This window comes from Spea bombifrons, chromosome 4 (genome assembly GCF_027358695.1).
Source record: "Spea bombifrons isolate aSpeBom1 chromosome 4, aSpeBom1.2.pri, whole genome shotgun sequence".
NCBI classification, from domain to species: Eukaryota; Metazoa; Chordata; class Amphibia; order Anura; family Pelobatidae; genus Spea; species Spea bombifrons.
The window spans coordinates 47,917,466-48,047,509 of NC_071090.1; the positions used below are offsets into that span (position 1 = coordinate 47,917,466).

General features: G+C 37.9%; 1 protein-coding gene across 6 annotated transcripts; it reads right to left on the reverse strand.

Moving 5' to 3' along the window:
* Positions 1-51,568: 51,568 nt before the first annotated feature.
* Positions 51,569-118,977, reverse strand: KCNC2 (potassium voltage-gated channel subfamily C member 2). Of its 6 annotated transcripts, XM_053461975.1 has the most exons (5): positions 118,402-118,977; positions 60,488-61,415; positions 58,964-59,119; positions 52,853-52,943; positions 51,865-51,951 (listed from the first exon to the last, which is right to left on the reverse strand). In XM_053461975.1, the coding sequence occupies exons 1-4, from the start codon at positions 118,975-118,977 to the stop codon at positions 52,885-52,887; spliced, it is 1,719 nt and encodes a 572-aa protein (XP_053317950.1). In that variant the 3' UTR covers positions 51,865-51,951; positions 52,853-52,884. The 6 variants fall into 6 exon arrangements, with proteins under 6 accessions (XP_053317947.1, XP_053317950.1, XP_053317949.1 ...); XM_053461972.1 differs by lacking the exon at positions 52,853-52,943 and having other exon boundaries at positions 51,569-51,951; XM_053461974.1 differs by lacking the exon at positions 51,865-51,951 and having other exon boundaries at positions 52,276-52,943.
* Between the last annotated feature and the right edge of the window lie 11,067 nt (positions 118,978-130,044).

Genomic DNA, 130,044 nt, shown 5'->3' on the forward strand with positions numbered 1-130,044 from the left:
AAGTAAGGGCAATATGACGGTCCTTTTAGTGATGTCCTCTTCCTCAATTGGAGGATCAGGGAGAGGACGTCACCGCAAGTGTCGCCATTTTAATGGAAGTTTCCGCCGGGTTATGTCTGCGGACATGGGATTGAAGATAGCAGATTGAATCGAAGGGTCTTACCGAAAGGAATCCGAACTGCAACAATTGAACATGCTTGCTCAACACGGAACACGCACTGGGAGGCCTGGAGTTGGTAACAGGGGCTCTAGCGGTGTAACCGTAAGCACGGGTGGTCGAGAACAAGCTGTGGTCAGGATACCAGAAGTCACGATAGCCGTTAAGCAAGCCGGGGTCAGGATACCAGAAGTCACAATAGCCGTTTAGCAAGCCGGGGTCAGGATACCAGAAGTCACGACAGCCGTTTAGCAAACCGGGATCAGGATACCAGAAGTTACAATAGCCATTTAGTAAGCCGGGGTCAGGATACCAGAAGTCACAGAGAAAATCAGGAACACGGATAGACTCAGAGGTAGCAAGAAGCAGGAACATCCACATAGGGAGCCACAGTACAACTGAGCACCAGCATAGCTGTAAGGGAGCTTTAAATAGCCCGGGCGTTCCTAGACATCTGGAGCTTAACCGCGTCTTCTGACACCATAGCGACGCAGCGGAATCCAAGAGGCGGTCTGCCTCATAAATATTCATGTAGTAGTCGTGTAGCGGTGTGCGGCGGCGGTGTCCCTGCAGGGGAGAAGAGGAGGATGTCTGCTGTGTCCCCGAGATAAGTGCCTTACACAGTAAGCAGAAAAGGTAGGGAAGCATTTGGAGAGTGTGAGTGAATGTAGACCTATGAATTTTGGACAAAAATTCAAGGTTTTTTTTGCTTCTTTCCATTCGGTTCATGGGGGGGTCTGGCCCCATTTTTGCTGATTTTTTTTTTTTTTTACCACACTTCGGTTTGTATGAATCCCAATGCACATCTAGTTAATATGCCTTAAAAGTCTGTTTATTCCAAGTTATTTGAATACCAACCATACCCTGCCCATACAAAATAATACATGTGAACAATTTTTTTTTATAAAATTATTAAAACCTATTTGATGCTTTTGTCAATTCCATGTATTACTTTTTCCAATGTAACATTACAATTTGTAGATATATTAAAAGATCAATGTGAGGGTGATCGTATGCCACCTGACACTACTTTTGGAGATAGAGGGAACTCATATATATATTGTTAGTTCATATTTTATTTCCTTAAAATATAAACTAAAGAATAAAATCACAATTGAATGGGCAAAATTTATAATCTTATACCAGGAATTCTAAACCAGATAATAAATCAACTTATAGTCAGCATTCCACAGAAAAGCACTAGCTGCACTTTCAGAATCGAAGTGCACATTTTGAATTTTAATAGCCAAATACTCAAGGGCACAATCAACAACACAATACAGAATCTGGTAATCAGGAAGTTTTTCTTGATAATATACTATAAGACATTAAAATGAAAATCAAAAGATTAGTATCTATTTATTTTACTTAATTTCTTATTTTATCCAATTCTAAAACATACAATATCTACATATTATATTAAAATTCTAAATAATTATCCCACAAACCAAACCCATTTAAGAAGCCATAAAACTATATTTGCATATTTTTGTATTTTGAAATGCCGCCTCGAGGGTCTTCTTTTCTAAAATCTTGTTTTTGCAAACCCTTAAAAAGTAAAACAATAACAAGGAAGGTGAGAATGCGAAAATAAGTGGAGGATATAACTTCAAAGGCACAATTTTCATTAGCTTTTATAAGATATGTTTTCTAACCACATCTGCTCCACACGTTGATAACCCTAAGGGCATAATACAAGATCTTCCTTTGGATTGTGCAGTTGGGAAAAAACATACAGAACAAAATAAAAAGAATTAGCAACAAACTCATCAAAAGGTAAAATCAATCATGTCGAATAAACAAAAGACAAATGCATTACCCAAGCAGTTTGCAGACTGTATTGATGCGACAGTCATCTGTAATCATATAAATAAATAAAACTGTTATTTCAAATACAAACAATCAGAAATCTCTTCAGTTTTAATCAAAAAAGTTATGGATGATATTTTAACAAGTCGTTGTGCTGTAACGCAAGTAAGTAGAGTTTATTCATTGAGCTAAGATTGTTTTATGATTTTAATGTAAACGTAACTTGCTTTCTTTTGTTTGACCATGTAGTATGGCACATGGTATATCTTGTGTATGGTATAGCAACCAATTCCTGATACAGACCCACAACATTTCAAACCAAGACCAAGACCAAAAACTGTAGGCAAGGTAGTTGAAAGGTTGGAGGTGGGTTGGGTGGGGCTTTTGGGGGAAGGGCAGAGAGTGAGTATTTATGTATTTATGTATGAATGTATGTATGTGTGTTAGAGTGAAAGTGTATGTGTAAGTGTGTGTTGGCATGAATGTGTAAGTGTGTATGAGAGAGAGCGTGTTATAAACATGAATGTGTATGTGTAGTAGACATGTGCAAATGCAACAAATATGATTCAGACACATTTTTGGTTCGTTTTTGACCCATTTAAAACTCGTTGCCCGATGCCCACATTCCCTCTCACTTATTCTTGCACACTCTCTCACTTTCATTCTCGTTCACTCTCATTCTCGTTCACACTCTCTAAATGTTTCTCTACCTCCTTTGCTGAACACTTACACTTCTGCATCTCCTTTTTCAGCATCTTCTATCTTTTATATTCTCCCTTCTCTTCTCTTTTATCTTCAATCTGCTATCTTTAACCCCTTCGTGACAAAGGCTGATTTTACTGTTTGTTCCCCTGGTGACAATGGCCTTTTTAACATTTCTGCGCTGCTCGCGTTTAGCTGTAATTTTCTTCTTTCCCGTTTACTGAACCCACACACATTAGATATTGTTTTTTTCAGGACAAGAAGGGCTTTCTTTAGATGACATTGTTTTGATTGTATCATATTATTTACTATTAAAAAAATTATAAAATATGGTGAAAAATTTAGAAAAAAATGACTGTTTCTAACTTTTAGTTGAAAAATCTTTTACTCATCTATAAAAGGTAATGAAAAAACCTGCTAAATAGATTCTACTATTTGTCCTGAGTTTAGAAATACCCAATGTTTTTATGTTTTTTTGCTTTTTTCTACCCATTATGGGGCAATAAGTACAGGTAGCGTTTTGCTATTTCAAAGCCATTTTTTCCAAATCTGGTAATTCTTCCCCCCCTGTGCCATTTCGGGTATCTTTGAACCCGGCCAATGCAATTTACCCCATCAAGTCATATATTTTTGAAAACTAGACAGCCCAGGGTATTCCAAATGCTAGTATTTTAACTCTTTCCATGCACCATATCTACCACCAGTCTTTGTCAAACTTTGTGGTAGTCATTTTTTTGCATTTGGTTTTCCACACACATTTTACTTCAGGTATGAATTAAAAAGTTCTCGAATATGTCACTATCATAAAACACCCCAATATGTGTTCAGCAACATCTCCTGAGTACAGCGATACCTCACATGAATGATTTTGCCTGGCTGTTTGGGGGCAAAAGGGCCACATTTGGGGCATGCGCATTTTTCAATGTTGAACTTTGGCATTTGGGGATCCACTGCCCATGCCCTATTTGGTACATCTTTGAGCTGGGCCATTTCAGTGTGCCCAATAAACCCATATATTTTTGAAAACTAGACACCACAGGGTATTTTAAATGCTGGTATTTTAACTCTTTGCATGCACACATTTTACCACCAGCATTTTTTCAAATTTTGCAGTAGTATTTTTGTGTGTGTATTTTTCCCACACACACCTACTTTATGTATGAATTTACAGCTCCTGGTATATGCCGCTGTCACACGACACCCCATAATGTGTTCAGCAACATCTCCTGAGTGCAGTGATACCCCACATGCATGGGTGTGTCATTTTTTGGGGGAACTAAAAGGCCACATTTGGTACGTGTGCATTTTTCTAATTTGAAATTAGATGTGTGGCCATCCTTACCCCTGTGTTAATTGGGACGTTGTTGAACCTGGCCCATTCAATTTACCCCATCAAATCATACCTTTTTTAAAAGTAGACACCCCACGGGCATTTAATATGCCAGTATTTTAACTCTTTCCATGCGAGAATTGTTTTAAGCTAATATGCAAATTTTAGGACCTGCTCACAAAAATATATTTTATATATATATATATATATATATATATATATATTATTTTTTTGTCTTTTTTTACATTTTTTTAACATTTTTTTCAACTTGGAGGTTCCCCTGATAGTGACATCAGTGGGAAATGATTTTTACATTTTACTAGTTTTTTACTATTTTTTTTCTAATTATTATCAATTTTATTTTATTTTTTAATTTATTTTTACTAATCACACTGTGATTAGAAAGCTGGGCTCCATTGACTTGCATGGTGAATGCAGTACCTGTATTCAACCTGCAAGTGGAGCCAAAGTTCACTAGATGGTCTGGACCATCTAGCGAACTTTGAAAATTTGTTTGTTCCTGTTAAAGGACGGCGGCCATCTTACTTGATGGCGAAGATCACCGGCAGCTGCGGCTGTGACCGCTCTCCGGAGCGGTCACAGCCCATCAAAAGGTAAGTGTTTGGTGTCGCTGGATGCCTCCTGATCGAGGCATTCCAGCGACACCATCTAAGTTTAGGAGGCGATCGTCGATCGCCTCCTAAACGCTTTTAAAACGGGCATCCGCCGCCATACAAAGTATGGCGGTTGTTGACGCCACGTGGAGGGGCCAGAAATGGCCCCTTCGTGCCGATCGCGGCGTTGCTGAATGCCTCGAGGTCGAGGCATTCAGCAACGTTTTTTGGGTGCAGAAAGCGAAAGTAGATCGCTTTCTGCACCCGTTTAAAGACGTGCCGGTCCTGGCACGTCAATTGTCGTAAAGCACATGCTTTTACGTGCCGTGCCAGGACCGGCAATTGTCATCAAGGGGTTAATCTATCTTCGTTCGCATCTCCCCAGACATAACCAGCGGAACTTCTGCCAAAAGGGCAGCTGTTCTAGTTATGTACCCTACGCCAAATGGGTTTGAGTTGGTTTGCAAGTGTTAGGATAGAAGGTCATGTGACCTGATAAGTCACTGAAAGTTAACCCTAAGCTTTATTGACCACTTCACATCTTTTTGAATAGATTCATTTTTGCTTCCATATGTACTAGCAAGTATTGTCCAGAATACATATAGATACCATATAGCACATTAAGGATCCAGTTTGGACATGAATAATGCCTGAAGCATTTTTTAATCATTTTTTGGAAATACAAGAAAAGCACATCAAAAGGCTTTACGTACTGGCAGAAAATGTTTAGGTGCACAAGGTGATATCCTAGGGCTCTAGACATGGATGACTCTGGTCCAGTTATGGGTCAAGTGGAAAGATTAGAGAATCTTCTCCAACCCAAACCTCGATATTTCTGTACACTTTCATGCGGTAGGAAGTCAAATTTTACATTCAGCATCATGTTTTGGCACAAAGAGGAGTAGGTTAGTGGTGGGATGTTTGCATGTTGCATACTGCCTGGTGTTAAAGGTCTGAAAAGGTGAATTTCCAACCACTTTTGTACTTACCAGAGTTGCCATGGAGGAAAAAGCTTTCCAAAAAATAGCAATTTTGAATAACTAATGCAAACACATTTTTCATATTTTGCCTAGGGATCTGTGGCAAAGTATTCTTACTTTTACTAACTGATAATGTAGGATTAAACTGGTCACATGTTTTAAATGCTGCTCAAAATCACTGAAAATTGTAGAAACCACTTTCATCTCGAAGAGGAAAAGTTAAGTTCCTAAACATAGCCAGTATTACTGTAGAATGCGAGGTAGGCTTTTACTTAAGTAACACAAATAGTATGAAATCCACTGGATGATTTGAGCTATTTTAAATCGACATTCCTTAACAAAACATCGTTTCTAAGTGGATGCCATCAGCATAAATATAAATTATATATTAGAAAGATTAGCTTATGCATGATGCATGGTACTGATGCATGGTACTTAAAAACCCATATTCCTTCTGAAGCATATGATAGTAGATATATATATATTTTATTAAGTATGCCTGTTTCCTCACACTACATCCTGCTTCATCATGCACAGTAGCATTTGTAGTTTGGTGCACATATATCATTGAATGTGAATTATTATCACTTTTTATTACAATAGTGCATGCAACAAAGTAAGAAAAGACATCTTGAACTGTCCATTATACATATCTCAATTTATTAAAAGTTCATAAATATTTTGGATCTATATGCCATGAGATTTACAGTGTATAATAAAAGGCAATGTGATACATGAACTTTCTACGCCCTAAAACACATTCTTGATTGCCATGAATGAGCATTAATGTTCATTAAATAAAAATAGCAAAGTGGCACATTATAGAACAAGACCTTTCAAATAAATATTGTACTCGCCAGTTTGCTAGCACATGTATAGATAAAGCTGTTCTTGGAAGATTTTAGCAAACATGTCATAAAACAATTAACCTATAAAGGACTAAAGCCATTTTAGAGATATAACACGTATGCACTGGAGTGTTTTTAGCATTTTTGTTATGTTTGTTTCAACCTTCATTTCCCTCTGTCGGAAATGAGATATATTTTGGGAAAAAGGGGATTCCAGGTGCCGACACACCTTCGTCTAGGGGTTAATAACTTAAATTCAGGTAGCTCGAAAGAAAATACTTCTTTGATAGGAAAATGGAGGGTTTAATGCTGTAATGAAGCCTATGAAGGCTAACACACACAGGGTTACATTGGGAATGAAGTTGTGACTGCAACAATGACGGAAAGATTGTAACAAACTGCAGCAAGGATGGGAAGATTGTGTTAAGACTAAGGACATACAAGGAGTTCTTATAGGGTGGGATCAAAGGTACATTCCATTAACCTTCCTATTAGTTAACTAATTACAATATCAAAAGACAATACTATCACACAACATACAACTTACAATAGACAATCCATACAATTTACAAACCTAAGGATTAACTAATCAAAAAGACAATACTAATACTATCACACACTATTTACAAACAGACTATACCTACAATGTACAAAGTTTACAAAGTTGCCCTTTGATGTGGGCTTCGGGGGCTACATTTGCACTTGAATAAGTCTCCGTCTGTCCTTCCTGTGAGCATGTGAATTCAAGTCCTTTTACACCTATAATGACTGTAATTGATATTTTTCATATAATTATGTTATAATGCTCCTAAGGTGTCTGGCATGGTCTGCATGCTACCTCCACACCCTCTTCGTTACCAACCCAAATTATATGTTTTGTTTTTTTGCAAACTCTTTTGAAAGATGCACGGCACGAAAAATAAAGACTAGATTGCCATAGAACACTCAAAAACTTAAAACCACAGTAAAAAGCACACCTTATTAACCCAGTTACGTGAGAAGACAGATAGTTAAGTTGATATCAAGTGTTGGCGTCTATAAAAGTATATGTAGCAGAGCAAGGGTCTGGTGGGTAATGCCCAAGTCGCATTTCACCCATAAAGCTTAGTCAGGGCCCAACAAACACCGAATACAACTGAGTATATAAGTCGTCAAATGATGTGGGAGGGGATAAGGTTTAGCCAATCAAAATGGCAGGCCTCATATACATCACCAACAAGGAAGATTATGCCTATTGACCACAAAAGGCTTATCGGTCTTCACAATTAATACATGACACCAAGTGAAAATAAATCTAAAATAAATACAAAATACATAACTGTGTAACTAATGTAACAAATATATATTATGGATCTATAAGGTACATGTTTTGAACATTATTAAAACAAATATTATTATTTGAAAAATTATCAATATAAATAAAAAGGAAAATTAAATGAAAAGAGAATAAATAAAACTTTCATTTAAGACCATCTGGAGATTTTCATATAGTAAATTCATCTAGGCTCCAGCTGAAGTAAGAAACTTTTAAATATCCAAAATTACTTTTTCCCATTGTGATGTGTCATAATGTGTATGGAAATTTGGGATTCAATCATATTTTTGACACAATTAATGTGTTCTCAAATGCATCATCTAAATTCACGAATAGTTTAACCAATATATTGAGGAGTGCATTGACAATTGATTAAATATACAGTGGTGCTTTTACAGTTCAAAATATTTTTGATGGTGCATGTGTTGCCATTCGCATAACTCCAAAAGGATTTTGAAGGTATAATGTACTTGCATGCTTTACCGCGGCCACATTTATAACACTTATTCACTAGCTTTAACCAAGAGGGTAATGGTGCACAACAAAACAGACTATGGACCAGCAAGTCCTAAAGGTTACCTGACCTACCCACAATGATAGAAGCATTGTCACTTATAGTTCCCTCCAGCAGTGATTCCAAATGATAGGCCAATTTCTTTGCAAGATAGTTTTGTTCATCAGTTAAAATGATCTTGGGGTTGATGTATTCATCTCTTCATTATATAATCATTTTACATAGCAAAAAAATGCCAACATACATTGAAGAATTTGTGCTGATTTTGAGAAGACCTAATTTTGCTTGTATGAGGTGTCCTTTTATTGTAGCAATGAGTAATTTTTGTGCTGTCTTTTTCATTTAGAATATTTGAATCATTTTGCTAGTTTTGTAACCTATTTTGGTACTTACAACGTGTTTATATGCATCACTATTTTCAAGCTCAATGTTTTCCTATTTTTTATGTTGATAACAGTGTTCTATAAAGTGCCCCCGTGTAAGGCACCTTAAACGAGTCCCGCACGTCCTCTTCTTCCTCCCGGCAGAAATGCCGGCACCGCTCACTGGCACATGAAGCAGCCGCTCACGCGCGCGTCCGCTTCATGAATATTTATGAGGCTGACCGCCGACTGGATTTCGCTGCATCGCTATGGCGACGCAGGACGCGATCACGTCCGGGATGTCCCCGGGCTATTTAAACCTCGTTCTCCTTTCCTTCAGTGCTCAGTTATACTGGTGCTTCCTGTATCTCGTGAGCCCCTCCGTGTTTCAAGTTCTGTATCCTGTTTATCCAGTATCCGACCCTGGTCTGCTTAACGGTTCTCGTGTACTTCTGGCATCCTGACTGTGGCTATCCTAACGACCCTGTGTATCTCTGGCATTCTGACCCTGGCTATCCCAACGACTCCGTGTACCTCTGGCTTCCTGACCCCGGCTATCTCAACGGCTCCTGTGTATCTCCAGCATCTCGACCCTGGTCTGCTAAACGGCTACGTCCTGACCACCCGTACTTACAGCTACACTGCCAAGTGCCCTGTTACCCTCACCAGGCCCCTTGTGCGTGTTCTGTACTGAGCAAGTGTGTTCCATTCCTGCATTCCGGATTCCTCCTGGTAAGATGAACCTCACACCCCAAGTGCAAAACCAAACCACAAAGGTATCTCCTTTTAATTATCATGTAATGAAAGCAACTTAACAAGGGTAATCATTAGACTTGGGCGCAAGAAGACCAACTCTTCATGTTCTTCTTCTTGTTCGTCTTCGTGGGGGGGAAAATCGCTGTATTCTGTAAATATTCGGCGAATATTCGGCCATTCCTGCGTTCGGTTCGGGTGAATATTAGTGTACATTCTCCGTGTTCGTTTTTTTCTTAGTTTTTTGCCGGTTTGGAGAAGGGGTTAATACGGGGTTAACGTGGTACGGACTACGCAGCAGCTTTGGAGCCAGGATTTTAAATGTCTGTACGAACAACTCTATCGGCCGCCTGCAGGGGCCTCCTCTGCCATAAACCAATGAAGTAAACCACTTGTACGTGAGTCGCTCATACAGACTTTTAAAATCCTGGTGCAGCAACTTGGCCGGCAGAGACCACTGATCTCACTGCTCAAACAGCTAAAGGTCTGTACAAGCGACTTTATTGGTCGATACCAGAGGAGGACCCTGCAGGCAACCAATAGAGTAGTTTGCGCAGCCCTTTAACCTCTGACAGCGAACCTACGGATTTCTGCTTCCGTCAACCCCTGCGATCCTACGTAGATAAGGTAGGCTAGATGGGCAAGGGACCAGGGAGATTAGTAGATGAAGACGAACGTGAAGATTCTTCGTGTTCGTTTTCATGTTTGCCCGAATATGAGTGCACAAGTCTAGTAATCATACCGCTTTTCATGTAATTTCCCCACCAACCTCTTTTAAAGTATGTAGGGAAAATTTAGTACTGACATGGTAAGAAATGAATATGAAGAATGCCTAAACTGCCCTCAGATATTCAGTGGCTTACAGTATAACTAGTGCTTGCTTGTTACATTGTTTTAACTAGTCAACAGACAGCAAAGCAAAAAGTTACTATTGATGGGCCTCACTGTACATGTCCACAAAGGTCTATGGGTACAGCCTTTCCCCATGTTCTGCCAATTGGAGGAAAGGGTGTAAGTTCACCGGGGGAGGCAAGTCCACTGAACAGTGTATGAAGAATGAAGACAGATGTCAGAATAACAAGAAGATGCATGGGAAGAGGAGGAGCTGTGGGGTAAGGAGACATGGAAGTGGTTGGCAGACAAACAAGGGTGACATTCCGAGAGAGCATGAGAGAGTGTGAATGAGAATTTGAATGAGAGGAGTGTAAGAGAAAGTGTGAGTGGGAGTACGAGAGAGTGGGAAAGAGCATGAAAGGGTGAATGAGGGTGAGTGACAATTAATTTCTGAATATAAATCCCTCCAATTTCCATCTGAACCTAAAGGGCAAGAAATGAAATTTCAAAACTAAATGGACCAAACCAAACAAGAAATTTGTCTAAATGTGTTCATTTGCATAAGTCTGGTGATAAATAACTGCTGGTTTTGTGTGGACATAATATTATATTCTCCCTCCCTAAGTTTTCAATGTCATTGAGATAAAAACAACTATTATGTCAGCCCATCTGGCAACAAGGAAGACAATTTAAGGAAAGCATAAACTTCTGTGTAAGATAGTTCTAGTATAACCACTAGGAAATGTTTTATATTTAATTTCTTGTAAAAAGCATCTTTAAAATGTTACCATTGATGGGCCTCCGTCATATCTAAGCATTTTAGTGGATCAATAGTAAAGTAATTTATATAGCGTCAAATGATGTTTAAATGCAATTGGTTCACCACCTAAAAGTAATAACAAGCCATGGTTTTAGACCACAAAATTGTAAGAAAGCTTAAAGATTAAGTTAATGGAGTGTTTCTTTCTCAAAACTAGTATTATTTTAATGTTTGTTCCACCTGTTAGGTGAAAAAAAAAGAATCTGAAGCATAAACAATTTACAGGCTTTTAAAGCAATATAATAGCTTTCTGCAATTTCATTCTTCGCAACTATTTAGCATTATCAAATTAGCTCTACTTAATTGCAGTGAAATTGTTACTGCATTCAGTTTACACAGCAAAATACAATGTGCAAGCATATTATATTTCTAGGACAAACCTAAAATTTATGAGATGTTTATAATTAAATTGGGCATTTGACAGAAATGCAAGTGCTCTTTTGTAATTTAAAGGTGGCAACCATCATACACTCTTTAAAACTACTCTATTTAATCAATTTATAATGTTTGGGTACAACACATTCTCCACATTTAAGCATCTTAAATGAAAGATTACTTGTAATTTAAATATGTAATTTATGACAATTCTATTTACAACATTTTGAAATGTTATGGCCCTCACCGCTAATTTATTCTATTTACAAACATTGTGTTCCTTAAATGCCTTAGTGCAAGAAAAAATAATAATAAATAGTTACATCCTTAAAACCGCATTTTAAATTATTATTATATATATATATATATATATTGGAACCTGGAAATCATATCACCTGATCAGCTGCACCTGCTTACCTGGGTATTACCCTATCTCCATGAATACCTGCTAAGCACCTCAGTTAATGCCTTTGCGTTGCAGTGTAGCAGCCTACTGCTATTGCTCTGTATCCTGGTCCTATACTTCTCCTAGTGATGTCCTACGTGATCTATTGGTTTTGATCTGGCTTGCTTTTGACCATTCTCCTTGAATTCTGATTTGGCTTTACGGTTATGTCCTTCTGTAACCAACCCAGCTTCTTTTTGACCTTGTACCTTGATACCTGATTTGATATGACTGTGTACTACTGTTACTGTCCCGACTTGCTTTACCACATCTTGTTGCCTGAGGGTTTCCTGCTGCGTTCTCAGCCTCAGCACCCCATCAAGAGACTTAACCCATGTGTTACAGCCTTTATCCCATTCAGCCTTGTGTGTGTTTTCTCTGCCGGTCTGTGCCTTCCCATCCAGTATCATGCATCGTGGGGTACAGAAAGTTATCCCATGCAACTGGGCTCCTACTCGACCTGCTTACCTGAGACTTGACAATAGATAACCTATTCCAGTGTAAGGATATAAACTAGATGGAGAGGAGACAGGTTTGGAAAATAGGAAGGGAATTATTTGTACCAACAGGGGAATTAGGCAGACCTTGATACCTTTGTCACTAACTTGTTTTAGTTGGCTTTAATTGTCTATGGACAGATAGAGGTCTACATGGATGACAATAAATAAATAGTTCCGTATACAATATAGATGCCGATGTTGTCTGTGTAATCCCTTGCCATAATGTTATGTGTTAGACTTGTGCAAAGAAACCAAAATATATACTGACACATTTTTTTGTTTCATTTTTAGTCCATTCAAATTTTGTGTCCTACCCTTTTTGATTACATTTGGAGGGCTTTTTACATTCAGAACTGAAATTCATTGTCACCAACCCTCCTTCACTTTATCATGCTCTCTCACACTCTCTGAGGGCCAGACTGAGAATTAAAACCATCACTGGAAATAATTGAATCTCAGCCCCACATTTCATGGTCATTTTTGGTCACACTGCACAGGTCCAGGTCCCAATATTTTTTGTTTAGAATAGGGACAACCCCTGCATTTGAAAGTATATTTGAAAAACACATCAGTTTCTTAAGATATGTATTAAAACGCATAGTTCCTAATACAATTGTAAATCACTGAAAACAAAGTTATTTGAAACAGATAAATTACTTTCACAGTAGGTAATAAAAATTACAAATAAACTTGTAGCTCTCCTTTAAAACTTAGAGTTAAAAATCTAATAGGGAGGCTGAGGGAGGAGGACATGTGTGAGCTGCATAAATTATCAGAGATATCGGCTGTCTGAATATGTAAGTATATGGGTTTGTAGTGTGTGTGCAAGTACATTTAAAAGTATGGTATTAGAGTGTGCATGCATGCTCTCATGCTCCCTGAATGTCTCCCACCTTCTCTGCTGACCACCTCCACTTCTGTTTCTCACTTGTACTTGTTCTGCATCTTCTTGTTCGTCTTTCTCCTCTCTTCTCTTTTCTCTCATCTGCATCTCCATAGCCATAGCATCCCAGCAAATTGGTGAAGCTTCAGGTGATGTTCACTCCTTCGATCCTCCAATTGGGGGAGAGGAAGTCACCAGATGACCTATCATTTTGGTAAAAGTTCACACCAGGTTATCGTATGGCAAAATGGTGGAGCGCCTGAAGCTAGGAGAACAAGAAGAGGCAATAAAAGAAGTGGAGCTACTTTCTCATAGAGACTGTGAGAAAGTACTAATAAGAGTCTGAGAGGGCATGAGTGTGAGTGAGCTTTCTCCTTCATTTTTGTTTGTTTCGTTGGGGCCATTCCTCTTTTTTGGACATTCATGGTAATTGACGTAATTGGCAATTTCATTATAATCCTTACAAACACGAATGCACAAGTCTATTATGTGTAAATTATGTTAATCCTTTCCTGTTTATATCAATCTCCCCTACCCTGGTGGCCATATAACCATGTCCAGTCCCAATGAAATGTGCATCCTGACTGGTGTGTTGTGCCATGACAAGAGGTAGGTTTCTCAGATTTTTTTTTCCTTGGAGGAGCATATTTATTCAGAGCCGTATTGGCTCTTAAAAACACTTACAATGCAAAAATATAAGTGATATAAATATATATTGTTTTTGCATGTATATTAATTATACATGTTTACAAATTGAAATAGACAAATCTTTTCCCAAAATGTTTATTTTTAAATCATGCTATAAACCAACAGTCAATATGTTTGGATAAACCTACAATGAAGGAATATTTGTTATTTTTTTCTCTTTCACAATAAATTAACAAGGAAATTACAGTTACCCATTTTTTTGTCAAATCTCTGATATTTAATTTCCTTCTTAGCTAAGTACTTGAAATCCTTCATGTCATTTGAGACATTTTCTCTCATAGCTATAGGCAGTTTAACATCATCTGCTGATTTATTATAATAGTTATTCAGCTGGTGAAAGTCAGATATGAAATATTTAAACCTACAGGGGATGGTTGTGAGATTACCAATGCTATACATATTTTGAAATCAGATTATGAAATACATATGAGACTGTGGAGTGGCATATTTGTTGGCTTCTATAAAATAGAAACTCTGAATACGATCCCAATAGGACATGTTTAACAGGTCACAAACTATTAAGTAATATACAAGAATTATATTTCAACATGTTGTTAAGAAGCTTTTAGGTTATGTGGACAATGAAATCCCCGTGTGTGATGATAAACCGTTGATAGTAGGTCAGTTTATGATAAACACTTATGTACCCATTCCTAGTGATGAAGACTTTTTGTCGTAATGCAGCATCTTGGGAAGAATATTAAGTTGGAAATGTGACATGTCAGTTTTTGTCATAACTTAATCCATTTATTATTATTGTAAATGCTTCAGACATATAGGTTTAAAAAGGGGCTAATTTATGTATGCATGGGGCATGGAAAAATATGGCAGACCTTCTATACTAAGTAATTTAATACCTCCCTCCTTTCTCACGTTTAGAAAAAACTGCCAGAAGAAATCAGCTGCCACCAAAGAGAAAAAATTAATTGTATATATATATATATATATATATATATGTGACACCGATCTACTTTATTAGTTGCATACATAAATACACAGGTAAAACATAGAAGTGTGTAATTTTGATTTGCTTTATAAGCTTACCTGTTCATAATTTGATATTCTGTTTGCCTTTCTTGTCCGTCACCTTCCCATCAAATATACTAGAATTATAGGTAATACAATAAAAACTTCTCTAAGATTTGCTTTGAAAATCATGAGGCAATTATATCTAAAATTCACTTTCACTCTTTTCATTACGTCTTTCTAAAATTTTTCATTATATGATTTCAGTTATAGAGAGTGAAACGGAGGTGATTTCAAATACAAAAAGACCTTTTAGAAAAATATATATTTCCGAACAGATGGTCCAGCGTTATTATTTTTAACAATTTTCTTTTTCAGGAAGCCTGTTGCCAAATTAACAGAAGAACTTGAGACAGCGATAAAGTGAGGCTATAAGAAAGAGAGAATCAGAGAAAGATGAAAATCTAAAGATGTTGAAATAATAAAAGAAGTGGAAAGAACAAAATAAGTTCACAAACAGTCTTGAATTTCTGCGAAACTGTCTGTCAAACTAACAGGCTCACATACAGAATGTCCTTTGTGCTTTATTCACAAGCTTGCAGTAAATTCAGAGTTAATGTTCCAGTTGACATTAAAAATATAGTGTTGAGAAACAGGCACTTAAAGATTTTAGGGCAGCAATCCAACACACAGTTACTCCCAGGAATCTCATATCTCAGCAAGCGTCTACTAATTAGCTTCTAATTTGTTCCTGCACTGTAAAGACATCTTACTGGCATGCCAGAAAGGCCTGCCAAGGCCATGTCTGCACTGGACAGATTTCAAGTGTAAACCTTCTAAAATTTGGTATGAGTTATATAACTTTGCTGCCACAAAATATCCTAAGGAGCTTGCAAACTGTGAAATGATTTTAATCATAGGCGAAATTAGTGCAAACTGACTGGGTTAGTATCTAAGGCATGGGGTACATTCAGTTTAGCATGACGTATACTTATACCTGGAAACTTCGGAGCTCCAGCTACCCGGAGCCTTCCCTTGTGGGACACAGCCAGGACTTCCCTTGTGGGAAATTCCCCCCATTTAAAGGGGAAATGTGCGGGGAGCAGGGTGTGTCAAGGCAGCGTATTGGGGGTGGAGGACCTCACTGAAAGCACCATGATTTTGACCTAAACTGAACCGCAAAAAAGTAACAGATTGGTGCTTGTGCCACTAACTTGCTTATTCTGCTGGATTTTAGAGTTTGAAATCTTAAAGTATATGCATACCTGAGAACAGAGGCATGTAGCAAATAGGTACACAACCCAACCCTAAATCCCTTTAAATCCCTGGGAGTACACAGACAATAGTCCAGGAAAGGGGATTATCTTGTACAGTAAAGTTCTCCGCCTGTGTTATCTCCCTTTAGCTGCCAGGCTGGTGCCTTCCTTTGATGCCCTGTGGAGAGGGGTCTGTTTTAGCTAATAGGTGGCACAATGGATCAGGGAAGGCTGTGCTGGCTGTCTCAGAGTTCCAGACTTTACCAGGAATGTCACGTTGAGGGGCTGAAAGTGTAGGCGGCTGATATTAGTCCAAGGGGTTGATAAAAACTTGTGCATGGAGCCAGTCAATGGACACAAAAGTGTTCCATGACTTAGATGAACTGCACCAGATGGTGCCAACAAGTTTATATACCGGTAAAAGTCACCAGGCTGCCCAGGTTGGAGTTCCATGTGAGGGATAGCTCTTGGCAGTAGCTAGGGCCGGATAGTATTCCCGGCACCCTGGCCCTGTGACAACCCACATAATGCAGGGTTTTTGACCCATGCGATAATTTGCCAGAATGAATCCAAAGGATTGTAGAATTCCCAAATTCCTGGTCCATGAGCCCCTCTGCAACCCACTCGTAGGGAAACATTTAGAGAGCGTGAGTGAAAGTGAATGAGAGTGTGAGAGAGTTAGTGAATGTGGGCACCAGGTAGCAAATTTCATAAAAAATGCCCCCGAAATTTCATCGGAAACAAATGGGCCAATATATATATATATATATATATATATATATATATATGCATGTTTTATCATAAATACATTTCTAATTCTCAGTTTTCAAGCATGTTACGTGTTATTACTAGCATTTTTCATTTCATGATTTATTATTATTTTTTATTACATGACTTCAGGATTTTAAAAGATTTATTTTTCTTCATCGAGGTCTTATACATTTCTATGCAAACACAGTAGATTAATCCAGAAACCATTTGCTTTAATTATGTCTGACAATAATTTTCTTTAGTCATGAAACAAAAAATTTGTTGACATACTTTTTCAGTCTAGTTTGTTTAGTAATCAATCACACAATGAAAAGACTGCCAAAAGTGATGGAGAGCAGACATTGCCACTGAACTGTCTGAAACACCATCTGGTGGAAAACACAGTTGATGTAGCAGTGTTTGTTGGCATCTTTTCTTCTCCCATGCTTACAGAAATATTAACTTGCATACCCCTGTGCTGTTGGACATTTTCTTTCTCTATATAGCACATATGCTCGTATATAAGACAAGGTTTTTTTTAGAGCAAATGTTCTGAAAAATACCCCTCGTCTTATATTCGAGGTTGTCTTATAATCCAAGCTAAAATAGAGGTCTGACTATAAGACTAAGATCCAGATCTCCCGCAGTGCTGCAGGGGACCTGACACAGAACAAGTCTGGGGGGCAGAGTGGCATACATGGGGAAATAAGTCATATCAGGGAGGCAGAGTGGCAAATAGGGGGTATAAGGCATATCTGGAGGGGCAGAGTACCATTAAGAGGGGTATAAGGCATATCTGGGACAGACTGGCATATAGGGGGGCAGATGTGCATAACTGGGGGCAGGCTGGCAAATAAAAGGAAATAGAAACAAGAAATGTATTTTTATCAATCATGGTTTTTATTAAATATGAAAAAAAATTTACATGTGAATTCATATAGGGTGCTCTTATATTCAGAGTTTTTTCTTTTTTCTTTTTTCCCTAAATTATTTTTACTAATTTTGGGGAAGTTGTCTTATAATCAAGCAAATACTGTAGTTGCACTCTGTATTTTGTAGGATGGTTGTTGCATCCTTTAGACCACCACTTGTGCTGCCTCTAGCGTGAATGCTTATGTACAAAAGTGATTTTGGTAAACCGTTTGAAAAGTGGTCACCATTTTAGACAAATATACAGTGTGAACTAAATGTTTTTAGTTACAAGAGTGCATAACTTGTATAGTTCACTATATACTGCAAATAGTTGAAATAAAAAATGTGTAGAATGACTGAATGACAGTAAGAAAAAACCCATATGTATCCCTTTGGGGCTATGCTATATTGATAACTTTTTTCTTGTGTAATGGCTTCCTCTAATTCATGTAAAAATCAATGTAAAACATATTAAGCACATTTAATTCATAATTGTTAAAAGGTCAAAACTACACTTTTTTAATTAACAGTGTATTTTGAGTGAATATACTTGTACGTCCATCTGCTTTCTTACTGAATTGCATTACCACGGAAATAGGTTATATTTTAGAGCTTAGTTAATAAGGAAGTCCTTGCTATTCATTACAGAAAAAAATAATCTTTGAGTTCAGTATCTCATGGAAAAAAAATACTTTTCTTACAAAGAACCTTGACCTTTTTAAAAGAGTTATGAGTTTAAATAACAAATTAAAAATTACATTGCCACACAAGCCTGCAACCCTGCACCTAGCTTTGTGAGAACCTGCTTCCTTTGTTAAATGCGAGATTATAATAATGCAAAGGACAAAGCATAACATTTTCAAATTTAATTTTATTAGCTATGAATGGTTCCAGACTATTGTTGAGTTCTTTCAGTAATCCATTTTCTTCCCTTTAGAACCAAGTAAATAAATATGGTAATATAACCCACATTTTCTGTAACCACTTGTCTTGAATAATATGTTCCCAGTACTTATTTCTGCTTAGACTTCTTCTATTCCCCTGCATGTGGTACATTGTCTTACTGAGATTACATTTTGGCCTTTTCAGTTTAAAGAACTGTTAATTAATTCATACATTTGGAAAAATTTGAGCACAAATAATGCGTCGTTAAAGTACTCAGCATTAAAACTTTTGGCACAATATTTAAAAAACCAATACATTTCTCAATATTTTGGCTTTTAATTGGTTAAAAAATAAACATCACTTTTTTGCTGAATATTATTGTGGATCTGAAAAACTATCAAAAGAAAACTGTATTCAATTGAGAGTGATGGGTAAATCAAACAGACTACACAAAATTAATTAAAAATATAACATAAAATTAGGTTGATATGACTGGATAATGTGTGGTGCACTATATATTATAAATAATTGAAACTAAAAATACATAAATAGACACATTTGAACATGAACTCGTGTGAACCAACTTCACATAAAAGTATGTTATAACCTTGTGAGTGGCTGAATAAATTGTAGCATAAGTGCATCAAACGCTCTAAATTATCATCTTTGTCAGGATATAAAATGGACTTTATTAGAGGTCATACTGTTTCTTCAAAGATAAATTTGTTTTCTGGGGAGAAATCTTCGTATATTTTAAGTTATTCTATTATTAGGTTTTCTTCTGATTATATATTAAGGCTTGGATACAGCTTAAATTATTACTCATATAATCATATAATGGTTTATGTAACTTTTAAAAGTTGGTATTTAAAATATCTAGCTTAAGGAGGACAAGGAAAGAAATGTAAAAGTATTTAAAGGAACTTTCCAAACCAAGTGTAGTATAGTAGTATAGTATAATACGTTGAAAAAAGACTTCAGTCCAATAAGTTCAACCTTTCACACATACCTCCTTCTAAAGTTCTAGTTTAATATATGTTTTTGAATAAGTTTCTTTATGTATGTCTTGCACTTATAAAGAGACCTTGTTGTATTTATGAGCATTACCATGACAGATATACAAGAAAAAGTTATGGAACACAGCTAGCCAGAATACAAAGCAAAACTCTGATCAAGTGGGTTTCTTTGTTTCACTTTCTATCTACAATTTCTTGATCCAGCTATTAATGACCATGCTATAAATTCTCTTAAGGTGTTTCTTACTTAGTAAATCAAAAGCTGATTGAACAAGACTAGTCCTATGCGACAACTTTTGTATTTTAGATTGTAGAGAAGTGATCGGGGAAGACAAAATAGTAACGAATCAACATCCTAAGTATTTAACAATACGTCTTGCAGAAAAGAGGATGTTGAGACTAGCAGTATGTTTTTTTTTCAACAGAAAGAATTGTAAAATATATAAATACATATTTTGGTAGAGGTTATGGGGGCTAAAAGATGGCTGTACTGAGCAGAAAATAAACTCAACAGTGAAAGCTAATCTTTTATGAAGGAAACTGGGCTATAGGCTTTTATCTTCATTCTAAATCTATAGTTCTATGAAAAATGCTAGAATTAGTAATAGGAGACAGGTTAGATTAGTGAAATGTATTTTAAGAACAAGACTGTTATGGTGAACACACTGGCTCTCTTAGTAAGCAACAATAACAGTTCGGAAACATGCTGCACAGTTGAAATATAAGATTACCTGCAGATAAAATCTTTGAAAGGCTATATCCTATAACAAAAAGTCTATTTGGTGAATTTGTTTCCTTGATACACATTGAAAATGGATTAAATCATTTAATGTGAAAGAACATTTTATTATAAAACTAGGCTACATAGTTTCCTTTTAATTATTTGTAACATGTTATCATGTTTGAATCTTTTGCTCCATGGGGGAATATCCTTATCTATATTTGTAAAATCATTTGCATTACTTAAAATGTAATAATCGTCCTTTCTTTCTGTGCAATGCATTTACTATGTAGGATTATTAGACATAACTAATATTCAATGGAAAGTTTAGTGGAAAAAATCAGGATTAAATACAATGCTGTAATTACTGTTAGCGAAGTAATGTAGTTTGGCACTGCAGAAAAGTAGGTTTTCTCTCCAAATACTCCAATAAATTTCCAATATCTGCAGATCTGTAGGTTGTCATTTCCCTGCTCAAACCACACTGTGTGATTGTATATCTGGGCCTACATTACCTAGATATGCAGCTGCCTAAAACATTATATTATGTGAAAAGTAGAATTATTGTAAAACAGAAAATTTGACAATATTTTTTACAATTGTTTATTTTTTCAATTAATGATGCATTTGACAGCCAGTCCTTAGACCCATTTTATGTGATTCTAGCTGAATGGGGGTTTTATTCAATAAAAGCTGCTACATTTCATGCAATAGAATACAATTTCTATTAAGCAATTCATTGGGATACACAAACTACTAGTGCGAAATGAACATACATTTCAGACCCTAAAAAAAATAATCTAGATAATCTCAATAATTTTACTGCACAGTAGAAAGCTGAAATAATTGCCCTGCAAAACTGCAGAGAGAACAAAATTGTATACCAGTGTTCAATACTGTGATGTAGGAGCACAGGAGGAAAAATTTCCCCTGCATTTGGTGGGAGGAGTTGGAGGACTATGATACAGTGCTTCTTACAATACATACTGCATATTCAAGAAGCATAACAAAACTAGAATTGGCAGACTAAGACAAACCAATACATTAGGCAGTGAGGGCCCTGCTCATTACAACCTAGAGAGATACATATTAGTAATATGTAGGTTCAAATCATTTATAGTAAACGTAGATTTTTACTAATTGCAGCTGATTCTAAAGGTGTATCGATCTGTATATATTGTGTGATTCTGTGCAATTGTTAGACTTGCCTGCTTTTGTGCCAGTTTCCCTTTAGATGCTTGCATCTGGAATACACTCTCATACATTCATAGAAGCCTGGTGTTCATCACATCGTTCAAGTGCCACAACACCAATCACAATTTAACTTTTTCAATCCCAACACATATTGGCCTTGATTCAGTGCTACTGAATAAACTTAGTAGTACTTGGGAAATACGGAACATTCATTCCGTATTTGAATGCTCTGAGAATGTTAAAACTACTTAACCACGAGATTGCAAAGAAAAAGCAGGTTATCATTGGAAAGCACCTTTGCCACAGGAACTGCTTCAGTCAACGCTGCGTCATAACAGGAAGCAACCTGCTTACTACCATCTCAAGCCAAGCTCCTGCACCATAGAAAACCTTTGCTGCATCATAGCAAACAGCCTGCTTACTGCCATCTCAAGCCAAGTTCCTGCACCATAGAAAACCTTTCCTGCATCATAACAAACAGCCTACTTATGACCATATCAGGCTCTTGCAAAATAAAAAGCTTTTCTTCCCCTTTTCTTGCTGCTAGGCAACAAATTAATGCTCATCTCTCTTTCCCTTACACTCACATCATGGCAGGAGCTGCTGCATGCCAGCTGGATGGCACTACCATCTATCACCAAACAGTGGGCATCTTCACCACCCCCATTATGAGCAGAAGCAGCAATGGGAGAGTGGGCACCTCCACCACCAGCATCTATGAGAGAGTGGGCACCTCCAAAACTAGCATCAGCTACAAGAGACTGAGCACCTCCTGCCCCATCAGGTACCACCCAGTCGACAAGGGCTGTACTACCTCCTGCCGCACAATGGGCACCCCTGCCTTTTATTCGCAGGCCTTGAAACAGGGTGTGAGCATTTAGAGGGTTAAGCGTTCTTGCTGAGGTTAATTTTTGCTTGTCTGTGCACGTGGATTGTGTTTTATAATTTCTTTTTCGATGTCTAAGTTTACTTTAGTGAGGTCCATTGATGGTAAGGTGGAAAATTTGATGGTCTGTAATGTATATGCAAAAAAATTCCCATTGTAGTCATTGTGCAAACTTCGCACCTCATTGAATAGCTTTCAGAGCAGAATTTTCAATTATTTTAATTGGGCATTTTCTGTGGATTCATACTGTTACTTGTGCGGTCATTTTGTTTTAGTGTGGTAATTAAATATCTTACTATGTTGTTTTATGTCAGTTGTTGCAAATTTCACTCTAGTCAGGTCACTGAATAAAGAAGCCTCAACACTACCAATACACTGAAATATGTGTTACTGAACTTGGAGTTACATAGGCTTATTTATTACTGCAAATGGGTCAAAAAAAATTCGGACCAATTTTTCAGTTTTTCACTTTTTTGGCCCTTTCCTTTTCAGGCAACCAATTTTGTTCCCTGCCCTTTCAGTTTGGCCATAAATATCTGGGACATTTTTAATTCAGGGACAAAGTTTGTTGCCCAGTGCCCATATTCACTTTCACGCATTCACACTCTCCCTACCCTCTCTGCTGACCATTCTGCCAACCACTTCCCAAGGCACCGTCATTTAGCCCTAACTTGAACTCAGGATAATTTTGCCCTGATTTCAAGTTATGGCTAAATGATAGCACTGTCCAGGTTGGAGGATCAGGGAGAGGACATTGCTGCAAGCGCCGATATTTTAGAGGAAGTTCCTCAAAGGGTTATGTCCGGGGAGATGCAGACAAAGATAGAAGATAGCAGATTGAAGATAAAAAAAGAAAAGGGAGGACATAATAGAAGTGGTCGGCAGAAGCAAAAGTGGTTGGCAGTAAAGGTAGGGAAATAGTTTGTAGTTCATATGTGTAATTTGCTTACTAGGTTTTGTCACTTTCGCTAATCCTGCATTTTAAAATTTGCTTTACTTAATCAACCAGGTAATCTGGAGGCCCTGTATCTCCTGCCTTGGCACCATAAGCTAGGTTAGTGAGGCATACCTCCCAACATTTCAAAATATGAAAGAGGGGCACTTTTTAAACAAGAATTAGAGTGTGCGAGAATGAGTAAGAGTGTGAGAAAGTGAATGAGAGTGAATGTGTGAATTTGTGCCTAAATTAAAAATGCCCCCAATTTTCATCCAAACCGACTGGGCAGGGAACAAAATTTGCATATATTTGCGCATATCTAATTAATTGTATCAATATAATGATTTTTCCTATGTGAACCAACCTTAGCTCAAGCCAGGTTCAAAGCAATTGCTTTGTTCGACCCCGGGTCATGACGGGAGCATTAATATAAGCCATGAGTTATGCAGTCTCATGTCATGTTTTTGGTGCTTGTGAGGACCTCGCTTCGGCAGCTCACTGACATCTAAACCCGATTAAGATTTTGCTCATCTCATTTAAAAAGCGGTGTTTACTCTAATTTTAGCTTGAACAATATGCATGTTATTGTTAAATACTTTTTCCATCCAGCCTTACACAAAAAAGATTTTAAATATAGGTGGCATTAAAGTGCTTAAGAATAAATTTGGCTCCTTAAAAAGAAGCCAATAATTTTTGCAGTGCCCCCAAAAGTTTGAGAAGGCAGTTCGGGATTCTCAGGGCTACTAATTCTGCTTGCTTGCAGACAGTAATCCAGGAACTGTCAGTCATTGCTGCTCTTGCAATGAAAAAAAAAATCATACTCTATCAACCCCAAGTCCCTAGTGATTGGCTGAAGATGTCAGCCAAGAGGGGGCTGGCATCAGAGCACAGAGGGGCCATGTAACAAAATGGTACCCTGGCTTTCTCTGTGTTTATTAGAGTATGTGAGTACTTGTCCCCATGGCTTGAAGATGTCCGCTCTCCACTGATTTCAGGTCAGCTATTTGTACAGCTATAGAAAATCAAGTGCATTTTAGCACTAAAAAATCCGCTGTGAGGTTGAAAGTAACTTTGGCTTCTACTAGAAAAGTCAAAATGATTTGGAAGTTTTACTGGCTCTTAGCTTAATGTTTTCAAAAACATCCATTGTGAGATTAAACATAGCTTTGGCTTCAACTACTGGCTCTTAGATTAATGTAGCGCCAATAGACAACCATTTCTGAAACGTAACTTTACTTCCATTTCTTGCACTGCTATCCTTGTGTTATTTAAATAAAGCTAAATGGAACATCATATTAGACGGACCAAATCTCATATGGCATATGTAGCTAAGAAATATATCGTGTAATTACAAGTGTATGCATTGAAGTGTGACTGTCACAATCAATAATGCCGTTTCAAGTCAACAATTGTAAGATTAAACAGCTTCCTCTTTGCTAAAATACTAGGAAAAAAAAGTCTGGAAGAATGGTTAGCATGCATTGAATTTTAACATATCATGTCACGAAAGCAGAATTATCATTATAGCCATATCAATGATTTCAAAAACAGCAGATTACGCATTTAAAGTATTAATATGCATATAAATAAAGAATAATTTTTAAGCACGTAAACAAAAAAATAAGGAGATGTATTAAAAAATATTACTATACGTAAATAGTTATGAGTGATAATTATTTTATGTTAAGTAAAGTCCTACAGTAGAGTCATTTAATATGTTTTTATACATATGTTCCCCAAATAAAAATCCATAATTAGTTTTAGTATTATTTTGATGTCAATGTCATTTTACATTACAGTCTTTATTTTTATAAATGAAGTAAATAATGATAATAATTCTTGAGTTGGCTATTAAACCTTTTTTTTAACTAAGATTGCATGTTAAAATGAAATGTAGAAATAAAATAAATTTACCTTAATATGGATCACCTCCACAAAATATTTCAAGCTCAATTAATATTATGTGATGTTTTTGAACACTTTTGAAAAGATTTGTACTCTCAATGGTTCTATAGAAAAATGTATAACCAAAAAAAACACCAGACTTTTTGGTCAAAGCCAAGTAAATTCATGTTAAGATTTGATGAGTTTTTTTATATAGTTTATATAGTTACTACTACCAATTCACATTTACACTTGACTAAAATTATATTCAATTTCTATCAATTTAACTGTGGAACATCAAAAGTAGCGGAAGTGAAATGCAAGTTTAAATCCCCCCTTTCTCTTTTAAACAGTTAAACATACAAGGGAAAAAAATGCAGAATTTCATACCGATAAAAACCATTTGACCTTCCTGAAATGCCCATTTTTCCTGGAACTCAACCCCCTATCAGTCCTCGATCTGGTCTCATAGTCAGGATAGCTTTTTGTCTATCTCAAGCATGTTTAAATTCCCTCACTCTATAATCCTCCATAAGATACCACAGTCAAAACTGAGGGACACTACTAATTCCCACCACTAAATCATGCCACTAAACAAAAACTAAATATATATATATATATATATATATATATATATATATATATATATATATATATATATATATATATATATATATATAAAAATAAGATGGCAAAATACCGGTGTATTTTTTATTGGACTAACATGATACTTAAAAGACAAGCTTTCAAGAGTTTTCCCTCTCCCTCAGGTCTGAAGCAAAACCTTTGCTTCTTTATGTGGCTGTATGCAGTAATAATGTAGACTGGATTAGCCGTATTAGTCCAGTAGACAAGATGTCAAACTACCAGAGTATCGCAGTATGCAATGATATATATATATATATATATATTTTACAAATCAGGGGGAAAAGTACTATGGGGTTAATGTTGGCGTTTCAGAAAGATACATTCAAATGATGACATGAGATGATTCATCACTGAAGCTCCCCCCTCCTCTGATATGTCTTTTGTGAACAATGGCAATTTTCACCATTGTTTGCAACTTCGGCAAATATCAGGGCTCTGTTAATAATCATCTACATTAATGCGTGCCATGGAATCAATTTAGGGTATAAGGCTCCCTGTGTGGCATGGAGTCTGTCATGGTATAAGACCCCCTAGGTCTCGTGGACATTCTGACAATGTTTTCTCACTTTTGCTTTGTCTCTGCCTCCTCTCCTCCAGATCCTCTTTCTCCACCTTTTCATCCTCTGCCTTAGTCTGTTTTGCCTGCCCCCTCTTCTTTTTCTATCTTTTCTATCTTCTTTAAAAAAAAACAGCCTGCTGGTCCAGCAGTGCTTGCATGCAAACACTTACACATCCATGCTCACACGCAAATACTTACACATCCATGCTCGCACACCTTATTAAATCATTTTAAGTATTAAATGTTTCTAATACATTTCCCATTTCTCTCCTTTCCTCCAAGCTACACATATTACAATCCGTTAGTCTTTCGTGATAATTTTTATGCTGCAAACCACTTAACATTTTTGGAGCCCTCATCTGAACTCTCACCAATGTATCAATGTATCAATATCCTTCTGTAGATGGGGTCTATATACAATATTCTAGGTGAGGCCAGAGATCTATAAAGTGACATAACCACCTCCCTCAATCTCCTACTAATCTCTTGCTATACAACCCAGCACCCTGCTTGCTTTTGTGGATGTTTTATTGCATTGCTTGCTTACCTTTAATTCATCATTAATAATTACTCCTTAATCACTTTCTTCTGTTGTTACTGACAGAACAGTGTCCCCAGTGCTATATTCTGCCTTGGGAAAAGACACCTTGCTATTGCGACCTTCTGTAATATCATTTTAAAAATATTAAACATTATGGGTCCCTATACTGATCCCTGAGGTACCCCATTAGTAACAAGTCCATCCTCTGCATAAACACCCTTAAGTATAACCTTCTGCCACTCAACTATTATGTTATCCATTCAACTATTTTGACATTCAAACTCAATTTAAAATCCAGTCCAAAGTCTGCAATTTATTTATTTAGTTTTCGGGGGGGGAGGGGGCAGTGCAGAATACCTTACTGAAATCTAGATAGGCTATGGCAACAACTCATTCCAGGTTTTTATTTTAGTTACCCAGCCAAAACAGTTAAGTTAATTTGACAATATATCCCCCTCTCCATGCTGTTTCTGATCATGTAAACAATTTAGCCAGCAAGTGAGGAAATGGAGAAATTTACTCAAATATTTAGAGTGTGGAAGTGTTTACTGTTGGATAAACAATGTCTTGTAAATGCTGCAAACTTTTATACTTAGGTAACACTGGCTACCTCTGATATTATTGGATGTTGTGGCAATTCATGTTCTTGGGATGACATCTAGAGGAACTTATTTCATAACACTGGATAATGTACACTATATGGACAAAAGTATTGGGACACACTTATTGATTATTAAATTCAGGTATTTCAGACCCATTGCCACAGGTGTATAAAATCAAGCACCTATCCATGCAGTCTGCATTTACAAATGCTTGTGATAAAAATGGGCCACGTTTGTGAAGTTTCATAACCTCAACCCCATTGAACACCTTTGGGAGGAACTGGAACTGAGATTGTGAGCCAGACCTTCTTGTCCAACAACAGTGTCTAATCTCACAAATGCTCTACTGGAAGAATGAGCACAGAAACACTCCAAAATCATGTGGAATACCTTCCCAGAAGAGTGGAAGCTGTTATTGCTGCAAAGGGGGGGACCAAGTAATTATTAATGTCTAAGTATTTCATATATGATGTCATAGTTTTGTGTAATTTTAGTGTAATCGACAGGTATCCCAATACTTTTGTACATATAGTGTATATATATTTGAGTGGGGTTTGGTTAGATACAAAAGCTAGATCCTAGCAGCATGCAATACATTCATCATTCTCTTATCACCAACTAATAAGATTATATTTGTAACATTCAAAGAAAACCGCCTTCAAAGACTGCCAAAAACTGAAATGGCAAGTATTGTATTAGCTTGCATTCAATGTTGTTATAATCTCGCCCATTATATTTTAATAATTCGCTTTTGGTTCCTTTAGGACAGGCTCTGCCACACCGACACCCAAACATACACATCAGGACAGGCTCTGCCACACTGACACCCAAAAACACACACACACACATCAGGACAGGTTCTGCCACACTGACACCCAAACACACACACCAGAAAAGGCTCTGCCACACCGACACCCACACACACACATCAGGACAGGCTCTGCCACACCGACACTCAAACACACACACCAAGACAGGCTCTGCCACAATGACACCCAAACACACACACACATCAGGACAGGCTCTGCCAAACTGATACCCAAACACACACACCAGGACAGGCTCTGCCACACTGACACCCAAACACACACACCAGGGCAGGCTCTCCCACACTGACACCCAAAGACACACACACCAGGACAGGCTCTGTCACACTGACACCCAAACACACACACACCAGGACAGGCTCTACCACAACGACACACCAGGACAGGCTCAGCCACACCGACACCCAAACACACACACACCTAGACAGGCTCTGCCACACCGACACCCAAACACACATGCACATCAGGACAGGCTCTGCCACACTGATGCCCAAACACACACACCAGGACAGGCTCTGTCACACCGACACCCAAACACACCAGGACACCGCTTTATTATCAACTGCCCCAGTCCGGCCCAATTTAATATTGATTAATTTGTCCCCCCACAACCTTGTGTATTGCCCCCCTTTGTGCATTTATGCCCCCACATGCCCCCCTTGTATATTGATTTATGTGATGGCCCAGCCAATCCCCTCCCTTGTGTATTGATGCCTCCTACCCTTTTTGTATTGGCTAATGTGATGCCCAACCAACCTCTTTTCTATTGATGCCCCTACTGCCATGTGTATTACCCCCAGCCACCCCCTATTGATTTTTTAATGCCACAACCCAGCCACCCCCCTTTTGTATTGTTTAATTTTTGTCCCAAGGCAACCCCCCCCTTGAATATGGGTCCACTTTCCCATATTCAAACCCCTAACAATTTTTTTGGTAATACTTACATTTTTGTGTTTTTTTTTTTTCCCCTGCTGTCCTCCGACATGACGATCCTCTCCCTGTCAGGAGGAACTCTTCTGTGAGCCCGCCCCATTGCATGTCACGTGACGAAGAACTGAGGCACTGCTGCCACTGGGCACCACAATGTGTGCAGGCCATCCGCTTTAACTTTGTTAGGTGGCCGGCAGTCTTACAGAAGTTACAGCCGCACGACGGCTGCTTTGAAGCGGCTGCCCGGACGCTATGTCAAAGCAGCCGTCGTGCGGCCTCTTTGAATGATGATCTGTCGGCCGCACCTCGAAGTCCGGCGGGCCGTATTTGGCCCACGGGCCGCACTTTGGACGCCCCTGCTCTAGAACATCCATGTGACGCTTCCAGATTATTAGAATATTGTTTATTTACACATATTTACATATTGGCAGAGCCTTTTTTGTTGTTGCAAAGTCAGCCATAGAATGGTTGCATAGCTAGGGGCAAATTTAAACATTTTTTTAACCTGTACATAAAAATATTTTTTAACTAAAAGTAGTGATTGGTCAGAATAACAATAATACGGTCTACAATGATTGTGACTTGTTCAGGGTGATTGTTCAGGGTGATTGCTATTGTAGGCCAAAGGACCATGTACATAGTTTTGGGTCATTTTTTTTACTTTTTAAGACACTTCACTCACATGTGTTACTTATCCTTCTTCTTTCTTTGTTTTTTCCTATCTTCTCTTCCAGGGTCATTATCTATGTATAACTCAATTACCTACCGGTGATTTATAGCAACCTCTGAAGAAGTCCTTGGGTGAAGCAGGTCAGGTTATCTGTTATTTGGTCCCAATACTGAACTTTGGATTCAGGCATATGATTTATTTGTATATTTTGATACTTATGTATTTTATGACAAGTATTTCTATGTAATACTGTTCTTTTAACCATGTCTTTCATAAATTTAAAACCAGCACACACACTAGATATATTTATTGTACTGTTCCAATAATAATCAACTAGCAATTTTGATTGCTCAACATCATGGGAGTTGCAGTCAAGAAAAATCAATGTTGTGTAGAGCAGTGTAGCTTTTAGATGCACAGCACTTTGAAGTTATAAAAATTGAGGGTAGTTAGAGGGTAGTAAAAAGGTACATAAAGGCTTGGAACCAAAATAGGACACTTGTTTTCACTGCAATTGTAGCTAACATTTTATATTTCTCCTACTTGTAACACTGCTCATCAGAAAACAATTATAATATAGCAAAAACTAAATTGAAAGAAGTCATTGTTAGCCCTTATGAGTTTATGTTTCTGTGTATATATGATTATTAACATGGATTATGGAAAGACAGATCCATGGAGAACAGCAAATAAAACTTATAATTGTGTATGGTAAACTTGTCCATTTTCTCCTCCTACATTGTATTTTCTCCTTCCAGTGAAAACTTTTTTCTAGGATAGAAAGCAAGCTGAGCACTGCCTTTATACTTTTATTTCATAATCTGTAGATGTCCTAAAACATTTTCATCAATCTATACAGCAGAGCTTTATGGTCTGTTTACAGAATTACAAAATAGTTTATTAAGACATAGACAAGATGGTGTACTGAATGAACTATTTAAATAGGATATAGAAGTTTGCTGCCATCTTGTGGAATAGATTTATAGTATATGACTATGTGGCTTTATTAATTTTATAAATTGGCATTATGAATGCAAACTAAGCTAATGCCAACAAATATATTTAAGATAAAACAAAAATGTGTCTTCATTCACTAACACACATACTCACTCTAACTGAAGGATTGAACTTGATGCATTTAGATCAACAAGCCATCATGGGCACTCCAGAGTACATGCTGGTCATCTTCTGTGACTGAAGGACAAAGGGCAAGTCAGAATATGAGTCTCACGGCTCTAATCCATTAGACAGGTCTTCTACTCCATGCTGATTATCCCCCCATGTTTGTCTCTACCCTATAAAGTCCTTTTTGATTTTGGATTCTGGTGGTGTTATATAGACTGTGTTTAGTTTGGTGGACTTCCTGCAGTGTTGGATTGTTTTCTCTGCATCTTTGATTTGTATGGTGTGAGCATCCAGCACAAAAGGAGCATGTGCAATTCTCAATCCCTTAAACCCATGCAAAGCATGGCAGCCATTTGGGCTTCTTTGGTGGGTAGCACCCAAGCTGCCCAAAGTCAGACTAGCACCACTGAAATGGTCAAAGATGTCCTTCAGGAATTGCCACTGATTTCTGCTGCTGGCCCTGTAAGCTATTATCTAGACAGGCCTGTCCTTAGTGGCTCGGGAGTTGACTTTATCTCTATCACCTACCCTACTCTAAGGAATCAATTCATAAAACTCTCCAATTTTATGGGAAATGCAGTCACATACCATGTGGCTGGATGTGTCTGACTTTCAGGACCTGACCACTAGTCCCACTCTATAATCTGAGTTTCTCTGTGAAATCAGTTCATAAAAATAGTCCAGTTTTTAGGGCAGTCACTCCCATACCATGGCTGTGTCTTTCTGACAATGCCTACACATAGCCTTACTTCTGCTGCTGCCGCTCTATCACTTTCCTTATTCTGAGGGATCAGTTTTAATGACTGATCTCATGTTTGTTGAAATGAAATTCAGTCCCATAGCATGCTGCTGGGTGTGTCTATCCATTGTTGTAGCATGACTGTTGCTGGTTGAAGTGGTTCTGCAATGTAAAATCGAGTCTGGATCTCTTCCAATGCCCCAAGATACTGCTTGAAGTGAGTCCAGAAAGTAGTAGAGACCTCCAGTAAACATTGCATCAAATTTCATTTTAAAACAATCGCGCCAAATCAAAATGAAAAATTAATCCGAATAGATACACATATTCACTCTCTCTCCCTCTTTCCAGCTTTGTCATTTTCCTATCCATCTCTCGCTCTTTCTTACCTCTCCTTATCTTCCCACCCTTACATGGCTCTCCTTCTTACTCACCGTGTGCAAACTTCTGCCACAGGGTTACATAACATGTGTTATGCAATACTCCCATTATGCAGCTCTGTTGCTGTGGTGCCTGGTGCCATGAACCCACCTTAGCATACCCATGACCACTAAAAGCATCAATTAAATATCTTACATGAAACTGTCCTTTAACAACATTTATGTGGATATGTCTTTCAATAACTCAAGACACCCCCTATACATTATATTGGTTCACTTGGATGATAAACACACAGTATAATTGTTAAAGAACACATTTAGATGCTATTTCACATCTAAGAATACAATTAGCTTCTATCACTAGGAGACAAAGCCATGACAAAATGGTAAATCCAATCCCAAGAGAGTCCCTGAAAAATTGGCAACATTATAGTATGATGTGTGATGTCGCCAAATGAAAAAGTAAAAGAATCAAGTACTACAGAATATCTGGGAAAGTCCACAAGGTGTCACCAAAAGCTACAAAAGAAAATATTTGTTTCTACCCTTCTGGTAAACAAAAGCATACTGTTAAGTAGGGTTGCACAGTATCAAAAGTAACTGTCCACATAAAGAACCATTGCCATTTACATTGACTGTAACATATAAGCCATTATAGTACACCTGTACTAATTTATATGCCACTGAATTATGAATTACATTAGTATAATTATTTTTTTATATAGAGCCACCATATTCTGCAGTGATGTACAATGGGTAAACAGTACATAATAAGTAGTAGACTTGTGCATTTGGATTCATATGAATTTTACAATTGCAAATTTGGTCAATTCATACAAATCTCTGAAAGCCCCCCAATTAAATGAACTAAAACTAAAATCTCAGAGTTTTCATTCGAGATTTTGTGGACTCATTTACACACACTCTCTCACACTCTCATTCTCATCCAGTCTCTCTCTCATGCTCTCTCCCAACCTTCTTCACCTACCGATTTCGCTTTCTGTCTCTTCTTCTCTAGCATCTTTTCCATCTTCTTGTTCTCTCTTCTGGCTTCTATATTCGTCTGCAGCTCTGCATGACCCAGAAGAATGGTGGAGTTTCCAATGACATCCTCTTCCCTGATTGGAGGATCTGGGGGAGAGGATGTGCCCAGAAGTTTTGCGATTTTACCTGAAGATAACCTTTCATGAACAGGTTGGAGGACGTCACCGAAAGTGGTGTGATTTTGGAGGAAGTTCCCCTTAAGGCAAAATTGTGTTGTTTTTGGTGACGCTCTCCCACCCAATTGGAGGATCGGGCAAGAGGATGTTGCTAGAAGCACCGCCATTTTGACGGAAGTCTGCAAGCAACTTCCGATGATTTACTGCTCTCCAGTCCTTTGGCGAGCAAGCTGCTTTCTGCGACAGCCAAATATTTCACATTTTTTCTCTTCTTGTGTTTCCTGTGTGAATAGTTAAGTAACGTGGCCTTGTTTCCAGGTCAGAGGTATAGATTTTTCTCCAGAAGTCTTTCATGAAGACCACTGCTGACCAGACTCCTCCGGACAGTAGATGGTAATATCAGGGTCCAGCTTCTCTTGATAATAAACAAATTATAATGGATTTTATGTCTCCCCGTTTACTCAAGTAAACATTTGTCACACCCCTCACATTTTTGTATTTTTTTTATTATCTCTTTTCATGTGACAACACTGAAGAAATGACACTCTGCTACAATGTAAAGTAGTGAGTGTACAGCCTGTATAACAGTTTAAAGTTGCCATTGGAGTGCTCTTCCACTCCTCCATGATGACATCACAGAGCTGGTGGATGTTAGAGACCTTGCGCTCCCCCACCTTTTGTTTGAGGATGCCCCACAGATGCTCAATAGGGTTTAGGTCTGGACACATGCTTGGCCAGTCCATCACCTTTACCTTCACCTTCTTTAGCAAGGCAGTGGTCGTCTTTGAGGTGTGTTTGGGGTCAATATCAGGTTGGAATACTGCCCTGTGGCCCAGTCTCCGAAGGGAGGGGATCATGCTCTGCTTCAGTATATCACAGTACATGTTGGCAATCATGGTTCCCTCAATAAACTGTAGCTGCCCAGTGCCAGCAGACCATGACACTCCCACAACCATGCTTGACTGTAGGCAAGACACACACAATGCTTGACACCATCTGTACCAAATAAGTTTATCTTGGTCTCATCGGACCACAGTTCATGGATCCAGTAATTCATGTCCTTAGTCTTTCTTGTGCATCATGTTTAGAAGAGGCTTTCTTCTGGGATGACAGCCATGCAGACCAATTTGATGCAGTGTGCGGCATATGGTCTGAGCAACGACAGGCTGACCCCCCACCCCTTCAACCTCTGCAGCAAAGCTGGCAGCACTCATACATCTATTTCCCAATCTCTGGATATGATGCTGAGCACGTGCACTCAACTTCTTTGCTCGACCATGTCAAGGCCTGTTCTGAGTGGAGCCTGTCTCGTGAAACCGCTGTATGGTCTTGCCTACCATGCTGCAGCTCAGTTTCAGGGTCTTGGTAATCTTCTCATAGCCTAAGCCATCTTTATGTAGAGCAACAATTCAAATGCCTGCCTGGGTATGCACCTCACTGAGTGCCTTCCTAGGTAGGCATGGGTATGCATGTTTCTGGGTATGTGTGTATGCCTGTGTATATTAGCATGTGTGCTTGTATGTTAGTGTGTGTCTGGGTATGTATGTTAGTGTCTGTTTGGGTATTTTAGTTGGTGTATCTATGTTAGCGTCTGCCTAGGTATATTGGTGTGTCTCTGCCTGGGTATGCATGTTAGTATATGCATGTTAGTATGTCTCTGCCTGGGTATGCATGTTAGTGAGTGTCTGCCTGGGTATGCATGTTAGTATGTGTCTGCCTGAGTATGCATGCTAGTGTGCGTCTGCCTGGGTGTGCAGGTTAGTGTCTGCCTGGGTATGTGTGTCTGGGTATGTGCTTGTCTGCCTGGGTATTTTAGTGTGTGTGTCTTTATGTTAGTATGTGTTTGAGTATATATGTTAGTGTTTGTCTGTTATTGTCTGCCTGGGAATGCATGTTAGTGTGTGTCTGCTTGGGTATGCATGCTAGTGTGTGTCTGCCTGGCTATGTATGTGTGACAGTGTCTGGGTATGTGTGTGTCTGCCTGTGTATTTTAGTGTGTGCTTGTCTGTGTGTTAGTGTGGTCTTGGTATGTATGTTAGTTTGTGTTTAGATATGTATGTTAGTGTATGCATGTGTGTCTGCCCGGGTATGTTTGTGTGTGTTGTGGGATACTCTAGTGTGTGAACATATGTCTTTTGGTGATGTTAGTGCGTGTGTGTATCTGGGTATGTTAGTGTGTGATCATGTGTCTTTGGGTATGTTAGTATTGTGTGACTGGTCATGTTAGTTGGAATATCTGGGCATGCTTGTGTGGGTGTCTGGGTGTGTATGTTAGTGTCAAGTGTCTGTGTGTGTGTGTTAGTGCTGAGTTTCTGAATGTGTGTTAGTTGTACTGGTGTGAGTGACTGGTTGCGTGTGTTAGTGCGAGTGTCTCAGTGTGTTTTAGTACCCTTCCCAAGGTCAGGCTCTGGATCCACCATTGCAAAAGGGCTAAAACAATCAGGACACAACCTTATAAAAAAAGGTTTGGAAAAACATTTAGCTATTTAAAGGTTAAAGAGCACTTTCAATTTATCTGTTGGAACATTATTTGTTTAAAACCAACTTACCTCAGGCAAGGTCTCAGTTTGCATTTGATTACATAATCAACCTTAAGGGGTTAAGCCAAGATGTTACATTTTAAAACATTCTTTTTTTACATCTTGGCTTAACACCATAAGGACTAAGGGCATTTATTTACACTTAATGACTAACAGGGATTTTAGCACTTTTGCTATCTTGTTTTCAAGTGTAATCCCCCCCTCTCTCATTTAGTTTAACCATAAAATATCTATTGTTTTTTTCAGAAACATATATATATAAACCATAATTCAGTATGAAAAAATGGGACACTTTATCTCCCTGGGTAGACATGGAGAGGTGTCAAGGGATGGGTTTTGTGCTTCTCCAAAAGGGGTATTAGATATTTTACCTGCCCCCCTTGTTAGTTTTTCACGTCCTAATCCGACCAGGAATGAGATGGGAGGAGACAAGAGTGCTTGTCTGCCTGAGTATTTTAGTGTGTGTGTCTTTATGTTAGTATGTGTTTGAGCATATATGTTAGTGTTTGCCTGTTATTGTCTGCCTGGGAATGCACTTCTTAGTTGCTGGTTGAGTTGTGAGTTACCTGTTGTTGGTTATTTCAATTTATATACACTTGACTCTCCTGAAAAGAAATGTAAGAAAGTTGTGATTTTTTTGTAAGCTTTCATGCAAGTTAGCATTAGTGAAAATGTATTAATATGGATTTTTGTGAAACTGTGTTTCAAGTACTCGCAGTTCAGTGAATAGAGGAAAATTATGTAACTTACATCTTTGGTAAATATGCCAGACAAGAATATTTAGTGTGGAAATGGAGAAATAAGACCATATATATTACACATTTTTAAACAACATAGAATATGTTCCAGTAATTAGTATAGAAATCTTGGTTTTATCTAGCACACAAATTACTTAATGAACTGGAAAACCAAAACCATGTGACATTGATATTGAAATGTTATCAGTTCTTTGACCCAGACAGAATGAAGGCTACCATTCTCTCATTTTTCTCTAGTCTATTTTTATCATTGGATGACATTGTTATCTCCTCTATAATTTGCTCAGCAGTCACGTCCAGCCCTTGATCATATAACCTTCTACTAGAATAGTTTTAGCATCTAACATATTTCCCATGTGGTAGTTCTCAATTTTAAAAAGATACCAGTTTATTTCATTAAGGTAATACACATGAAAAAGAAGAAAAAAACAAATTTTGGGACAAAATCACAATTTTAATATGGCACTGTAATGATTCAGAAACTATTATTTCTGTGAGTTAAATATTATATTATGCTTGCTATATAAGTGCTATAAAATACCTAAACTATGTATATTTTGTTATAGGTGCCCATTGTTCAGGCATGACATATTTCTTGTACAATAAACTACTCTTGTCTATCAAGTGCAAGGGTATTCCCTACCAGGGCCAGATTAAAGTAGGGGCTGATGAAACTGCAGCTCCAGGCCCCTACCTGAAAATAGGCCCAGTCAGGGCAAGGCTGGCACAATGGGAAACTGGGAGATTTCCCAATGGGCCAGCCGCACACTGAACTGGCCAATACAGTCGCACGACTGCCAGGGCCGACTTTAACTTGGGGCAAAAGCCAGCAGCAATTACTTTCGCAAGGGCCTGCTGCTTACTTGTAACACCCAGAGGAAGCAAGAACCCAACAGAGTCACGTCAATTTACATCACATGACCCTGCTCCGTTCCTGCTTCCCCCTGGGTGTTAAAAGAGAAGTTGCGAGCAACACAGAGGGAAGTAGCAGCTCCTGTGGAAGTCTCTGAGAGGCACCAGGATATCAGCAGCTCAGGGTGGGGGAGGATGTATGAACGAGTATGTGTGACTGAGGGAATGAATGAGTATCTGTGAATGAATGAGTATCTGTAAATGAGTATATGAATGAATGGATGAATGTGTGAATGACTGAATGAATATTTGTGTGATAGCATGGATGTGTAAGTGGGGGGGCATGGCCCAGGGAAGCTGTTTGAGGCTAGGATGTCACAGGGAGGCTGTTTGGGGCTAGGATGTCACAGGGAGGCTGTTTGGGGCCAGGATGCCACAGACAGGCTGATTGGGGGCAAAGGTGGCAAGTCCTATGCTTCCAGTCTAGGTGTTGGGCAGATCCTGTGGATACAATCTGGGTGCCGGGGGGCAATATGCAAGGGTGTGGGGGCATTAATTCACAAGGGGGTGCTGGCTGTGGGGAATCACATAAATCAATACTAAAGGGGGGCTGGGTAATTGGAATAAATATACAATGTGGAGCTGGCTGGGGGCAATACACAAAGGTATGGGGCATTAGGGTGACCACATCAGCCATGTTTTCCAGGACACATATCATTTTTACATATTGCTTACCAACCCTGCAGTATGGGGGGGAAGTATAGATTCATGAAAGGGAATCAATTAGGCAGATATACATCCCCTATACACATAGTGCTGGCTGGTGGCGATGCACAAGGGGGCAAAAATACAAAAGAAGAGTCAACGACAAAGCAGTGTGGAAAAAAAAATATTTATTTTTTTTTGCTTACCCCGTCCGGATGTGGACACTGTGTGTCAGTGTGGCAGAACCTGTCCTGGTGTGTTTTTTTGGGGTTTCAGTGTGGCAGAGCTTGTCCTGGTGTGTGTGTTTGGTCATCTGTTTCCTGGCATTTTACTTACTATAGGAATAAATGTAACTATTTAATTTTTACTTATCCAGAGATAAAACACCCTCCTAAATTTAGAGGACAAAACATTGTCCAGTGAGAGGATTGTAGTCCAGTGTAGTTCAATCTGCATATTTTATTAAAAAGGATTAGTGGCAGTAAATTGTGACTTCAGGCATCTTAAATATGATGACTTTTTTAGTATACTGATGTACTCCCAATCCCATCACATAAGATTCAACCTATATTATTTGCCTCACACTGATATCATCTTTATCCAGTACACATGGGTGCCAAAGAGATTCTGTCTATTCCTTATATTTTATTTATTTCCATAAAAAGGCCCACCAAAATTCTCAGCACCAGGCCCATGATGCTCTTAATCCGGCCCTGTCCTCCAATAGGTTGTATTAACCATATTGTTCATATTGTTCTTAATGTTCATTCACATATTGTATATTGTTGTTTTTTTAAAATGTAGATAGGACCTTTTTCTAATGCCTTTTTATATAATAGGTCATTATTTAGTATGAATATTATTCACAGTTATACCCAACAAATGTTTTTATGTTTTGGAGGGCCAAATGCTCCCTTGCATCCTAAATATATTTTTTTAATTTCACTATTATAATTATTATATTGCTAAAATTTAGATCAGTACCCATGTATGAAGCCCAGCCAAGGAGGTGGGCCCCTTTCATACGTTCCCTCATTGGCTCTCATGTCCCGATATTCGTGACTGGGTTCACCCAGAACCGCTACATGGCACTAGCCCTCACAGCCTGCTAAATGAGACTGGGCTCTAATGGTCTGCTACCAAGGACTGGGGTCACATGCCTCACTACTTCTCACTACAGACCTTGGGGATGGTGGTAGAAAGGGCAGTGGGAGGCATGTGTGGTGAGATTAAGCCGGTTTGTACTGGGTGCCAATATATCTGATGGAGGTTTCAGTGGGTTTTCAGAGGTCTAGAACATGGTGGTTAGGCAAAGATAAAGGGGTGTTGAAGAATTGGGACACATTACAGAAGTAGGAGAAGACTAGAGTCTAACTAGGATTAGAGTAGTTACAATAAATGTGTACAGGATTGATGAGCTGCAAAAAAGTGAATTTTTATTCAATGGATTCTTGTGATGACAGGTATGCATGCAGAGATGGGAGTTGCTCCATTCTTTCCATGCTTTGCTGTTCACTTTTGTCCGTGGCATGCTTTTCAGGAAGCAGAAAATATCACCAAACCCTAGTTGACACCATTTATTGGGATGACAGGACTGTGATAAGAATTAGTACTCCCGGTTATATAAGAGAGAAAGCATGAGTTATTGATTATTTTACCTTCTCCAAATAGGGACACTGTGAAATCATGACCCGGTAAAGCTGAGCAGTACTGATCCAACTTACAGTATTATGTTCCTTTCAACAGCCAAGAGGCTTTTCAAATATAGAACAGGATTACATTATGCATGAGCTGTGTAGTTTTTCAGAGCTTGTCCTTGCCTAAGGAAATACAGTGTTGTATTGACATTATGTAATATATATCTTCATTATTGTTTGCTTTTTACTTGTTCATTACTGTAAAAAAAAAAGACCACTAATATAATATATTAAACAGAACAGATAAATAAAGGGGCTTTAGTCAGAATTCTATGAAAGTATGAAATATGTACTGGTACATTGCAAAATAAAGTGATAATTGTGACGTAAAAAGTTTAATAGCTAGAATGATTAAGGCACTTTATTAGCCTTGTTGTCCTGTAATTGGCGAAACAAAGATTGAAAATTCTTATGCCAAGGTATGTAAGTAGGATTTATCCTTTTTTATCTGGTCAAACAGTATTATTAGTTTAATTGTAGCTCCATGCACCTGGTTATTAGGGTAGTAGATATTGGGCAAATTAAAAACTAACTACAAAATACCTTAGATAAGATATACTAATATTATCATAATCTTAAAGTGATCGGAAGATCTAAAGTAATCATTAAAGAGTCATTAAAGAGTCACACTAGTCATCATATTCATCATATCTGCTCCTTCATTTGAAGAAGATACATTTGACCAAAAATATTTCCTACTTTCTACTGTGCATATGCCTTGTAATTACTGACAGCCAGCTCATATGAGAACTCTTTATATTGAGATTTAGCAGATTATCATAACCTGTCAGGGGCCTCAAAGGAGACAATAGGGACATTGCCAGAATATGCCCCTACTGGACCCCTTGTTGTGTGTGCACACATATAGATGCAATCATACGTTTTATGCAACCTGTTTTATACCTCCCTCCTGGCTAAGTTAGTATCCACAACTAAACTAAAACTAGTATATTACCATCAGTGCACCAGGCCCCCCTCAGTTCTTGGATGCCTTTACTCTAGGCATTTGACTATTGGACCTAATAATTGACAACTGGGTAGAGGCAACCGTATTGCCACCACCAAACTGGAGCATTCCATAGTGTACATATACATTTCAAAATACTAGCGATTTGGATGTTACTCTAAATTTGCATGTTTCTTTTAATGTCAAATGGGATCCTTGAGATGGCACATATGAAGTTCCAGTGCATGAAACAACAGTGCCACCCTCCCTTAAGTCAAATATTTCATAGCAAAGGTATGCAAATAAAGGGTCCACCTTAAGGATACACTTTGTATGACATTGTGTAGTTGCATAATTTGTCTAGTTAAAAAAGGGTGGGGCTTCTGGTGACATCATCTACCCTGACCCTCCAATTGGGGTTGAGAATGTCACCAGAAGGTCTGCCATTTTGTCAGAATCTCCTGGAGGGTTATGGAGATTTGGAAGAAGAATAGAGAAAAGAGAACAACAAGAAGATGAAGAACAAGAAGAAGCAAGACCTAAGCCTATTTCAGTCAATTTGTACACTAACCTTTTGTGTGGAATCGTATTAAATGCCTTAGCAAAGTCTAAGTATATCACATCCACTGCAGCACCCATATCTATATTTCTGCTCACTTCTTAATAGAATGCAATTAAGTTAGTTTGACAAGATCGGACTTTCACAAAGCCATGTTGGCTCCTGCTAATGAAATTCCTGTTCAAGATGAAATTTTGAATATGTTCCTTTAGTAACCCTTCAAACAGTTTCCCCACCACAGATGTCAAACTTACAGGTCTGTAATTGCTTGGCTGCGATTTTGATCCCTTTTTAAATATGGGCACGACATTGGCTTTATGCCAATCTGTGGGCACCATGCCTAAAATAAAAGAATCCCTGAAAATCCAAAACAGTGGCCTGGCCGGGGCCTGGCTTAGTTCTTTAAGTACCATCGGTGTATACCTTCCGGCCCCGGGGCTTTGTCTACCTTAACACCATTTAATTATTTGAACACTTTTTATTGTGTCAGCCAATCACGTTTGCTTGCAGGTTCTTGTCCATCAGCTCTTCCTTGGTAAAAACAGAAGAAAATAAATTATTTCAAATGTCTGCTTTCTCTCTGTCCCCACTGAGCATCTCACCCATTTCGGATAACAAAGACCCAGCATTATCAGCCTTTAACTTTTTGCTATTTATTTATTTAAAGATTTTTGGGGATTGTTCTTGCTCTCCTTAGCTATATTGGAAAATGAAATAATAATTGTTAATTTAATTGCCGTTTTACAGGCTTTGTTGGCCTTTTTTATTTTTTGCAAAAGCTGATCCAGAAGGCAAAAAATAACTGATGTTTTATCCAATATTGTGCCACAGAACCCCCCAAAAATTTGGTAATGACTCCAAAACAATCAAAATCTAGATGATCAAAATGCTAAAGTGAAATTGTTCACTTTAAATGCTTGTGTTAGGCTAGGTTTCCACTTGGTTTTTTTTTTGCTAAAAACGCCCATAAAAACGCCAATTCAGCCACACAGCGTTTTTTCACTAAAAAAACGCTGTGTGGCTGAATTGGCGTTTTTATGTCAGATGTTAGCTGTTCTTCAATAGGAAATCGCACAATGCCATATCCACTTGGCGTTTTTCTGTTTGGCGTTTTTTCAGTCCTCTTTGGCATTTTTCTGACTTTTTGGGCTCTGTGGCAGTTTTTCAAAATCGCAGCATGTTGACACTCTCTCACATGTTTTTTGCAAGGAAATCTTGGTGTTTTTCTCCAATAGAAGTCTATGGGAGAGAAAAAACGCCATGAAAAAGCCATGTGGGTTTTGCCTTGGTGTTTTTTATGACGTTTTTTTTCCACAGTTACAATGCAGAGGATGGACCCAGTATCTGTGTGTCCTACGAGAAGTAGGCTGGAAACAAACAGTTTCACACAAAACAAAGTTCATATTGAATTTTACACCATTTGGAACAAACATGTCATTACAAACAAACCAAGTAGATCCTGCGTGCCAAAAGCAACAGCAAACAATTTGCACCATAATTTGGGGCCAATCTTCCTAGAGGAGCAGACATTCGGAATAAAGCATGCCTTACAAACCACAGAAAAGAGACAAAAGGGTCCGCCGGGGCGTGTTTAAGTAGAACTCTGCCAAGGAAATGACATCAGGAGGGGGCAGATACTTGCCATTTATCCTAATCCCTTTTAGCTGGGTGAAAATTTCAACGTTTAAAGGCTGGAAAAACTGCCTAATTTCCACAGAAAGGCTAAAATGCCAGAAAAAACGCCAGAAAAAACGCCAAAACGCAGGAGAATGCAGTGGCAGTTTTCTTGGCGTTTTTCCTGGCGTTTTTCATCAAGAAAATAACGCAGGACAAAAACCCAAGTGGAAACCTAGCCTTATCCAGAAATAGTATTAACTGAGTTTGCCAAAACCACTTCACTTGGCACTACATTCACATCTTAACTGTCCTGACAGTAATGAAAACAACTTTTCACTTTAACAAAGCAGGGATATCCACTTTCTGTACTTTCTGTACTTTCTGTGTGTCGTCTTCAAAGTTATTTAAACAAAAAGATCCTTAGACAGTTCTTTGAAATTACCTCAAAATAACTTGTATCTGCAAGCCCAATTTGGAAAGTCTGTATTCATAGCTGTGAACTTCTTTTAATTAGTTTTGTTGTCAATTTCTGATTCCCTTTTATCCATGATGTTGTTTTAAAAACTATCATTTTACATCTTCCTCTAACTACAACCAAGATATGCAGAATACCATCTCTGAACGCACGACATTTCAAAACCTTGAAGCAGATAGGTGACAGCAGCACATCGGGTTCCACTAAGAACAGGAAACTGAGGATACAATTTGCACAGGCTCACCAAAATTGTACAATGGAAGACTTACACCTTGCATTAGTGTAAGAGAGAGTGGTTGGACCAATAGGGGAGATGGGAAGGGGGCATCCTCCCCTCTCCCCCACCTCCTCCAACATTTGTCTCTTATTATTATTATTATTTATTGTTTTATATAGTGCCATCAAATTCCGTAGCGCTTTAGAATGGGTAGACAGGACATAACAAGTAGTATGTAACATAACAATTTGACTTCCAGAAACAATAGGTGCGGAGGGCCTTGCTCGAACGTACACTATAGGTCCAATTGTCTACCTTCCCAGCATCTCTTGTTTTAGATTTTTAATTTTTGTAATCTACTGCTGGGGACGTAGTATGCATGGCTGTGTTTTTGGAGGAAGAGAACATAGAAGAATGTCTGCACTGGAGAAGCAAAGCCGTAAAAGAATGTCGTTGTGGGAAGTAGGTGCCAAAGTTGTAGAAGTAGTGTGTGTGTGTCTGGTGCATCAATGGAAGGGGTAGGGAACGCTGAAAAGGGGAGAAGAATGACTGTGGATATGAAAGACTGAAGCGGAGAGAGTGGTTGTCATGGAAGGTAGGAGTGAAATTTACTAATGACGTTTTAATGCCAATGCTTCTGTATCAAGGAACCCTCTGAATTTCGTTAAAGCTGAAGTGCAGGAAACAAAATTTCGAATTTTCAAATAAACCAAAAACTAACTTAAACTTGTGTCTGAATTGTTTTTAGTTTGTGTGCATATCTCTAATAACTACATACACACTCACTTTATTCCTCTTTATTTATGCAACTCAAACAGTTCTTCCACAGTGTTCTTGCGTCCACTTTTCTCGCCCAGAGCCCTGTCTTCACTGCTGCTTACATCTCCATTAAAGCTGCCACCCCACTACCTCAGGGTAACGTAATGCTCTGCACCAACAGCACCCACCTTAGAGTACCACTGCACCAGATCTAATCAGTCTATTTTTTAATTCATTTTTAATGGGTAGTGTAATTAAAATGTAAGTGTCAAGCTCTTTCCTTAAGAATAAACAAAACTATAGATTTGTTTTTTTTCTGTTTTTTCAAGATGTATGCTTTTTTTGTTTGACCTATTGATTTGTTTATTTTTAATTAATTTCCTTTTTGAGCTGAAGCATACTATTGTTTATTATTACATATCATAGCACTCTTATTTCAGTATACCCACGCTAGCCAGTCAACAATATACTGTAATTTTTATTTTTTCTCCCCGCTGTGTATTTTGGTGGGGAGTTTTAGAAATGGTTATGTGAACTGTCTCATTTTATTTCTAAAGGTCATATTGGAAAAGCACTGAAAAGTGAAGAAAAACCTTCAGAAGTGAGAAGTTGTTGTTGAATCTCTTTTATTATCTGTCCAATTTGTTCTGTATATATTGCTTTCAGAAATCAGCTCCTTTTATTTTTTTCTATTTTCTAGATTATTAAGGTTCTTAATGCTAGTTGTTAGCACAAGGGATAGATATGGTACAGAGTTCTGTGTCTTCATAAGATGTTTATGGACTCTTTGAATGTATTTAATATATATATATATATATAGATAGATAGATAGATAGATAGATAGATAGATAGATAGATAGATAGATAGATAGATAGATAGATTTTTGAAATGTAATATTATCATTTATTTTACAATTCAGTTTATCATACCTTAAATTTTGGGAATAAATATTTCAATGTTAATACATTTTTTTTATTACTTAAGATCTTCCTTCTCGCGGGTGATATAAGCTCTTACCAGAACGTAGTACTACATAGAATATAAATGGATGAAACATTTTCTTTTTTTTCTTTGTAACTGCAGCCATAGGTTCCTATAGACTTTATAATGAATTATGACATTTTTTAGCTGCCTGTTTCTGAAGAGAAATGCCTCACAGCAGTATCCAGTTTAGGCATTACAAACACATACTCTCTCATTAAATGTGCTTGTAACAAAAATATTCGGTAACTATTTGGTGTTATATTAAAAGCAGTAAGAAAAAATGATGAATATGCTGAGGTATTCTTCTTTCTATTTACCTGCTTCTGTCTATTTACCTAAACCTACCCAGTTTATCTTTGCAAAACATTACATTCTCTATGTCAATTTAACCGGAACAGATACATTTTCTTGTTCATAAATCATGTAGCACACTGAGCTGAAAGGTGTGTTGATGCTTCAAAATCTGATGGGATATTTGCTAGACCAGTGAAACAGTGAGCCAACAAGTTTCAAAGTACACGTCCACATTTGTTGCACAGAGGTTTTTGATATCCATATATTGCCCAACATATGGCTCCCTATAATCTTGTATTGCCCAAAAGGTAATAAGCATGAAACAGCGTTACAGTTATCCATAGTGGGGTGGCAATTATCCCCTTCTCTTCTCCCACATTTTGCATGGTGAGGGGAGATAGTAGTGCCCATAACAATAGCCCCTCGTTCCCATCTCCAGAACAGGGTTAAAAACTATAACATTAAGCTGTGGGGGCACCCTTCATTCAATTCACATTGGGATGGAGGTTACACTAACTTTAAACCCCTTAGGGGGCATCACTGCCCCTCTGCCTACAGGGGGTGAGGAGGTAAAAAGTGATGTAAAACCCCATCCTCTGCCTCTACTCTCATTTTTGTTGAGCACCAAGGGGGTGCACCCAACCAGTGCCTTCTACTTAGAGGACTTAGAGGTTGAGGAGGTTGGTAGAATTTTTTTTTAATATTTTATAAAAAAAATTTATTGTTTTACCTTTAGTCCCTCCATTCCATGTGGCAGGGATAGGGCCTGTAAGACAGGCATTGATTTATGGATCTACCAATCAACAAGAAGAAAGTGAGAGCACACGGACAGAATAAAATACACTACATGGCTATAAATATGTGAACTCCCTTCATAATTAGTGAATTAATTAATTGCAGTTGCACCCATTGCTGTGTAAAATCAGGCACACATCCATGCAATCTTCATAGACAAACTGCATACAATACCAAATAATGTTAAGTTCAGTGACTTTCCACCTGGTGTCATCATAGGATGCCACCTTTTTTGTCTTTTTTTAAACTGTCCCTCTGAAAGTGCTGTTATGGTAAGTGGTAAGTCACACAAGCTCACAGAATGGGGCCACTAATTGCTAACGCACTTAAATATCCGTGGTTGAAACACTCACTGTTGAGCTTCACAATCTGGAAGGAATGTCAGCAAAACTCCCATGCCCAATGCTAAGAATCAGCTCAAGAGTTGTAACTTTTGGCCTTGGATGTTATAAGAATAAGGCAATTGTTGAGTGAAAGGAGACAGAAGGTTGTTTTTGTTTGGTACAACGATCAGCCATACATTATAACATTATGACCATTGACAGGTGAAGCGAATAACACATAATCTTGTTGTCATGGCACCTGTCAGTGGGTGGGATATATTAGGCAGCAAGAGAGCATTTCCTTCTCAACGTTGATGTGTTGGAAGCAGGACAAACGGGCAAGCGTAAGCATCTGAAAGACTTTGACAACACACAAATTGTGATGGCTAGACGATTGGGACAGAGTATCTTCAAAACTGCAGCTCTTGTGGGGTGTTCTCAGTCTTCAGAGGTCAGTACCTATCAAAAGTGGTCCAAGGAAAGAAAAGCAGTCATGGGCGACCAAGGTTCATTGGTGCACGTGGGGGGGCAAAGGCTGGCTCGTTTGGTCAAATCCAACTGACAAGCTACTGTAGCTCAAATTGCTGAAAAGTTAATGCTGCTTCTTATAGGAAGGTGTTTGTTGCACGTGGGGCTGTGTAATCGCAGACCAGTCAGGGTGCCCATGTTGACCCCTGTCCACTGCCAAAAGCGCCTACAAGGGACATGTGAGAATAAGAACTGGACCACTGAGCAATGGGAGAAGGTGGCCTGGTCACATTTTCTTTTATATTATGTGGACAGCCGGGTATGTGTGCATCGCTTACCTGGAGAACACATGACCTCCGAATGCATCCATGGAGGTGCCCTCCTTGCAACTTACAAGACTTGAAGGGTCTGCCGCTAGTGTTGTGGTGCCAGATACCACAGCACACCTTCGGAGCTCTAGTGGAGACCCTCAAAGGGTGAGGGCTGTTATGGCGGCAAAACACAATATTAGGTGGTCATATTGTAATGGCTGACTGGTGTATATATTTAGAGGAAGGTCTTGTTAGCAATGGGGACATTCAGAGATCACTATTGGGACCAAAGCTTTTTAATATTTCTATTAGTGATATAAAAAGGGGCAATGGTAATAGGTGCCTTTTTGCAGATAAGACAAAGGTCTGCAACATGGTAGACATTCATGGTGGACTGAGCCAAATGGCAAATGATTTAAGTAAATTTATTTTAATTGAATTTGATGCATGATTGTGAGTGTGGCAACCCCGGTTGGAACATTAAAAATCCCAAGGCAGAATATAGCATTGGGAAGGCTGTTCTGTTGGTGACAACAGAAGAGAGGGACTTAGGAGAAATTATTTTTGTAAAGGTAAACAATAAAACTACCTGGTAGTTTCCACAGAAAAGCTGATAATTTATCAGTTTAATTTAATAGTTGATCATAGGGAATGGGGTAATGTTAATGATGACCTAAATTTCTAAATAAGACTTGTGCTCAAATAATAATTTGATAATTTCATCAAGTAGTACTGCTTCAGATGTGTGTTTAAATTGGGTTACAAATTCTTCACAACCAGTGTATTTTTATTCAAAAGTCCACTAACATATAGAATACTTTTGTTCTTTTATTACATTACACTTGTGCTTTATGCACACATTCTTATTATTTAACCCATTAACTTCCTTTCTGCTAAGGCTACAGTTATAGCTCTTTTGATTGCTCTGCCCATGCATTTTTCAGTGTGGTGGTTGGGAGTCTCTTAGACCGCAATGTGGCGTATAGTGCCATTTCAGAAACAGAATCATGAGATGCGATTTGAGGGGATTTTAAAACAAATGATGTGTAGCATTTGAAGATCAGCACTGACGGTTTTAACAAATTCTGAAAACTTATTATAATGAACTTTGACATCATGTGAAATACATACTGAAATGTGTTATCTCAGTAAACTGTGTATGGATGTAGCTTGGTGTACAACCAACCAGCCCGAGCTCGGGTGAGACCTATTTTGGTGGACCTATCAAGAGGTAATTTCACTAGTCAATAATGCATATGCATTATATATTATATTAAATTATCCAAAAGGTAACAGAGAAATTGCTAATTTCTTAGTGGCTTAAAATGTTGGTCAGCTATATGATAATTATAACTTAGTACATTCAATTCAGTACCAGTTATAGATTAATGAATATTATGACATAACATGTAATTATGCAATAAGTTAAGGAATAATTATATTAAGTTTTCTAATCAAACAGTAATAATTGGTAACACATATTTATACAAATGTACACACACATTGATATATATTTTATTGATTGATTCATATTTTTTTGGCACACCGGGCTTGTAGCTGCACATTTTTCATGGCCGAGTCTTGGGAAAAATAGTTCCATCGTTGTCCCAGCAAACTCCAGTCTGGAAGAAGTAACTTACAAACAACAACATTATACAAATAAACAGAATCAACAATTTTAATTTCAGTAAATGTAATGTACAATGCACACTATGTCTAGGAAAACTAGTTGTGTTATCACTGCATGCAGCTAGATTTTCCAAAATGCTGTATGTTATATAGTGAGGAGATGATATAGACAAGTGAAAGAACAGTAGGGCAAGATAATAAAGAAAAGAAGAAAATATATAAAAGGGAAACATTTTGAGAGTGGCAAAAAGAGTAAAGAAGGAGATGACAGCAGGAGAAAGAAAAGAAATGAGGGAGAAGAGAGAACAAAAGGACAAAATATAAGAGCAAAAGGGGAGAAATTATGACTTTTAGACTCCCGAAGCAGTTCTATCCAAAAAAATAGAAAATATACCTAATACACGTTAAAGAAAGCCCTGCTCACAGTTATAGCTCTCTAAGTACATTATAGACCTGGGACTTACCTGGACATTTTTTAAATGAATAGGTAAAACCTAGACAAGTGGTAACCCTAATATATAGTCTAAAGGCAAATTATAATTAAAATATATCATGTACTATATATGATAAAATATATTATGCAAACTACATTATTGACAGTAAAATTATTGGTTTAAAATTCAGCCTGATTTCTTTACCAGTTTATCTAAATCTGATAAGCAGTTGTCATTGATTTTCAAAATGTTCATGTCTAACTGTGCTTTCCCCCTTAGCAAATAATTACTTGTACTCTCAAAAGCTTGCAATTTAATTTAGTTAACCAAGAAGGTATGATATTTAACAAATCTGCCAATTTTCTTTCCATTGCTAACATGATATAATTCTACACCTAAAGTATTTTTTGTAAGAGAATTAAAGGCAACATTGCTTTAATGTGTGATATAGCACTTTATGTAAACCATGTAGAAAATAGCACAATAGATAAATGAAATATGATTCAGTAATTTATTTTCATAATTTTTGAGGATATGATAGAAGGGATGGTTTTTAAGGATGAAGATCCAGTTTCACAAGCGTTAAGTGGTAGATTAAGATTAGATCTGTTAAGGCCATTTGTTTTCCTGCTTGGTTTGACAATATATGCTGTAAAATGACCATAAGAGCATAATTATCAACTTTGTCTTAGTTAGTTCAACATGTTCTTGAAATGTTTTGTGTATAACATATATATTTGCCTTGGGATGTACTATAAAACTTGTGAGTATATGATAAACAGTAGCAGTCACATCCGTAAGGAATTTAAATTTGTCAGAATTCCTTTGGTCACAAAAATGCTTAAACAATAGGAACAAATCCACAATCTGAAGAACAATTTAAGTAGAAGAAAAGCAAATATTTATTGTATAATCTAAATTGTACATTATATAGACAAAGACATGATAATTCACATTTTTATAGCACAATGCAAATAAAAACATGTCTCTCCTTGGCAAAAAGAAACCTTAATCAAATCAATAAAAATATTTTACATGACAATTGTTTATTATGCTGAATTCTGACTCGATGACAAATAAATACCATTAAATACCAACTAACAATAGATCTTGACACCATACTTTTATTTGTCATAATTAGATGTAACCTCAACAGAATATGTAAGAAAAGCGATATTAACAAACATACAATTTGTCATCAGTCACATTTTAACAGTAAATTAAATATGATATTTTTAACAAGATATGCTACATCGCTGATGTTATTGGACACCACTTACAATGTTTGCTTCATATATACTAAGTGGTGCTAACAAAGCCAAACAGGGGATGACTAAGTGGCCCTGGCACTTTAAGGCCTGTGGCTATCAAATGATTACATGTGGCCACAGGCTAGATACACGTGGCTGCATGTTATGTTTTTATACTCATGCAACATGGGGCGCGTGTACTACGCAGAACCCGGTTTGCTACTAGAGGGTGATATCGGAAAAGTATGGGGAGCTTTTTGCCCACTGGGCTTTAGCCTGCTATCAAAGAAGATCCTCTGTAGTGACATAACATAAATAATTCATTGTACTGCTACTCTCCTAATAAAATGTAAGAAATTTAATAGCACCACTTAGTAAATAAGCAGTTGCTAGAAGTTTTTATATAATCTACAGCACATTTCAGAGTACTGGGGGGACAGTGAGGTTGGCCAAAATATATGGGTTTGTCACACACACAGTATTTGATGATAACCGTACAATGAGACATGTCCCCGAAGAGATTACATTTGCTAATACTCCATGCTCATGTTTATTTACAAGTGATTTGCCAGCACATACTTTTTCTTATTTTTCTCTGGCAACTCTGAAACATTTCAGTCTGTGAGTGTTGCGCTGCAGATTATCCTTGACATCGAATCTCATTCACTACCTTGAAGCATGAGAGACTTAATTTTAGGGCCCATTCATCAGCAGTAGTTTCTTTCCAGTATAGTCCTTGTTATGGCTAAATTCCATTGTCCCCTTTTCAGCAGTCACAAATCCATGATAAATTCCGTATAACACTGTAGTCAATAACAGCAGCACCAAATACAATATTAATCCCTTGCTTACAACATGTCCTATTTTTCTTTTTTTTTTACATTGGTAATAAGCCTTATTAATATATATCAGTAACTTCAGTAAGACTTTTTTTATATTAAGTTTGTCATGCAGCTCATTCTTCTAGTTTTAGGATATTCAAATGAAAGGCTGTCTCAATTAACATTTTTCCTAAACTTTTAACACAAATTAAACAGGGATTATTCAACAATCTCAAGGGTCGTTTATAACAATTTTGAGCCTTTTAAATTCATCACCAGCCCAAAACATCATATCTATTATGATCATTTATTTTTTCTCTTATTGTCTCTTAATTATTGTATTAATATGTACAGTACAGATTGTTGGTACTAAAGTAAGGCAATCACTGCTGCTGTTGGCAAACATTAATATTTTACCTGCGGTGACATTATTAAGGCTAATACTGTCTCTAGATTTTACAGTTTGATAGGACATCAACCATACTCAAAGCACATAAAACACAGCAAAACACAAAATAAAAGAGTGAAGCCTTGTATTAAATTTAAAGAAGGGTGGATGGAACATTTTAACAGCTGGTTAGACAAACCAACATGAACATTTATGACATAAAACGTAAAAAGGAATTTTAAAAAGTGAAAAAACAAAATTACTGAATTGGAAATTGTGCAAAATGTTAAAGCCAGATGTTTGAGGCTGGTCAACAAACTTCTATACATGACCCTTTTTATTACATTGAAAGTAATTGGCCATATTTAGTCTAATTTTGTATTGTTTATTTTGTCAAAATCTGTATTTGAAAATGTTGAAGAACCCTGGTGTAAAAAGGATAAATCATAATAATATATCTGCTCGCTTAGAATCATTAGCCTGGATGGCATTTACCTTTTTCACATGTATTGTGCCTCCCCAAGCCATTATGAAAGAGATCTGGCCTCTTGCGTGTAACCAGTAATGACAACATCTTTGCAGTTATCTGTGTGCAAACAACCAGAGACATTCGGAACTCTATTACAAGTTTTTTTTTTTTTTCAGCACAGTATAAACGTAAATCAAACTTTAGCTAAAAATACCAAAAGAAATAAGGAGAAAAAATGTTTACGGCAGAACAACTGTTTAGCAAATGATACGATGCCAAGCGTATATTCAGAGCTATTTCACAGCCCCAGTAATCGGCAACACTGCGTTGAGATGATGTGTAGACGGAATGGCCCAAGCAAATGGTCTGATCTTTTACACTGCGAGCAGGTAAACACAGGATCCCAGACATCTTCAGAATGGATCAGAAACTCACAAGAAATGAACGTTCAATGAAGTGTTGATTATCATTTGGAAGCACATTGGTATAGCTGTATTTCCCTGAAAATATATGTAATTATTAAATATAGTGGCCGATCATTCCACAATCTATTCTTTTTTTATTGCCATGGACAAATGTCATTCAGTAGATATGTAGTAGATTTCAAATACATTTATATGTAAGATAAGAAATCATCTGCTGCCAATGTGGCTATCCGGTTAAGAAAAGATATGCTGTCTGGTTAGTGCCTAAAGTTAATAATATAATTTGATCGTTCCCATTAGAGGTAAATAGTACATGAGAAAATGATATTTCTCCATTTGATGTGTTCTGCTTTAGAAGATAGATGGGATGGGAGGTCGAGAACGTCTTAGAGGACAAGGTGAGCTGTAAGGTGATGTTACTGGAGACAGTCTCAGAGCTTTGCTAGTCAGGCCAGCTATGTTGTTTAAACTTCGAGATTTTTCATATCCTTTTTACGAAACAATGCACAGACATCAGTTGAATTGAGCCAGAAAAAAGACAAAGACAAACAGTAAAATGAAATGCATTCAATTATGATCTCATCAAGGAGCCCTAGAATGAAGAGCTGAGACAATTTATAGCTTGCCAACATATTACCCCACATGTAAATGTTGATGTAGTGCTCCAAATATGCAAAGGTAAAATAGAAAACCAACAATAATCTTTGTGGGGTTTTGATTTTATTAGAATTTATTGTATTTTTTTCATTTTGTAATACGTTTAAAAACATAAAATTGTGTCAGCTGATAAAGGATGCCATGCTAAATTATAGGCAAAGCTAAACGTCACAGAAAAAAATGAAACAGTAATTTGCCATTTAATGATTTTATTCAGGAATTATGAGTATCTAAGAATTTAGACATAAAAAAAGTAATAAACGTATGCATAATATCTTCTAATGGAGCAGCACAGAAGCAATAATTATGTTAAATATTTATGTGACTACTGCTGCCTTTAGTTATGTGTGTTAACAACACAAATAAAATAATAATTCTCAGAGAACTGTAAATTGTCACCATGAACATATCAAGCCTGTGTTTCTGTGTTGTTTGAATGTATTTTTTTTATTATAGTAAAAAAAGCTTAAAAAACTGTCTAACCATCACAGAACTTTAGTATTACAGCAAGGTAAAAGGTTCCATCTGTCTAACAAGAATGTGGACACAACTGCTGCCTTCAGCCAGGGCAATCAAGCAGACTATAGGGCTATCGTTTCTGTGTCAACTTTGATGCATTATTTGTATGTGGGTTTAAATGAGCTGTGGTAGGGGGGCTTACAGCTTTCAATAGATCCTTATGGGCACAACAACTAGTCCTGTCAATCCTCTACTTTTGATAGTTTTGTTTGTGCCTTGCTTTCCTATTTAGTCATAGTGGGATATGTGGCCAGCACTTGGAAGTGGCATTGCGAGGGAGCCAGGCCTTTATAGGAGTTAATGCCACCTTGGCATAGGGAGCTCATTATCATCCTTTGTGAGCATCTGACTGTCATATGTAAGCCCTGCAGCCGGATGATTAACAAGGTTAATTACTGGTTAAAGCTGTGACCAAATTCCCTACCCAAGATCTAAAGTTTCATCCCTTCCATGTTGCTCAGCACGTCGGCGAAACGCGTCAGTGGCTGCTACACTTATATAACAGGAAGTGGAAGAGAGATGGAAACAGCTAAGTCTGCAGGAGCTCTTCACACAACTCCTTCAGGGAGGATACTGCATGGAATGGATGAATTAGACTATTCTGAAGCTGTATGTGTAAGTCTCCACAATCACAGTATTATTTTATTATAAGTGAGATTCCACTCATTTTCTGAATCAATTATTATGTACAATCATTTTGGTGTTGGTGTCACTTTAATTTGTTTTAGCTCACCCTATATTGATTATTTATGTTTAAGATTTCTCTTCAATGGAAAAGAGGGGTAATCTCTGTTTTAAAGTTATTTAGAACATTTTTATTACAACGCTTTTCTTCTTTCTTTTTGGTTTCTTGGATATAACCCTAAGCAGCCATGTTCAGTCCATCCTGTGACCTTGTGGTTGTGTTAGGCCAAGTATACTGTCCCTGGCACTTTGAATATCTATGCCCAAGCACTGAAGTGTTGCAGGTTTTTGGTTTATAAACAGGTACTTTTTTCTTCTCTTTTATACAGTTGTGAGGTCCATTAAAATTAAATTGGTAATAAGCTAATTGATTCACGTTTTATCAACAAGTCGTTATGTGGATTTGCAGTACAAAATAATCTAGTAGAAATTTGGATGGGGCTACCAGAAGAAAGATACAGTATGTTTTTCACAAGGTTCTATACCTGCAGGAGGTTTACTATGTTAAGCCATATCATAAACAAGCACAAGTTGATATAGTAGATCATATTATAGCAGCACACTTTAAAGAAAACAAACGTTGTTGTCTTTAAATTGTCTTTTACATGTGTACATAAAATATTAGTAAAATAAACCAGTTCAACATTGTAAGTATAAGCAATATGGTGTAATACATATATTTTCATTTGCAGAATCATTTTGGACATTAGTACTTGTAATAATATTTTAAGCTTTTTATGTTTCTGTGTTTTGGGAAAGATTGTTAACATAATTTTCTAAATGCAAATACAATTTGTCTGTTTTAATTTTAAACAGGAGAAATGATTTCATAACAAGTAAGATTGAAACACTGAATTTATCATGATGTGGGCGTAATGGTTGGTCTTCCGAGGAATCATTACTGACAAAATATGTAATGCATAGAATATTCTTGCACTGCTATTTTAAGTAAATATTCTGAAAGGTACTCATTTAAACAACATCAGAAACTTCAAGCTAGAATATCGATTCAGTGATTCTTGCAAATAAAACCAAAGAATTAGCTGCTTTTGAAATTTTATGGTTGTTATTTTATGTACTTATTTTCTTTTATATACAAAACGAATGCACTTATGTATTATGTGTAGATTAAATATGATTTAAATGAAACCCACTAAAAGTGTCATGCATTTTTGTCATGATTTTAATGATATTTGTTTCATTTGTGATCTAATAAACAGTAGGTTTTCTTTGGTCTATTGTAATTGTTTTAACCAAAAGTGTGTTCTAAAAACATATTGAAAATGTTAATTGGAAACTTTTTTATTAGAATCATTTAAGCATCCACAGATCCTATACATTAGAGTGCTCCCCCGTCCCAAAGCATGCTTAATACAGGGCATGTTGTAATGTGCACATTCACCGTACGTGTCCTATTTCCATTAGGAAATAGGACACTGGGTTAGTCTTTGGTTCACTTATTTAACGTAAGGAGAAAAAATATGATTGTACCATTGTTTACACTACTATGTATTAAAGTATGCCAACCATTAAAGTACTGCCAACCATTTCTGTTGACACATTTTTTGATTCATTCCTTCATCACAGACTCATTTAGACCACTCGCATAACATGAACACTGGTGGTACTTTTATTAGCACAGTTCCATGTATCAGAATGACTGGATTATTGATTCATATTTTGGTGCAACCTTAAGGAAAGTTTGAGCTGTTGATAAAGCCTGGCTTTGGGATCCCTGTGTTATCTGATCTTATCCCGACATTAACTGTTTTAAGATGATACATATTGTATACTGCTGCACTTACTTACCTAAGGATAATTAGTAACAGACAAAGTTTTGTTCAATAAATGTATACATTTGCAACATTTTATTTTTTATTGGGAAAGGATCATTTTAGTCCTATATAGAAGGTAGAGAAAAATATCTCCTATATGAAATAATGTGATCTTGACAGATAGATAGATAGATAGATAGATAGATAGATAGATAGATAGATAGATAGATAAATATAGAAATTTACATAGCATTACAATTTTTCTTAATCAGAAGGGACTTTTTTCCATGTCAATGCAAAATGAATACATTATATTAATAGTGTATTTCAAAAATATAAAATAAGTTATTTGCATTCTTATGCAATAAAAACTTAATAATGTGAATATCAGTCTTCACACATTTTTTAGAATTATATTTATCCTATGGCCCTGTCCCATCTGGCTCAACTTCATCCTTTTGGTTATTAATTAGGTGCAATGACCTTTACAAAAAAAATCCCTACGTGGTGGTCAAGTCTGGGTTGACTTGCATGCAGATTCAGCAGACCCCAATTTGCGGCTCAGTTTGTGGCGTGCCACCAGAGAAATCAAAAACTTTGGAAAAAGATCTACGCTTTTTCTTCTACAAGTGCTTGTCTTAAAAATTGTATGAAAGGGAAGAAATTGGTTAAATAAAAAAAAAAGAAGAAAAAGAAGTGTAAACACTAGTTAAAAAAAGACTGGAAAAAAACAATAATGGCAATGACATTTTACATGCAGCCAGATATACAATCGCACTACAATTACATTATTTATCATAGTATCTGCTAACGCAGTTATATGTGAAAATGTTCACATTCACCATACATGCCCTATTTCATTAGGAAATAGGACACTGGGGTATTCTTTGGTTCACTTATTTAACATAAGGAGAGAGAAAAAAATATTTACATAAGTATAAACTGTGCAGACTAGATGGGCCATATTTTTGTATCTATCATAATTACTCTGTGTTCTATATGTGAATCATCTAAAATAGTTTCATATGGGGATTTAATGTCATTCATTTTCTGAACTGCAAATTAAACATTTAAAAGACAGATAGACGAAAAAGAAAAAAATGCAGACATGGGACAGAATGGATAGACTGTGCTACAAACATTGCCAAGCAGCTTGTCAGCTAAGTTCTCTAGTTAATAACTTTAAGAAAAGGGGACTGATAAACAACACACTGAAAGGCATATAATAACATTCTTTCGGACATTAATACCTCAAGGAACATTTATCAACCTGTGAGTTTAAAAAGTGGTAATAACAGACTTTTTATGATTCCTTGATAATGCATATATACTGCATTCTTTAACAACAGTGCATGGTATTGATCTTCATAGCTGACCAACAAAACATTGTGTATCCAAGCAAAGTGAAATGTGTCAATTTCTCATACTAATCTTTACTGTTTCTTTTTAAACTTGTTTGCAATAAATTCAGTTGATAAAGAAAGATGAATTATTGCTACAGAAATTATTAAAAAAAAACTAATAGATCAAATTGAATGTAATTAAATAATACTATAATAATGCTTTCCTTATGTTGTATTTAAATTATTTTATTGTGTAATCGCCACATATGAAAGTCCATTAGACATGTCTCTTTTCTAACATAAGTAATTAGTCAGTTCGTCAACATGTATTTTATGATTGAAAAGTATTTTTTCTATAGAAATAACACTGGGTAATAACATACTCTGGACATCACCTTTGAGTTATATAAATATACTTGAAGTGATGCAGGCATGTACCTGCCCAAAGATAAGGAATATTTTATAGTGAAAAGTATTCTTTTATGGGCATTAAAGTATATGCTGCATAAAATATACTTTCCAGTTCTGGTTCTTAGACATTTTCTTGCCTTTACAATGTGGGTTGGAAAACATAGACAATTAATAACCTCCTTGCCGTAAAAGGGAGATAAAAAGCAACTGAACTAATTTATACCACTTCTCACACAGCTTGGTAAATGGAATCCTTGTTTTTTTTTAAATAAAGTAATCTAATTTCTAGTTTATTGAAATTCAAAGAAAAAAAAGGATCGTACCTTTCCGAATCCCTCCATCAGTGCTACATGTGTAATCACCTGTGGTCAGAAGAAAACAAGTTCCCGCTCTTCTGTTTTTATCTCTAGTGCTAGAACGTCTTATTGGATGGCGCTCTCCAGGTGAAAGTGGTTGATCACTTCCTGAACTATCTTCACCTTGAAGGATTAGGGAAAGATCGATGAGAAATTCTCATACAACAATAAATATAGGGGACAGAATAAATATAGAAATGGATATAAAGACCTAGCCAGTACATGAAAAGTATCAAAACTCAGAAACTGTAAATAAAGTGCTGATATATATTTTTTTTAAATCAAAACGTGCCCCATTGCAGATATTTAAAATGTTAGTGAAGTATGCATTCTTGTAAACACGTATATTTGTATATATGCAATAATTAAGTCCTAAATATAATAATATTGAATAAATAAAGACTTGTATTAGATTTTACCAAAATGTTTGTCTTCAGTAAATGTTCCTCATGTGGACATCAATCTCTCCTTAATCATACTTCAATCATAAAAGCTTCAAGACTAAATTGACAAGGGTCAATTTACCTGGCAGTTAATAAAGGGTTCTCAAACATTCTTCTATGATTGTGACTTCTGATCTAGCTTCTGAAGTTTCAGTACATTTACTTTTCAACAGCAAGACAGCTGGCATTGAAGAATATTATGAATACTACACTAGGATTTGCAGGTGCAAAGACTATAGCAGCTTTATTGGATATAGATGCAGTCCAGAACATCAAGGGAAATCTAATAACAAGTCCATCTCTGTCAAGTGCAACAGAATAAAAAGAGTCAATTAACATTACCGCAACCATAGGGACAAAAAACTTGCAAAGTGTCAAAATAATCTTTTAACCGTTGATTTTGATTTAAAACACAAACTATGCAAGTAAACAGTTGAGATAAAAAAAAACAAGTGCAGGCTAATCTATGAAGCCTGGAACTATGTTGTCCTTCAGTGGCTTTCCCGGAAAGGACCGGCAAGGGAAAGCAGTGGGGATTGTCTCCTGGGCTGCTCTGAAAGATTTAAAAACAACTCTATTGCCTGAAGCTTTATTTAATTATTTTTCAGCATACAACCACCAGTGTGTCTAGAGTAACACAGTGTATAAAAATATTTTACACATTTTATGCATTCTTATATACTTTCAGTTAATGTGTTTCAGATTACACAGGGTACTAGGCATCGGGCATGTTTTCCAAATTTGCAGCCTGAACAATGGAGTGGATACAGGTGAGAAGACAAATTTGTTATCCGAAATTATGCCTTATCCAAAATACTTCCGTTATTTGGCGTTTTAGATAAGGGATACTCAACCTGTAGTGATTTTACTAATAGTTCTATGATCATCATAATGTTATTTACAACAAATTGCATTGATATGGTACTCTGTGTACATCATAATATGATATATAAAAATGTAAATTCCAGATTATAATATATGTAGGACCAGCTTTCTGTCATCTAAGAAGATAATAAAATTCCAAATTTCAGATAACATTGCACTGTACCTGACATGCTGTGGTCCATGAGCCTGTTGTCTTTTCCTAGGCATGCATCCACTTGAGTGCTGTTACATCCCATGTTCAAATCCATCTTGCAAAAGGTAGGGGAATCAGCTTGAGCAGCATGCGGAATGTATTTCTTTCTTTTTCTTGGAAGCTTTTGTTTTGCCATTGCAAGTGAGTAGTACATTCCAAAATTGTTAACAATGACTGGCACTGGCATTGCTATTGTAAGAACTCCAGCCAAAGCACATAGTGCTCCTACTAACATCCCTGACCATGTCCGAGGATACATGTCGCCATATCCCAGTGTAGTCATGGTAACTACAGCCCACCAAAATCCAATTGGAATGTTTTTGAACTGTGTATGATTACTAGCTGATGGGTCAGTGGGACTGGCCCCAATTCTCTCTGCATAATAGATCATTGTGGCAAAAATTAAGACTCCTAGAGCCAAAAATATTATGAGAAGCAAAAATTCATTAGTGCTAGCTCGAAGAGTGTGCCCAAGCACTCTTAGTCCTACAAAATGACGAGTCAACTTGAAAATTCGAAGGATACGAACAAACCTCACAACTCTTAGGAACCCTAACACGTCCTTAGCAGCTTTGGATGACAGCCCACTTAGTCCAACCTCTAAATAAAATGGCAAAATAGCCACAAAGTCTATAATATTTAAAAGATTTCTGACAAATTCAAGCTTGTTGGGGCAGAAAGTAATCCGCACAAAAAATTCAAATGTGAACCACACCACACAGACTCCTTCTACATATGTTAAGGCAGGGTCTGTCTCAATTTCAATTAATGACACCATTTCCGTGCCATTATTAGCTGGCTCTGTTCTGTTAATGATCGTATTAAATGCTTCATGGGTTTCCAGGCAAAATGTTGTTATTGATACCAGGATAAAAAACAAGGAAGCAAAAGCGATGAACTGAAAAAAGATAAAAAGAAAAAAAGACATCATCAGTATAACTAATAACATTTCGCTTTTTGTGATGAATACTCCCACCATCTATATTTTGATTACTTCTCTGGGCAGGGTGTCAGTGTTTGCCCTTACCGACTGCCCTCCTATTAGCCATCTATTTTAGGCTCTCTGGAGCTAGCCTTACCCTTATGTATGGCTAGGCCCACCCCATGAAGTGGGTCTCTGCACACAGCTAGGTCAACCTCATCATGATGTGACTGCCCCAGAATAAATAGATGGCTCCCATCTATATGTATTAAAACAATCTTAAATTTAAAGCATGACAATTCTAAATGATTATCACTCAATATGAAAACCAGGGATATGAGTTCTATGTTTTGCTGTCACACTTCTCTTTATATATATATATATGATCTGGTATCGCCAACACTAATTTGCTAAACGTTAGTGAAAAAAATCCACCCTCTTGAGTCTACAAGGTCAGGAAGGACCATTATATAACAGAAGATTTGATTTTTCCAGTACTAATGTGAAAAAAAAGATTTTGAATACATTAAAGTCTAATCAGGTACAGGAATATGCTTTTATTCTGCAGTCCCAATATAACATACAACTTTATAATGTTTTTTGACTAGGTGTGACATTTAAAAATACATTACTAGTACTTGTTTACTTCAAGGGGACCTGTTGCCATTAAACCTACTTGTATAAGTAAATTAATTTAATGAAACTACAAATGGCTTGTGCTTTATGTTAGTCAATCATGGTAATTGCTTTGGAAATAATTAGTTCAAAAGTTCACCGTGTGGCAAAAGAGATCAGCAGCAGCCTGTGACAGAGCTAACATTAACAAACCCCATCTTTACAAACTTGGGAAAGTTACAGATCAGCTTTAAACGTTTATATCCCATTTTATCAGTATTGTAAGAACTGCAACCTAAGTCTTTAAAAATCTACTATTTGTTTTATTTTTTAACATGGTAATTCAATTTTTGGCTAATGTAGATACAGGGCTAGTTTCACTCAAGCTTGAGGTCAGGTAGTCAGAAAGCCATCTACTGTGTGATCCTGAGTGCTATGTGACATCGATTTTAACACATCACAACTCATAAGTGGTTAATAAACGGCTTGCTACAATATACACACACACATCCCCCTCCCTCTTATGCTCACCCATGTGGAGACCTGCCATGCTGTTGCCTGTTTTCGACCTTGGGGTCACGTAATGAATGTTACATGACTCACTGGGCAACTAATTGCACCGACTTCACAGTGCCCCTCCAGCCAAGCAGGGAGACCTGGATTCCCAATGGCAGCCCCGGCAGTCCGCCTGCTTTGTCTTGCAAGAACCTGGTTGCCATGCCAACCTGACACCCAGGGTTTGTCCAGCCACAGAATGTGGATGCATAAGTTAATTTTATATATAATTGTATTAGGCTTTAGAATAAATGATTACTGTTGAATTTTCTTTCCTGAGCAAACAGGTGTCAGATTTGCTGACTGAATAAATGTAATATTAGAGTATTGAAAATAAATGTATTTTGTATAATTTTAAATTATTATGTATACTACCAGTATGTTTATAATTAGGACTTTCTATGCTAGTCCAAGCTATTTTGTTTCCAGATTTTGTATTGTTTGCTATGGACATCATGCACTACAGAATTATACAAAATGGAGTACCATCTTAATAGGTAACATTGTAGTGAATGAAGTAAAATGTACATCCATGTGTAGCACTAAATAAAATTATATTTTTGCTCCCCCCTTTCCATGTTGGTAGCCTGTAAACTGGACATGTCATTACGGATGTGAATTTCATACTTACTGTAAAGTTATGGAACATATTAACTGAAGACTTTCCGGAACAATAAACCACTAATATGATGACAAATGCATTGCTCTGTGTGGTGATACATAATTCTATTAACCATTAGAATCTCATTTGTGTCAGCTTCAAAGAGTTTGCTTTAGCACCAAGAAGTATTGTGGATGGATAAAAATGTGGCAGGGCCTACTTTATACCTGTGGTCTATTTCTTTATAAGATGCCTAAAACCTTGCTGGGCTTTCTAATAAGCAATTATTTGCAAAAAAAAAACAAGACCCTGACACAATTATATGTCTTTCTGTTGAATAACTCAAATACCAATGTTTTATTTTAATAACTCTGGATTGTATTTATGTGACTTTGCTGTGCAGACAGCAGAGTAAATAAAACAGAAAAAAAACAACATTGTAAATTTAGAAAAAAGTAACTGTTAATTTTTTTAAATAAAATAGTACCAGGCAGCTGTTCCCCTGAGTGGTCACTGTGTGCAAGCCGAGACTGGCCATATGGCACACAGGTAATAAAAAAAGTAGCCACATCTAGGTGTTCTATATGTTATCTTAACCCTATCCATTAAACAAACAACGTGGCTCCTTATCGTACTGCCTGTTGTAAGCAGTATAATGGTTCACCATTGGACATTCTGACTAATAAAAGTCTATGGAGGAACATATGTCATTATCATTGCTATAAAGAAGCAGCTCAGTGCCATGTAAAGCCATACAAAATATCACTAGACTGACATCAATGACATTCTCTAGGTCTGAAAATTAAATATTTTTTGTAAACACTAAACTGTATGAGGTATGTAGGCACTGGATTTTATCATGAAGGATGTTTTTTTTTTCTTTTTCAATGACTTCTCCTTGTCTTGCTGGGTATTTCAAAACAAAACAAAACAGGTTAATGACGTGACATGGCTCTGCTAAATAAATAGGCCTGGACTGGCCACCTTGTGCAAATGCCCAGCGAGCCTGTGACTGATAGGACCGAAAACCAGTTTGTTATTGTTTGTGATTTTAAAATATTCTACACACTCTTTTGTAAGAGCGCTACGGAATCTCCTGGTGCTATATAAATAAATGTAATGTAATCAATATCTGTCTCATACTATTCCAGTTATCTTTTTTATTAGAGTAGACATGTACCTTAGTGAAATTACAAACAACCTAGGCCTTTCAATATTTCTGAACATTAACATCTAAGCTATACTAAATATGCAATGCATTACAGTCCCAATGGACTGGCCCCAAAAGAAGTAAAGCAATTTTAGGGTTTTTTTTAATCTTCAGTGATAAAATATTCATAAGTTCAAAATGAACATTAAGTCAAGTTGTTCTGCAGTTTCCATGGAGTCAAGAATGATTCAGAATTGCATCTGCACATTTACTTATGCCTAACATTGCAGAAAATGACTGTAATGTTCTACTGGAGGAGATAATCACATATGTTTACAATCCAGGGTAACTCAAACAAATGATAATGTTTTGTTTATATACTTACTGAAAACCTAACCACAATTGGGGACAAAGGAAATAACTTGCCACTCTAATATAATTTTCTTTAGTTGACAAACATGCAATGTGACCCTTTTAGTTGTGTAGGCCTCCTGGCCATTCTGCATACACACTTTTCAGAACTGGCTTTTCAATTTTAGGTTTCTATAAGTAGGATATATTTTTTTGTATATCATTGTATGTTAAAGTTTACGCAGTATAAATAAAAATCTACTATAAGAAGTAGTAGACTAGAGTCTTTTTAGAACTGACAAATAGAATTGTATTACTATTTTGTTGTTCATTTTTTCTTCTGCAGATTATTAGGGTCCCCAGCACTATTAACAGGAGAGAAAAAAATGACTGTAAATTTAGGAGAGGTGAATGTTACATTTCTAAAATAAAATAGTACACGGTTACTTCATTAACCCCCTAATGACAAAGCCCTACATGTACGTGCTCAAAATGCATTGTTTTCAATGGGTTTGGGGACCGCCCTTTGTCCTTAAGGGGTTAATGGTTGTCAATGTTACACAGGGAGGCTTTCCCTTGTTTGTTCAATGTGAATAAACCCCGACTGGCCATTTGGCACACCAGGTAAAAAAAACATTAAAAACAAATATTATGCTGTTTTTCTTTTTTATAAAAGTTGTGTTGTTTGTATTATATTTACAGGTGGATTAATTTTAGCAATTTCCATGTGTTCCAGATCTGTCATTTTAGCCCAATCTATTAGCTAACCCGGCTCCTTACCATACGGCCTGTTGCAAAAAGAATGGTTCATCAAGCTGAACGCACTGCATAATAAAAGTCTATGAAGGAGAAGACTTCATTATCATTGCCGTGGAAGGAGTCGACTGTCGTGTTTAAACATCTAGTGATGTTATCTATAGACTAACATCAATGGCAGTCTCCAGCTATGCAGATTAAAGAAGTTTATTGGAGCAAAACAAAATAAAATATTTTTTGTTAACACTAACTTTTGTATGCAGCACTGATGTGTGATTGTTTTCCAAATGGAGTAGGGGCTGTGCTTTCTCATAATATGTCTGATGGGTTTGAATGTCCAATTATGATACCATTGGCTGTTTGGAGAAGCTACATCCATGTGACAACGACCCTGTTTTACCACAGGTGTTTGAAGCATGTGCATCTAGAGAGCAGTCTACTGCTCTAGAAAATCTGAGTGAGCACTATATGTTGTTTTTTTTTGCTTTCTATGTTTCTGGATTATATTCTGTATTATTAAGATAAGTGTTTTCCACGCTAAATATGCTGTATGTCGGTATGTATATATTAGCGCACTTTCACCAGATTGTTGCTCTTGTGAATTTCACTTATTTCACTTCCATGAGCATCATCTGTGAAAGAGAATTTAATTCCTTACGTATTCCACAGCAACCAACTAAGCATTACCTGTTACATTATTATATAAAGTTCTAGGGCAACAACATAAGAGTCTGTCAGCATTGTGAACGTGAAAGAACACGCAAGGGTTTACATTTGGTCATCGGATATTGAACAGGGCATTGAGGACTGTGTAAGGAACTGTGAAGAGTGTGCCCAAACTTGTGGTTCTGTATAACCATGAGAACGGACGTATGTTTCTTGGTATGACTTTTATTATAACTTTGCAGATCCTGTTAATAAAATGATTTAAATAATACAGTGCATCTTGTTACCATCCTTTAGCAGGTTGCTAAAGCTCCTGTGGGCCAAGATCATCTACTTCTACTTTTGTGCTCCTCCCTTTCTGATGGATTAATTCAAAAACCTATTCTAAAAAACCTGAAGGTGCAATCAAAGATTTGCTACCCTATATATTATGCAGGACTAAATGATGTAACAAAAAATGATGGAAACTTAGATGGGTGCTTATAGAGTATACCAAAAGCGCCAAAACCTCCAGTTTTATCTACCCAATTTGAAGCATCCCACAAGAAAGGTACCCTTGTATTGAATTGTTAACAAAGCCTTGCATTCTGGTAACTGTTACATCTTCATTTCTTTTAAACCACCCTCCATGTCACCAGAACCGCTGTAACAAGTAAAAAGCCCAAACCATGTTATATGATCTTACGTTGTCTGCAATACTGCAGATATATCTATTTTTCTTCTTTCTCTGTCCCAGTGCTATGTCTGTTAGGATTTGCTTGATCTAGCAGAGTAGTCTGCACAGTTTTTTTTCTACAACCTGTTTCCATGGATACATTTTGTGCTTAGTTATTTCAAAAAACGACTTAACCATTGGGTAGACTGCAGGATATTATAAGACTATATAAAATATGGTCTATGGACGGTTTCTTCGAACAGAGTAATGATTTATAATCTAGAGTTAAATTTAAAACATGGTAGAATAAAATAAAACATATACCGTATACAGGCAATGTCTTTGTGCAGTTCTCGAAACTAGGGTAAAGACACTTGTGTTGAATATTTTCATCCAAATTTTCCCATTGAATAATAGTGTAATGAAAGTATACAATACCCTTTTTCTACACTAATTATGTGTAAAAAATATACAAAAAAATCAATCTAAAAAGTACAAGAGCTCAGACGAAAATAGGAAAAAAATGAAATGTGAAGAGAAAATGGAAAACAAAAAAATGAAAGGAAAACAAGTTAGGGCAAGTTACATTAAATGAGGTCATAAAGGCTGCATGTTTTTCTTGGAATATCTAATTCTAGTACACATCATGCCTTGGCTTTGATTTAACACCATTCAGTTTTTTTTTACATAGAAAACCTAAATATTTTCCCCTTTAAAGTAAAAGTTATGTTATACTCCAAACTATATATATTAAGCCAATAAATACCTGTTTGGTTAAGATGTATCTTTTAGCAAATTGTAATCAGAAAATCATCCTTTCTGAAGACCTCCCATGCACATTTATATGAATTAACCACCACACCTGGGAATTATTCAGGTTTGTCCAAGGTCAGAGATTTTTTGTCTACGGGCAAGGGAGGAGAGTTTGGCCACAAACCCTCCCTGTCCATATTTAACCTACTTCCCCCCCACCAGTTCCCTCACATTAAAAGCTGTTCATGGGTAGCCCCACATATGTACGTGGCTAGCCCCATACCTTCCCAAAGCTACTCCCCAATAGATGGAGAGATCCAGGTAGCTTACCCTGGGAAGTTTCCATGTATGCTTAACACCTAACTTGCTTTTAGGGATGGCCTTACCTCACTGTAAACATATCTATGCTGCTAGAATTTCATTTTGAATATGTGGGAGAAAACTGAAATGCGGCAGCATTATTTACTAAGTCTTAAAGATAAACAGAGAAACATGACCAATGCAGTCATTTTCAATATATCACATTTTCAGCCTTGGCACGCTTGAATAATGCTATCCATGGTTTAAAGCCAGCTGGAAGTTACAGGGCATTTATTACAGGTGGAATACTGACAATGTTTACTGTTTATCATAGAGAAAGTGGAACTCAACTGAAGAGATAAACAGAGCAGGAACTGGCTATGTTATTAGTAAAACATTTATTTACCATAAGAATATTAATGAAAACTAGCCACTGGTGATATTATAAACCGCTACAGTTAAGTTGTGGTAATAACATTTAATCACTCTCATTTAACTATGCATTATACTGGGATAACCACAAGAAGCCTGCACCAATGCATAATTAATTTTGCGAGATGCCATTCAAGTTTCTTAACTGCTTAACTATGAATTATGCTGGAGCATTGTAGACATACAAAGGGATGGATGGCCTTGTGTGTTTAAATGTTAACAGTGCTACAGACGGAATTTATGAATAACCTCCACCTTCTGTATCATCCGCTATATTGACTACATCATTTACCTTTAACAAACGTGCTAATTTAACACACATTATTCCATTCCAAATTCTTTCAGTCTGTTAATATAGAATAATAAATATATTTTTAACAAATTGTTGTTAGTACTAAACTATACAGTTTGTGTACAACATTTTAACATAACCCTCCTTGTTTACTAGAAATAACATGGATTTAAACAACAATATCATAACCAAAGGATGCTAAGTATTTGCATATTATTTTGACAATAATCCATAGCGCCTAAATTGTACATTAACATGTTTTACAAACCATATTGTACAATAACCAGGAAAGATAAGCTAGTATTGTCTTCCTACACTTTACTGTAAGTGTTTCACAATTTATGTCTGTAGTTTACACTTGTAAACTTGGCATATCAATTGTGCCCTATCTTCTTGACAGCAGTTGCTGCATGCAGTATATTACTGTATGCATAACAATAAGAAAGATCTGATGACATGTTATGCATAGATAGTAATTGATCAATCGCAATAAAAAAGAAAATTGGCAAATTAACGGTGTAACACATTCAAGAGATAAAAATCTTTTTGACAGCTTAATGATATTACTCAAAGGCCACGTTATCATGTTACTTAATACAATTAGATTTGTAAGATCTTTTAGGTTAAAAAGCACAATTCTTTTCTTGAACAAATTTAAGTACAAATACCGATTTTCAAATGATCTCTTGAGGCCATATTACATCTCTTGTAATTACCTTACCCATATTTATATTCATTATGAAATATAATGAAGCTAATGCTACAAAGAGAAACATTTTAATATACAGTTTGCAACTGAATAATAATATTTTATCAACTACTTCAATCACCAAACTCTCATTACTATTGTATTGCATGAGATAGACTACCATTTTAATAGAGCTAATCAAGGCAGTCCTAAAAAATGAAAGGGATGCAATAGTACATGTTTGATAATTGTGTGTTTTTCACTACCAGGATACACTGTCTGCAAAGGGGCATGTTTCTGAACAAATGGGGATTTAAGGAACTCAGGCAGTGGTAACAATCATATTATTGTAGCAGCTATGGTAAGAGAATCACTTCAGCAGAAGAAGCCATTGCGTTACAACATCTTTGGAAGTTTTACAGTTAGCTTTGATTATTCATTTTGCCTATTATTCCATTTCAGCTTCAGTATGTCTAGTTTAGCAGAACCAGACTCCAAAAGGTGGTAAATAAGTAGAACAGCCTCCCGGCTTTAAAGGAATGTACGCATGCACGGGATAGGCATATGGCTTTCTTGAATCTAAGGTTAGACCAAGTATGGAATAAGGTTTTTGAAGCAAGAGAAAACAGATATACTTGATGGGACAAATGATTCTTATATGCCATCAAATTCTATGTTTCTATTGTTCTGACAACAAATTAGATATCCTATAACCCCAATTTAAAATGTCTTTCTCCATAACTAATTGAAAAAGTACAAATTGTTGCTAAGCTAAACTTCACTCAGCAAATATCCATATTATCAGATGACTTAAGGTATGATCAGAATATTGATTTAAATAATTTGACCCATTAAAAATGTCATGATGTTCCATGCTGCCATGAAAAAGTGGCAGCATTGGTGTTCACAGAAATCATGTGCAATCACGTGATCGAGCATAGTGTTCTCAATGTATGCAATGCTCCATTCATGTGTAGTGAGTGCTGCTGATTGGTCAGAGCATCATCAGTAAAGTAAATACTTATAAATTAAAAATAAATTATAATAATTAAAGTAAAAAAATTATCCAGCAGCACCATAACGATGGCCCCCTGAGGGAGTCCTCGGGAAACACCATTCATATTACCCCACGTCAAACCATCAAGCAAGACTTCCTTTTTTGAATGGATGCCTGGCGTACATAATGAACATAATGCATGTATAGTGAGTACTGCTCACTATTAAGTCTTATCAAAAACAATGTAGTAATGCTTTAAATAATGTATTATGAAAAAAGCCCTTTCTATGCTTCATATTGAATAACACAATTAAAAAAATATGGATTAATTTAAAACTTATGTGAATTATATTATACATATTGCATAAATAACAGTAGGTTTTCACATATTACTTTTTATTAAAAAAAATACTTACATACCACTTAAGAGCAGCTAAGTGATACTGAAAATAAGCATGTAGTTGCTACATTAAATTTGTGTATTCCTTATTCATAGCAGGTACTATTTTTTACCTTGTGCATAATTATACTTTTAATTCAAAATATTACAAACTCTAGTGACTCGATCAGCCAGATCTCAAGTTTGCAAAGAATTTTCTGTTAAGAGGAATAAAATGTTACATAATATTATAAGTAATTGTTCTGGGTCAAATTGTAGTATAGCTCTGCTTTACACTTTCATGTGTATTTCTTACTATGTATTATTAACTGCATATATTTAGTCAGTCAAAATAAAAACATACCAAATGTTTCATGATTTAGATTAAATTAAACAGACAATAAGAAAGGAATAATGTTGGTGGTTTGATCAGAAAGTAAATGCTATACCATGCAGGTTTATTTGAACTCATGTGGTTAGTCCTATGGACACCTTTTGTAGTGAGTTCAGTAAACCTGTAAGGATGTACCAGATTTTGGTAAATTCAGCGATTCGCACAGAGACACGAAAACGAGGCCAGACCCCCCACAAAGCAGATGAAAATGAAGCAAGAAGCTCTGAATCTGTGTCTGAAATTTACAGGTCCTTTCACTCACACTGTCAGGATTGGGTTTGGAGTGTAAGAGCAGAGGATAATTCAAAAACAATGTCAGGAACAGTCCAATAGGTCTGGGGCTGGCGGCGATCAGAGAAAACGGTAGTCCAAGCTGGGGTCAGAAAAATAGACAAACGGGGTAGTTCAATAGGAGAGCCAAAGGTCAAATACTGGAGAATCCAAAAAAGGTTCTGTAGCAAACCGAGCAGAGAAGAACAGGAATCTGGAGTCCAAGGACATACAGGAACCAAACTTCTGGAACACTGGAGTAAAGTAGTCACAGTCTGAGGGGTTTTTATAGTGCTGCAGGTATCTACTCCTCCCCTGTGTTGGACAAGCTCCTCACTGGATTGGTTATCAGAGGGGAGTGACTCCACAGCACCTAGTTCACTGTTTATGTGTAGGAACACTATTGGTGGAGGCAGGCTTCCCCCCCTCCACAGGTGTGCAACATTATGCTGATGTCTGGGCAACACATTGAAGTCCTCTCTGGGGTTTGCTGGAACTTTAGGCCGCGGTTTTGACCTACCGCGATATGGCCTACCTGCGAGCTTTTGGATGGCCTGCAGTGACGGATGACAGCTGGGAAGAGCACGTAAAGGTGAGAGAGGCATGACACACACTCTCACACTCTTATTCTCTGTCATTTTCTCTTTCACGTTCTCTAAATGTTTCCCTACCTTATCTGCCAACCACTTTCGCCAGGGGTGTAACTAGAAGCCTCAGGGCCCCGGTGTGAGAATCTGTTATGATTTCTTTTCTCACACTATCTACCCCCTCTCCCCCTTCTCATACTATCTACCCCCTCTTCTCACACTATCTACCCCCTCTCCCCCTGTTATCATCACTATCTACCCACTCTCCCTCTTCACACACTATCTTCCCCTCTTCCCCCTTCTCACACCATCTACCCCTTTCCCCCTTCTCACACTATCTATCACCTTTCCCCCCTTCTCACACTATCTACCCCTTCTCAGGCTATATACCCTCTCCCTACCCCCTTCTCACTATCTACCCTCTCCCTCCCTTCTCACTATCTACCGTCTCCCTTCTCGCTATCTACCCTCTCCCTACCAAAAAAATCAATGGTTATGCTATTATGTATATTATAATTTTGTCTTATTCACAAATGCATCATAGTTACTTTGTCACATAATTGTATCAAAATCATTCTGGGCTTAAAACAGATCCCACCACTTCTTAAACTTCTACTCACTAAATAAATGAATGTAATTGTGTTTACTGATTTAAAAAAAAATATATATATATATAAATTTTTGTTGTATGTATATGACATGAGATGCCCTTTTCCCAACACCCCTACTAAATAAGAATGCATGTTAAAATACTCTGTGAGTCATGTAGCACCTATAATTTTGTAAACTAAGTTTTCTTTAAACACTTATACTGTATAGTAGCATACAAGAGGTTTGGTAAATAAATGTTACCATTTTCTGAATGTTTTATGGTTTATTATTATATAGTTGGATGTTACAATGCTTTTTGTGATGCCTTTACCACAGATGTGTTTGCAAATAAGATAAGATTGTCATATTACAGTATTTAACAAAGTTGCTTCAACAACCAAATCCACAAATTCCATTTAGCATTTTCTACAACGTTATGGTGGACAGCAAGCATTTTTTTCTTTGGTTAATAACAAAATATATTAGCTGGCAAGTGCTATGTCTGAATATTCAATCCAAATAGCAGATAAAAGACAAATGGTAGCCAGCTTGCAGTCATCATGTCTAGCAAATATAAGGGCTGTAACCTTCTACACTGTACCACTCTTCTTATATACAATCAATAATTCCCTAATAAGGGTTGGGTAACATCTTCACTGATGAGACAGCCTTGTACATGTATCAGTAACAAAGAACCAAGAAAATCCATTTCTTGTCCTTTCAGTTTAGATGAAATTCAGAGGGCATTTTTTATTTGAAAAACAAAATTAATACTCACTCAGCTTCACTCACACTCATTAACTCCCTCTCATGTTCTTTCACATTCTCCCACACATTCCAAAAGACCTAAACAGAAACACTTCTCTTACTCCGTGGATCCATCTGAATAATTCTGGCCACTCAGAGTACTTAAGCAACAGGGCAGAACCAAAACACGCCCCACGAGTTTAGCCTCTCTCCTCCTCTTTCCTCCAATCCAGGAAGAGGGAGTGCGTGGAGGCTCTGTCCTTTCTACAGAAGCGCTTCAGGAGGCCAGGAAAGTAGGGAGTATCAGACCAAGAATGAAGACAGAAGAAAGAACAAAAAAGAAAAGAAGCAAGACAAGAAGCCAAGCTGCGGAAAAGGAGACAGAGACTCTGAAGCAGCTGGCTGAGAAGGGACACATTGAGAGAGAAAGAGCAGGTAAGAGAAGGTGAGAGCAAGTGAGAGAGAGTGAGAAAGGTTTTAAGAGAGCATGTGAAAGCATGAGTGAGAGCATGTGTGAGTAAAAAAAAACAACAAAATGCAAACAAAAAGTCTGTGATCTCTGTTTAATTTTCGCTTGTTTATTTGAGTCCCTTGAACTTTCTAAATTGGGGAATTTAGTTAACATTAAAATTTGTACGAATCTGAATGCACTTAGTGCTTAATGGTCACGTTTACTTAATGTTGTAACATTTAATAACCTCTTAACTTCAGCAATGTTATAGTGACCCTTCTTCTTTGATTTTTGTGTATATTTGTATAAAAATGTACACTGTATAAAAATAAATGTTTTTGCTCATCAAAGAAAGAAGTTAATTCACACAAAGTACTTATTTAATTATTGTTAAATAAAAGGTTGTATAACTTAATCCATGCTAATGATTATTGTGTCATGTATGTGCCATGTATTTGTAGGTGACAATATTTTGTTTTGTTATTATAACTACCGTATTTCCCCAAGTATAAGATGCTCCCATGTATAAGACGCACAATTTTGGGGCCCTACATTTTTTATGAAATATATTACATAAAGTTATTGTTCCGGCTGCCTGGGCATGATATGAGTGTGACTGATGTTACCTGCTAGCAATTGTTAGCAATCACACTCCTCTCATGCTCAGGAAGCCAGTACATGCACATCACTTTTAGCCTCCCTGTGCCCCCTACACACGGATCCATGCTATCACACACACACACACATATATTCATTCATTTACTCCCCCACCCTTAACTGAAGATCTTCTGGTGCGGCTCGCAGACTTCCGTGGGGGCCGTTGTTTCCCTCTGCAGTGCTCGAACAGGAACAGGAACGGAGCGGAGTCATGTGATGTACATTCACGTGACTCCACTGGGTTCCTGTGTCGCCTCGACGGATCAAGAGATGCTGCTGAGCAAAAAAAATCTACCACCACTGTATAAGACCCACCTAGTTTTTAGACCCCAAATTTTTCTAAAAAAAAGTCTTATACATAGGGAAATACAGTATATGTCTATTCATTAGCATCATTACTAAAATATCCACATTTTATAAGGACTCATAAGTTGGAAGAAAGAAAAAGTAGATTGACCATTCCAAAATGCAGACTAAAATGAAGATTGTTTGTTAACATTATATCCATAAATAGGCCTGGACAGGGGATAACAAGGCGGCACGTGCATTTTAAGAATGGTGGACACCCATAAACTGCTGGATATGACAGGCCACACTTTATATTTTTATACTCACCCCAGATGGCCATTCTGGCCTGATCACAAATCAGCAACTGAGATCTCAGGGACACATTTGGCAAGGGTATCACATAATCATAGTTCATCATGCCTTAATTCCAAATCTAAAACACTGTATGCCAGATAAGATCAAAGAAAAACGTGTAATTGATGTTAGGGCAGGTTGTTGTCAGAGCTGAAACTCATTATAGCCAGTGCTGTAAAGTCAGTACTGTTAGTACTTTTATGTTTGTGATGTTTGATGTCTCTTTATTCCTGTGATAAAATAGGGTATATATGTTTTATTTATTTGCTTTCACAACTAATAATATGTATACATTTGAGTTCTACAAAATAAAAATTACATTTATGTCAAAAATTTAAATAAGAGTAAAAATCTATGATTGGATCATAAGCAATCCATATACAAGTTACTGTGAATGGCGGGATGGTGAAAAATAAGTATTGGCTTGACTATATGTGTGTCAACATCTCTGAACTTAATGATTTTGGAATAATGACTCTTGGCTCATTTTATAGTATATCATCCTGAATGCTGCTTTCATTCCTGAATGTCCAGTATTCTTACAAGTAATGACACCCCTTCCTTTGAATCTGGCAAAACAGCTAGAACAACAGGCTTAAGTGCTTGCAAACCTTCATCAATTTCTGTACTGTCTTTTCTGGAGCAACTTCTGTTCTGTGACATTTAATTATTGTGCATGATTAAACTGCAGTATATCATACAGCTCCTATTAAACGCTACTAACATGTGTGTCACACACTCACCATCAGACGTGCTGCCTGAAATGCTCAAGCACTCTTTTTCAATTTGCCTATAGTTTTGCTTAGTAGGGTTCAGTGTCCTAGATGAGAATTCAACAAGCTGACCTCCTTGCAGTAGGCAACATCCAAGTTCACTTGTGCTTGTGTCACTCTGAATAGTGACAGGTTTTAGATATATATATAAATATATATAATTTTTTTATTTTATTTATTATTATTATTCATGTATTTATTTATTTTTTATTCCCTTCTCATCCTTAAGGGTGGTATGCCTCTTTCTCAAACCCGGGTGTGAGGGTTCTGAACAGAGTGTTCTGATGTTCCAGGAATCTGTTGAAGCCACTCTCCCAGCTAAGGAGTCACAGCTCCGAGTCCTCCTATGACCACTGGGATTGGCCTTCTCTGGTTCTTCTTTCAGGCCCTGGTACTTCTCCAACTTCTCATAGTCTTTCTTTATAATGTTGCTGGCACCGCCACATCTATCACCAACTCTATCTTCTGGTTCTTGTCTACCACCACAATGTCAGATTGATTGGCTAGTACCTGGTTATCCCACTCTCTGGAAGTTCCACGGGATCTTAGTCCTGCTGTTCTCCACAACCTTTTGTGGAATCTCCCATTTGGACTTGGGAGGGTTTAGCCCATACTCTGTGCAGATGTTCCTGTACACAATGCCAGCTACTTGGTTGTGCCGTTTAGTGTATGTTGTTCCTGCAAGCATTTTACACCCTGCCACTGTGTGACAGAAGCCTCTCTACATAGCCTGCACCTTCTTTCCGGCTGGTGTACAGTCTCTGGTGTTAGACTTGGGGTGGAAACCTCTGTATATTGTGATTAGCTTCTGATTCTTCACACCGGCAGCCTCCGTGTCCTCCATTGACCAGCTCACTATGCCGGCAGGGTATTCGATGACTGGCAGGGCTTATATGTTGATGTTGTCCTTCTCATTGATTCCCAGGATCTTTCTTTTGTTGTGGTGGTATTGGAATGTTGCAGCCTTCCATGTCTCCTCATCGTGGTTCCCTGATGGATACCACGGTACTAGTAGGATGAGTGCTCTATGAGCAACTGGTGCTTAGAGCCCTTCTGAGCTGTGCTTGTGTGGTCCTGTAGCTTGGCGGTTATGATGCCTGATAGGACATTCCATGTTGTGGGGTTGCAGGTTATTGGCCGATATTTAGAGAGTGTTGTGCCGTTACCTGGGTCTTTCATGATCAGCACTGTTCTTCCTTATGTTAGCCGGTCTGGGCGGGAGCCTATTGCTATCAGGTAGTTCATTTGTGCTGCCAGGCATTGATGGACCACTGTCAGTTCCTTCAGCCAGTAGGTGTGGACAATGTCAGGGCCAGGTGCTGACCAACTCTTCATGTTATTGACTCGCTGTTGCATGTCTGCTACTGTAATGGTGACTGGTTCCTGTTCTGGGAGATTGATGTGGTCATCTCTCAGGTCCTACAGCCACTTTGTATTGGTGTTATGTGTTTTTTCTTTCTCCCATATATCCTCCCAGTGCCACTTAGTTTCTGCTGCTGGTGGTTTTGCTGTTACTGTGTTGTTGCACTGCAATTGGGAATACACCTTGGATGGATGAGCCTTTGTTTAGCAGTCTCTAGGGCTTCAGATCGAGTTAGGCCCTTGTATTTATCAAGGAAGTGAGTCTTGTTTCTAACATTCACTCCCGTCTGTAGTTCTACCAGCCTCCAATCTCATTTAATGTGGAGGGTATGTTTTCCTGTCCTTTCTGATTGTGTAGCCAAGCATTTCCAGGATTATGGCAGCTGTAGCATATACCAGTTCATTGGTCTGAGTGGGGATGGTTGTGAGGCATCTATTGGCTTCTTCTAGGCGATGGTTCTTCTCCACCAAGCCATTGTAATTGATCTCAAGGGTTGACTGTACCTAGTTTATCCATGATTTGATAGCTCATCACAGCTGCTGCGCTCTGTAATGGGTAGTGAAGTTTTGACTTTGCATGTTAGCCACACGGTTTGTTGTTCTTCTGGGTCTCCTTGCATCTCTGGGACTCCTCGAATCTGGGTTGTACTGTGCAGTTGGTCAATCCCATGTTGTTCCTCTTTACTATGTTGAAGCATTGGGTTACTAGCTGTTTCTGACAGTGTTGATGTAGGTCTTCTATCCATCCACAGTTCTCTCATACGCTTCATATATGCCCTCTCATTTGGTCTGCTGTGGTAGTAGCACTCCATCAGTTCCAGGTTCTCCTGCCCATGTAGGGTTTGTTCCAGTAGCCCATTTTTCGCCAGAATGTCCTGATTCTAACAGAATCTAACACGGGTGACGTCTATACCATGACTATTATGTTGTGCTCTCATATTAATAAGGTAGGGATTCTGCATTAAGGGGTCTTGCCTACATCAGAGATAATGCTTTCAACCACTACACTATACAGTTATACAGTATATAATATACACCTATGTGTGTAATCTGCTCCATACTGTGTCCCTGAGTGGTAGAAATCAAACCCTACACCAGGAGCCCTGGGGCAATTGCCCTATTTCCTCATTTTTAATCTACCCCTGATCAGTGTACTACAGCACAGTTATATCCATATGTTTGAGATCCCGCATTGGACTGTCAACCATAGAAAGCCAATGCTAAACTGCATCCTTGTCCAGAAGCTTTCTGAAGGGCTCACACACTTCTGACAGGTGTGGCATGAATTTTGCGAGTTAAGTGACCAATCCAATTAAGTGATGAACAGATTTTATATTACTTGGCTGTGGCATCTCCAGTATTGCTCTGATCTTCTCCAGGTCAGCCTTAGTACCAGGGAGGTCAAATCCCTATATTTTGCCACAGTCTTTTCTTCATTTTAATTAAATAGTTGTTATTATAATATGCTACAGTTAGGGATGCCAACTGTGCGTGACCAACAAATTATGAACACAAGGCAGTATGAAAAGGAGAAAAATGTACATATATTTCTAAGCATATGTTTGAATAAAACACAATGTTTTTCTGAAAGGAAATATGTTATGTAGTCTTATATATGCAATATGTCCATGGATTGGCACTTGTGCAACCCTGGTTAGAATATAATATGTTTACAAGCACTATAATAAACCCTTCTGTACTGCTTCTATTTACAGAGAATTATATAATATATAAATATAAGTGTCTATGTATTTTATTTTTGCGAAAGCACCACAGCCTCTAAAATTATAGGAGTAAAGAATGGGTAATTATGTGTTACTTTGTTTAGACTGTTCAAAATCCTTCTCATTTTTGCCACTATGCATGATTTTACCCATTATTTTTTCCATCTGGCATGCTGTTAGCCATGGTGGGTTTGTGACAAATACAGTAATTTTATACTTTAGTCATGAGCAGGTGGCATTCGTTCATAGTAACTTGCAGTTCTATAAATATTCGAATGTACATTCGTCAGCATTACAAAGAAATAAAATTTTACAAATATAAAAAAACAATTTTAGTTAATATGTGTATAGCTAGATCGTAGTTCTGAAATAAAGCTAAAATCTCTTGTTTTCTCAAAGGAAGTACTTATTCATACAATAAATAATTCATATATTTTTCTAAACTAGTTTAATTTTCACAATTTTTATACAAAAGGGCAGCCAGTCTTTTTTCTCCATCCATCAACTCCTCACTGATATTTTTAAAACTTAAACAGTGTCTTCTTCAAAATGTTCTATTATATTTGCTTCAATGCTATGTAATTTTGTTCATCATCGCAGCTGGTAAAAAGAGAAAACTAGCAACATTTCAAAAGCCACAAGACACATCCTGCAAAGGCAAATCATCATCTAGTCTCAATACACGGAAACTCCTACCTAGAAAATGTGAAAGATTGTTCTCAGTGTTTGTTGAACGCATAACACGGATGCCCTGCTGTGGAAGTTATTTTATGTTGAATGTACCTTTCTGTTGAATTCAGCTGTTATATAACTCACTTGTAAGTAAACAAATAAAATGTATGCACATGGACCTTTTACAATTTAGGAATACACATGCTGGAGTCATTTTTTACAGTACATATACTTATAGTTCCCATCAGCCATCAAATGAAGTTTAATGTATATGATAGCTCAGAAATCCCTTTAAATTTACATATAAGACAGTCGCCCCATAGTATACATTTTCCATATGTATGCATAGTTAAAGGGAAATGTGGTCATGGTACCGCATAAAGAATGTCTTTCTTGACACTAAATTAAAAAAGTAGTTTTATCCTTGTGTGACAGTGATGGGATACATAATACATTCCTTATTCATATACTGGTAAAGTAAATATGTAGTTTATCCAGCTCTGTGGAGATATCCATACCTGGGAACTCTCAGGGTTTGACATGGAGAATCCTCCAGGTCGCGGGGCCATTCCTCACCCATTTCCCCCTTAAACAGGGGTGTTTCCTGCGATGTCAACGGGAATGCCTCCTGACATCAGCTGGAACACCCCCAACATCAGCGGGAACGCCCCTGACATCAGCGGGAACGCCCACGACATCAGCAGCAACTTCCCCAAGATCAAATGGCCAGTCTACTGACGTCAGCTTGGTCGCCCTCCGACATCAGTGGGTGGTCCTGGTCGCGTTCCGCAAGGGTAGGCTCCGGGTAGCCAGAGACCAGAAGTTCCCAGGTATGGAGACATTAATGTTATAAAAGTGTGGTTTGTGCTCCTTGACTGAAATGGGAAATACTGACTTATACTCATTGACGCTATTAAAATCTTAATGATATATATGGGTTGTCTAGATGTTCTCTTTATGCATGTACAAAATGCATTTTTTTAAAATAAATTTGGCATCTGTTTTAACTAAGGAAAAGCACATCCTTAAACAAATTGGTGGTTTTGTTTGGATAAAAATTTCCTGACCCATAAAGAAGGAAAAATAAACAGATAGTCTGTTTATATCTGTAGTAATACATGACATGGCTTACACTGTAGGTTGTAAGCAGGGCAGGAGTCATTGAAGCTTTCGGTTGCTATGGGAACTGGGCATTACTTAACTGCACATACAGTGAATGGACCATGTTGAATAAAGAGTTCCAGGACAATAAGATGAGCATATTTGATTTGTGTGTGTCTATATGCATATACAGACTTGTGTATATATTCCTGTAAATGGATACCTTAAACTCAGTAGTCAGACGAACCAGTATTTTAGAATATTATTTGCCGCAAACTAGCAACACTTTCTAGACTACAGTCTTGATTTTGTTTTTCAAACATTCTTGATGCATAGTATCATAATAAATCTATGTAAAATGGCATTGTAGACATATATAAAATACACAGCATCCTGAGCAGAGTGGATCAGTGCTCAAAGCTAACTCTTACTAGAAATTGATGATGTCCAGTAGCTTTCAAACATTATAAGTTTTCCTCTTTTGCCTCTAAACAAAAGTGAAACATGCCTAGTTCCAGTTAACATGTTTTATTGAATACTAAAGAGATATATTTTTCTGTTTTAAAATAATCTTCATAATGACCTTAAAGTGCCACAATGAATGTGTGAGTCTAGCTAAGTCTTAGTTTTCTAAATGCTGAGATCCCCGGGAAAATATGGAAAAACCAACAGAATTTCTAAGAAGCATTTTTCCAAGAACTTTTAATATCCTTTTATTCAAAGTGTTTAAAGTGCCCCTGTCATTGTAAACATGAAAAAGTATCACTGTATATTACAAGCATATTTAGATGTGTTTGTTTGCCTTTATTTTATCTGATGCAGATGGTAAGCTTAAAGTCGTGAGGCATGGCAGAATTATAAAAAATAGCTGCCCATTCTAGCAAACATGCTTTAGTTTTCTAACTAGCACTGCTGATGTTTTTCCTTTCATCGAGGTATCTCTGCGGAAATTGAAGCAGCATACTTTTTATGTAAGAACCTTGTTGGAGCTTCTTAGCAATTACATGACATTTTGGAGACAAATGTTGTGAAAGCCCTTACCCCGACCACTTTGCCTACTTTACAGTATGGGAACGTTTTATAGGCTTACATGAAGTTAGCATAAAGAGGGCTAGTTGGATTTTATTCATGAATCCATTAAGTGAAGCTGGATCAGTGTTGCCGTACACATTTTAGCTAAAATGATCAGTGGCAGTACAAGGGGGACTGAAATTTAAGAAAACCTAAATATTCATACTAATATAAAAAAAACTGCACAGGCTCTCATGCAGTGGCAGAACTACCGGGGTCGCAGGGGTCGCGACTGCGGCCGGGCCCTGGAGTTCTGCCAGTCAGGGGGGCCCAAGGGGTGCCGAGCGGTTGCTGAAAACGACCGCTCGGCAACTCTTGGGCCCCCCGGACTGACAGAAATCCAGGATGCCGCCGCTGCTGCCGCCGTTGCCCCTGCTGCCGCCTGCCTCAGCGCTGCCCAGAGTGCAGTGTTAGGAGCGTGAGGCGTTTGGCATATGACGTCATCCAACTAGCCCTCTTTATGCTAACTTCATGTAAGCCTGTAAACACAGGAGTTGACGGTAAGTGACCTACAAAGGGGGGGTAGGGAGGGAGTGGGTAGATCGTGAGAAGGGGGGGTAGGGAGGGAGTGGGTAGATCGTGAGAAGGGGGGGTAGGGAGGGAGTGGGTAGATCGTGAGAAGGGGGGGTAGGGAGGGAGAGGGTAGATCGTGAGAAGAGGGGGTAGGGAGGGAGTGGGTAGATCGTGAGAAGGGGGGTAGGGAGGGAGAGGGTAGATCGTGAGAAGGGGGTAGGGAGGGAGAGGGTAGATCGTGAGAAAGTGATAGATGGGTTGGGGGTGGGGGAGCCCTTAACAGATTCTCGCACCGGGGCCCTGAGGTTTCTAGTTACGCCCCTGCTCTCATGACAATATTCAGGGTAAGGAAGCTCGAAATAGGCCCTAACACTACTCATAGCAACTGACCCTTGTAATCTACCAAGGTCAATGGAGTGGATGACAAAAGACTATTGAGACTATGGGAGTAAAAACAGGGGATACTGTAATGGAGGGGTACTAAGATGGGGTGGTAGAGGAATGACAGGGGAGCATCAACTTTGTTGATGTTAAAAAGAAGAGGCTTGCTCTGAGCCACACTGACTTTGTCACAGGGTCTTTATAAGACTTTATAAACTTCTGACCCTGGCCTATAGAGCCCTCAACAACTTGGCACCACCTTACATCTCTATCCTCCTATCCAAATACACCCCTACCCGGCCTCTTCGCTCCTCTCACGACCTGCAGCTTTCTTCAACTGTTGTTACCTCTTCCCACTCCCGTATTCAGGATTTCACCCACACCGCTCTCCTCCTGTGGAATTCCCTTCCCTGTTCTGTCAGACTTTCTGCCTCGTAGGCGACTTTCAAAATCTCTCTGAAAATCCACTTGTTCAGGGAAGCGTACAACATTCCTTTACAGTGCTCCCAACCATCATCCTCATCAAAGCCATCTGAACAAACAGCTTCAACACATCATAGGAACCAGATCAACTCATCCCCATCCAAGCAGTCCTCTCCTATTTTGTCACTCCCCTCAACCACAGACTAGATTGTAAGTTCGCAAGAGCAGGGCCCTCTTCTCCTTTGGACCAGTTTGTTATTGTATGTGTTATTGTTTGTGTTTATAAATTGTTCTAATGAATGTAACAGCGCTGCGGAATCGGCTGGCACTTTATAAATAAATATAATAAGAGTCAGGTGGAGGTACTAAAATATCTGGTTTCTTTGCCTGATTCGTAAACCAATGGAACGCAATATTGAGCAATGGCACATCTGGCATATAATACAACCTTTGACTCCCTATGTTATTGGGTTTTGTAAAGGATATGCCTTTCTTAGATTGTCTCACTAAACAAATGGGAAAATCATTTCACATGTTATATGGTTTCATTTTTTAATTCATTTATTAAAAATGTCCTTTTTCTTCTGAACCAGGTTGTGTTTTAGAATGCTCATAATGATGAAGTAAATGGAAGAAAAATCAATGCAATGGTACCATAGCTATAACCATACTTCAACATTCTTTATATATGCCACAGAGACCCCAGTTATTACTATACCTGGAAACTAGCCAGGGCTATCCAAGGGTTGTTGTAAAAAAGAGAAGTGCCTAGCTGTACTTAGGGCCCGGGACTATCCCTACTGTGATTCTGCAAGCCTGGTAACTGGATCAAGCGCTCCTCTGCATGGAAAGTAAAGGCTCAGACCAAGAGCCCTAGAAGAGCAGTGTTTGTTACAGCAATGGCAATGACATAGTATTACAACTTTCCACCCCCTATTCCTGCCTACTTAGGCCTAGCCAGGTCCAAACTATCCCCAACCTTTCTTGCATTCAATAATGGTAAAGGAGGGAGAGTCCTCAGAGTAAAGTACATGGTAATGTATAGATATTATACAAACTAACTTAAATTAAATATCCTTATATAATAAACTGAATAAAATTTAGCATTTTACACCAGGGCAAACGGCAAAACATACAAAATGAAAAAATGATAATCATGTGTATTAAAGTGCAACAGACAAGTGCATGTATATGTGCTAATATACTGTATGTTCAGTATTTTCTTTATTTTCTAGGATTCTCTGTCTTTCCTCTTTCAGCACATTTGTTATGGCATTGCTTATTTCATTCAAAACACAGATTACATTTTAATTTAATCTTCAAGGGCTATTATCCTTCCAGAATGTTATGATTTTCCCAATTAAAAGTGTAATTAGCTAATTAGGTGTGTGTACCACCAAGTAATGGCTGATATATTACATTAGAAAACCTGGTCTGTGCATGGAAGTCATGAAATTAAACTATTTTAATAGCACCATTTGCAAGGAAAATATAACCAGTTGACACAATGCCTTTGAGGTTTATTCAATAACCCCTGAGATTGCAGGTAAGACATTTCAAGATCCCATGAAATTGAGATGAGAATTGTATTCCAGCAAGAGGGACTGATTTGTCCCTGCATAATGCATAGTTAAGTCTGTGAGGTGGCTTTCAAGAAATCCCACCAATATTTCAACTTCACCATGAAATAGGAATTATAATTTTATATGTCAGGAGGGGCTAAAGCGTCCTAGCACAATGCATAGTTAAATGTGTGGGAAAAATCCCATAAATGCAACATTATTATTAACTAATTTGTTCCTCTTTACAGGAAATACTCTGTGTTTGGCCTTTAATAATGCATATAGTAGTCAAGTCATTTTGAATGGTGTCATCAGATATCTCTGTGTAAACCAGGGCACTTATACAGTATTCACACCAGTTGTATTTGCCTATATTGTAAAGCAATAGCCTTATCACTGAATGATACAACCAGTTTGCAATAACCAATTTACAATACACATCTGATGTTATAATCTTTTTTATATAACATTCATGTTTATTAAACAACAGCCTTGCAGTTTTAACATCTGACTTAATAGATTTATGCTATCATGATATTCTATAGGGGTGTAACTCTTTTAAGTTTTCATGTTTAGTCTTCAGAAGCTTTTCTGTATTATCCTTCCTACTTTAGGTATAAACTATTTCCCTATATCCTCTCTTTTTAATCATAATTCAAATCTTTGTTTAAACAGACATGGTATAGTTACACTACGATTTACTAGAGCTGCACAAATGTGCATTATGCCTTGAATAGTTTACTCTTGCTTGGTCAATGGAACTCAAACATTTTAATTTATTAACCTTACTGTAACTTAATAGGACAGTGACACAATGACTCCCCTACTAAAGAAGAAAGCATATTAAAGAAATTAACATGAAAATAAAAGCATAAATGACTTGTATAAGGTAGAAATGGTGGTCAGGCTATTATTTCTTGAAATGGAGGTTGATTGATGTTACACATATTCAAAGTGGGGAAGACATCGGGAAAGTGCATGTATTTGCAAAAGTCATGAGTACATGAGGGAACCTGAGGGAACCTGAAGTCTGGTTCATGAAAAATTTCTCTTTTATTTGATATTAAATGTTGAAATTGTTATCATTCAGTATCCTGTGGCCATATCTAGAATATCCAATTTTTATGGTGCTACTTCTAAAGGACAGATTTTTATTTTACTCAATTTTTATTTTAGGTCCTCAACATCACATGATTTTTTTCTTCTTAGGTGGACTTCAACAATTATTTTTTCCCTTTGTTTTTGTTAATAAATCCAGTGAAAAATTAAAATGTCTAGATATGAAATATGATGGTGTGAGTATACAGTATAATACATTTTCTCACTACCTTGAATAACTTTTGGCAACATCAGTGTTAAAAACTGCAGAACCACAAAAAGCGTTCATCATAAAGTACAGTACCTTAAAACAAGAAAAGATGATTTGTTATTGCATTCAATTGAATGGGGTGTCAAGATAAAATTCAGTCAACTTGATTTATAACCTTTCCTTGACTCATGTGTTTGCATAATTTATTGCATTATAATACCATTTACTATTCTAGATTTAAAATATGATAAAAGTGATTAGAAGGGGCATTCATCATTCTCCAACTAAGCCTTTGAAACTAAATTACATTTTAGTGAGCCTAAGTATCCATTTACCAAAGTAAAGAGTTGCTGCTAGGATAGAAAAAATACATACAGCCATGTATTATATGGTTTTACATATCAGGACAGAATCACAATCATAAGTTCCTTAGCAGGTCTAAAAATGATTTATTCAACAAAAATAAAGCCAAAATGGAGAAGCCATGTGTGTGAAAAACTAAGTACACCCTTACTGCTTCCATAGAAATGAAGAACCCAGCCAATCGATTTACCCCATCAAATCATACATTTTTTTAAAACTAGACAAAATTAATTACGGTACTTGTGATTAGTAATTTGGGCCCCACTGATGTGCATTGTTGTACGCAATACCTGCATCAGAGTTCTCACAGTTGCAGACTACAGTGGGGGAAGAACAATTAGCTTATTCACTGCTCGATCCTGCTAGGCTTTCAAAATATTATAATCTATGTAAAAGAAGGGGAGGGGAGCCCAACAGAAAGTCCTTGCCTGGGGTGCCATTCACATAAAAACAAGCAAACAAAGGCTTCCTCATAGGTATGTGAAGAACAAATAACAATCATAATTTAGTTCTAAATGTTACTAATTATAGCATTGGCCTTTTATCTTTTGTGATATTGTCTGTCGAGTAAGTACTTTTCACATTGCCAGTTTTGGTAAACAGCCTAGGATTGTGCATCTCTGACATTCAAGGAGTTAATTTGCCCTTTACTAATAAAATGTTAGACTAAATTGTTTGTTGTCTACGACTTGAGCAGTCCTTGTTGCATTAAAAATAAACCAATCTTAAGTGAGCAAATACTGCTGATTAACAGAAAAAAACAAGTATTTCACAATATTTATATTGGCCTGCACTGTGGTATTGGGGCTTTTACTCTGTGCTGGAGCCCTGTGAGAAAATGACATAGTGATGCTTAAGCCCTTCCTGTGTAGTTAATTGAGCTGTTTGTCAGGTAGAAGGAAGTCTTTACATTTGATTTCATGGCACATTGACCAGGTAAAAGGTAAAGTATTATTCATTGCAGCAGTTTTAGCTGACCTTGAAAAGCTATGCATTCTAGACAGGAAAAGGCTAAGGAAAACAGCAAATTTCTTTCTCATGTTGACTCTCCCTCTCTAATGTTGTATGACTCATTCCAGTTTGGTATCTGTTTTCCACTTGCATGAAAATGAATTTTTAATACCTTTATACATCAAATCTACATTTGTTTGGATAACAATTTCTGATTCTATAGGAAGATTACAAATAGTACATTTCAATGCTCTCAGTTCCTAATGAATACCCAAGGACATTTGACAATACTGCAGCCCAGAATGAAGCAAATGAATGCTGGCATTGGTGTTGTTTATTTGTACGTTGCTTTACTAAGGTAGTTAGTGTTACTTTTGGCTTCATGTATGAATCAAACAGTAAAGTACAACCAAAAGGTTAAAGAACACTGTTCAAGAAGGGTTAGACTGCATAATAAATACTTGTTAGTTGCAGAAAATGAGAGCTTCAACATATGTCTGCTCAAGGAATTTCACACAGGGGCCATTATTTCAGACTAGGTTGGATGAAGGTATCCCTTCGATGGATGCAGTGAATGCAGACATATATGGAAATAGGTGCTACTATAAACTTCTGCCGCACTGTTATTCTTCAGTTTCTAGGCTATTTATCGCCCACTACATCCTGGCTAGCCCTGCTCCTTAAGAGGGAAGAGGTAGAGCTCAGAGTAGCCTACTATGGGAAGTTCATTGGTACGCATACACTGCTAAATTTTATATGTGGAGGGGGACCTTTCTGGATGTTTTGTTTAGGGCAACAAAAAACCTAGAGCTAGCCCTGTATATAACTATGAGTGAGACATACTGTACGTAATATCTATAGTCAAAGATAAAAAGCCCTAACCACAACTTGAAATAGAATGTGTGCATAAAACCTAAATTGGCAAATTTATTACAAAGGTCAAGGTGACTGTGCTTACAAGCCAACATTTTATAGGGAATGGGAGTCTGACTAAAAGAAATAGGGGGGGGGGCTTACAGTGAATTGATAATTGGTTAATGCATTGTAAACCATTGTATGGTTTGTGGCAGGTTGTCTAACATCAATCTATAGTCTGACACTTGGGTCATATCCATTACCAGTATAAGAAATGTACTTGTTCTAATAATTTGCATTCATCAGAGGGTTCAGACATTAAATTATTTGAAGAACAAAGAGACATAGTAGGTGTTTAAAGACAATAATATACCAGTAAGGGCAAAATTAAAAGAAAAACATGATTTCAAATTATATATATTAATATATTTTTAAATATCACATAAACTTTCATGGAAAAATATGTGTATGTACAGCAGTACATGCACTATAGCACTGTACAGTTGGAATTTGTATACAGTATGTTACCTCAAAGCTAATACTTTTGCTTCCCTGTGGGTCTATTCACTTTAGGAATTAGGTCATGATGTCTCATTGAAATGCTTCATAAATTAGTTAACCCAACGCCTCTGTGTTAAGAATATAAAGGGGCACTGACTCTGAAATTAACAGATTTTATAAAGAGATCATCTAAATTTCTAAATTTGTCTGAGAAAGAAATAAACAGAATTGGGTGAAACAGTATTATCTGCTTCACCCAATTTCAACTGGAAAAATCTAAATGCACTTGTTGTTTCTCTTCCCAAAGTAGAGCATATTTTATTCATGCAATGGCTTATACTGGAATAGGAACATGTTTTAAAGAAGGAACAAGAATTAGCATATCCCCAGATGAAGCTTCTTTCTCAACTGCCTTCAAACAAAGGAACTCCTTACACTGTTCATGCTTTTTATTAATTTATTTTGTATAGTTTTTTTACTGGCATATTTCCAAAACTATTTCAATGGAACAACGCTGGATGTTGGTTCGCTTTTCTATCAAGCATGTCATAAAATACATTAAAGACCTATACAGCAGGAAAAATATTTAAGGTAAATTAACTAATAAATTAGAGCCTGAAAGCATCTCGCTAACCCCTGTTTCACAGAAGTTATTCTAGGCAACATAATGAAAAGGCTAGCACAGCATCAAGAGCATTTTAGAGGCTGAAAACATATCTCTACCCACTGTTTCCCAGGGTATGATAGGCAACATAAGGACAAGGCTAGCAGAGCATCATAATAAGTGTAGTTCTGGAGTCCCAGGTGCATGCTACAAGGGACCCAAATCCTGTGCCAACTCAAGGGCCAGCTATGCATAAAGACTACTTTTAAAAACGCACTGATCTTAAATAAGATACATATGTAGTATGTATCTATGTAAGATACATAGTATGTAGTTTCTAATATCACTGTGGCCCATGACATGCAATGGCTTGGGACCAACTAAGAGCATATGAATAGTTTGCTTAATCTGAAAAAAAAAATCTTCACTATTAAATTAACAGTTTTTTATGTATGTAAATAAATTACTGAAAATAACTTTATTTAAAGCAGAGCAATTGCTTTCACAGTAGGCAATACACAGTGCAAATACATGTATAGCTCTTGTGGTTGAGGGTAGGAGACATGGATTATCAGAGAGAGTGAATGTGTGAATAATTGTTTGAATGGTGTGTGTATGTAAGTGTATGTTGCCTGAGTGTGTATGTACATATGTGTAATTTTATGTGTATGTGGTAAGAGCGTGTGTAGTCATGTCTGCGGGTATGTGTATATGTATGTATGTTTAGGGTGTTAGAGGGGCTGCCCCTCCCCAAACAGCTTGCCAGTGCCATCTTTGCCCCTAAATAACTTACACAAACAGGTTGCATGTGCCATTTTTGCACCCTTTGCTAAACAGCTTATCATTTCCCCATTTCACATACAAAAACAAACTGATGCAAAGAGGAGTGGAGGGTCCTGCTCTTGCGAGCTTACAATCTAAGTATTAACCTCTTCAGGCAGGGAATAAAGAGAATTCTAACATTTGGCTTACATAAACAGTCTACATATGTTGGCTCCTGTGTGCCCCCTTGGAACAGCTCAATTCAGGAAACATGTCCCATCCATGCAATGTTACACTAAAATATATGGTCCCTATACTTATGATGACCAATAACTGTGTGCTTTATTTTAGCCAAGGGAATGTCTAACTTACACACACTCACTCTAAAAGACACACTAGCATGCACTCTCTAACACACACACACATTATCACACACACACACAAATGCACCCTCACTCACTAACAAACACTCAAATACACACACTTACAAACCCCTGCCTCCGACACTAATCGGCTTCTACAAGGGCCCCAGTCAGTAGCTTTGGTTTCCTTGTGTTTAATAATAATGGTGCTAACATGCCAAAATTTGGCTTATGTATTTATACAGAATTTCAAAAGCTTTTCTAACCAGTAAAAGTTCAAACATTTTGTCAGTAAAAGTAAAAGGGCTGTTGAAGGACAATTTTTATCAGTGTAAATAAACGGATATATTTTGACTAACAGATGTATTGTACTTACAAACAGCATAGAGGCTGTGTTTCTGTGGGAGGACAGGGGGTTTATCTGCAGCTTCCTTTTATACTTTGTTATAACATTTGTCACTAGGACACTTCTAGTGCATGTAACAAAAGCACTTACATAGATCCACCACTCTAAACTTAAAATAGGAACAGTTTTCTACAATGCAACAATAAAACCATTTTGCTTGTTTTTGTAGTAAATTAATATTTTGAAAGCTTCGCCACAAGAATACTTATTGAGTGTTTTCGTGTTCAGAGCTTCAGACATCATATTTTACAGTTCAATGATTTTAGGACTGAAGAGCATAACTAAAACGATGCTTGTCATGCAGAGGCAGACAGAGTGGAATATTCAAACAAAACGGGCACCAAATGACTACGGGGCAATGACATTCAGTGGTTACTGACAGCCTTTGTGTGGAATAATGACTATAGGAAGATTTTGATTAGAGGGTGTAAAAAGGCAAATTATATGGGGGGATTGGAATCGTGCAGTCGAAGATGATTCACTCAGACAGTATAGCAGCGAATGTAATTAGGGAGAAAAGTCAGCGCAGAGTAGGGAAGGAAGCTCGATCAATGATGTAGGTTTGGGGAAGGAATCTAAAATTTTAAAAGGAAACAAAAGGTCATAGAATAATAATATGCACAACATATTTAAACATTGAACCTAGTACTGTAACGGTTATTCTAAGATGTTACTATAATCCAACAAACTTTATTGGTCACAGGGGTTATTTTTCCTCTGGCCTGGGACACTAGAAGGGAGAAGATACGCAATGCAATGGATGTTCACAAATAGCGTATTGACGGAACACGTGAATAATATACAAGGTGGTTGAAACTGACAAACAATAAACAGGAAAGGATCAACATGATTAACACATAACCTACTAGCAAGGTATGATTCAGAAAATCATTGACACCCGACTAATCCCCTCAAACATTTCACAATGGTGAATATACAACCTAAGTAACACCTAGTCATAGACTAAATGGGTCAACCTTAATACACATAGAGATGAAAACAAGAGGCTGCAAATACAAAATATTAGAGCCCTAAAAAATTCTTACAATACGGGTCCAACATAACTACAGTATAACCAAGTAAACCAATACACAGTAAGTTATCTTTAAAAAACCATATCATATGCTGAGCAAAAAATAATCACATGTTAACAGGACTGTGTCCTTATCAGTGCCTGTTTTGGTGTCACATGACAATTAACTGTTCCTGGCAACATTTTACAAGATTAAAGAAATATTTTGGGAATGGCATTGACATTTAGTGTTACTAGGAATAATGCTTCTAATGCTGCATTTAGTTAATAAATAATTAGGCACGAGGGTAAATAGTATCACTAATTTATAAACAAAATCATGTTTACCAAATGTAAAAAAAAAAATCAGAACAAAACATGGTTGTGCTTTTTTGCTATTTTAATTTAATAGAAACACATTGCTTTACCACATGACAGGGCCTTAAAATGTTATTAACAAACCTGCTGTTCCAGAAATACAATGTACAATTGAGTTGCGGCAGGGATATGTATCCATAGCACTGGAAAGGTTTTACTCTAAAAATATCAAACCAATTTCCTTTTATACAATAAAGCGATTTACATTTGTTAATGACAGCAACTGGAAATGTTGAAATCCAAGAGCCTAGCATACAGTTAAATGAGCTGCATGAGACTACACAAAATGCTTTTGATGTAGCGCCCTTTGCAGCTTCACATAAACCATCTTTATTTTAATGAGATTCCATGTCTGAAAATGTGCTACTTTTTGCTTTGTGATATTCTTATTAATACAATATTAGTATAACAGCTGTGTATTAAAGCCTGCTTCCCAGGCCTGTGGTTCACGCTTTCAAAACAAACTGTGTTTGGAATGAAATACCTAGAAACACATAATATCACCCTCTAAGTACAGCTTATAAATTATTTTCTTTGTAATTTTCATTGTAACATCAGCTCACACTTATATACAGTAAATCAGTTATTCTGAAAAACTTAAGCCTCATATATTGATTTTTTTATACCAAAGAAATAATAATAATTTGAATCCTTCTTTTTTCACTTTTACTCAAACTGTAGTCCACAGATCACCTCTATCCCCATAAACAATGTTTGGACAGGGACGCGCTAAGGCATATGTTGTGGGTGCTGGGCACCCAGGTGCCTGGTGAGCAAGTGACCCTGTTGTTGTAGGATGCAGGAGTGTGGCAGTTCAGACAAAGAGTGTGAGCTACAGCCATCACAAAGTTTCCCCGCGAGGTAAGGGGAAGAGACAGGAAAGGAGAACTGTGAGAAGCATGGATGATTGGAGAGGGAGAGAGTGTGTATGTATGTAAGTGTATGGTGTTAGAGTGGGTCTGTATGTATCTACTTATGTCTATGTGTGTGATGCCAGAGTAAGTGTGTGTAAGTATATAGTGTTAGAGTGAGCGTGTGTTACTGTATGGTGGTAGATTGTATGGTGTTAGCATGCATGAGTGTCTGATATACCCAAAAGAGAAAATACATTTGGTCCCCAAAACCCTGTTGCAATTACTGGGAATAATGTTAGAGACGGGGTAAAGTCAGGTCAAGCATCACAAAAGAGGTGTTATTGTGACAGTCCTGAAAATTATCCAAGAAATGATTGAATCATTTCAACCATTGAGCAGTATTGATCAGTGCACTTTCAAATAGTCCTTTCTAGCATTGGCATTTCATATCATTTGTCTGGAATTGTTAGTGGGGTTCATTGCCCTGAAATCTTTTTCAATCAATCGATTAAGTGGAAAAAAATCTAAAAATCAGCGGAAGTAACTAAAATGTTTTGGCATTTCTCCTAAGACTGAGACATCGCCATCCAAGTGAAATACATTCCTGGCCCTTTAAATACGATTGGAGTTCCAGACATCTGAAATACTGTAGCAAATGAAAAGTCCACAAGACAATTTTCAAGCAATTATCTTCACTTTGGGGACCATTACACGTAGACCATTTTGCTAATCAATTTAATTCCCAATTACTGGAGTTTCTCAGTTGGAGGCCAGATCCAGAGGCCCTGACAATAGACGTTTTTTCCCCAGGATTGGTCAGAAGGGGTAAACTATGCATTCCCAACATTCTCCATTATTCCCAGTGTAGGATGCATGGTCAGAAATCAGGGAGACATCCCTCGCAAAATTCCATCCTTCCAGGAAATTTTTGTGAATCCTTTAGGAAAAATAATCCATTGGTTCTGGACAACTCTCTTCTCCTGATGGCTTGGATGATTTCAGAAATCCCATCCTTGCTAATCAGCAATTGGCAATGGAAATTCACTATAGTAGGAAAGCTTACGGGACCTTTAATATTAACCATTCTGCTATTTATGCAAGTCATGTCTTTGTGGACTCCTTTCCACAAACCTCTGATTGGTAATTCCTCATTTGTTACTTTCTACTTTTTAACTTTGATCATGTTTCGGATGCACCCCCACCATCCTACTTGAAGAAATAAGTCAATAATAAATACATTCTGGATAAGTAATATGTGGAAAGAGTTGGGGTATACTATGTTCCACAAACAACTAGTACTCTAAGCATTGATCTTTCAATGGCGTGTTAAAAATAGGAACATACATTTTAAATGCATTTATATATTAATCAATGTGGTTATCCTTGACCCAAGCATGTGGTTGATCTTAATGGGCGTTTCCTAAACCTGCCCATATCTGAAGCCAGAGTTTATACAAGCAACTGACCAGCAATCCTCTGCCTGAACACTTTTTTGTTTTTGCATTGTATGCATAAATGAACATTGTGAATTTTAGAATTCTGTATTTTCACAATCATGCATCACTTAATTGTAGACATGATGTTATGTCATTTATATTCCTTAGATCCTCAATGTATAAAAACTCAAATGTGGTCAAATCAAACTTTTTTGTATGATTTCTTTTTTTTATATATAATACAATGTGTTATGATTTCTTTTTAGGTCAGTAAACCAGTAAAAATTGAATAATTAATTTAAAAAAAAAGATTATATTATACTATTATTACTAAGCAGAGTTTGTCTATTATCAATTGCAATGAATCAGTTCATTTAAATAATGGCAAAATATTAAGCAGACATCATTAAAAATTAATTCACAGACCCCTGCAGCTTTACACTGTCAGGTTACAGCTGACAGGCTTGAGGCTAAGGCTGTGTGGTTTCATTCTTACTTTTTGATCATTGTATTCTTTAACACCAGTTTGAAAGCAGCATGAAATTCTTGGTATACTCTTTTTCATTTATTTGTATTTTTCCAATGTACATGTCATGTTTATAATCAAGAATGATGTCAATGAATGATGGCAATGCTTATAAGCTTAAAATATTAACCTCAACTCTAATGTCTAATTCTAAAATTCTAAAATCATTCTAAAAATGATAAAATGGCTTTGAAGAGACACTCCAACATACTGGATGCCCTTTAATGGTCTCTTTGAAGTTACATGGTATGCCCCTTACAAAGTCATAGGATGTGTGTACAGAATTCCCTTGTATTTATCTGCCTCCCAGCTATTTTTCATGCAGGAGATGTGTTTATCTGAACACATCTTTTTGCACATAATATACTCATCGTCAGTTAGCTACAGTGGTGGCTCAGCTAATGCTGTGGGCATGAATCTGTTCAACCATTGTGTGCATGCTCAGAAAGTGTCATTATTGATTTTAATGGCAGTGTTCATGCAGCCAATCTGTGAACAGAATTTTCAGGGAGGGCAGCCACAGCTGCAGAGCAGCAGCTTCTTGCGCAAGTGCTTTATTTTTTTAATTGTTTTTTTTTTTGAAAAATGTATATTAAGGTACTTACAGAGTACTCACCTAGAGGTTAACAAACTTTAATTGCTAATTGCTAATTGCTTTCTATCCCAAGTATCTTGCAAGTCTGTCAGTTAAGTCCACAGTTGAGTTGGCAGTAAAGATGGCCTTTGAATGTGGCAGTACTTTGGAGTTTACTGGAGTTCTTTGTCAATGCGTCTCCTTCTGAAAAGTTGGATTCATTTTGTTCATCTGGAGCCCTTTTATAACTTGTCTGCCAACTCAAGTCATATTTTTAAGAATAGTAGAATAGCATGCTTTTGATGGCAACACAGTTGCAAGCTAGCAATTGGGTCAACAAGTGTGATCACGCGAACACTCAACTTGAATAGACATTGTCAGCCAACGCAGTGTTAAGTAAGTGTGTAATCCAGCACTGAAATTGAGTTTGGAATGCTCTATGAAAATATACACGTTTGTGGATACATTTTAGGTAATGTGTCAGCTATTCAAATATTGAATGTTAAGAACAAGCAATAAATATATTTTTGAATACTTCTCTTTAGCTACCCAGACGATATGGTAAAAATACATTCTTATTATTTAATCTATATTGTATATATTATATTCACACTTAATTATGTGTAATTATATCTCGAGAGTTAAAGTATGAGTACACTTATGTTTAAAAACATATGGAAATTATAGAAAGACTTTCCATACTGTGCAAAACAGGTGTTTCACTTCCTGTACAAGGAGTTTTTATCACTGCTCAGCTATAAATTAGGCAATGTATGTGTGTCACTGTTACCCCTTAAAAACATTGCCACTTGTTATTCAGTAAATATATATACTGTTTAGTGTTTTGAGTTTGATTAATATTGCCCAAGGGAAAAAGTCAACCATGGAGAATATCATAGTGTGATGACACTGTTTGGGTCCCATGGCTCTCGCTTACAGAGTGTTGCAGGATCTGTGAAGACTACAGGAGCTATATGAGTTATATGCAATATAATGAAAAAAAATAAACAGATACATTATCCTTGTGTATATAGAGTTTACTTGGAGCAGTATTTTTTAGTCATTTAGTTAAAACAGAAACAGCAAACTCAAAAATGGGTGATGATAAAAACATTCACGAGGAAAGCATGAGTGAGCTAATAATCAATACATTAAACATGAAAATTCTATATTATGTTTATTTATCTGAAATATATTTTCCATGATTTTAGTGAACACCAGAACAATACATAATCGTGCATAAAATGCCCATGTTCCTCTATATGCTTCATATTATGAATGAACTGGTATCTTTGATCTTTTAATCATCAATATTTATAACAATACAATAGACCTAAACTATATATATATATATATATATATATATATATATATATATATATATATATATATATATTTATATATATATATATGTATATATATATATATATATATATATATATACATATATATATATATATATATATATATATATATACATAGTGTTCCTATCTTTTTGTATAATTTTTCTATCTTTTTCGTTTTACCAATACAATTATATTTTCTATGTTAGTACTTTTGCTTAAAAAGAGAGAAACTGCCACTAAAAATGTTCTAGATTACTTTAAATTAAATGACATTTCAAAGACAGAATGGCATAGCTTAATGGTAACAACGGTGCCTTTGAAGCCTGTGAACCTGATCTGAATACAAATTATCAACTTTTCCAACAATCTTGTGAACAAATATCATTACATTACATCACATCACATTACATATATTTATATTACGCCAGCAGATTCCATAGCGCTTTACAATCAGAGTCGGTTGGATCAATTTAAAATCACAAACAATAACAAACTGGTACAAAAGGAGAAGAAGGCCCTACTCTTGCGAGCTTACAATCTAGTGGGTTGAGGGGGGAGTAAAACAGTAGGGGGGGGCTTCTTGGATGAGAATGAGTTGTTTGAGTCAGGATGAGCTGTCGAGGTTGTTGGATTTTCATATGGCTTAGACAGGATGTTGAGTGCCAGGGAAGATGTTGTTGCAGTCCCTGCATTCTCGATCCAGTTCATCTATCATCTGATCTCCAGAGCAAGGTTTGTCTTCGACATAAACATTATTGTGTTAGATCTCATGGTGCCTGCATATATTTTTTAGTTACTTGATTATAAAATAAAATAAAAAAAAAGTCAAACTTCAAATTGGTTGATAAATATGGTGTAGAAAATACCTATCGGATACTAAACTATACAATAAAATCATATTCGCTAATGTCAAAAGCCTTAAACTAGGAGATTAATTCAACTTTTTTTGATTTTGATATATTTGCTGCTTTTCTCTTTTTTATATACCCATAAGATTGTGGGCAAGCAAATGCAGCTTTGAGACCCATGTAAGCCCCATGCTATTTGATATAAATAAGATGCAGAAATTAGAATTGACCAAACAAATGTCCTGTTAAAACCAAAGCATTTTTTCACTTTGATGTATCTAAATTTGGCCATTTCTAAAATTATACCATTTTCCTGTGTTTCTCCTAGGAATGGCATTGCTCCCACACTTTAAAAAAAATGATACAGGATAATGAGTTGTTTTGATAGATAGTACAATATGATCCCACTTGACTGGCTTTAGCTATATAACACCACGTAATTGCTGTCACACTTTGAAGATTCCTAACAATGTGACGTGGGTGGAAAAAAAGCACCTGTCAAAGATGTTGCTTAAGAATAATAGATATCAAGCTTTCAAATTAATCTTATTGGGGGAAGTATATGTTTAATAATGCAATATGATTGGATAAGATGGGCAACTTAAATGCGTTGCTTTTTGTAGAAAAATTATTTGAATGTTTTTTTTACAATATAATTGTTGACATCTGTATTTATGTTGTTTCAAGATTATTTAAATTAACACAAACAAGGGTCATAATGACACTGCTCTGCAGACAAATGTTAAATTCCTCAATTCGTAGGAATGTCCACAAACAAGTAGGGGCCCTTGTTCTCTGTTCCTTCTTTCTTCTGTCTTCTTTCTTCTGTCTACGGCAGTGGTCCCAGCTCTCTGCAGCGTTATTGCGAGCTGCTGTAGTAGTTCGGAGACAAGGCGGAACCTCAGCGAACACCCTCTTCCCCAATTGGAGTGTGACAGAAATGAATAACCCAATCAAGTTTATACATCCCCAAAATGCAGGGAGACACTTTATAGGTGGTGGTGACTTTATCTGAGGTCATCTGAAAGACATTTAAGTTTTAATTTTCAAAAGGTCAGGTTGGAGCAATTGAGGAACTCTGGTCACCCTGGTCATAAGAGTTTTTAGTAACTAGTGCATCAATATATTCTTCCAAGTTCAGCTCCTATAGAATACAAATTCCACACATATCCACTAGGATACCAAGCATTACAAGGCCTGAAGACAGCATTTACATATTTCAGTGGCTGTTTATATATTCCTACTATGTAAATGTGTTTTGGACAGGGTTGGTTAGTACACACACTGAGCACACTGTCTGACACATACTGTATGTCTCTGGCTCCTTTGTTACTGAGTCACTTGGCTGAAGTTGTAGGCTGGATGCTGTCAGCTCTCCACACACATGTCTCAGCTAAATATTCATTTCTAGTAAAGAAATATGGAAAAACTTAAAAACTTGTCTGTTTTATATGATTTGCAAAGCATCTGCATTAAAAGAATACGCATTAATAAAATGATTATCCACTGTTATGCTATATCTATATTTTTAGTGCTTTTTACTTTAGACACTTATACAGAAAAATAAACTGCATGCTTTAAACACAATTTATAGTGCAATTGTAGATAAATCCCTGGTGATTTTAGAGGGTTGTACATCAGATAAAACCAGACACAGAATGTACCTGCCTGCATGAAGGCAAAATGTAAGGAGACATATCAATGTGTTTAGATTTTACAAAAGCATGATGGAAATCACTTTAATTTATGGAGTGCCAACAATCCTGCCTTAATCTCTGTAATCTCCATTTAAAGATGTTTTTAACTGCATCATTTCTGAATAGACAAGAGAATGTCTTTTTTCACTGTTTTTCGTCTAAACATAGATGAAAAATGTCTCTATTTGCAGTCAGAATTTTAGCAGTTGGAAGAAACACACGTATTTGTGGTTTGAAAAGAGTGCTAAGCAAGTTTGATGGCAGATTATTTATAGAACTTTGTAACACGAAAATCATATACTGTGTGGATACCAAATAACCTTCACAGCTCAAGGCGTTAATACAGAACAGAAAATTCAACAAAAACAAAACTGATGCTTATTATTATATTGTTTCACCTTGGGGGGTTCTGAATTGGGTTTTAGTGATGTTAAAAGTAAAAAGCAGTGGAATAAAAAAAAAATCACCTTGATCATTGGAACTCGAGTAATGTTAAAAAGGTCATCATAAGTACTGTATTTAACTAGTAGCTATAGACAGTAGTGGGATTCAATTTTTTTAGTAACCACTTCCGAGCTTACTTACTAAAAAAAAAACCTCACACACACACATAATCAGGCAGTCTCTCACACACACAGACTCAGGCAGTCTCTCTCACACACACACACAGACTCAGGCAATCTCTCTCGCACACACACTGAGACTCAGGCAGTCTCACACACACACACAGACTCAGACAGTGTCACGTTTCACCATGCGCTAGCTGGACTTATCCAAAACCTTGCCATTCATTTTCATGTTTCCAGCCACTAGTGGCCGCCCTTGCCACTCAGGCCAATTACCAGGTCCAGCTGCAGTTGCTTACCTAATCAAGTCAGCCTTTATAACCTGCCCAGCCCTGCAGTCTGGGCCTTGACATTGTAATGTTTGAGGACTACCTGTTTGGTTCCTGATTTGTTCCAGTACCTTGCCTTGTTCCAGTACCTTGCCTTGTTCCAGTACCTTGCCTTGTTCCAGTACCTTGCCTTGTTCCAGTACCTTGCCTTGTTCCAGTACCTTGCCTTGTTCCAGTACCTTGCCTTGTTCCAGTACCTTGCCTTGTTCCAGTACCTTGCCGTGTTCCAGTACCTTGCCGTGTTCCAGTACCTTGCCGTGTTCCAGTACCTTGCCGTGTTCCAGTACCTTGCCGTGTTCCAGTACCTTGCCGTGTTCCAGTACCTTGCCGTGTTCCAGTACCTTGCCGTGTTCCAGTACCTTGCCGTGTTCCAGTACCTTGCCTTGCTCCAGTACCTGCCTTGCTCCAGTACCTGCCTTGCTCCAGAACCTGCCGTGTTCCTGAGTTGCGGCCTGCGCCCCACTAAGTGGACTCCCAAGTAGAGTACCCTGCAAGTGGGCAACCTGCCGTGTGCCCTGCAAGTGGGCAACCTGCCGTGTTCCTGAGTTGCGGCCTGCGCCCCACTAAGTGGACTCCCAAGTAGAGTACCCTGCAAGTGGGCAACCTGCCGTGTGCCCTGCAAGTGGGCAACCTGCCGTGTGCCCTGGAATAGGGCTTCTAGCCGTGCCGTGTGCCCCGGAAGAGGGCTTCTAGTCGTGTGCCCCGCAAGTGGGCTTCTAGTCGTGTGCCCCGCAAGTGGGCTTCTAGTCGTGTGCCCCGCAAGTGGGCTTCCAGCCGTGTGCCCCGCAAGTGGGCTTCTAGTCGTGTGCCCCGCAAGTGGGCTTATCTGCCGTGTGCCCCGCAAGTGGGCTTATCTGCCGTGTGCCCCGCAAGTGGGCTTATCTGCAGTGTGCCCCGCAATAGGGCTTATCTGCCGTGTGCCCCGCAAGAGGGCTTATCTGCCGTGTGCCCCGCAAGAGGGCTTATCTGCCGTGTGCCCCGCAAGAGGGCTTATCTGCCGTGTGCCCCGCAAGAGGGCTTATCTGCCGTGTGCCCCGCAAGAGGGCTTATCTGCCGTGTGCCCCGCAAGAGGGCTTATCTGCCGTGTGCCCCGCAAGAGGGCTTATCTGCCGTGTGCCCCGCAAGTGGGCTTATCTGCCGTGTGCCCCGCAAGTGGGCTTATCTGCCGTGTGCCCCGCAAGTGGGCTTATCTGCCGTGTGCCCCGCAAGTGGGCTTATCTGCCGTGTGCCCCGCAAGTGGGCTTATCTGCCGTGTGCCCCGCAAGAGGGCTTATCTGCCGTGTGCCCCGCAAGAGGGCTTATCTGCCGTGTGCCCCGCAAGAGGGCTTATCTGCCGTGTGCCCCGCAAGAGGGCTTATCTGCCGTGTGCCCCGCAAGAGGGCTTATCTGCCGTGTGCCCCGCAAGAGGGCTTATCTGCCGTGTGCCCCGCAAGAGGGCTTCCTGCCAAGTAACTTCCATTGCATATATATTGTTGTACCATCGCATTCAATACAACTCTTAATCCTGATCTGTTGTCTGTGGTTTATTCCTGCGCCTGTCTGTAACAACCCCCAGGCCATCATGCATCGTGGGGTACAGACAGAGCCCCTCGTATCCCCTGCACCTGGGCTCCTTATCAACCTGTGTTCTCAGCTCGTGACAGACAGTCTCTCATACACACATAGACTCAGGCAGTCACACATAAATAAGTAAAATGTACTGTAAAGAAGGCACTTTGAACAATTTCAAGCTGTTTAGCATATATATATATATATATATATATATATATATATATATATATATATATAAAAAGCAGTTAATCAAATTGTTGAATATAAGTCTGGAAAAAGTGCACTGGTGCTTTTTAGATAATTGATTGTGATTTGTTTATATGACAAATGCTATTAATAAAACATTTAAAGAGCCACTAAACATTTCTTTTTTAAATCTACTTCTTGGAAAGAAGGTGAAAACTGCATGTACATCAAGAAACAACTTGACTCAAATTGGTATATGCTGTTTTTTTTTTTTTTTTACAAATCTATGATGCCTCTTTTGATGTTTTATCAATTGCATTTGTCACATGAAAAAATTGCAATCAATTATCCAAAAAGTACCAGTGCATACTTGAATTACCATTAATTAATGTAATCATTATATTAATAACAAACATTATATATTTATAATGTATACATTTAACATTAATAATAAATGTTTATTTTAGTAATAAAGAAAAAAACATAAGCAAATTAATACCAGAGTAATAGTAGAGTCACATAACAAAAAATCACAATCAATCTAAAAAGCACCAGTGCATACTTTTAATTACCATTAATTAATGCTAACTACCATTATACTTTATCGGCTCAATTGTAAGCCACACTTAAAGGTTGGTGGTATTTTAAATAAAAAAAAATATTTTTAAAGAAAAAATACACATTAGTGGAATGGTAAAGCAGTATTTTATCGAATTAACAGGAATACATGGAGTTTAACATTATTGGTATCTATTATGCAGCATAGTCAGCATAGGTTATATACAGGCATTTGGAAAGCCAAAAGGCATTTTAAGGTCCCCCCTTAATTCATAATGCATCTTACTTTTAGATATGCCACTCTGCCCCCCTGATATGCCACTCTGCCCCCCAGATATGCTTTATGCCCCCAGAAATGCTTTATGCCCCCCTGATATGACACTCTGCTCCCCTGATATGACACTCTGCTCCCCTAGATATGCCACTCTGCTCCCCTGATATGCTTTATGCCCTCTAGATGACACTCTGTTCCCCTAGACATGCCACTCTTCCCCCCTGATATGGCACTCTGCCTCCTGATATGCTTTATGCCCCACTAGATATGCCACTCTGCCCCCCAGATATGCCACTCTGACCCCCCGACTTACCAATGCACCCCCAGACTCACTGGTGCCTAGTGGGGGCAGCCGATGTACATCTGTGCGATGCGCTTAGACAACCTGTGCTGTGCTCGTCACATCAGCTCGTCACATCCGCCGGGGCTTCTGTGCCGGCAGCCGCGGAATGTGTCTACGCACATCGTGCAGACTTTCCCTGGCTGCCAGAGGGACCTGTATCCTCCTCTCTGGCAGCCAGGGAAAGTCTGCATGATGTGCGTAGACACATTCCGCGGCTGCCGGCACAGAAGCCCCGGCGGATGTGACGAGCTGATGTGACGAGCACAGCACAGGTTGTCTAAGCGCATGCGATGCACTCAGACAACCTCCACTGCTGCTGCAAGGTCATGTCACGCTGAACATGCCGGCAGCAGCGAGGGTTGTCTGCATCACACAGACATCCACAGCTACAGGAGAGGAGGATTCAGGTCCCCTGCAACTCTGCAGGAGATCTGGATCCTCATCCTGCTGTTTGCTAAATGATAAAGAAAAGAAAACACCAGCCCGGTGCCCAGAACTGCATGACTCGGGCATCGTGCGACATGAATTACGCTAAAACGTGATTATAGTGGGGAAGTGCAGCCTATAATAGGGTAATTAAGAAACGGTTCGGCCACATTTTTTAAGAAACCAGCTGAATCCCACCACTGGCTATAGATGTCAGTTTTGTCTCTTGTTACTATCTACAGAAAGATGAATGCTTTGTTGCTTCAAAGATTCAGAAAGCTATTTTTGCCCGAACCGTACCAATAACCAAAGTATGTAAAACATATATATGGGTGATTTTCTCAATAAAACTGAATAACTAAGAACACTCTGGACCTGCATGAACAAAATCCCTGGTTATATTTAGAAAGTCCAATTACTAAAGGTGGGAATCAACAGAAGTTAATGCTATGCATGGGGATTTTCTACATGTCAAGGAGGTGTCACTTTCCTCATATTTAAATATGGTAACTCTTGTAAAACTAGTTTCATAACTTTCGATACCAGCAGGAATTCAGGCGATGGTGCAGAAGGTTAACTGAGGTGCTGAGATCTGTCCTGTTTTTGTACGTCAGTGCTTGTAGCAACGGAATATGTATTGTATAACTAACATAGCCCTTTTATTAGTTTATTATTGTAAAAGCCTGTCCTACCCTTAAGATTTCCCCCCAAAAAAAAACCTAAAAAAAGAAGGATGCTTTTCAGTTGCATGCATGCTGACATTCAGCCTGTGAGTTGGAGACACTAGATTACAGTAGCTTTAGAAGAGTAAGTAGGTTGAAAATATCATAATCACATTCCATTCCATTACATTCCTGAAATGTTATCCTATAGACATAGAGCTTCGATATACAATGGCAAGAAAAAGTTAGTGAACCCTTTGGAATTACCAGCATTTATGTATACATTTTAAAATATGCTATGTTCCTCATCTAAGTTACAATAATGAATAAACGCAATCTAACTAAAAACACACAAATTATTGCATCAATTTAACAAGATTGGAGGTGTGTTTTAGAGCTACTTTGACTTTGAAAAAAAAACACTCAAACATTTTGACTTTGCTTTTCTCAAGAAGAAACTGCTGATGTGGACTGTACCAAGACATATAATCAAGAATTGTTGATTTGCATAAATGTGGAAAGAGATGACATATATGTGCAAAGAGATTACATATACATCAGTCCACAGACAAATTGTTTACAAATGAAGAGGATTAAGTACTGTGGCTATTGTCCCTAGAAGTGGATGCTAAGCCAAGATGACTCCAAGACCACAACACAGAATGCTCAATGAGGTAAAAAAAACACTAGCGTAAAAGCTAATGGCTTGAAGGAATCATTGGAACTGGCTAACATCTCAGGTGTTCGTGGCAGGACACCACATACCAACCTGAAAACATCATCCTGATGGTGAAGTACAGTGGATTGAGCATCATGATTTGCAGATATCATACAGGATAACGAGCATTTAGGCCCATTTTCACCAGTTTTTTGTTTGTTTGTTGTTGTTGTTGTTTTTTTTTTAAGAGAGCTGTTCATTTAGAACATCACCAGACATCCTCTAGAATATGGTTGAGCTTCAGAGCAGTTCTGTAAGAAAGAATGGTCCTTAATTTCTCCTGAACGTTGTGCAGGTCTGATCTGTAGCTACTGGAAGCACTTTTCTTGATGCCAGAGGAGGTTCAACAGTTATTAAATCCAAGAGTTCACTTACTTTTTCCACCAGCACTGTAAATATGTAATGAGTGGAAAAATTATGATTGTTTTTGTGGTATCATTTTAAGCTCATTCTGTTCGTCTATACTTGTGACTTACAGTAGATGTAGATTAGATCACATTTTATGAACAATTGATGCAGAAAAACAGGTAATTCCAACTGGCTAATTCACCTTTTCTTGCCATTGTAGCATTCAAGTCACTAACCCCACCCTGTCCGGTAGGGACTTTAAGTCCAAGGCCACCAAGATGGAGGTCTAGGACTGTACAATGAAAGGGATCAGCCAAGGCCAGTCGCAAGGTGTGTCTACTTACAAAAGAGAGAGGTATGTGCATGTGGCTGCAATGTTTTGAGTGTGGGTATATGACATAATTGCCATGGCTAGGTAAAACAGTGTGGCATCATAAGCATGAGCAGGAGTCAATTTTGTGTGGCGGAACGCATGGAGGAACGCATGGGGGAAACGCATGGTGGAGCGTATGCGTCGGCAATCTTGGATTGGATGTGTCTGCTGCTTCAGGATTCAGTGAGGAGACTATCCAGCCGGGAGGCATTGAAGAGAGGGCTCCTGCGTGGGACCTGGACGCGCCAGGTAAGTTCTGTCCTCGCCAGGTAAGTTCTGTCCTCAGGGTATAGCGGGCTCAAGGCTATTTAAATCTGTTCCTGTGATTCACTTATCATTAAATGATATCAACCTTAACCCCATGTTCAATTTCCTTTTTTAGAATGATAACATTTGACTGGTTGATTCTAGTTATGATTTCTGTTATTTTTATTTTATATTTTTAGTTGAAAAAAGTAATTTTGCTATTATATAACAAGCTTTCACATAACAAAAAAATGTGCATACTCTTTTATTTATTTGATTATTTATTTATGCATATGTAAAATCTGCCTTGTTTTAATGTGTTGGATTACTCTGAGTTCAAACAAAACATTGTGGACTTTACAGGACATTTAGACCTATATAATAAGGTATGCAATCATATGAGAGGGCAGATCCCCTATTTGGCTTGATGTCACAGCTACGGTACAATGACTTTTCAAATCAATAAGACAGCAAGGAGACTTTCCTCAGTGGATGCAGAAAACTAGGAACTAGACTGTTCCCATAGTAACATAAGCACCAGTATCTAGTGCAGATGAAGGGAATGAAAGTTACAGTATGTGGGTAAAATGAAACCTCAATTTTTCCCGGTATTATAACACAATTTTATTCACCCATCAGACTAAATTATAATTAAAATACTATATAGTTGATTTCATTAGATGACAATTACTAGGTTGTTTACCACAAAAGAAGTCTATCAATTGCAGTGAAAATATATCAGTCATTAACCTTTTAAGTAAAAGTCGAGTAAGTGTGTTAAAAACTAGTGTGAATTACGTGAATAAAACTGATTTTCACAATTCTCAAAAAATCCATTAAGAGTTTTCAGTGTCTCATCAAACATTAATGGGAGACAAATAGTTCACGGAGAATATATCCTAAAAGGTTCCAGCTGGTTTGGATTTAGGAATATAAATAGAAACGCAAAAACAGAAACTACTTTATAATTCAATCAGTTACCAAAGGGCCAAAAGAAATGCAATCAAACCCTCACTGTTCTTGTCTCATCAAATTTGCATAAAACAATGTAAATAATGTAGTATAATTACCTGCAATCTCAGATGACGTATGGTGCATTGAGCATTTAGGCCCATTTCCACCACTCTATTTAGCGGTTTGTGTCATTAATACTTCATTTATAATTAGCAAGGACAGGGGCATTGCCTACAAAGGCTGTTTGACATCCTCCCTATATATTACAGCTGGATCTCAATAATCCCCAGAGGAAGGATGCTTATACATTGAGTGCTGGGAATCAGCAAGAAATCACTACTGAAGGATGGTGGACAGTTCTGAAAAACATGCTCAAATTTAGGTTCTACATCGAAGGAGTGTGGCATGGAAACTGTGCATCCTATGGCTTCTTAGACTTCAACTTCTTTGAAGGAAAATGTGTATATTTTCATTCAACCCTAAAATGATGCTACCATAACAAAACTTTGTATTGTTTCTTGAGATATTAACAAGTGCATCTGTTGTTCCTCATTCGTTTACATTAAGCCTACTCAAAATTAGAATGCAGGAAATGGAAAAAAAACACATCCCTGTTACCGGTTATTTGCCTGTAATTTAATTAGCTTTTTACTTAGCAGTACTAAGTAATGTGTGTATTATGAAGATAGAATTGAATTTTGAATTTGATGGTGGATAAGACCCATCTAGTCTGGTATTTTTTTACTGATGCCTTATTTTCAGAATAGCTTTATACCAATGCGTGTTTAAATTCATTCATTGTATCCATAAAAAAAGAGTTAAAGAGAGAGTTATCTCTTTTCATGTGATGATAATTATTCTATTATGGCATAGTACTTGTGTGTGTAACCTTTTGCAGAGCACTTGAACACCTTACATACAGCGGATAGAGAGTCATACTCTATTCTGAGCTTTCAACATCAATACAAATTATTATTTAGAGGTACATGAATAAATGTTTTTTTAATAATATAACTTTAATAAACCATTTGCAACATTATAGAATCTTCTCTACTGAAACATTCAGCTTCATGATTCATTTCTAATAGATTGTAAGATTGCAGGAGCAGACAGGGCCGGCCCAAGACATAATGCTGCCTGGGACGAAGTTTCAAATGCTGCCCCCCCCTGCCAACGACAGGGGTCATTATCTACCCTTCCTCTCCCTCCCTCCCTATAATCTACCCTACCCCCCCCTTTGTACTTCACTTACCTTTCAGCAGTCCTGTGGCGAGTCTCCCTGCTCTGCCACAGTGCGCACCGCTTTACTGCTGGGTGCCGGAAATGACGCCATATTCCGGCGCTCAGCATTACAAGCCGGCACCGAGACCGAGCTAGAGGGCTCGCAGAGGAGAGAGAGGGGCGCCGAGTGGGTACTGACAACTTGATAAGTGAAAACTACTCGGCGCTCCTTTCTCTCCTCCGCTTGGGGAAGCAAAGTGCCACCTCTTCAAAAGTGCCGCCTGGGGCAAAAGTGCCGCCTGGGGCAATTGCCCCACTCTGCTCCATGATAGGGCCGGCCCTGGGAGCAGGGCCTTCTTTTTCGCTACTAGTATGTTTCATATTTGTTTTTTTTTACTTGTATATTTTAATGTTATTCTAAAATTGCAATTTGCCTCTCATTAGAATGGGACTATAGCATCTACAGGCACTGTATAGATCAACATGTAATACTAACAATTTCATCACAGTTCATCCATTTATGGTTTTATTCCAGAGAGATGTCAACAGAGCTTTACCTGGTAATTCTATTGTCTGGGTTTGATTTGCTGGTAATTGTCAAATAGTCTTAGATATGTCTAACTTATGTTATGCAGTGACTGAGTCATAGAATAGGTTATACTATCAACCCTTGGGATGTCTGTGTTTTTCTATTGCGACTCCATGTTATTCTTTGCTGGAAACGACTTAGTGTTGCCTACAGCATGTATAAATGTGACATGGGAGATTAGTCATGGTGCAATCCCTCTCTACCTTCCTTTAAAATAATGATGAAGGAATACGTGCTCGCGAGCGTGATTACTGTTAAGGTGGGTGTTTATGTAAATGAAGTCATCCAGTAATGATTCATCAAATTATTGTTTAGTGTAAATGGTAAGAATAATCCATTGATTTGATAAACACTTTGATTGCTAGCCAGTAAGGTTGAGAACAATTTGTACTACTGGTGGTTAATGGAGGGTTTTGACATTATAAAATAACAGCTTACCATTCTTCTGTGGCAATCTGACTGGTATATTGACATAAACACATCCGCTTTTTGTAAAATAAAACATTTTTTTAAAAAAGCTAACACAACGCACCCGGTCACAGCTATACAGCAATGTTTTCTGATGGGTGAGTTAAGTTAGCAATAGAGGAATGATCATTATATATTTGACATTCCGACTTTTCCACAACCCAGGTAATCTGACTGGTAACATTTTTTAAAGGCACATATAAAGCTTAATGCATATGATACATTTCTGTTGTGTTCCATTTGCAAATGCATGAGGGGATTCAGCTGAATCACCCATCATCATTTTCCCCCTTCCTCACCCCCTAGCTATCTTCCATTCAGGACCTATGTCGAACACATGCGATGTACATGCCACCGATTAGCTCAAGTGCTGGTTTAGCAAACATTGTGGGAGGAGTTCTATTCTGATCCCTGTGTCCATTTATTTCAGGGGAGAGGACATCACCAGACATGACACCATATTGCCCTCAGTTCACTTTAGGGCAAACTGATAGCACTTTCCGTTACGTCCTCTCCCTGATTGCAGGATCAGGGAGAGAATGTGATTGGACGCACCACCATATTGCCCTCAGTTCAAGTGATGGCAAAATGACGGCCCTTTAGGTAACGTCCTCTCCCCAATTGGAGGATCGGGGAGAGGAAGTCACTGCAAGCGTCGCCATTTTGACAGAAGTTTTTGCCGGGTTATGTCTATGGAAATGCAGATGAAGATAGAAGATTGCAAAGAGAAGGGAGACGATAAAAGATGAAGAAAGAGAAGAAAATGTGTAACAAGATGCAGAAGAGGAAATGGTTGGCAGAAAAGGTAGGGAAACGCTTAGAAAGCATGAGAGAGAGTAAATGGTGGCCCACAAATTATAGATGAAACTTCTGAGCTTTTTGCTTTGTTTTCATACGATTTGTGGAGGGTCTAGCCTCGATGAATTTACCAAAATAAGGTAAATTTTCAATTTGTATGAAGCCTAATGCATAAGTCTAGTATCTGGGTATGTGCTTTGTAAATCGATGTTACCTCGATGAGTCTTGGTGTTCAGTGTTGAAATTTCGAATTACACAAACTAGATGTAATGATCAAAAAACTACCACACACCCTTCCACATATGAATTAATAAAGTCTGCATCTAAATATATTTATTTTATATATATATATAGCATTGTGTAATATGATGTCATACTTGAAAAGAATTGCATTATGGTTATGAAATCAGTTCCTGATTGACTCAGTTATTTGCTATACTTCAGATAAATGTTCTTTCACAATAGATGGTGATATACTGTAACAAATACATTTTATTAAAGAATAGGGACAGGGGCATAACTAGAAACCTCAGGGCCCCGGTGCGAGAATCTGTTAAGGGCCCCCCCACCCCCAACCCATCTATCCCTTTCTCACTATCTCCCCTCTCCCTCCCTAACCCACCTTCTCACAATCTCTCCTCTCCCTCCCTACCCCCCCCTCTCACAATCTCCCCTCTCCCTCCCTAACCCACCTTCTCACAATCTCCCCTCTCCCTCCCTAACCCACTTTCTCACAATCTCCCCTCTCCCTCCCTAACCCACCTTCTCACAATCTCTCCCTCCCTACCCCCCCTTCTCACAATCTACCCTCTCCCTCCCTACCCCCCCTTCTCACAATCTACCCTCTCCCTCCCTTCTCACGATCTACCTACCCCCCCCTTTGTAGGTCACTTACCGTCAACTCCTGTGTTGGGAGCGTGAGGCGTTTGTCTCGGGTGCTGGCGCTTCACTGCTGAGCGCCGGCATATGACGTGAACGACGACGACGACGGCGGCAGCGGCAGCAGCGGGGAGCAGCGGCATCCTGGATTTCTGTCAGTTAGGGGGGCCCAAGAGTTGCCGAGCGGTCGTTTTCAGCAACCGCTCGGCACCCCTTGGGCCCCCCCTGACTGGCAGAACTCCAGGGCCCGGTCGCAGTCACGACCCCTGCGACCCCGGTAGTTCCGCCACTGAATAGGGACATGTATCTAACCACGTCAAGGTCATAAATGTGGTTTTAATAACCCATCTAATAGCAATTTTAATACTGATTCCTATATAAGTAATGCTACATACATAATATGTTGATGATGGTATATTAGTACTAACAAGTACTTTATGTAAGTATTCTATTTTTTTTAACAACTTTTTATTGAGGATTACAGAAAGTATGTATATAAATCCCACATAGGCACTGCAAGCCAGATAAGTGTAAAAGGACAGGAGTGTCACCAGCCACAGCGGCCTCCACGGAGGAGAGGGAGACCGCCCTCTGCCAGCCTGCAGCCACAGCAGCCTCCACGGAGGAGAGGGAGACCTCCCTCTGCCAGCCTGCAGCCACAGCAGCCTCCACGGAGGAGAGGGAGACCGCCCTCTACCAGCCAGCAGCCACAGCAGCCTCCACGGAGGAGAGGGAGACCTCCCTCTGTCAGCCAGCAGCCACAGCAGCCTCCAAGCCTACCTCTGCATGCCCTCTGGTGGTTAGACCCAGAATCGCAGGCACCTATACTTATAGGCTACGGTCTAGCCACACTCAAGATGGCTGCCGGATTCCAGCAAACAGGAAGTGAAATCAGTCTGTTCAAATTTTGGCACGAATTGCTCCAATTGGTGCCTAGTCACTTCCTCTTCCTTTATAAACTCCCAGTGGACATTCAGACCATGCCCTCTGATGGTCGTACCTATTCCTATAGTGTTACTCTTCAGTGCGTGTTCTGGTTCGTGTTTTCTGTTATTGACCCCGGCTTGTTATTCGTTTCTCCTGACCTCTGGATTCCTGACCTCGGCTTGTCATTCGTATTTCGTAATCTCTGGTACCCCGACCTCGGCTTGAACCTGACCTTGTACTTATCCTTACCTTGTGTCCTACCTGCACCACTGTCTCCTACCTCGCTGTGCGTGACAAGGAGTCACCTTTTCTGGCCATTGTATTTATGAATAATATTATGGCAACCTGCAAGACAGACAGTTATGACGCTAACCAAAGATATTTGTTGCAGTTTGCCATTTCTGCGGGGAGAGAGACAGCCCCTCTGGTCCCCACAGCACGACAGGTTAAACTTTCTTTCCTATTTGTGAAATTATGTCAAAAATAAACAAAAACAACATCATAGCAAAGAAAAATAAAGAATTAAGGCCGCCGTTCATCCATTGAGGCTGTAACTTCACAAAGATTCCTTTCCCTCCTATTGAATGCCCCCACCGTCATCCAGTGGAAAGACCAGGAGCCCGTCTACAGAAGGCTAGTTATTAGATTCTGTGGACAAAACCACCCAGAATGAACAAAGACCTGGTTCTGCTGGGCATCAGGTAAGGTGTCTATAAATGGCTGCCATATTTTGTAAAATTGTTTCCAAAGTGTGTTATTATCATTTAGGATCCCAGTTCATTCTTGTAAGATAGGCTGTGTGAGTTTGACATGAAGAAGGGAGGTGGTTGAAGGAGACACGGCCGAACAAGCTAGCAGTATGTATTTTACACTACTGAAAAGACAGTAGGAGCCACTTCAGCCAAATCAGACCAGATTCAGTGGGACAGGTGTATATTACAATATTGACACTTGGGGCAGGTACACGAGTAGGGTCCCGCAATGGGGTATGTTACTTTGGGCGTTACATAGGACCTGTATAGAAGTCTGTATAGTGTTTCATGTAGAAAGAAGTAAGAGAGGTTTTTCAGTCTAATAGTTTTCCTGGGTTCCCCAAGCTTGCCTGGTCCAGAAGGGAGCTGGTCCTAATTTAGCAATTAAATAATAAAAGTTAATAACATTGCTGATGAGACCTTTGGAAGAGACATAGAGTCATATTAAGGGGATTTACCCCCAACTGAGACAAAACTTGCAAATAAATCCACAGATGAGAAAATGGTAGAGAGTATCTCTCCTTTAAATCAGGGAAACTATAGATTGATTGTGTCAGTGGCTTGATCATGTTCCTCACTCATGGTCACCATCAAGGGGGTACAACTGGTACGGTGGTACTGTGCCCGGCCAGAAATTCAAAGAGCAGGGAGACTCCCTGCAGGCCCCTAGCACCAGATCTCTCTCACTCTCCTCCTTCTGAAGCACCATTATTCTAGCCAGGTTGTTGTCTGACGTGACTGTCAAAAAAAAGTCTACAACCTTCCCCTCAATTGGGGGGCTGAGGCTTTACCATTTGAGGCTTCCAAAACCTCCCACTGTCCACAGGCAGGTTGATAGTCTGGGCTGAGTGTTGGGAGTACCAACGGCTGGATAAAATTATCAATCTTATCCTCCACAACCTTAGTTTCTATATAGAGTAAAATGTCTTATAACATTTTTGGAAGACTACAATAATCTGTTTTATGTATGCTGAAATACCCACCCAGTTTACCCAGGCCTGCTTTAGAGACGTCCAGAGACATTGCTAGCAATAGGGGCATAAATACTCCAATAGAAGGAAGACAAGTGTGATGGCTTTTTACAAACAGCATAATTGGTGCATGGTCAGATATGACACACACTTTGATCTCACCCACTGTTAAGCCTCCACACCTGAGAATAGCTCATTACTGGGAGCTGACTCTTACCACATCCACCATGGAGGAAAATGCACAGGAGGAGTTCCTGTGTGGCATTATACTATATGCCCTGGATTGAGATAATGCATTTCACATCACATCCTGTTTCCAGTGTATTAATGCATCACTTCCTTTAAGCACTCTCATGAATTGTGGGAGGGAAGGATTCTAAGCCCGCCCACACAAACCTGTTCACTTTGTTTATGGACAACAACAAATAACCACAGTAACCACTTCCTCCACAAAGCCAGTCCTAAGCTTCATTTGTTCTTCAGCACACAAATGTGTTTCTTGTAAGAAATCTATCTGTGTCTTTAAAGTGTGTAAGTGATGCAAGATCTTCTTCCTTTTGAGTGGTCTAGTGATACCCTTGACACCCAAGGAACACATGTTTAGCATGTGGGCATGAGTGTGGGAACTTGAGGCACTGTCATTGTTAGATAACACTGAGCAAAAGTCAGGTAAGACAGATTAAGAGCCCTCTTAGTAAGGGTCTCTACCAACAAAGCGTAGTGACTGCAGGGAAATAGTCCAGGGGACACTAAACCCATAAGCGGTGGGAGCACATAGTGGCCTAAGTAGAACACACATAAGCAATGCTAACAAACAAGCCAGCAATGTGTGGGTTTTTCTCACAAATAAACAATACACATACAGCAGGGGGAAACCCTCAGTCCCCCTAACCCCCTACATTGTAGGTCATGCAAACCAGGAAGATGTTTTGACTACAACTTACTTAAACCTCTGTAGCTACCCTACACCCATCCATACATGTTTTCTTATTTCATTCATACTAATATTATGCTCAGTTTCAAATGTTATGAATGAAAACAGACTATAGATAGTTAAAGCTGCACAGGTAACACTGTATAGTGAAAAAAAGACATTGAACAGTCATAGAGTTATTGAGGTTTGTACAATATATCCCTCTGTCAAAGATAGCAGCATTATTTTGTTTTAAGATATAAATAATGGATGGAAAGGATATATAACGAAAAACATGTAGATAAGCAATGTCATCAGATGGTTTCTGAGTACTAGTGTCTTCTTTCCTCTACTGTTGGTTCTTTTCTTTTTTCCACATGTTGCTATGACAACTTATATTTCAAATTCTATAAATCTCTATTTATAGAAGCCATGGTACAACACAGACAAGATAAAACGAAATCTGAACAGAACATGTAATCTTCCTCATTAAATAGGAAACAACAATCAATGTCGAATGTAGATTACAAACATATTAACTTTAAAAAGGATATGCCTTTTTTAAAGATTCTTCTGGCAATTACAGAATGTTTGTGTTTAAAAATAACATTTAAAACATGCCCTCACCCAATTAAAGTGTTAGTTGCTGCAAAGTGCTTTCATTTTTTGCTGCAACATAATAAAATATGAATTACTGAGGGAAGCACGCTATCTGCATAGATTAATGGCTCTCAGGCCAATAAATAGCATGTCTACATGATGGACTGTTGGTTAATGAATGCATTGTTTACTAACAGCATAATCATAATTCTTAATGTAATTATCATGCTTCAACTTATGTTTATGATGTTTAATGGACTCCAATGTGTTAAAATGCTTCTAAATGTATTTATTTTAAAGTTGTTTTTTTAAGATCTACTGACATTAAAGGTAAAGGTCATTCATGTTTTCCCTAATATGACTGTTACAGAAAAACCTTGAATCTCAAAGGAAGAGGCCCTGGGGGTAACTGGAAACATTAATCAAATGTTTCAAGTTTTTCTTTTCAACCTTTCGTTCGAAGAAGAGGTCAGATAACTTTTTGTACAGTACTTAAAGGCATATCAAAGTATTGCTTATTGTTTGATGCTTCAATTAACCTTGAGGTAATACAATAATGCTAAGAATGGTTTTAGAGATGCACATTGCACCTGCAATTGTAGCTACCCAACAGACATTATATGAGTACACTGAAACTATCCAATGTTATAGGTATGATTGTTTATACATTGCATTATAGCATCTATATTTTAATTAATGGACTTTTTAGGCTAGACTTTTCATTAGACTTGTTACGTCTTTCTATTTATCATTATAGTACATAGGTCTCTAATAGAATATGAGAGTCTCATGATTTGCGGCATCACCGCATGAATCATACAGCACAACAAAATCATGGCTTTCAAATACTCACTAGTCTGTTTTTTTTAACAAATCATCAAATGAGTATCTGCACACATAATATTTATAAATAATTATTATAATTATTGCTAAGAATCAGAGTAATTAAAAAGCCCCAACAACAGGAAAGTTGCATATGGCCCCATTAACATTACAGCTAGCTTTAGGTTTGCACAACAGCTTTTTGGCTGGCAGTGGATTGCTGCCACTTTATCTCACCAGATAATGCCTAATATTACCCGTACTGGATTATTAATGTGACTCACAAGATGAGTGGGATAAGCTGACTAATAACTACATGAATCATTGGATAAATAAAAAATAATTAGAAATGAAAATATCTGTTATAAAGGAATAACAGTAGATGGCAGCTAAACCTGCTATTGACAGTAGCTGTACAATTTGCTGTCTTTATAAGTCATCTTTTTATTTATTTGATGTTGATATCTAATGTCCCCCTCCCCCATTCTGTTTTCGTTTTTGGAAAACATTAATGAAGAGTCATTTCAGAATGCAGACTGCCATGGCAAACACAAACTTTCATCTATTTTATAATCTTACAATGATTGTGACTTCTTTGGTTTTGTTTATAAATCTCGCTACCTAGGTTGTCACCATTCATTGGCTTATTAGTATCACTTTTACAATATATATTGCAGCTAACAAAAAAATATGTAACATTTCCTAGAATATATGTTATTCTTGGAACCTGAACTATTTCATCTTTTCAATAGGCTTAAATATTTGGGTGTCAAATGCATTGTTGACCTAAACATTAACAGCATTGAGCAAATGTAAATAATAATAATAATCATAATAAGTAGACCACCCCAAAGCAAACTATATATACCGTATATATATATATATATATATATATATATATATATATATATATATACATACAGTATGTGACAAGGTACAGCCATCACATGTTTATGATTGCAGTAAGATCTTTGTTAGCATTATGAAATCTATTTTCACATCTAAAATAACAGAAAAGAAACAAAATTAAAATATGTTTGGATGATTTGAGGAACATCATTAGTAAGAATTATGAATGGAAATTGTATTTACTAGCTATTATTATTATTATTATTATTATTATTATTATCATCATCTTGTTTATATAACACAAACAGATACTACAGTCCTTTAGAATGAGTTACGTATTAACCTTACAACTCTAAAGAAACAAAGATGTAAAGTGTGAAGGGCCTGATCCTTGGACCAAACAGTCTATACAAAAGGGGTGAAAAAGTCAAAGACATTCTGTCACCTGTAGTGACTGTGCCATCTTATAGAATAATGTTGTGTGAATCGTTTTGCGATATTCAATGCCACAAGGAATTGATTATGCATTTGACATTTTTAATGGTGGATTTAGGTTTAAATGTTCTTCAGCATAGTAGGTGGAACACCTTTATAAATATTTTATAATATGATTTAATACAAATGAGAAAAACATACCACACAGGCAAAATGAAAAATTAGGGTTGAAACTAATCATGGGTAAGCCTGAGAATATTAGTTGGCAGTCTTAGAATAATTAGTTTTGTTCCACAGACTTTTGTGCAATGTTGTTAATGGTTTGAAAACTCCTTGAGTCCCCCAACAAAAGCAAAAGCAAAAGCAATAAATGTCTTATTTCCCATCACACCCCCAATCTATAACACATTTCATGGCAATTGTTCTAAGGCCATATCTCAGCTATGAGCTATGAGCTAGATGCTCCATTGATTCATGAACAGTTGGTTTTAGATGCATGAGCTCATTCTTTGTAGTTACTATTCAATTTCATAAATCCATATAATAATCAACACCCATGTGGTTATTAGTAGATGATGTTTAATGAAGCCATACTAAGTGGGTGAAAATAACTAGGATTAGCTTTACCAGTGATGAAAAGGTTTGCTTTACAGAACTACTAGGAATTAATATTTCTGCTTTGTTATTAGTCAGATAAAGTCAGAATTAAATAGGGGTTAACCCATACAAGTGGGGTGACAAATGTTAACCAAGGTACTCTGAGTTCATTCATTCATGAAGGCCTTGTCTATAAGTAGACTCTTAGTGAGAAATTGTGTTGGAAAATAAAGTAGCTCAAAACTGGGAAACACCCCTAAAATTAAGCAACAATACTTTCAATTCAACTCATAAACAAGCAAAAAAATCCTAGTGTGTTTATTTATATACAAGCTGCAGATGGGAAAATGCCACTCTGTGTATTTACACTGATTGACAGTAAATAAAGTCAAACTAGTCAACAAATGCCATTAAGGCATTTGATAAAACAGCTGAGGCTACATTAGGTAATTGTGCTGGTTTATTTACTTGCTTTTGCTCTGACCTCTATATTGCCCAAGGAAAACTCCTTCCAAGCATCTTGCCCTTTTCCAGGAATGGTTTGTACTGGTTCCAGTAACAGTACTCAGAGTTTATTGGTAGACTTTGCAAAGAAAATAGCAAGAATTAGCCAAAGCCAATGAGATATAAACCAACAGGTCAATGAGTAAAGTTTTGTGAAAGGAGGAAACTCCATCCTAATAACGCTGGGTGATGGAATGTCAGGACTTACCCGGGCGGCTCTGGAAGAATAAGGATCTTCGAATAAAGCCCAAATGCGGGGTTGTAACCTTCTCCAGCGACTAGCCTTGCCATCAGGACCCACCACGTCCTCAATGCCCAGTCTCTTATCCAGATCCTCGTCATCTTCATCAACAGGCGGCGGCTCTCCCGTGATTAGGTCCGGGGTCTCGAAGATGTCCAGCGCTTCTTCTGCATCACGATGCTGACGGTAGGTCATCCAACAACAGGGCTCCACGTCCGTCTCATCAATGCCCCAAAAAGCCAACTCCTCTTCAAAGAGGGGGCCGCAAACATCGGCTGGACAGTGGAGCTTGCCAGTGCGGTAGTAGTTGAGTACGTACGCGAAGACCCCGGGGTGTCGGTCAAAGAAGAACTCATTGCCCCTGGAGGTGCACTGGAAGGAGCTGGGCACAGGCTGTTGGTCCAGTCCTTGGTCACTGTGAGCTTCGCATGCAAGGAGTGCCAACCGGGTCCCTGGCACTGTCTTCAGGGTGCTCCGGTACGTTTCGTGTCTGGTGCCCCCAACGTTGAGGATTATCCTCTCGTTCTCGTCGATCTTGCCCATATCTCTGGATCCGACATGACTCGCATGGGGGAGGCAGTTAGGAGCAGCCTAAATCCTGCAAGGATGCGAAGAACATAGGTGACGATAGAACAGGTGAGAAGGACTCAAACTGGAGAAAGAAAATAATAGAAGCAATGACGCTCCTCTCCCAGCTACAGGTTCTTTTATCTGGAGCTGACAAATGACAGCCCTATTAAAGTTGCATATCCCCTCAATTAGGCAGAAGTTCTCCAGGTTTGCCTCCCCCTCCTCCCTGCTCACACAGCTGTCTGAAGGCACAATAAATGAGTGGAATACCCCGATGAGTTCCCTTCACCCCGTGCCCCTGTCTCTTGCGGGGTCATGAAACGTGTCACTGTCTGCTCCAGAATACCGATTGAAATCATTACGACACAAGCTAAGAAAACCTTTCCTAAACACAATGTTTTCGGTACACAACTATCACGCTGTACGGCTGTGCATGTGTGGCATGTGTCAATGCACAAATCACAATGTAACCGTGAACAGGTGACACTTTGTCTTACCGTACCTCAATAAGGGATGGTGATGTGTCTTGAATTTCCAAGTCCCTCTTTAAAGGCGATGCCTCGCCTTCAAGTGCAAACTACTTGTTGGGTAACGTCTTAATGGCTGTGCTCCTGCCCCAACTCCTCAGAAATGGACCACATCTCATTCATCCCTTTTTTTGGCGAGCATCTTCTTTTAGTATATTTAACCCTGTGGTCGTCAGAACTACAACAAGCGGTAGCCATTAAACAAGTCAGCAGAAACAATGAAGCCTCCACTTCTTGAAGGTATTTAAAAAAACAATCAAGTTGGAGGTCTGAGGCTGTCCCCTTGACTGTCTAAGATGAAGGTTGGCTGGCAGCTGCAGGAGGTAGAGCTGGTACTGTCTTCTTCATGCTACAGCCCCTCCTAATACCCAGTATGTGGAGCATAGGAGCTGTCCATTCAGCACCAAGTCATTCACTGCCTTACCAGCAACCCAGGCGGCACACACCCACCCACTGGCTATCAGCATGTGTCTCTCCGAAGGCACTCATCCCCTTCTCTGTGTTATATTTTCTTTCATATCTTCCCTGATCTATAAGGGTCCACCGCCCACTTTTCTGGTCTCTGTGTTATCAGATACATGAAGATACATGTATAGCAGAGAAATGCAGCAGGAAGCGTCACCTAGTTACAGATACAATCTATTCCAAGTCTCACATCAGCTGGAGATCTTGGGGACACCTAGCAACGCTGGGTGGGTAAACACACTGCGCTAAAACCAGGGTCTGGTGCTTCTTAAGTGCACCTTGATCCAGATAACTGCATGACCACAGGGCATGCCTGAACCCGGTAGTGCACACCTGTAGCTTGCAGTGTCTATGACCTTAGGGAGACAAGTATTTCGTTTCAAGGGTAAACATGATAATAGATAGGAGGAGATGAGATAAACATGCTGATGTGTAAGAGCTTGGAGAATCCAGTAAGGACTGTGAAAGACAGGAGATAGTTAATGTGTACACACAAGTGGAAGACATGTTAGTCTGGCTCTCTATAGTGCTGGACAGGGATGTGGCATAACGGTCTGACAACCTGAATTTATTGAATTTATCTCATCTTACATACATTAAGCTTATTTGATTAACGAAAACAGTTGTATTGCAACAACACTGCTGTAGGTGGCCACAAAATAAATGTAAACATGGATGATATTTTACACACATGCATTCTTTGCATATGTTTAACAGTGCCATGGAAATGTGAAGTGGTGCAGTTATTTTAAGGTGTGGCATATTAAAATAGTGCCAAAAAACACATTGCACAGACATAAGTTCATTGAGTTCAACCTCTCCAAGACATTGCTAATTTCATTTAAAACCTTTTATATACATGCAAGTTTTACTCAAAAGAGAGAAATAAATGCCTGACACCTTCTGCAGTCCAAAAAATCCCTAAATTAACACATTTTAAATTACTATGTATACCAGTGAATACCCAAAAATTGGTTTATTCTTCCAGGGTTACAGTCACCAACCTCCATAAGCAGGACATTGCAGAACTTTCCGTATCTCTTTTGTGAAGGAAGATTCCGTATTTGCTTTAAGGGAATTGCAACCCAAAAAAGGTGTGTGGTCTGTGCAGTCACAATGGACCAGTTCTGTAGAAGCTGGACCTGTGTGGGTCATTTGTGGCTTGTGCCAGATTACCTTTATGTTCTAGTTGTTAAGTTAGTACAATTGACTTGATAAATACACTGAACGTGCTGCCTTTTGGTAAACAATAGTCAGGGGATTGCAGCAAGGCTCCCAAAGATCTGGGATAATGTTCAATAATATTTTTGAAAATTATTATGCTGCTCTTTGCCAGCTGCTTTTCAGCTTACTTGGATGCTTGTAACTTCCCTCTTCTATCAAAGCAGGCCACTTGGTTTAGTTGCTCTAAAACCAATTCAATCTAAAAGCATGCACTAACAACACACGTACTCACTCTAGCACTGCATTTTAACACATACATGCTCCAACACCATTCACATACACACACACACTTTCTGTAAATCTGCTTTGCACAAGACTGCATAAAGCATATTAAGTGACTTCCCTGGGATGTTGACCATATTGTTATAGGTCCTCTTGGCTAGACATGCTTCCCAGGATAAACATGACCAGCCAACTCTTGCATACTACAACAACAATAAATAAATGCTTCCTTGTCACCATGTGTTTTTCTCTTTACATGTATTTTACTCTGGCAGTACTGACCTTGTGGTCAATTGTGTGATCCAGACCAGTTCAAATAAAATGTATATGATGATGTAGTGATGGATGATGTACTCATATTATGAGATGATTTAGTCTAGGAACATAAGGAGCAAACCTGTGACATTTGTATGCATTTACTGTAGTACTTTCTTGGACCAAAGTCATACATATTAACAGAACTATTTATTATTTAATATTCTGTGTGAAAATGCTTCATCAAAATTAGCTTTGGCAGCATACTTGTGCAGCATCTGTAAAAAGGTTAAATGGTCTTTTACTTATTTCCTTTGAATGTCCTAGTATTTTTAAAATTGCATCAAAAGACCATTACATTGCAACTGCATAATGCACCCTGAGAACAATTAATTGCATATTTAGCTACTGCACTCTCTGTGGAACAATAATGAGAAAAGTCTGAATTTTTGACACAAAAAGACAAGGCTGCCTCCATACCAAATACCTCCTCAGGCATAAATGAGGTTAGTGTGGTCCTCTCCCAGGAGACTCTGTAATACCCCATTCTATCAACACAGAGTTTGGACAAACAAAGTTGCAGTCATAGGCCTGAGACATATTCAATGGCTACAGTGTAACATTTGTAAGAGAGTTTAAGCTCCCTTTCTAGTTCCACTTGGAAAAACTAGTACTAGTTTGCTTGAGCCGAGCTGTGCTCAAGTTGCATCATAGCCGCCACACTTCTTCCAAAAGACCTTTGCTATCAGTGTCCATTTAAAGAATTTAATCCCACATTGATAACACATCTAAATGTTATCTCTTCTCTTATAAGGTATTTTCATTATTTTGCACGCAAAGTTGCATATGTGTATGGAATACTGAACTATAAAATGTCTGATTTTGAAAATGCCAGATCCTCATCAATTTGTACAGAGGAAGTCCAACACTTCCAAGACATGGTTAATGAGAGTGGTGAAAATGTTTAGTAATGCTGGCCATGGAGAGTCTTTACATCAGGTCAACTAGGCAGACAAGATGGACCAAATGGTCTTACCTGCTGTCAAATTCTATGTTTCTTCTTTACAGTGATATAACATACTGGTAGCTCTGGGACATGTTGCCTGGGAAAGGTGAGGGCCCTGTGGTTTGTAGTTACACCCCTGGCAGTTTTAATAACTACATTTAGTTGTGACATCAAAGGTTTTCCTTTTCTGCAGATCATCTGAAATATTTTACTCTAGAGTAAACAGAATAATTTGTTGGTAGACTAGCAATATAACCTTCCCATTCAGATAACAGATATCTCATCTTCTCCTTCAAAGGTTAACCATTCACAGTGACTCAGCAGTCACGTCTCTGAAATATGGACAAGACATAGAAATTCAATTCCTTTAATCCCAATAACGTCTGCAAGGTAGTGTATTCTTTTAAGAATGTGGGCGCCAGAGAGTCTTGGTTTGTGGAATGTCAAAAAATGGTACTTCAAGGGTTAGAGTTACTCTTTCAAAGGCTTCTTAAAATAAACAGAATAGGATTATTTTCATTAAAGTAGAAACGTATTGTGTGGACATCTGTCCCTGTTTTTATTGGATGGATTGACAAGTGTTGGAGTTTTTTTAGTTCTTTTGTAATGACTTTTAAAATATAGTGTAAATCTAGGTCATTTCTAGCTTGCAGAAACACAATACACAACAAGGCAGATATGCAGAAGTCTTCTAATTGTCAAAGAAAGTAAATTACCATGCATTTTAGAGAGAAACTTTGAAGCGTCACTTATTATGACGGAAATCCATTTCTAAACACAGCTGTCCCAACTCTGAACATCTGTGTTGATTGTACAAAATGTGATAATCAACTGAATTTGATGCATATTGTGAGGCATTATATTATATTGTGAGGATTATATCAAGTGAACCTAGTTTAGATATTTGCAGTGCTACTTTTCCACTTTTCCAAAACATGGGACAGAATTGATGAGGACAAGCTTCATGAGTACAAGAGGATAGTGGTTAGATGGGTATTCATGTGACTAAGTGGAACTTTAATAATTATGGGGTTTCCACTGAAGCATAAATTATATATATTAGAAGAACACTTTATAGGTATATACCACTCGGAGCAGCCATCTTCCTGTTCCTGGGATTTAGATGATTATTCTTCCAAATGAAAGGAATAGTATTGTCCCCAAAATGATATGTTGCAATGCATTGTACTGCAGGAAAATTGTTGCAGGTTGGTTTAACGGTTAGAAAATTAGATCCTTGGCTCACTAAACTCAGAGGTGTTCATATGTACACGCCTTGCACATGGTTTAGTAGAATACACAATGTGCTCCCATTTATATCAAAGGGAATAGTAGCAGCCAATTGCATGCATGTTAGTATAACATGGCTGTCTAGCTAGCATACATGATGCCAGAAATCTCACACGCTCCCCTCCCAAGTTTTTGACGTTTAATTTTTTCATTATGTTTGTATATGCACTGTGCCCAATTTTACCCAGATTAAATATGAGTTGAACAGTTCTGTTTAGTACACTAATTTTTAACTCATAGCTTTTCAATATGTTACCATTGTTTCCATTTTGACATTATATTTTTTTTTTGCTAAATTGGAGTTTTCTATAATTTCAGTAGGGTAGGGATTTTCCGAAGCCTTCTTGGGCTTAAATAAAACATGGCGTTGGCAGAGGGTAAAGTTTTAGGGTGTTGGGATGAATAGGATGGGGCTGAAGAGTAGTTGCTCTGCGCCCTGCAAGAGCGATGCATGAGCCTTAGGGCTGGGTTTTAACACTAACGACGAATGTCACAGTAGAGTTGACACACATGGTCCTACAAGGCAGTCATGTTTATCAAAACCCTTCTTACTCTAATTTAGTAATAGTATCAAGCCCCAGAATTACAAGAAAGCTACTGAGATGGCGTTCAATTGTCAAAATCAATGTACAGCATAAGTATATTAAACAAGTGAAATGTCACTGCATTTAATCTCAAAGACATTTTTTCCTCTTTCTCTGGATAATGCCCAAGGATTCTCATTCCGGCAGAGTCTTTAGCCAGAAAAAAAAGTCTTCAGGGGACAGGAGGACATGTTGCAGCTTTGTGGAATTCTTACTTTCCCTGAAGCAAAGAGAAAATGCTTTCTGCCCCAGGCTCTGGAGAGGTTACTTATAGCATATTAAACTAACAAGCTAATTATTACATCAGATTTTAGTATTCAATGCACAAATACAAAGTTTTTGGGTAAATATTACATATCTAGTCGGCAAATTCCTGTTTTACATACCTCAGAATATTATTTAGTGGTATTGTAAATGAATTTAAATATTATTCAGACTATAGATTTCTATTTACAATATCTTAAAGGGTGGTAAAGTTAGGACAGCAGCAGGGGTATAATACATTGCCACGATCCCCATATCCCAATATGGGGATCACGGCCTCGGGGCTGCGTAGACAACTTGCCATAATGTCCACCTGCTTTTTCTCTGTATGCAATTAATACAGAGGAAAGGCTAGCCACCAGGCTACCTGCTGAAGGACTGCCAGTGATAGATCTCAGCACAGCGCTGTCTCGTGTAACTTAAGAAAGCCCTAGGATGGTATTTAGCGCAGAATGAGCTCCAGCGGGCAGCTTGGACTCTGCTCTGCCAAACATGCAAAGGAGGAGCAAACAGGATAGGTTTGATTGAGCCCAAGAAATGAGTATTTAGAGAGACACAGGCATCCAAGTAATCTGTGTTAGGCCCCTGCATAGCAGCCACAAAAATCAAAGAATATGCATGTATATTATAATATTTAAGCATTGTCTTTACCATTTCAGATACTACTGCCATCTCTTTTGTACTGAACGTGTTAACTATGTAGAAGCCACTTATATAATGTATACAAGGCAGGCTGAATAGCAAATGCTGCTGCTTTACATATCAAGCATGTTTCTGGTTGTCAGTGATTGCATAAGGTATGACTCACAATTACACTAAGTCTGCGAGGGTTGTCTTTTTTTTTTTGCTTTAGATATTTTTAGACCAAGCCATATGTTTAATCCCTTATATGATTTTCATCGTATTACTGGACAGGCTAATTCATCCGTATTTATTTGTTGGCACAATATGAATCTTGGTTTTTTTATGGATAGATGGACTGACTATTTGATGGGTACATAGGCATAAATAAGCCTGGCAGATAGACATGCATCCATAGCAATAGGCAATGATTGTTTCGGATGGACATTTAAACAATCAGTTGCTGCTACAACGTTTGTGTAAATTGCATTGCGCTTATTGTTCAAGTAGGGTGCAGTTCCATTGCTCACACTTAGTTTTAATTAGACCGAGTTCGTTATGAATCTGAAAAGCACAACCAGTAATGTATTATTCAGAGTTGATAACACGCAGCAAAGCCAATTGAATCACATTTAAAATTACCAATGCACTTCTATATGTTTTCTTATGGCCTACGGTCTAGATATAGCTGGCGTGTCATGACACGCCACTTAATATCAAAACATGCAGTTTCCATTAAAAAAGAAAGAAAGCAGAGAGCCAGCCCTAGGGTCTGTCTGATATGGTGTGATTTTGTATTTTTAGCAAATCAGTAACACAGGTTTGTGAATCTATTTTTTTCTAAATAGACTATTAATACCACATTAACATCGCACAATAACATCAGAGTATTATTTTTGTAATGTAAAAAAATACAATTTAATTCTGCAATTACAATGTAAAAAAACGTAATAACTTGCCCCACACAAATATAGACAAAACATTATTATTATTATTATTATTATTATTATTATGCAATAATAGTATACCATTATAAAAAGTATTATTTATTATTATAGTTTTGCCACTCATACCTGTGTATTATACGTAATATTCACAAAGATGTCCGAAATGCATTTTTACTGATATTTGTAATTCCACTAATATCAAATGTAGAATATAGACTTTACTTTATTTCCCTGAGCGGCTAATGGTGTGTTGGAAACCCCACTGCTAGCAAATGGGGTAACAGATGATATAAGAAAGTGAGTCATAGATTTTGGCACCAAATAACATCGGAATACTGTCCAACTGTCCACGAGCCAGTGAGCTGAAATGAAAACATCAAGATGTTGTCCAAGGCAACATCAGACACAGTATCTCCGACATATGACTGGGTTGCCAAAGTTAATAATGCTTCGTTTTATACGGAAAATATGGAGGGCATTTTCCAGGCTGGATATGGAGAAACAAATATTTTCCAGGCAAAAATACAAACATTAAGATGCTGAACAAAATGTTATGCTTTGTCTTCATCAATATTTTTGCACATTCTCCTCATTTAAAATTCATAAGTAAGACAGTTAAGATGTGTTTTGAAATCTGAATTCACGAATGTTTATGTTTATTACATGAAACTGGTGTTGGAGGTCTTTCTACTTTCCTTGAGGGTTATACAATTGCATTTCTAAACATATATAGGCAGAAAGGTCTTCCTAAGGAGAAGACTGTCTACTAAAACGTCCTATTAAAATATTTTTTACTTTATTAAAATGCAAAATAATTCAAATGGAGGTGCTGGAACTTTTACCCTTTAATGGACTAATTCTACAAACTTAATTATAGGATGCATTTTAGCACCACATCACCAGTCTGAAAATATTGATGTTACATTGGAATGTTTTACATATGGTAGACCCATGAGCAGAGATGTTAACCTCTTCCAATGATTCATTTAAACCTTTAGCTGTTACTCTATGGTTCTTTTTTATGTCCTTGAGCATTTTGTGCTGTGCCCTCTGAGTCATCTTGGCTGGACACCCGCTTCTAGGGAGAGTAGCCACAGTACTCATTTTTCTCCATTTATAAACAATTTGTTGAAATGTGGAGTAATGAATACACAATCTCTTTGTAATTCCAAAGGGTTCACTTACTTTTTCTTGACACTCTCTATTCCATTATTAAATATTCTAATCCAAGATTTGTCTCCCAAATTGAAAAGGTCATTATGAAATATGTTACTAAAGCAAGGCACATGGTTTATGCATAAGTTATGAAGCAAAAATTGTAATATCCTGAAAATGCCTACAGGATTTAAAAGTAAAATGTATTCATGCAGAAGCTTACTTAGTACTTTTATTCTTAAATACAAAATAAAGGAGAAACAATATGTTAAGCATCCATGCCAAATCTTTAACATTGTTAAACAAATTGATTATTTAACATACATTTAACCATTCATTTTAGCAACAGGATAACATGACGGGTAAAAGTTATAGACAGAGCAGTTGGAATGCATTACTCCACGATCAAGAAAATACAGGCTACAAATGTGCTATACTGCAAAATTGGGGAGTTTAGGCACAAAACCAACCAAACCACATCGTTCTGTAAAACAGAGCTCTGCTCAAATGTAGATCTTAGATGAATCACATGCTATAAGAGATATTTCTGATTTCCAGAAGAGATAATGCGGATGCGCACAGCTGCTTACAGTAGCTGGTAACTTGATTTGTGGATTATATGTTTCCTTTTTTAAACAAAGAAGGTTACTCGATTATGACAGCATTACACGAATACAGACATTTACAGAGGTAACACACACATTTTAAAAGGCAGTGATACTAAGAGCCTTCTTAGACATATTTTTTTTTTAGAGAGAAGGGACATTTATATTAAAATGGTAATTTATTATAACTTATTAATTTGGCAATGTATCCTAGCCAAAACCAAGATGTAAGAGTAAATTTACAAAAGTCTGATATATATATATATATATATATATATATATATATATATATATATATATATATATGTATAAAAATATCAGATATGGTAAAAAAAAAAGATACCTGGAAAAATACATGGCAGTTCTTCCCTTTATTTTCTATTATACAAACAGTAAATGGCTACTTAAAAGAACTTCTGCAAGGAAAGGCTGCTCTTAAATGTACTTAAAGCACAGGCCATGCATTTTTGCCTTAATTCTTTCACTCTTTAATATCTGGATACTACGCAGAGCCCCTAAACTCTCATTCTCAACACAATGTTTTAATGAAAATGGGTTCATTGAGCCACAGCTGAAAACTGAAAATTGAGCACGTTGAACATATTGGTACTTTATTTTATATGTGATACTAGAGCTGAAACAACGAATCGATAAAATCGATAATAATCGATAACGGAAATCATCGATAACGATTTCCGTTATCGATTAATCGAGTGATCGATTCGTCGTTGGAGCACTAGGCTCCTTTTACTTACCTCCGCCAGCGTTCCCCGCTTCTGCTCCACGCTCTGCAGTCTCCGCCTTCTTCAAGCTACGTGACGACGGATGTGACGCGCGTCTACTATCAAGTTGGAAGTGGAACAAGTTCGTAGCGGAGGTAAGTACTCTTTATGTCTATTGTCTGTGCGAATGTTTATGTGCGAGACTGGGTGCGCGGCAGAGTGTGTGTGTGTGTGTGTGTGTGTGTGTGTGTGTGCGTGTGTGCGTGTGTGCGTGTGTGCGTGTGTGCGTGTGTGCGCGCGGCAGAGTGTGTGTGTGGGTGCGCGGCAGAGTGAGTGGGGGGGTGCGCTGCACAGTGAGTGGGGGGGTGCGCTGCACAGTGGGGGGGGGGGTGCGCTGCACAGTGGGGGGGGGTGCGCTGCACAGTGGGGGGTCCGCGGCACAGGGGGTGGGGGGTCCGCGGCACAGGGGGTGGGGGGTCCGCGGCACAGGGGGTGGGGGGGCAGGGGATGCAGGGCAGGATGTGAGTGCAGGGCAGAGTGGGGCCAGGAGACTGGATGCAGGTCAGAGTGGGGGTGGGAGGGCAGGGTGGCAGACTGGGTGCAGAGCAGAGTGGGGGTTGGGATGCAGGGCAGGGTGTGAGACTGGGTGCAGAGTAGAGTGGGGGTGGGGGGGCAGGGCAGGGTGTGAGACTGGGTGCAGAGCAGAGTGGGGATGCAGGGCAGGCTGTGAGACTGGGTGCAGGGCAGGCTGTGAGACTGGGTGCAGGGCAGGCTGTGAGACTGGGTGCAGGGCAGGGCAGGGTGTGAGACTGGGTGCAGGGCAGGGTGTGAGACTGGGTGCAGGGCAGAGTGGGGATGCAGGGCAGGCTGTGAGACTGGGTGCAGGGCAGGCTGTGAGACTGGGTGCAGGGCAGAGTGGGGGTGGGGATGCAGGGCAGAGTGAGGGTGGGGGCACAGTGCAAAGGGGTGGGGGCACAATGCAAAATTCTTTTAAATAAACGAAAAATTTGCATATTGTTTTTTTTATCCGATTAATCGATTAATCGAAAAAATAATCGGCCGATTAATCGATTATTAAAATAATCGTTAGTTGCAGCCCTATGTGATACCATTAAGGTCTAAGAAGGTCCTTTTTGCTTGATTTGTTCCATAA

What these genes read in the sequence shown, in the direction of transcription:
- KCNC2 (XM_053461976.1), bottom strand. Translation starts at nt 118,977, where the DNA reads ATGGGCAAGATCGACGAGAACGAGAGGATAATCCTCAACGTTGGGGGC. An exon ending in ATTCTTCCAGAGCCGCCCGG is followed by an intron (nt 61,416 to 118,401) that starts GTAAGTCCTGAC and finishes ATCTTTTTTCAG; the next exon opens with TTCATCGCTTTTGCTTCCTT. An exon ending in TGATGGAGGGATTCGGAAAG is followed by an intron (nt 53,740 to 58,963) that starts GTACGATCCTTT and finishes TTTCGTAAAAAG; the next exon opens with GATATGAAAAATCTCGAAGT.